This window comes from Numenius arquata, chromosome 4, assembly GCF_964106895.1.
Source record: "Numenius arquata chromosome 4, bNumArq3.hap1.1, whole genome shotgun sequence".
In the NCBI taxonomy this organism is placed as follows: Eukaryota; Metazoa; Chordata; class Aves; order Charadriiformes; family Scolopacidae; genus Numenius; species Numenius arquata.
Window position 1 is genome coordinate 52912527 of NC_133579.1, and position 144179 is coordinate 53056705.

At 35.2% G+C, this 144179-nt stretch overlaps 1 protein-coding gene across 1 annotated transcript; it reads right to left on the reverse strand.

The window, feature by feature from the left end:
• Nucleotides 1–39737: 39737 nt before the first annotated feature.
• On the reverse strand, nucleotides 39738–104154 carry LOC141463855 (cadherin-10). The gene is made up of 11 exons (XM_074146506.1): nucleotides 103924–104154; nucleotides 79158–79452; nucleotides 70089–70208; nucleotides 69326–69493; nucleotides 64010–64197; nucleotides 60913–61166; nucleotides 57548–57684; nucleotides 55139–55260; nucleotides 43303–43411; nucleotides 41088–41339; nucleotides 39738–40231 (listed from the first exon to the last, which is right to left on the reverse strand). Exons 1-11 carry the CDS (start codon nucleotides 104152–104154, stop codon nucleotides 39738–39740), a joined length of 2370 nt encoding a protein of 789 aa, XP_074002607.1.
• Between the last annotated feature and the right edge of the window lie 40025 nt (nucleotides 104155–144179).

The window sequence follows — 144179 nt, forward strand, 5'->3', positions numbered from 1 at the left end:
CTTGTTCAATGTTCTATAAGGTTTGATACAGTCTTTTGAAATAAAGCATGTAACACTAACAAATCATGTGAACATATGTCTTGATAAGGTCACATAGAAGAATTACTTTTACAAACAGTAGCTAAAGGCTTGTTTTAAAATGACCTTGCTCAAAAGAAAGCTCAAAATTTTTTTAATTAAATTAAAAAACGTACAGTGCTTTGGGAGAATATCTACAAATGTGTTCTTGCCATTTCTCTAGTGACATTATCAGCCATGGAAAAAGGAAAACTTAGAAAAGCAAATGGTTGGAAAGTGGATTACATGAATTGGGAAGATGAATACAACATACCAAAGCAAAATTGAAATTACTATACTACTTCTATTACTACTGCAAAATTTTACCTTCCTAAACAGTTTAGCACAAACTCAGATATGAGGTGTGAGAGAAATAAAATTTTATTTGTAGTTTAAATAAATAACCCACAAACTGAACATTAAGCAAACAAAAACATCTAATGAAAACAAATGATGTGCCTTGAAAGTATGAAAATTATTGGTTAAAAACAATCACCAATTTTGTTAATGAAAAAGGCAAGACTACCACAAATCACTGTGATATTCATGCCTTCAGAAATACATATGTAGAATATGCTCCCTAATAAATATCTGCAAATATCTCCAAATATCTGCAACTTTTTTTTTTTCTCAGGAACACCATGAGTTATTTGTGCATATTAATCTGAAACTTGAATTACCTCTGAAATCTCCGATACACAATTAGGCTCATAATAAGACTTGGAGCACTACAAAAAGGTACCATTTACATTGTATGTACTAAATAAATACTATTGTGATCAATTTAGGAATATCAAGGTTCTGTTGAGATTGACTTTTTAATATGGTGGTTTTAAGCATGCTGCACTGTATATAATTGTTTTGTCTTGAAAGTTCTAACATTGGCTAATTTCTTGTGATTAGATTAAAATGTAATTAATATACCTAATATGTGCTACATGTTAAAAATGCATTCATTAACTATGCAGAAAATAGAATAATGCTGAGCCACTAGAAATCTTCCAACCTTCTGCTAATGTGAAACTGTGACAATCGCCAAACTGTGATTCCACAGTCATTGCAATGTAGATACAATGTAGGTAAAATCAAATTTAAAAGTGCTATTGTGTGCTATATTAAAAAACTTTAAGCTTGTGGAACAAGCTTAAGAAATTATATCAAAGTTTAAAACAAAAAAAATTCTAAAAAAAAAGTCAAATTTTTATAAATCAGGTTTGGATTAATTATCAAATTATTCATTAATTTAGCGCTTCCTGGATGAAAAATATGCTGACCCATGAGGTGATATTAGTCAAAAAAGATTAGTTTAGGATATCTTGTTAGAATTATATTTCAAATTCTATTCCAGAGAGTCAATAACTTCATGTTCTTTGGGGAAAATATTGTATTGGGTCTTGCTGAGGTGGAGTTAGTTTTCCCCATAACAGCCCTCATGCATACTGAATCCCTGCTTCCCAGGAAGTGGCTGGACATCACCTGCTGATGAAAATCAGAGAATAATTTTTTTTAGTTTCCTTTGCTTCCGTGCGTGGCCTTCGCTTTTGCTTTATTAAACTGCTTTTATCTTGACCCACAAGGATTTTTTCCACCTTATTTTCTCCCCTCCCTGTCCTGCTGAGGAGGGGAGGGATAGAGTTGCTTGGTGGGCACCTGGCATCCAGACAAGGCCAGCTCACCACAAGCTTTTTTGGCACCCAGTGTGGGGCTCTAGACAATGGCAATTTTGCATTAAGCATGCTATAGCTATAGTAGTTATTAAGCGGCAAGCTCCCGAGTGGGTCATGGAGATCGTTGGCTGCACTGCTTGTCTCTTTATTTTGCTGAGCTTGGGAATATGTTAATACAAATAATGGCTATGTGCTTTACCCTCACATTGGTGGCCTTGCTGTGCTGCAGGAGTTACCTTGTGGAGAGAATGAGGGAATGCATCTCCCTCTTTCTAACCAGGACTGATGTGGGTGCTTTTATTAAGCAGGATGCCCAGGTCCTTGTTCACCCTTATGTGAGCTGTTTAATGCTGCTAATAAATGCTGTTGGCATATTATGTTTTATTTAGAGCTGTTTTATGTGAGTAGTACATTACTGAAAGCAAAACCAAAACCAACCTGCCCAACGATATGGCGATCTAAGCAAGCAAATAAGTAAAATGACCAAGGAACATAAGTTGAAAGCATGTTCAGTATGACTGTAAATGAATAGTTGTTGCCTCACTGTTTTCTAGTGTTTGCAGTGGGGTGGTTTTTTTTTGCTTGTTAGTAGGAACAACCAACGGAATTAAAAGGAGCTTTAAGAACGGATATGCAGAGGAAGATTTCTGTGGCTCTGCCATGTTATTTGGAGCATATGTTTTATAAGCTATGAAGAAAAAGAACAGGAAGAGTACAAAAGTGAATTTTGATAATGCTATCTTTAAGTGAAAATAAATGCCATTAATTGCTGAAGTTCAGTATGGAAACCTCAGCTCTGACATCAGAAAAAAATTCACAGGGTTAGTTGAAGAACCCTGCAACAGGAATATGAATAATTTACAGTCTTTGTCAGGAATAAAGAGTTATAGGAGAATATAATGGAATGGCAATACCCTAAAAGCAATGAATTAGGAAAATGAAATTCACACAGCAGCATTGTATCCTATTCATATCAGTTCAAAATAACATTAAGCCTAGAAAAGATAATATTTCATTGTTTGAACCTGAAATATGATAAACACTGTAGGAAGAGAAGTTGCAGAACTATGGACTGATGGCAGAAGTTTTTTCCCAGGGGTAGTGTACATAAGGATTTTAGAGCATGGTTTCATAATGTTTGATCTGATAAAACTGGAAGCTTCTAAAGTCTTGAGGAAAATTACTGATTAATACTCTCTTTTTAATAGCAGTTTTAAGTACATTTCAGCATGTAGTCTGAACCCTACCATTGTCTGTTCCCATCTTTGGTGCTTAATGCAAACTTACTTAAAAAGTCAAGAGTGTATCTCAGAGATCATTTTGCAAAAGAAAACAAAAAAAATCTAAAAACTTGGAGATAGCATGTAGCTGGAATTTGCAGAAAAATCTTTAACATGATAAATTCATCGTGTACTTCGAGATAGTGATAGGTAAACATTCTTTTTTGATTGTGTTGAAAGACTGATATTTGACCGTGCAATTTGGTAGAAGGATCAACATCTTTGTGGGGTTTAGCCATATTCTGTATCTGCAATGTTTATCTAATTTCTATGCACTGTCACTACTAATGTTATCTTTTCTGAAAGATTATTTACTCCTGCCACCCTACTCCTGCTTTGGATTGAAATGTAAATGATCCATGTACTTGTCTTTTATTTCAAGTTCACCAGTTAACTTGAGCTATACGCATTGCAAATAAAAGTAAATAAATCTCCTTGCACTGTTCAATATAGCGATCACAAGACTTATAATGAGATTTGTATGCAGATCTGCAGCTTGGCATACCCACCTCAGTCATTTCATTCTTTGGTCTATTGGATAGGTCGTTGATAATTAAGGCATGGCAGATTTAAAACTGCATATAAAACGCAATCTAGGAAATTATGCTTTTTGACCTAATAGTGTTACACGCTACTCTATCATTTTAAATGTTTGTGTTGTCTAGCAAATGGAGGTAAATGAGCAATTTAACAATACATTAAAATATTTTGTGCATTATAGTTTGCTTCATCTGTAAATTGAAATGTCAGAAGTGCTTCTATTCCATGTGTTCAGAAGTCACTAGGGATTTATTTTAGCTCTTATTTAAAAAGCTGAAAATCAACAATATATTTTTGAGTTAGGGAGGATATCAGGATGAAATTAAATGCTTTTTAAAGCTATTTCAGTGGTTTCATGGATTCAGCAGATCTTTACAGTCTTCTATGTCTTTCCTGCTGTATTTTATATCTTTATTGATATCAGCTGAATATTTTGTGGAAAACTGCAGAATTCTGCTTATGAATTCTGATTAAGATTGTTAATGTTTTGTATGGATCTATACCAGGTTGGTATTTGCAGTTCATCCATGGAGCCTTTTGCTTTTTTGCTGCATTTTTCCACTACCTTCAGAAGCAACTCAGAAAGGGGATAGTTCTGAGCCAGCAGAAGCGGACTATTGCTTTGAGGGCTCCGTTGCTGACCTTTAATTTTTCTAACCAATAAGCTGGCTCCATTTAAGGAAAAGGTGGTTTGTCAAAGGGAGACTGTTGACAAATGGATTAGTTCCAGTAACGATTCCAATCAGGTTTCCCATCAAGCAGAGCAAGAGGAAAGGAAAAAAGGAATGGAAGTGGAGCTATTTGATTTTCAGTCATGTTCAACAGTTAAGGCTGAGGAAAACTGGCTACATCCAGAACCAGAGATGGGGGAGGGATCTCTGGAATAGTCACAACATCAGTGCATACACTATTGAGCATGTGGGCCTTTGTCATGAAAGGGTCTTGCACTTTTGCCATTAGGCAAAAGAGAATAAACATGTTGCTTTCCTTACTAGCAGCCCGTCAGATCGCTACTGTGAGATACTCAACTATATTACCCCGTTAATCCTATACCTTTATTCATTAGGTTTCCAGGTAATATTAGGCAGATGTTTGGTTTGGGTGACAGTGGTGCTATGTATGTTGAAGGTCTGTTATAATTATCTTGGGTTTAGGCTGTCTTAAACTGCTGTCTTCTTTGTTTCAGTTGTTACAGATGACTTATTTTTTCCCACACACATTTCCTATTCCATCTTCCAGCTCCTTTCACTGTCGGTTTTCCTCTTTATCTATCTTCATGTTAGACTTTCTGTTAGTCTAGGATTTGTAGCCCAATATGCACCAAACATGACATCAACTAAGTGAGTGCAACAGTCATCTCGATCCTGGAATAATATTCTGACAGATCATAAATAGTAGTATAGGCAGAAAAAGTGTAATTTGTATTGATTCATCATACAGTGAGTAGTCAAATTAAGTATACAATAAGTGAGCAAGAGATATTTTAGCAGGAAATACAGCTGACAGGAGGAGGTAAAATCATCTTTGGAAGGAACTGACAATCTATTACTCACTTATCTCCATTTTTCCATCATCTGCAATTGTAGGATCCAATTTATAGCTGAGTTTACTGCTTTCCACCCCACTTCTACTATAAAAATAAGTGATTCCCATTTATTTTAGGTGCCAGATTTCATCAATATTGAATGCAAATATTTTGTGGACCCTTGGAAATGTGAAACATACACAACTTTTTCTATGTGGTTTCCAAAGCCCTTTTTTTCATTATACTGCACAGATGTACCTTATTGCTTTTATATACATGAATTATTTAATTCATTTTAAAGAGTCATTTCATACTGTCTAAATAGTAATTTCATACAGTCTCAGGGATAAATTGTTAGTTATAATAAAAATGGACACTTGCCATTTGTGACTGTGGATTTGATAGACAAATCCCACAATATTTACAGTTGAAGATACAGTAAATAAAATACAGATGAAAAATTAATTTCTAATTTTTCCTTATACTAATCTGAGTTTTTAGTGAATCAACTCTGACCAGTGACCAAACACCCACCCTGCCCTTTGTTTACTCCCCTTTCCTGTGGGACGGGGAGAAAGTCAAAGGAAGGTGATAGGACTCATGGACTGAGATAATGACAGTTTAATAAAGAAAGCAAAAGCTACTTTCCATTAAAAGGCAAATGTCTGGTCACTTGCTGGGAAGCAGGTCCTCAGCACCTGTAGATGTTGCTTGGGAAAACAGCATAACTGTGAATGTCCTACCTTCCTCTCTCTTTCTCTGAGATTTTGCTGCTGAGCTCAACATCACACGGTTTGGAACATCCCTTTGGCCAATTTGGGTCAGCTGTTCTGGCTGTATCCTCTCCCAACCTCTTGTGCCACTGTGTCCTTGCTGTGGGGTAAAAGTGGGAAGACAGAAAGCCTTGATGCTGTGCAAGCACTGTTGAGCCAAAACAGTGGTGTGTTAGAAACACTTTTAGCCACGATTGCAAAGCACAGCATCATATGGGCTGCTATGAAGAAACTCAATTTCATCCCAGCTACACCCAGTACAGAGTAGCTTGTGTTGCTGAAATGCTGTACCTGTATACTTATTCTTAGATCAGTGTTCATGAAAACGGAAACAGGAGGACTGTATTAAAAAGACAGTGGAGAAAACTGCAAATTGTTTACTCCTTCCAAGTAAACTATTCTGTAATTTTATGTAAATTTATTTTAATAGAATCATAGATTCATAGAATAGTTAGAGTTGTAAGGGACCTCAAAGATGATCTAGTTCCAACCCCCCCTTGCATGGGCACAGACATGTCACACTAGACCAGGTTGCTCAAAGCCCCCTCCAACCTGCCCTTGAATGCTTCCAGGGATGGGGCATCCACAAATTCCCTGGGCAACCTGTTCCAGTGTCTCACCACCCTCACGGTAAAGAATTTCTTCCTAATATCTAGTCTTAGTCTCCCCTCTTTCAGTTTAAAATGGTTACCCTTCATCCTATCACTACACTCCCCAATAAAGAGTCCCTCTGCATTTTTCCTGTAGGCTCTCTTCTCTGGGCTGAACAACCCCAACTCTCTCAATCTGTCCTCATAAGAAAGGTGTTCCAGCCCTCTTTGAATGTATTGAATGTTAAAGTATGATTAGTGTATTAATCATATCCTTCCTGTGTGTTTTGCAGTGCAGGATTAGATTCTGTAAATAATAGAATCATTTACTACATGTTTTATACTGCATTTTCCAATGCATATTATGTTCTTGTTTGACCTTGCTAGGCATGTTATTATTTGCCAGCCAGCTAACATACAAATTAGTCAGGAATCTGTTCGCATTCTGAGATTAACGCATGTGTCTTATGTTCTCAATTTCTGGTTATTACTTATTACTTGTTCTTGACTTCTGATGTGTGACAAGCAACATTTTGACTTCTTTTCTTAAAGAGCATTGATAGTCAGCTGTACTGTACGAGAGGAAGCAAAAAGATTATTCTCCTTAATAATTTGACAGCTCTATTTTGCATTAACATTCCCTTATCTCAAACTGTGTCTATTTTACAATCATCTTCTAAGAGTAGTCTATTAGACATTGGTTTTATTTCACATAAATGTTTCCTTTACTTCTCTGTTGTCTTCATAAACTTGTGAGTGCAAACTTTTTTCTCCAATATAGATTAAAATTAAGTAGTGAATATTGATGCCATGTTCTGTAGAAGCAGAGGTGTTTCTTAAATTTGTAGTTCCACTGCAAGTTACAAAATCATACTAAGAAAACAAAACTTCTGTGAATCAGGGTGGTATATTAGAGAGATGTTAAACAACTTACCAGCTCTTTATAAGCAGAACTTCATATACTGTTTATAACTGGAACTTTATAGTGCTTTCATAAATGCTTAAATTCAGATGTTTCTTTCTTGAATACTCTTATTATTTTTATCACATGACATTTTAGTTTGCTTTATACATAAAAACCCCCCGACTATATATCAGAGCGCCATATATCTGTTACATGGCAGTACACAATATTAATCAACTTAGAGAAACTTGAAGCAATAACTAGAACTGCAATAAAGACATAATAGGCCATATTGCAAAAAGATGAAGATGACTAGTGGTTTTTTCACCATCACTTATTTTTCACCATTCTCTTTATGACTGCCAAGTATGAGCTATGATAGCAACACGGTTTTTGTGAGCTGGATTCTTTTTCTTTCTGTGTATATGTACATATATATTTATAAGTAAATATATATATATATGTAGAAGGCACAATGAGAGTTTCAAAATTTTTTACCAATAGTTCTATATTTATATTATAAAGAACAGTTAATATTGGGAAAAGAATAAAATTGTTCTTCTGAAGAGAGGAACATGGACTACCATGAAAATGATTGTTATTGATATTTTTTAAAAAGTATTTTAGAGTTAGGCAGTTGTTAGAGATACTAATTAGCTACTTGCTATGTATTTATTAATTTAAGGCAGGATTTGGTTAAAAGCTCAAAAGCCCATTTACACTTGAAAATATGGTTTAGACCCCTGGAAATACCATAGTCACTACTGACCACTTTGGTTCAACCATCTTTAGATATTCTACAGTTTTCCAAGTAGTAGAAAGGCTGAAAATTACTCAGTAATAACCCAGCAAGTAATTTTATGTTGGTTATGTTACACTTCGGGAGAGATTTTATGTTATAGGAAGGAGGACCAAAGTTAAAAAATCAGAGCAGGATGATCTCTTGTAGCTATTGAAACTTACTGTTTCACAGGGGATGTATATTCAGATAGGGCAGATGGGAACATTTCTAGAAACATCTGTTGTCCATCATTCTTCTGCCAGGCAACCCAGATGCTGTTGACAACTTGTATGTAAATCATGCTGACAATTTGTTCAATGTCTTTCCTGCTGTGACTGAGGTTGTTCTAGTCATACCATCTATCCCATACGGAAGATATTATGGTCCTGCAAGAGTGCCTCCAACTGTTTTGTTGGCCAATGAGCAATGGCAGTCATTAAATCAGTGAAAAAGTTTCTCCACCTAGAATTTATCTCTATCTTACAGAGGAATTGTTACCTCTTTCCCTGACTCTGTATAAAAATGAACATTAGGTATTAAATGTTATGCAGACTACAAAAAATGCTAAATTGCTTTCTGTGATCGTTCTTAGCCTTTTTCCTTTATTTTTTTAGTGACATTGGCAGATATTTCTCTGACCTTGTTTTTTAAAATTACATTTGTCTCAAGGATGTGACATACTAGGGGGAAATTATTATGCATGTATTATTGTATAAATGTCACACTTTTTATTTTGCAAATACTACTATAAAATCTTTACATTCATAGGAATTGATTTATACCCCATATCAAGCTTCAATCTACATCTTCCTGATTCTGTACCATAAAGGAATCAAAAAGATTTTGATATTGTGTTAAAGGGGAGAGGGGGGGAAAGAAAGTATAATGCTTCTTTAACTCATAAGGTTCTCCAAACAATGGATTTTTCACACAATTCTCATAGATTAATATAGAACTGTTATATACTGTTTAAAAGTCTCCTCTATTGTGAAGAAAAAAATATTTATGTAGAATGATATCCTACTTAAAGGCACCAGAATGGTATGGATATATTATGAAGTGGGAAATGCATAGTTCTTATGTGGCAATTAAGAAAGTTTTACAGCTTAGTTATGATTGTTTTCAGTATACTAGGCATTAATGGACTGATGGTGGGACTCCCGTGATCAAATGTTAATGAGTACAAGTTTCATAGGCTTGTAAAAAGAATCATAGAAAGACATTATATCATGATCTCTGAGTGCTTCCTGAGAAGTATTGAATATACTCCTAAATGTATTTAACCCTTAATGTATAAATATTCTGAATAACTTGCAACATGTAGAATTAGAAGATCATAAAATATTATTTAACTGCAGACAATCTAGTGTCTATGCATTGTTAATGTATCTAATAATTTCAGTTTTGCTCATGTGAATGCATTTTTTATTATTCTGTGATGCTACATAGGTGAGTGCAGTGAATAAAATCTAGTCTTTACAATTCAGTTCAGTCTATGTAAATTAGACTATCCTTTGGCTAATGTAAAATTACAATGCCTCCCATGTAATGATATAAACAATTTAAAAAATATATATTTTATATCAGTCAGAAAGAAAGATGTTCAGAAGGCCAGACAAAATGATCACAATGGTAACATAGTCCCTAAAACTTCAACCCAGGATCTTTACAGAATGCCCATGAACTGGACTATAATATGTTTTAGAAATATCTAAATAAACCCTGATAGCCACTAATCCAACTTCTTGAAATGACAGTGCTAAAGTATTTTTACAGTCCTTTTAAGAAGCAAACAAGCACCCCACGTGTAAAAATTTTCAGCTATTGCAGGTTCTGTCAATTATATTTGGATATACGTGAAGATGTTGAAAGAGTAATGCATGAAACAGAGCTCTATCAAGAGTGTTTCTTTCACTTCTGTATTGTGGTGAAAGGGTGCTCACCCAATACTATCAACTGTGTGCTCAACAGCTACAGACCCAGTTATAAATGTGGACTAAGGAAAACATTGTGATAGTTATTTTCCTTCAAAATTTTGTTAACATTTTAATATAAAATGTTACTGTTCCTAATGTTTTTTGGTATAACTCATTTAATCACACAAACTCAGATATGTAATAATGTCAAAAATAAGGGTTTGATAGTGAATAATGCATGTTAGAGATTATGGATATTTAAAAAATAGGCTATTTTTGTAAAATGTATATTAGTTATATTCTTTTTTTCTGTGGTGCTACTTAAGATATAATTATGGATATTGCGTGTTCTGCATTTCTCTTGTTTTAATATATTTCTTTTTAGTTATTTGAAATTTATCTCTAATTTCCCAGATTTACAATGCCAGGTGGGTATCAATGCTAGTATTTTATATCAAGTTTCTGCTGTTTATACTATATTGATTGAGTCTGAACATTTCCAATTTTTAAGAACAAACAACTGTCCCACACACAATTAAGAAAGTTCAAGGAAATCTTACCTTATGCTAATTTCAATTGCGTGAAATACTAACTTTAAATGGCTCCATTAGTAATGCAAATGTTTTACACTACTCCTAACAGAACATCTTGACACATTAAATTCAGTTCAAAGTAACTTTATTTTGTCAGATGCAGTATGTATCTTGAAATTTGCCTAGCTTTTAAACACGTTCACATGCACTTATCCTCATATTACTGTTCTTTTCTTCAACATTTCTGTCATATGCACACAGATAAACTCCTAAGATATAACTTGAATGCTTATTCATGCTCCTTTTTTATGAGTCATCTGTAAGGGAAGACTGGTAATCAAATTCTTCAGAGGACAAACTCTCAAAGAGGAACTTGGTGTCAATTCAAACTCTCTAGTTTAATACATTGATGTACTTCTACTTCCTGTAGAAGTTTGTCCCTTTTGTTGGAAATATCTGAAATTAGTCTGGGTCTGTCATTTTAATGTGTACAGCTCCTTGGTACTTGCACAGAAGATTGGAAGCGCTTGTCATTTTTATTTGGGAATTATTGGATAAAATGCAGAAAAATACTGGGATCAGAGACTACAATCTACCCTAAAGGCAAGCATCTTCAGCAGTGAGTTACAAACTAAAATTCCTTTTTATAAACCATGTAATCTTATGTTTCTGTCTGCAATATGATCAAGTTTCACCAGGTAGGAAGGAGAAGGATCTCATCCCTGACTGTTCCAAAACCCGGTCAAGTCTGGTCTTATTTCCTAGACAAGCGCTGCAATCACAAAAAGGTTGTCTGTTCCTCCTCTTCAATTTTAGAAGCTGATGTGATGTTCCAGATCCCATGTGAATGCAGGGATTACTTGTGAAAGCTTGACTTACGTTTCTGTTCAATTTTATCTGTTTGCCTGATAGTCCTTATAGGTAACAGTGCACCACAGCATGAGGGAGAAGTACTAAATTTGCCTTAGAGAGCACAAAAGTTTTTATATAGCCAATGAGGAATCGTAAACATATTCCAATTAGACACTGAATCACTCCTTAGAGACATACCTGTCATTGCCTATAACGGGAAGTAGGGGCTCCCATTTAACAGAACTGAACTGACATGATGAAAGCATGTGTGAAGCCTATGGTTTAAGTACCACAATCCCTAGGCTGGGCAGCTAACTGTGTCTCTTGAGATGGCTAGTTTGCACATACCAGCATGGCCCACTATTTTGAAGTGAGTTTTCCATTCTGCATTAAAGAAGTATATTTTTGTACTTATGCATTTATGAAGACTTTAATTTTAAATATATTTTGAGAAAATTCACTTAGAGTTGAGTACTTGCTATAGTTCTAAGATATACTGTTGCGATTTCTTTACAGCAAGGAAGGTGAGTTAATTAAATCCCTGCTTTAAGCTCAAAAGCCATCTAAATTTTGCCTTGGAGTCTGAAAATGCACATATGTCTGCATTAACATAAGTCTGAAATGTGCATAGTGAGGTTAAAACTGATTTTGTAGTCATCTCTCTGCAATAGAGAGAATTCTGGCTTATTTACTCACTGTTTTATTTAAGGTAACCAAGCAATATTTTGAATAAATAGGCACTTACATTTGATATAACTCATTTATTGTCTCAGCCACTTCATGTCATTCCTTGTTCAGCAGCAAAAGCTGTTAAGTCAGCTTTTAAATTAATATATTGTATTGTTTAACATTTGGATATTGAAATCTTGTGAAAAAATCTAGAATTTATCAAAAAAGTTTCTCAACAGTGTAATTGCATAGTTTAATTATAATAATTTAATTTAGTAGCTATTATGTACCTTCATAGTAGCCAGCGGAGCATCCAATTTCTGGCACCTAAGTAAGAACTTCTATCTGTTGTGCATAGAAATCATAGGTTCTTAAAGCAGATATTTAACTTAGTCTCTATACGTTCCCAAGTGTTCAAGAAATCCCTGAGAGAACATAAGGAGTTGATTTTAGGTATTCTACTTCAAATAAAGAATACATTATTAAGAAAAAGATTCATTGAAGATGCAATGTGCAGCTGAGGAAAACATTTTATGTTGCAAAGAAAATCTGTAGGTAGATAAAGATTTTTTAGCCCTACAAACTTCATCTTTTAAGGATGTAAAAAAGAATAAGCATGTGCTTTGTTTCACTGTCGTTTTTATAAATGTGTTAAGAATTTAAAAAAAAAAAAACAACCTGAAGAAATCAATACCTTCAAGGTTATTGTACTGTAAAATAAGAAATGCATCACAATTAATATAAATACTTATTAGACACTTTGAATGCATTTTGAAACACATTTAAAAATGGATGTTAAAAGGCTCTGGTAAGTCTGAACTCCTTGAAATAAAAGGTAATTATTTCCATGGGTTTGATAATGTAAAATTTAAAAGGTCCTAACAAAATTTTAGTTCATTACCTTGAAGAAGGTATGCAGCTATTAATGCTGAGATAATGCTGCAATTTTATTTATTTTCTTGTTTGCTTTGAGACAACTTTTGATAGGCTCTCTTACACAGAGCATTTGATATTCCTGTTACACTCAGTTCTCAGAAAAAAGGCAGCTGGCAAACAGTATATTGATACTGAACTTCTTGGATATAGTTTAAAAATTGAGTCACGTTACTGAGCTATGAACTGCTTTAGTCACCTCTTTAGAATTTTACAGAGTCTCACCACCCAAACCCCAGTTTTGTTAGGAATCAAATTGACATTAAAATTTCCTTTTGTGTGACATTTTAAATTCTGAAATTCTGATAATAGAATTGTCAACCACTCAAATAAATATAACCATGAAGTTCAGTTGCAAGTTTTTTGGGGGAGTTGGCCTTAAAAATTATAATGAATCATTAATTAGACTGTGTCAATACACACACATAAGAATGATAATATCCTTATACAATTATATTATGTAATATTGTATTTTTTCAATATGAACTATATTTGAAGTATCAAAGTATTATTGGCTTTTGATGTTATAATGGTAATCAAATATTAAAACCTTGAAATTGCTTAATACAATTATACATTCAAGATATATTTTGCTATCCCGAAACCTAAAAAATTTAAAAAACCTGCACTATTCCACAGTTACAAACACTGTGTTCAGATTCAGAGAGTGAAGGATAGATAGAATGATACACACAAGGAACAACCAGCAGTTCTCTCATTCTTGTTTTGAAAGTAAAATTTTGTTATGCAAAATTAATTTGTTGGTTTAATGTATCACTTATTTCTATGGAGAGACTTTTCATTCCTTTTTGAGCTTTTAGGCTCATGAGCTTTTGCCTAACTCTTAAAATTTTATTTTAAAAATTATTTAAAATAGCATTCATAGAGAAGTCAGGGTAATTTTATAATCGTATGTGGTAATTTGGTGTACTTTGAGGATACTAATGTTGGTTTGTCATATTCACGACTCATTTCTTCAATGTAGCCTCTGTCAAAGATCTTCGTAGGAGTGTGAAACATTGCTTGCTTTTTTCATTTTTATTTCTTTTGCCCCTTCCCTTTATAGCTCTCACTATAATCTGTGAATGCCCTTTAGTTACTTGATTCTATGTCTGGCATAGCGACACTAGGCTGCAAGGGGAAAAAAAAAAAACAACATAGGGAAAAACGTGTACTTCTGGAAGGCTGATGAAATATGGTTACTTTTTTTTTTTTAATTTATATTTCACAGCTGATCTAAACTAAAGCTTTGGAGTATATTCTAGACTTGATTCTGGTATGTTAATTCATTTTACTCAATTTTCTCTCTATCGTCCTTTACATATTAAAATATAATCACTATAATACCATTTAATATTTAAAGAATTACTCTTGCAGCTAAATTGGAAGCCAGAGTACTTCTTATTCTGCAAAGCATTTTTTCCTGAACTTGAATATGGTAGGTCTGAATCTGTTTTCTACTTCAATCCAGCTCCATTACATTCAGATTACTTCATATTTCTGCTGTGACATTAAATTCTTCTCTGTTATGGTGCTCATTACTTGGAACTATTTATATGAATATCTTTTTCAGTAACACTGTTTTTAATTTCAATAATGTATTTGTCCCTAGATCTGAATGCCAAAGTCTTTATAGCATCTTGTTTTATTGTCCCTGGAAAGGAAATGAAAGCATTTGGGAAATCATTACAAGTAGCCAGACATTTGTCATAAATGGGTGAACAACAGTGGGACGGACCCCATGCTGGAGCAGGGAAGAGTGTGAGAAGGAGGAGGAAGAAGCGGCAGAGAGAGCATTCCCTGACCCTGTGCACCGCTCAGAGAGAGGAGGCAGAGAAATTGGGAGTGAAGTTGAGCCAGAAAGGAGAGAGGGGAGGGGGAAAGGTGTTTAAAGCTTTGGTTTTATTTCTCATTACCCTGCTCTGATTTTAATTGGTAATAAATTTCCTGCAGTCAAGTCTGTTTTGCTCGTGATGATAATTGCTGAGTGATCTCTCCCTGTCCTTATCTTGATCCATGAGCCTTTTGTTATATTTTCTCTCCCCTGTCCAGTTGAGGAGGGGGAGTGATAGAATGGCTTTGTTGGGCACCTGGCATCCAGTCAGGGTCAACCCACCACAAATGGGATAGAAGTGTGCTGTTTATGAAATATACTCAAATCATGATTTATGATAATGATCTATTAAGATAGACATAATTTATGGTTGGACTACATGATCTAAAAGGTCCCTTCCAACTTAGGCAATTCTATAATTCTATGATTGTATGATTATAGGATATGAGTTAGCTGGATGGGTCTTTTATATCTGAAAGATAACCAGAGCAGCTTGAATTCAGAAATTGGAAATTTTTAACAGATAGACAATTAGTTCAAAATTTGGTTTAGAATGGTTTCAAATTAACTTTTGGTGGGAGAGCTCTATCATCAGAAATTGTTGATGGTTTTCTAAAGCAATGAGAATTGAGATCAGTGTCTGCCTTCTACCTTTCTGTTCCCATTGATAGCTTTTGAACCCATTGAGTAGTTACAACCAAATTTCTAAAAGATGTAAAAGTCTTAGAATTAACTTCGTGTGAATCAGAAAGTTGAAAGACAAATAGAAGAGAGATACCCATATGTGACCTTAAGAATTATGCCTGGCCCATTACTTGGTGTCTCTTTATCAGGAAAGAAAATATGGATTCTGTGATAAGTGAATGGAAAAGGAGGTGTAATAAATATGGGAAACTTGAGCAGGTGGGACAAGGTCTCTGCAAAATGAGGAAGAGAACTATGGGCACATTTGCAATCTCTAGGAAATTAAGTTTAATTACGTGATTTGTCCTTGGAACAGCTTATTTATTGTTAGGAAAAAACCATACTGGAGCTGCTCTGAAATGTGAAATCTGTTACAACGGAGCTATAATAAGATAGGTAACTTCTATTTCATGTGAATTATTTTATGATCCTGGGGCTCCAACCACAATTTTCAGCAGTAATTAGTGACGTTATGATTTTGATTATGTTAATACTAGATACTGTAAAAGTACTTATTTTTCAGAAAGTACTAACCACAACCTTTGAAATGAAAGTTTCTTCTTTTTTTGGGGGGGTGGGGTGGGGGGTGTGAAACAGGGTGGAATTAGGTCAAAGGAAACAGAACAGAGAAAATCATGAGATTACAAGTAGCATATGTCTTTCTTTCAGTTATTGTCATGAGACAATTTATGGGATTGATAACTGTCAAATTAACCGTGTTCTGTTGTTATGTTCATTCTACAACTGTCTTGTTTAGAATTTAGGATTCTTTAATTAGCTACTTATTCCCAGGAAAGATTGTTGTACATTATAACAGCTACATTTAACAGCTATCTTTAAAATGTTTTCTTTCTGAATATTTTAATAAAAAGAATAAATAATTAAGTAGTTCTCAGATTGTGTCAATTTAAGTGCTTAATAGCGTGAGCTAAAAAGATATACTCTGGAAGTCCTGTTTGCAATATAAATGGGAAGAGAAAATAAATTGAGATTTCAATAAGTAAAAAAAAAGAGCAAAGGGCAGAAAACATCACTGGAGTCATCATACCTAGCTACTTTATTATCAATCAGTCCAGAAAGCTGTGTAATACCTTTCAAAAATCTCATCAAGAAAGAAACCAAAACCATATAAAAAGTACTACATTAGTAACTGAAGTGCATTACAAACAGTAGTTTTTCCTTACAAGTGTTGAAGTAACCTACTGTTTTCCAGTGCAGTGCTTTTGTGGCTATGACAATAAATAATCTGGTAGGTTGCTAAAATATACTACCGTGGTCCATTCTCAACTACTTAGCTGCTTTGAGTGTGATGAAAAGGTCTCACAGAACTTCAATATTTCTGTAGCCTGTGTTTTCTGTATAATTCAATATTGTATTTCTGTGTGTACTTAATCAAAGGTTAATACATAGAGAAGTAAAATACTGTATGAATAGGTATGAAGGGAAATTGACAACAACAACAAAAAAAAAGAGTAAGAAGCTTAGACTGATTTTGCTTCCATTGGCTATATAGTCTTTGGTCATAATTATGATGATGTCAAACTATTCCATATATGTCTTGGTGAAGAAGGAATGCTCATGAATGAGATAGTTAAGGAAGCTTATCTCAATTCTATTCCCACATTGACAGCTGTGGTTGAGTTTTCAAGTAATTTCATTTCTGTCTGTCATGGTTGTACATTTGCTGAATGTATGTAATGGGAATAAATGTATTTCCATCAGCAAGCTGGTTTTCTAAACAATTACTTTATAAAAGGGTTCCTTTGGAGGATAGCTTTGAATGGAAGATTATGCCCTGAATATTCATCAGGTAAGTGTTTTGGCCAACTCAGGTGCAGGATATCTGCTATTCTTAGAGCAATTATTGCCTCTTTTCTTTCTTTTAGAAAAGGAACCTTAGAAAGAAAAGCATGTAGGATGTGCTGTGTGGAAAACTGTTCAACAAGAAGATTTATAATTGTGTACTCACTAGTCAGTTACCCACTTTGCCTCAAGAAACAGGTTCCTACCCATCCACTCCACTCAGGAACCATAAAGTCAGCAGGAAGACTCTCACACTGTTACTGTTACATTACCATCTTTTACAAAGTAATGTTGCCAAAGGAATTCCTTCTGGGAAGGGCAGAATTGCTGCGTCCATACTCTGGTTTTTCAGCCTCTCGTAGCATCAACCAGCAAAGCCTGGACTGAATATTCCTGGAGTCTGAATATTCCTGACCTTAAGAGAATAATAGACTTCATATAACTGGGAAACATTTCTCAACTTTTTCATTTTATACTGCTCTCACTGAATAACTAGAATTTGTGGGATTGCACTCTTTGTTGCTTTTATTTTCTTCTTATTCCTTGTTCTCCATGAGTCTTTTTTAAATGCCTGTTTTGTTTTTTTTTTTTCTCAAAACATATTCTATCATATTACTTCTTCATGGAAAATAAGTTAGTGCTGTATTTGAGACTGGACAAATGTTGCAGTATTTTCTTTTTATTATGAATAAAATATGGACACTTTTAAAGGCAATTGTTTTAAAATTAATAACCTAAGCTATCTTGTAATACAAATATTCAGCACCTATAGGAGGCTATATAGCTCTCCTTTACTACACATAATCACTGACATGTCTCTATTGTGCCTTATGGAGTACATTGTAACAGCTTATTCTATAGTCAGGAAAGTAAATAATACTCTTTCATCTTATAAATGTCTTCTATATATCTTATTAAAATGCAGTAACCATTGCAGAAATGTTGTATATATCTTATTAATATTACAATAGCCATTAGGAAGATGATCTATATATCTTATTTATATAGCAATAATCATTAAACTATTTTAATATTAATAAAAGTGTATAAAGATGTCATTTTAATATACAGCTGTAGTATCTTATATACACAGTACAATTATTGCAATGTTAAAATAAAAAGAAAATATTGGTCATACATTTTTATGTAATGTGAAGAATAGTTTGAAAGAATTCTTACTATCCAACAGAACTTAAAAGCTGTATAAAGATGCATGCTATGCTTAAGTAGATATACTTCACATCTAGATTGATTAATCAGTGAGAACATTTGTGTACCTATTTAATGGGTTGTAGTTGTTATTGCAAGGCTGTATAATTCTTTCTATTAATTCCTTTTAACTGGAACATATATTAACACTCAGAATCTTTGAGCAGCTACAAACATTTTTTTAAAAATAAGGGGAGTGGGAAGAAAATCTTGTAGGAAAAGGTCATACCTTCCTGCCAAATTTTGATTTTTATGACCTTGTATGTCTATGACAATATTTTGCTATTGAAATTTTTACAATTTTATTTATGTTTTCTACCTAGTCCATAAATCCTTTTTGCTTTTTGACTTGAAAATTATAACGGGAAATTTCTGCAAACAGGAGAACTACTGAGAGCTTTTTTCTGCTGGATTTAAGTGTTCAAGCTATAGAGCTCTCTGGATTCACCAATGACTTTTCTGCAGATTGGTGAATAAATATATATCTATTTTTCTTTTCTACCTGGATATTAGTTTCATGAAGGCTGTAGAAACAATACCTTTTGAAACAATTTACATTCTGCAGATGAAGTAGAAATCAAGTAGCTGATTTACAAGTCACTAGTAGGAGGTTTACATACAACAGCCTTGCTTCTGTGTCTATATATGTGCGTATATACATATACAAATATCCTGTTTTCTTACAAAATTAGGCTATGACCAGTAATAACAAACAAAATTATGATTAATGCATTCTTAGGATTTTGCAAACTATGTTAGTTCTATTTTTCCCACTTTCCTGTAGAGTCATGCACGTAGACCTACAAGATAAGAAAATCCTTTTTGTTTCAAGATGTATTAAAAAAAAAAAAGTAATATCAATTAACTGATGTATGAAATCCTGAAAATATGTACGCATGTTTATGTTTATTGTCACTAAGTGGACAATAGCTGAGAACTATATCTCAGATACTTCAAGCATACAATTTCTGTGTGCATACACCCTAGCTACAGCAACATAAATAATCTACTTTTTCCAAGTGACTCTTAATTCCTTTATAGCTAAGTACTTTCCTAAGTTTCTGAAACTTGAGAGGTTGCAGCCTGCAACAAACATTTCATTGGAATTATTTGCTTGCTAATTTTCAGTACAGGGTGTACCTTGTTAATTAGCAGACTGGAATAGTTTGTAAATATTAAGCTACAAATTTTATGGTAACATTAAAAATTAAAGTTTGTTTGCATGTGTCAAAAATATTATGGTTTAGAACCTACATTTTAAGGTATTAAGAGAAAATTCTTAGTTCATAAGATGTCTTAAATACTTGCAAAAAAGTTCCAGAAAGGATCTTAGATTTTAAAAAGATCCAGCAAGAGCAATGTTCTTTATTTTTCCTGCCTCATTTCTTAATTATCCTTAACTGGAGTTTTAGGAATACTTGAAATGAAAATTCAAATCTTAAGTAATTCCATGCATAGGAATGTTAGCCTGCTGATCATATTCTCTTCCTTTTTCTTTTTTTTTTTTTTTTTTAATCCTACATTTCTTTCAACAGCTTTGTCTATTCTTCTTCTTCAAAAAAAACCCAAAAAACCAAACCCCTCAAAACAAATTTCTTTTAGTATTTCTTAAGAGATATCAGTACTATGGCTTATTTAATTTAGTGATCTATCTTCAATACTGGGATAACAAATTGTTTGCTCAATGAGAATGAAAAAAACAGTAATAGTAATAATTTATATTGTATTTTTCACATATGGATCTTGTGTTTATTTACATAGTATCCTTACTTTTATGGGATCCATCTGACCAGGAATAAATAATCCACTTTGAATTCACTTTTTGTAGAGCACAGTGCAGAATCTTCTTTACTATAAATTGTTTTGTTTGAGTAATACATGTCGTATTTCTTTCTAGACAATGAGCACTATACATTACTATGAAGAACTTAAATACTGATCTTTGGCAAAGATACTGCAGCATTTGTTTCATTTCATTACTGTTCTTCAAAAATATAGTTTTAATTTATAGATAAATTACAGAAGAAATTATATGTCTTTAATAAAAAAGCAGATAATTTGCAATGATTAGTGAAAGCTAGTCATTTTATTAAAGATCTCAACAGTGTTGTATGTAATTTAATAGCTCTCCATGTTACAGACATAACATAGCTAGAAAATAGGTGGCATTTTCAATAGAATGAAGCTATTACTGAAGTAACTGCTGCATGATTATAAATAAGTCACTACCAATTCACTTCAATAAGTACACAAACTCCTTGCATCTGTGATTAGATATGCTTACTTTTATGGTCCCTCAGAATTTCATTTTTACATTAACTTTTCATAGCACATTGTTGTACACCTAAAACAATAAAGTAATATTCATTGGGAATACCAAATACATGCAAGTCTACGCAGAGAACTATTACAAGTAATATCTCAAAATAAGAAAATTGTATAGCATTTACCCTTCTTTAAAGTATTTTAAGATACTTCATTAAATAACATTGCATTTTAAAAATTTTAACTTCTAACTTACATGCAATGAATAGACTAGACTAGACTAGAATAGAATAGACAATTTGAGTTGGAAAGGACCTACAATGATCACCTAGTCTAACTGCCTGAGCAGTTCAGGGCTGACCAAATTAAAGCATGGTATTAAGGGCATTGTCCAAATGCCTCTTGAACACTGACAGGCTTGGGGCATCAACCACCTTTTTAGAAAGCCTGTTCCAGTGTTTGACCACCCTCTCAGTAAATAAATGCTTCCTAATGTCCAGTCTTAACCTCCCCTGGCACAGCTTTGAACCATTCCCACACATCCTATCACTGGACACCAGGGAGAAGAGATCAGAACCTCCCTCTCCACTTTCCCTCCCGAGGAAGCTGTAAAGAGCAATGAGGTAACCCCTCACCCTTCTTTTTTCCAAACTAGACAAACCCAAAGTCTCCTGTAGAGAGGGGCACTCTCACTGGCCACAAATATTGTTTATTGGCAGCAATTTTTATGGATAATGTGCCATAGTTAAACAGTTGGATAGCCCCCAAGTGCCGGTTAGACAAGAGTCAAGATAACAGCCTTTTTGAAGCAGTAGCTTTGGCCTTGGACAGCTTTTTCTCTAGAAAATGGCTGCTGAGAAGACTTTGGCACATGTTCAGTTATCACATAACTAGTATAACTATGGTAGCTACGATACATCCAAGACCTCCTATACGGGCAATGCCAGGTGATTTTGCACATGGACAGTCAATTCAAAGAATCTTTTCCATGTAAAGTTTTGGAACATACCTGGAAGAGATGAGAAATGGAGAAGTATATCCTACACAGAGGAAAAAGAAGCAATATTTTGTCCTGACTTTACATTTCATACTTCTACATGCTGACAGAATATAAAGATGTACTGAAAAGTAATTGAGAGTTACCTGATAGAATTTGGGAGATTGAGTCAGTGAATGTTTGATTCTTGATCTAAAATATTAATTATTAAATAATAATAATAAGGAAACTAATCTTCCCACTCATATAAACTAACATTCTGACATTTGCAAACCATATTTTGGGCAGACAAGATATAGTAGGGACTCTGTGAATGGATAGTTGCAGAAACTGCCCTAAAAGACAAAAAATGAATATAATTTTAAAGAGATGCTGAGATGATCCTAAGTACAGTACAAGCTTAGCCTACTTTTTCTCTCACATTTTACTTACAACGCTTTGTGCTAGCTAATCAACTGATATTAATCATTCAGGTACCATGAAATACGTACAAGCCCTAGGGGCAGTACTGTTACATTTATCTTACTGTGACAGAACTGGTGCAGAACTGCCTTAAGATATCTGTATTACAGCAGTGTGTATAATGTCACCTGGAGTTACCCCATGAACATGTGGCAGACTAATCAATTCTGTGAGCTTCTTCCTTCTCTACTAGCTGATGTAGGGAGTGTAGAATGGAGGTGTGGGAAAGAGAAGAAATTATGACCTTAACTCAAATGCAAATGTCTCTGGAAGGGTGAAAAAACACAGAGAACTCTTCCATTTGTGTTGGGATTGTCATATTTATACCCTGTCTCATAAATGAAAAGCTAATGACTTTTCCTTTCTTTTTAATGTGAAAAAAAAACAATCATCAAGCTACTTCTGTAATTAATTGCTATCTTTTAGTTTCCTCACTTGATGTCTTTTTGAGAAGAACAGGCATTTGAGAGGGGTTGTATTTTCTCAGTAAGGTTGATAGCAAAAGGTTTTCACTACCTGGATAATCCATTTAGTACTTTAGTGCATTTAATTTTGACAGTCTTTTCCTCCCTACATATTAAATAATAAAATAGAATAATATAGTAAAAGATAAAATAATAAATGTGTATGGACTTCACTCCCCAGTATGTCAAAATGGACAACCTAACTTGAAATAACGTACATGAAAACTCAATTTTTAGTGGTGTTTTCGTATTTGGCTTGCTTGTCTATTTACTTCACTTTATCATTATTCACAATTACAACATGCAATTATGTGGTATTTCCTAGGCTTTTGCCAGACTGAAAACTGTGATCTTGTGATCAATTTTATTCTCTTTAGATTCTGTCAAAATATTATGCGGTGTGACCTTCATGGAGTTGAACAGTGTTCTGACCCTTGTGATGATTGTAGGCATATATTATATTCTACTAGTATACTTTGTTGTGCCTAAATATGGGGTTTTTTTCATATACAGGTATGTACTTGAATAAATTTGCCATCTTTTCCAATTTTCAATACCATTGGAAAACTGAAGATGGATCAATCTGGACCTTGGTTTTAACATTCTTTGTCCTTCTAAATGGGACTGGAAAACCAGACGTGAAGTACTTACTTTAAGTAATTTACTTCGTTCTGTAATACTCCTCCTCTTATTTATTTATCTGTCCTGTTGGTCAGAATACTGTGCACATATTGCAGTAAATTATGAATCAACAGAGATCTTCAGACTGCCAAAGACTGCTAAATCAAACCTATGCATCTCTTATTTTTTCTGAAGTTCTAGAAATTGCTTTTTACAGTGACAGAAAAATCTTGGTGAAGAAGAAAATTCAGGACCTTTTGGCTGTTCTAATTAGATATATTGTTCATACTAAGATTAATGCTTTAAGGAAATACTTAGATGTTGTTAATTTTAAACTACTGGATTTAAGTGAAAAACTGAAGGTTCTCTGCCATGTAGTAATCTTACGGGTGTTCTTGGATCTGCACTGCATAGAAAGGAGTCCTGTGGTTTAGTGAAGACCTGCAGTCAGTGGAGCAGAAAATGACCTGAAAAAACAACCTCTAAAGAATTGTATGATCAATATAGAAGGCATAAATATTATATATAGAATGTTTTAATTTCTCTTATACATGTTTATATAAAAACATATATAAAAAGATATATATATTATGCATACATAATAAAAAATAGAGTTTAAAAATAAAGTATAGCTGTTCATTATGCAATAATTAAAATGAATTTTGTCCCGAGCTAACACGTACTACTTTTCTACATATCAAAATTAGAGTTGTCCCTACCAGACTTAGAAGGGGTAATGACTGTTTTCTAGTGCTTAATGCAGACATATTAATCTTCCAAAAACTTGCCTAGCTTCCTCTTGTGGACCTTGAACTCAAAGCATCCTAATCATGTCTGTTGCCTTCTATGTTGTCATTCTAATTCAGAATTGGTTTCTCCACGCTTAAACATTTTCTGCAAACTTTTGCCCTATCTATACTTGGAGAGAAAAATTAAATACTCAGAATGATCAAAAACATACATCAAGCTCATGACTCAATTTAGGATTCTTCTTCAGAAGCCAGCTTCTCCTGTGAGTCACATTCTGACTATTATACGTCTCAAACATTAACAAGATATTTGTGCATTACGTTATATCTTGTGCTGAACTACTAGGTCAGATCCTGAATTCATCTGAGCAACCTTAATATAACTGTTCTCAGATACAAGCTTACTGCTACCAAAGATTCCCTCCAACAGAAGCAAAGCATGTGCTTCTGTTGCTTCCTTTGCAATTGCTCTATTGATTCTCTGATCTCTTTCTGATCCAATTAAAAAAAACCCAAACAACAAAACCAAACCAAACAGTTTTCTGCTGGGTTGCTGAGATAAATTTACTCGCCTTTTGGTCTGTTCCTCAACAGTCAATTTAAGAAGTGTCAGAGTTGGAACGTAGGAGGTGGCAAAATGTTGCAGAAATTCAGGAGATGCACAGGAGAACCTTGTGAAGAATAAAACCTCTGGTTTTGGTGGCAGCAAGATACTAAATTGACTGCTCTGTTTTGTTTAGCCATGTCCCTGTTTGCTAGGCAGTGATTTCAATACCCTTAGATAAATAAACAATTGTGGTGTGGTGCAAGTTTCTTAATTGTTCTACCTGCGAGTTTAAAAAGCTCTTGTAAATACACCTCTGACTTAATTAGCCAAAAGAAATCCATGCACCAACTAATTCAGTACTTCGTCTTTCTGTCTTCATAGTGTATGAAAATATTTAAATTGACATCTTGCCTAAGATCATTGTCACTGTCATTCTCCTGAAAGGTTAATGTCTCCACAAATTCATTTGAAATCATTTAGCACAAAAGAAAGCATTTTCACCTCCAGCTATGCAATGATAGTGCACCATAATGTACTTCAAATTATGGGTTCTATGTTGAAAAAACGCCCAAAAAACCAAAACTCATTTTCATTGTTTCCAGAGTTCTGATTTCCTCTTGTGCCTGACCACCTCATCCAGAGCAAGACTAAAAGCAGAAGTGTTGAGGGAAGAGACTGCACTGAAGGAGAAAGAGGAGCAGAAGCCAGTCCTATTCCAAATCCAAACGAGCATACTCGTAAGGTTCCAGATCTTTGATAGTAATAGTGTTTTAACAAAAGCTGTGGGAAAAGTGTTTAAGGGAATAATTTGATTGCATGTGGGATATGGAGCTGTGTGCTCTAACCCACCAACTTAAGGAGCAAAGACACTCTTGGTCCAGCTGTTCATTTGCAGCTCCAGCTCTCTGTATTCAAACAGATATGACAAAGAGCATATCAAAACAATTGTGTTCATCACCAATCATGTACAACTGCCTTATACAGTCATTTAGTGCAAAAATCAGTAATATTTGCTAGCTTCTATTTATTTAATTGTGCTGTTAGCAGACAGACAACTAAATCCAAATTGAGATTTTTTAGACAGAGATGACTATATGGAGAGAAAGTGGAAAAGGTAGCTAATAAAAGCTTAGGCAGTCTCAGCAGTCAGTCAAGTATTAATGATCATCATCCACATGGCTTTGTTCTGGCACATCATTGCCTAGTTTAAAAAAACTATTAATGCTTTATTACATACTTCCCAGAGACATTTTTAAGGTTCTTAAGTTGACATTTCGTCAATTTTGAAGAGGCTGCTTGCACACCTGCTCAAATTAAGAGGTAGGCATTATCCAAAGTTAAGAAGGAAAGCTGAGAAAGTTAATAACAGAAGCAATGTATAATGAGCTGAGACAATTCATAGGGCATGACTGGTCAGGATTGTTTCCAGGAGCCTTGGGTAAGATGTTGTTGTCAGCTGAAAATGAGCTAAGACAATTCTGAGATCTGATCACTGAAGAGATACTGAAGAAGATTGCAAGTTATCACCATACTTTTTTCAATCTATGCAAAATGCGTGCATGAACTGCCACATGTACACTAACTTGCTACATCTAAGAGGAACACTATCACCATGTGACAATTATCTGTTACTTCTAGCCTTGAACATGTAAGTACAGTTTTATCCCTCTCTGCTAAAGGTTGCTCACACTTGGAAAAGCAGGATAGTGTGAAAACAGGGTTGGAGAGATAAGATTCTGAGCAGTTTGAAGACAACCAAGTTGAACTTAGTTTAATTAACTACTGAGTTACCTATGTTTCATACTTTTATAAGATGTGTTTTTATCAAGAATGATCAATAACTCTTCATTCAATAAAAAAAAAAAAAAGAGTGGTCAAGAAAGATGGAGCATTTTCAGTTGTAAATAAAACTGAAGTTTTGTTTAACTACAGTGCACAGGCTTCCAAACATCTATTCCAAACATTGGCAACTGGCCATGTTGCAACATATATTTGGTTTGGTTTAGTTTACGTTTAAAAGCAAACTGTCTACAGTTTAGTGTCTTAGAATGTATATTTTATGTATAAATAATAATAAGCAAATTTTCACTTTCCTGGGTGGAAATGCTGTTCTATCCCCCCACTGCCCCCCATCATCCTGTCCCACCTGCCCTCGGAAAACAACAACAAAACTCCTTAAACCCCACCCCAATGACAGATGTGCATGTCTGGTCACCAACGTTTCTTGTCCATCTGTTTGGGTGGCATTGTGCTTAATCACAAGTTAAACAAAACCTTGTATTGTGGTTTGGCAAAAATAAGTTTTGAAGAAACATTTCGTATTAGCATTTTGCATTTGCCTCTATGCTAGCATCGTATGTTAGTAGATTCCTCCTGCATTTGAACACATCTGTTCAGTTCTTAGCCAAAATCTATTAAATGACCAAGAGAAAAGCAAAACAGTTTATAGACAGTCAAGCCTTGCACAACAGCTTGCATAGCAGCGGGTGTCTGAGGAAGTCAGAATTCAGATTTTGACCTTAGTAGCGAAAAACTCCTCCCTCACAAGATGATGCCATTCACTTCATAGTGCAAACCCTCACACCTTGCCAGGAAAAAAAGAACTGTGAAAAATATGTGAGATAACTAATTAGCATGAAAGTAAGGAGCAGTTCATATCTTATCTACAGAAATAAGGTGTGAAACACCTTTTGCAAAGGGTTAAAGGAAATAAGGATTTGTTCTTTTCAAAGAAGACTCCTGGCTATTTTTCCTCTATTACTTAGAATTTTACCAACAAAGGATATTTGAGGAAAAAAATCTCAAGCGTTTATCTGAAAAAAGCATGCCAAGATTTCATACTTTTCTGTTAAAATCCGAAATAACTTCACTGAAATGTACTTGCTCTCCTTCAAAATTTGCATGGATGAAAATGAGATCGGTTTGACTGCTATCAAAGTTATGATGGTAGAAGCTGAATTGGCTAAATCAGGTGTTCTATGGTCATGTTTTAGGAAGTCTTTTATGAAAGATGAGATGCTATAAAAAATTACATTTTGTCTTGGCCTGGAAAAAATACGCCTTCTGCAACAGCTGATCTAGATTCCTTGGAGAAATGAAGGCCTTCCTTTATGACTGTGAATGCCATAATAAAGAATGGCTCACATTTAATGAGAAAAGGGATAAAGCTTCAGGAAAGTTTTGAACACTATTGTATTTTCATATCTTGGTATTTGAAAAAACAATACAGGTCCTTTATACAGTAAGTGAACCTTCCCAGTGTTGGAAAGAGTGAATAGTCATAGCCTCAGGCATCAGATATAGGATTTGACTGACCAAGAATGTCTCTCAGAGTCTTCAGCAGGATGCCATTATCAGCTGAAAAAGAGCTAAAACCATCCGGAGACTTCAATCCAGAAGAGATGCTAAAGAAAGTCACAATTTCTTTGCTATACTTACAGTCTATATAAAATGTATTGAGAGATTCTTAAAAGAATTTCACAGTATGGAGGTGGAACATGAGACCTTTTGTTATGATGATAATGTTATTTTAATATGAAATAAAAAATGTTAAAAAAAAAGAGCATTCTTACAGTTACTTCATTAGTATGTGAAATCACTTAACAAACACCTGAAGTTTTCCCTTTTTCTAATTCTTCCTAGTATCTTATTAATTGCATTGATAATGCTACTACAGGACATCTAGTACTTGAGTACTAGATGTAGTAGATACTAGATACTTTAAATAAAAGACTTAAAATACTACAGTTAAAACAACAATTATTCCAGCAATCTAATCTTTCATGTGGAATCCATTAATGCCATCATTATGTGATTGCACAAAAACATTAAGGCGAAAGCAGTTTAGCAGCATTGTTGCATAATATGCCTCTGCTTAAAATATGAGTCCAGTTTTAAAAAAAAAATATTTGGGGGGGAAGGGGGAGGAAAGACCCACAAATCAAAATAGGAAGATTTGAAGCCCATTACAAAAGAATCCCTTTATTTCCAGATATAGCATTAGATTATATTGTGATTTTTCTTCTTTTCTTTGCTTGTTTTAATGAATTAGCATATCCATTATATTGAAAAATCTAGAAGTGTTTCACCATGTCCTGTTTTGTTATGCTAAAGCAAAAACTGACTAAGCTGAATGAAAGTATAATAAAGGTGCTTGGATAAGCTAATAAGCAATATTTTATTGTTATATTATTTTAATACTTTTTCCTGTAGTAACAGTGCACAAAAATCAATGAAACTCACTGATCAGCTTGCACTATTTTATAAATAAGAATGAATTTATATTTAAACTCCAGCTGCAGCACAAATTGATGTTCATTCCTTTCACAGCATTTGAGTGCTAGGCAAAAACTAGAGTGCTCTCCTCTCCTGTCTGACATTTTACTTTTAAACATGAACTGCTTTTCCCTTAATACCTTATGTAAGATAATTGTTTGTGCATTAAATGGCTTAGAAAATTTTAAATAGCTTACAGTGACCAGGAGGAGTTATTTTCAGTGGGCTAACAAAGACTATCTGCCCATATAAATGTTGATTACTATTGCTTTTACTTATATTAATTAAATTAGTGGATGTAATCATAGAAATATTTTGTTTCCATGGAAATGAACAGAGATAACAAATAGTTACAAAGTTGAAACTTGACTATTCAGACTATGTATTTCCTTGTTAGCTCCATGGGTTATTTTGTTTTTCCTTACAAAAAAACTTCAAGGAAGATTTCCCCTGATCTTGTTACAGTGTTTCAAAATTACTCTCAAATCTGGTTTTAGGCATCTTCAATAAAGCTTACTGCCATTCATGTTAGTGGTATTGATGCATACTTGAGAAACTGACGGGCTTTTTTGTAACACATACTGTACTTGATGCTGAAAGAACTAGCATCCTTCTGTAATGATGAATAATTATTCAGATTTATAGCTCTGGAATACATAGATTCGAACTTTGAAAGCTGATACTTTGAGGATTGTTTGCTTGCTGTCTTACATGAAATACAACATTTCGATTTGAAAGCAAGTTTTATATCTTCAAGAATGTTATGTCCTGAACCAAATGTAGGAAGCTACAGCACTTTATGTGAATAATCACACATTAGATATTTGATGTTGTTCTCACGGTTCTTAAGAGTAGAGGGAAGGCCTATGGTACTAGGACATGCTTGTGAATAAAATGATAACAGCATGTCGTAGTCTTATTTGGGTATTTCTTATTGTGCTATCAGAAAGGAATAAATACAGCAAAATTGTTAAATTTACTTTTAAGAATACTTACAATTTGTTATACAATTGTATTTTTGCCCTATGCACTAGAACTTCAGGGAAACATGTATAATTTGCTTTTATTTCTTTACTGATATCAAAGTGTCCCTTTTTTAATGTTTTATTATTTGAAGGTTTGGGGTACTTTTTTGTAATCTCACTATATGGCCAAAAAGCATTCTGAAGTTTTATTGGGAAGTTTAGTAGAAGATTCTTGTTTTTAGAAAACAAAAATCTGGTAGAGCCTCATTAGCAGGAAACAAAGAAACAAATGAGTTTTCCTTACCTTTGAAATTAACTCCATTTTTTAAGAATGTTAAACCTACAAAGGAATCTTAGACCAGACACGTTTGAAAATTGTACCTATGAAATGGTTTATTACACACTGCAAGATTACATGGTTTATTACACACTCCATGTGCTAAAGCACAGTTTCCACTGCAGCCCATGCTGAGGACCATAGTGAGGCTGGTTGTCCCTTTGTAGGCCACGGATTTATCAGTTGAGCAAATATCTACCTGCAGCCCATGGAGGACCCCACATTGGAGCAGGTGGATGTGCAAAGGAGGCCATGACCTCCTGGGAAGCCCATGCTGGAGCAAGCTCCTAGCAGGACTATTGAACCATAGAGAGAGGAGCCCACAATGGGGCTGGTTTTCTGGCAGGACTTGTGACCCTACAGGGGACCCGCAGAGGCACAATCTGTTCTTGAAGAACTGTACCCCATAGAAAAACCCATATTGGAGCAGTTCATGAAGAACTGCAGCCTGTGGGAAGGACTCATGTTGGAGAAGTTCATGGAGGACTGTCACCAGTGGGAGGGACCCCACGCTGGAGCAGGAGAAGAGTGTGAGGAGTCCTCCCCCTGAGGAGGGAGGAGCAGTAGAGACATGTGATGGACTGACCACAACCCCTATTTCCTATCCCCATGCACCACTTGGGGGGAGGAGGCAGAGAAACCAGGAGTGAAATTGAGCCCAGGAAGAAAAAAGGGGTGGATGTAAGCTTTTTTTAAGATTTGGTTTTATTTCTCATTACCCGACTCTGATTTTGACTGGTAATAACTTAAATTAATTTTCCCCAAGTTGATTCTGTTTTGTCCATGACAGTAATTGAAAATGATCTCTTCCTGTCCTTGTATTGATCCCTGAGCCTTTTGTTATATTTTCTCTTCCTTGTCCAGCTGAAGAGGGGGAGTGATAGAGCAGCTTTAATGGGCACCTGGTGTCCAGCCAAGGTCAACCTACTACAGGTTGTTTGTGTTTATTTCTTTATTTTATATGTGTTATAAATTAGTTTTAATCATGTGGTGTTCTTTTCAGGTTTCTCCTTTACTGAATGAAAGCTGGCATGCTTTTTGTAAGTAACTATTGTCCTTGTCCAATGGGTGGCCATGCATTTCATTTGCTCTGTTCTTCCCAGAGGGGACTATCGAGTATTATGGTTTTTTTCTGGCATTCTAATGGTGCTCAACGCTATAGAAGTTCAGTGTTTCACAAACAATTAATTTAATCAGAAAAATCCTCATCGCCTAAAATGTATATTTATGTGTATTTTATGAATAAGAAGCTGAGAAATAACTATTAAAGTAAGAAAATACCTTCCAGCTGAGATATGTAGCTCTGAGTTCTTGGTCTTAAGGACTGATGGTTTTGCCTACTGGCAATATTTTTCCACCAGTTTGGAGCTCACAAATTCAAAACTATATAGGTTATGATTGTTGATACTTATTTTATTTTAAGACTCTGTAGCAGAAGTAGAAATAAAAAATTGCTTGCCCAGGAAAAGTGCGGGTTTTGTTGGAATATTTGTACTGCAAAAAGCCAATCTCTGTATCAAATGAGGCAAACCTTTACACAGAATAGCCATTACACAACAGCATCAAACTATTCCCAAAACAAGTCTACCCAGTGCGTAACTGAGGAAAGTAGAGCATTATGAACTGCCATAGTAGAGAACGTAGGAGTTACCATTGTACTTGGAGTATATGGAAATTTGCATTAACGAGAAAGGTTTCTTCCTTTTTCTCTCAACAGTGCAGTAGTATGTAAGAAGGCCAGACAGAGCCCTTAGCTACAAAGGACTGTTTTTTTGCAACAACTGTTTTCCACATGATATAATTAAAGGTCAGAAGAGAACCTTCATACATTTTTTTTTTTTTTTTTTTTTTACTGTCTTCCAGCCTCATTTATACCAAGGCTACTCAGGTCACTGTTTTGAGATGACGATGCAGGAAGGTTTATGTATCTTTGGCATAATTGTGCATAGCAGTTCTCTAAAGTTTCTCTGCTGGGGGTGTCATCTAGAAAGGTTAGTGTGATATTTCAAAAATTGTCTCTTGTTGAAATGAACGAAACGTTCTTTTCTCATGTCATGCATATATATTGTGTACATGTTTATGTGTATTTATCTAGAACATACATAGATACATGTAAATATATAGGGAATATTGACATTAAAAGTAGCATTTTATGCTGTATTTTTGCACTAAAGCAAGCAAAACAATACTTCTCAAACAGGAATAATTTGGAGGAGAGAGAGAAGATGGACAGTTTCTTTCCAGTTTTCATCAGCCTCTGAGTTATGAACAAGTTTCACCAACTTTTGTTGCTAAATAAAGTGTTGCTTATGGCAGCTAAATTAACTATAATATCTTTTAGTCTGTCTGATGGATGTTCATACAGAGTGAAATATTTTAAATGGCAATTTAAATGTAGTTACGTTAAACTTAATGATTGTTAGTTGTTATGCCAGCAACGTCTTGAAAATGTAGCCACTAAATTTCCTTCAAATAAATTCATATTTGGGGCCCACTCATGTTAAAGTGTAACTGCAGTGAAGGCAATGTTAGTTTAGCTGACTATGGGGACAATAATTTATTTCTATCTATATCAATACCACCTACCATTTTTCTGGTTTATATCTCTTCTGGATACTGTTAAAATATTTCCTGGAAAATTATCCCCTGAGGATTCAGCAGCAGTAGTAAGTATTAAAAAAAAAAAAAGCTGATCCATTTGCATTCAGAATTCTAGGGTGGGATTTGTTTTGGGAGACAGAGTGAATGTCATAAAAATGAGAAAATATGAATCATTGTACCAGAAATCCAAAGGTCTATAGAGCCTGTCTTTGATGGTGGCAGCTGTGGATGGTTGGGAAGAGCAAAAGTATAAAGTTAGCATGTAGTGATACTTCCACATAGAAGTTACTTCTATGATCTCTCGTAATGTAAAATTCCAGGGCTTCTTGAATGACCGTAACTTGTACTGAGGAGCTTTTCCTTCAATGGTTCTGTAACCCATGTAAGCTATCACCACCTACAAAACCTTGCAGCAAGGAACTCCACAACTTTGGATGTGCTTTTTTGTCTGAAAAATAAGCTCTTTTTCTTATTTTTGAACCTGATATTTGGTGATTTTATCAGATGATTCTCGTTTCGTTTATTGGAAAGCCCAGTGAATAGTAGACCCTCTATAAAATTCATGTTTTCATAGACAGCTGTCATACATACTATCAGCTGAGGAATCCTAACTTACCTCATTATTCCTCACAGAGAAACCATTTTCTGCCTTTGATCATCCCTGAACCTTTTATTTATCTTATCTAGTTTTAGATTATCTTGCCTGGGGGAGAATGTGATAAGAACCGCAATAAAACATTCAATACAAGGACATGAAAGACAGTAGCATAACATTTTTTTTTCTTTTCCTAATAATTCTTAATATTTTACTTCCTTTATTTACTTAATACTGAGCTAAGGTTTTCCCATAATTAGATATTATAAATACAGGATCTCATTTGCAAAAAACCATGTCCCATCACTGCATCACTTCACATTAATCTATAGTGATTTTGTCTGCTAATTTGTTGTCCAGTCATTTACAATCATAATATGACCCTTCATTTCTTAAGAATGGTCATTTTATTTAATGCTTTTAAATTTAATAACAGTCACAAATAAGCTCTCTTACCCCATTATCCTCTTCCAGATCAAAAGATCAGATCCTGAAGGATTCCACTTTTGGCCTTCCTAAGATTATTGAATATTTACTCATATCACTGATTTTTTGACTTCTGCTCAGGTGAGGACTTTTCATTTTATACTATGGCAGCTTAATTTCTTTAGGAGTTTTGATGATAGACCTTGTAAAACACCTTTTGGATATCTAAGCAGAATATGAAAACTGGAGTTCCCTTCTCTACATGTAAAAATTTTCACTGTCTTGATTCATAGCAGGTAAGTGAAGTTCCTGAAGGTGATCAGATCTTCTCACTTTCTGTGAACAAGGAGATTACCAACGGTCCGGAAAACAGCCCAAATCACAAATGTTCATTACTTCTGTAATTCTTCGTAATGATGAAATTCATGAGGAGAGATGCATACTAGAGATGTGCATTATGATAGACATATTCTTCATGCACCATTGTTAAATATACCAAAGTTCCTCCGTAAATTAAATTTTGTCAACATTATCATGACTTCCAAAACTTTTCAGGGGTTATCGATCAATTCATTTTGTGGATTTGCTGTACTTTCTGTGCACATACAGCTGCAAGTCACACTACTTTTCCGTGTCTTTGGACATAAAAGATTCTTTCTAGATTCAACTGTTTGATTTCCTCTGGGATTTTAATGAATATTATATAATTAGACTTTGTTCTGTTTCCCTCAAAAAGGCAGATATAAGAGAAGATTTCTGACAGTTTCCACACATAGTACCTAAACATGGTTGCAAGTATATTTAGAAAATGTTTTCCATCTAATGCTCCAATAATAAAAATATTGTTTTGTGAACATTAATGGGAATGTTCACTAGTATTTTTCCAAGTATTTGTTCAAAATATATGATCTCTGGTTGTAGCCAAAAATCAAAGAAAGAGTATTTGTCATATTTCTTTTCAAGGTTTTTTTTTTTTTATTTTTCATTGTTTATTGAGGTTGACATCAATTTAAAGACAATGAAGTTTTCTGAAAAATTAAATGTTTGGTTTGAAATTTATTATTTTAAAAAGAGAAACATTCAGAAAAAAACCATTAGTTTAAAACCTGTCATTTTGATTTCATAGTTGACTATATTCATTTAAAATGAAAACAAAAATAGCTTTAAAGAAGAGGAAACAAAAGAACACTTTTTAAAAAATTATTCTATCTGGCTTATTTTATTTATTAATTCCCATGTTGTTATTACTATATTTTACATCTTCAGTTATGTGGAAAGTGACTTTTCAGCCAGTTCAACCATATTAGAATAGAATTTGAATAAGCCTCTGAAAAACTGGAGAGACAATAGAAAAGCCCATGACATTTTGTTGGAAAAAAAAAGTGTATTGATGTCTCCTTGTATTTGTTATTATCTCCTTATGTTTACTATTTAAATAATGGTTTTGGACATAATAGATAACACTGTTATTCATAAGTGAAATTGTTTTAGCTTGAACATCTATTTGCTCATCTTGCTGTGAACAGATTACTGTTGGGTGATTTCTGTGCTGTTCAAGTGAGTCTGATAATGATAATACAGTGTTTGAAGGCTTCTGGTAACTTTTATAGACAGATCGCTAGTTCACTCATTTGACAAAAAGTAAGGAAGCCTAAACTCTTTTGTTGATATACTTATATCAGGCATATGTTACTAACTAGCTTCCTAAAAAGTTTATTGATTTTTTTTTTTTTGAGTAGTTAGTGATGGGCCAAAAAGAAAGTATTTACTTTTTCCCAACTGTTGGATAAACCTGGAGGAACACTGTCAAATAATTTGACTTCTGTTAGAACAAAAGTAAACCAGTCTGAAACAACCTGGAGCAATGACTGGATTTAATTGTGTCCACCATTTGCGATTAGCATAGTGAGTAGCATTGTAGCCCATAGCAAGAATTTTTTTAGTTACTTAGTTTCTTTAGTAACTTTAGTTACTTTAGTTTAGTTTAGGAGCAAATTCTAAGAAGAGGTTTGAAGGAGAATAATGTACCAAATTTGTTTTTTTTCTTCCAACTTTGTGTGATAAGTAGCATAAGAAAAATTAAAAGCAACATTATGGGAAATCTGATTCAAGGGCAATAGTCACACTGGACAATGAGTGAGAGGAATGAAGGATAGACTCTTGCCAGACAGTAATGTAATTGATAAATACTTTGGCCTGTGAATAGTATTACATGTGGTTGAAGGACAAAGGGTGGAAATGTGACACCTTGTAACAATGAATGAGTAAAAAACAGCTGCTTATACAGAGCTGGCAGCTGGTGGATATTGATCTGATGATGTGCATGTGAAGATTTTGTTGATTTAGGTTCTTGGTTTATTCCCTGGTTTTTTTTAGTCTGCTTAGACAGTTCTTGCCATCAACCTTTTCCCTAAAGGCCCTGTGAAAAATTACTAATTTTGTTGTAGTTGTTAACATAAGATCTTCTACGCACCTTCTTTCACAAAATTCCTTTTCTTTTTTTGATGCAACAGACTCTAAGAAGTCACTGTTTCCTGGGTTCCGGTGACTGCAGTAGGTCTAAATGTTTCTGAATTTTTAAACATTTATAAGGTCTGCCTTGTAAATAATTTGTAATTTCCATCTGAAATGCAATGCTAATGTATTTTCTTTTTGTTTAGTGGGGTTCTGTGGCATTTTTGTCATAAAAACGTATGGAAAATTCATTTGGACTAAATAATACAAGTGTCTTGTTTATTCCATGTTATTTTGTTAAGTTTCATACAATTTCGTATGGTTAGGCTTAGCAAATACTTATTGGGAAGCAGGTATCTTATTTTACATTTTCTCCACTTTGAATTGTCTGGGGGTTTCACTTTACAATTCCTCATTATTGTAAGGGTATAATAAAGACAGTGGGATAGTGCCCTTGATGCCTTTCTTCTCTCTTTCCATGATGACTTATACTCATAGCTTTTATCTTTTACTATATGGTCTTACATTTGACTAAGCTGTTATGACTCATCTATGGCATGTAAAAGCATGGAGAACATTGTTTGTGAAATATTCTATGACTGTGTGTAATATTAAGGACTGGACTCCATTGCTTAATGATCCAGTTCCTAAAATAAATTAGATATGACTCCCTGAATGCTTTTTTTTTTTGTGATTTATCTGCACAGGTGACTGCATGTTCCTATGCTCACTTTCACTAAGATGAGATATTTGTACAATAGAATGGTACATGTTTGTATGGTGAAATGCTGTAATATCTAGAGTGCTGAAATGGTTTTCCCTTGCTTTTTCTAAAATGTACTGGGAAGAAAACTCCAAGGATATGGCAAGGGGTAAAAGAAATTTTCATTTATACTATTTATATAATAATTTTAGTAGTATGTTTATATATTGTTACTTCCACAATGTATACTATTATTTAATTTTGTAATGCATACAGGATTAAATTTTAAACATTAGGTTCAGATTATGCTGAACAGTTATAAAATAATTTCCTTAAACATAGTGGTAAACAAATATTTCCACAAAATTTTTATTCAGAAATAAGTACTGTAATGCAAATCAAAATAATAGAGTCTTAATTGACATTTGCTGATATGTTTAAGGAGGGAGGGAGGGACCTGTGTGTGTTTGTTTTTTCTTTCTGGAAACAAACAGAGATTCTTACTGAGTTATATGTAAAAGTGTTGGCTAGATGTGTTTAACCAAAATCTGTTTTTAACAGTGGTAAAACCCAGATGTATTACAGCCCATTTTTATCTTCTATCCTAATAAATACTCAGTTAAATATGTAGGGTGTCACTGATCTCAGTGTTGCTGCAGACAGAAAACAATATTGGAAGAGTGCCTTTTGGCTATTTATGTATTTAATTGATTAATTTTGTTTGTTTGTTTCTTCCTATTACATGCTGTTGAAGGACAAATGGAGATTAGGAAGGAAGGAAAAATTAGATCCATTTCACTAGATAATCATAAGGAAGATCAACAGTTTCTATGGCCTGTAAGAGTTCTACAAAGCTTTGTAATGCTGATTATCTAAGATGTTTCTTAATATTCTCAGAATTATTTTCTATTAAGGAATATGAAAATTCCTTATTTAATGAAAGTATTATTGAGTGAAATGAAGAAAAATCCATAATCTTCACATTTTCTTAATAGATCAAATCATTTAATTTGATATCAAGTTAATAAAAATTTGGTCTCCATTGCACTGAAATAGCTTGCATAATGGCACTATATTCAGCTTTCAACTTCATTGGGTTTAATCACTCCATTAAGGAGAAGAAATGTCTGATCAAATAAGAATTCAGCATTGCACTTTTCAAGGGACTAATATATTTTCAATATCTGTTGATTTTATGCCAGTAAGAAGCTAAGCGAGACAAAGGAGGGATTACCCTTCTGATGCATTTCTTCCACAATGTAAATAAATACAGACCCTACGACATCCTGCTTTTGCTCTGAAATTATTTCATCTCAGCAATTTAAAAGCAATTGCAGTGCAATTTGAAATTGCAGTGTTTGTTTACTAGATTCATGTAATCTAAAGATTGAAAGAAAAAAGAGACATCTTAAAATATCTTTGGATACCTACTTTGTTTTATGATAGTTAAAGTATGATTTCTGTTACAGGTGGCTAGTTGCTCAAGTTTCTTTTTACTAGACTTTTCCAAGTTATCAGAAAACTCATTAAATTAGGTGGTGGGTGTGCCAGTTTTACTGACGATTTTTTTTACTGACAGTGTCAATAAGATTAGGTTACCTTCAGATGGTTGAAATACAACACACAGTGGTTTTTCATCAAACAGCTTGTCTTTGGAAATGGATGTTGCTTAAAAATGATAGTTTGAACATTTTTTTACACTTTATCTGTTGCAGTTACAGATCACCTCTGATGATGCAGCTATGATAAAAAATGAAGAACTATAGAACAAATAAACTCAGTTTTTAAAACTGATTCTTTGTGTTTGGATGGATTAGTTGTACTAGGATGTTTTCAGAATAAGGTAATTCAAGTTGAGACAATATAGTAGTTCAACTTTCTAGAACAGAATATAATTAGTTCAGCTCAAAAATAAAACAAAATTTCTCTTAAACATGACAACTGTAGGAAGTAGCACTTTTGAGCAAGCAAACAGGTTTATAACTTGATCGTCTCCCCTGTGAGCACAAGCACTTCAGATTGTGTTAAATGTATGAAGAATACTGCAGTATAGAAATACTAGCAGTTGACTGTGCTGTCATCTGAGAAATTTCATGTTCTCTTCAAGCCTGGAACTGATGGCCATAACAGGCAGGCAAGCATCAACATAGTTGTAAAACCTGGTTTATTTCTTAAAAATAAATACAAAAATATAAATATAAAACATTGGCAGATAGAATTTGATGAAATGAAGTTGCACAAACTTTTTTTTAAACCAGCTGCATATTACACTTATTAACACCACGTGTACATTTTGTTTTAATTTTAATGTACAGAACAGGACATATTGGTTTTTTTCCTCTTTGCCATCTTAAAAGCTGCACTTGCAAGGATATGACATGTACCTAACAGAAGCGGCTTGTACATGAGGTTGCTTAAGGGATTATCACCCTGTTCAAATTTCTGAAGGTAAGGTATTTTTTATTTACTTACTAAAATGGACAACACTGAATTTCCATAGCTTTGGCTCTGGGAAGGTGATTAAATAAAATGCTGTATATATTCCAAGTGGCACCCTACTAGAAAGAATGAATGACATTAATGAACAAATTAAAAACAAATTTTAAAAGGAAACCATTGTGCTGAGTGGCAGGAAAATTTTCCTGAATGTTAAATACTGTTGAGTGCAGAAGGTGTCTGTAAAATTACTTCCGCTCAAAGGAAACAAAAATGTAGCCTACTGTAGGTCAAGAAGTGTCTTTGTCACTTTCTCCTCCACCATACATTTCAGCTAGCTTATTAAACCGAGGACCCCATTCTCGGAGGTAATCATAGTTTTGGTCTCCTTCGGTAGTACCCGACTCTAAGGAGCTCAAGGATTCAGCTATTGAATCATTTCCTTCATAGGCATAGGTGGCAAGTGAGTCATACGGCGGTGCAGAAGGATCAGTATCATGCTCTTTAAGCCTTTGGTTAATGAAATCTCGGACATCTGTGTTATCTGGTGCTGAAGGAGTCCTCCGTGGTACAAATAAGGTTTCAGGGATAATGTCTCGTCGAAGCTTCTTATCTTCGATAGCTGCAGGATTCCTCAGTGTGCCAATATCAAAGGCTTGGGTGTCTTCCTCTCCACCGCCTTCATCGTTATAACTCACAATGTTGTCTCTGATATCCTCTTTAGAGAGGATCAAAGGCTCCTTCTTTCGTTGCCTCTTCAGAGCAGCAAACAGCACCACTATAACTTAAAGAGAGAAACAAAGAATGGGTAAAGAACTCTAACAATTTCTTAGTAGTAAATTCACCAGGTAAAAGAGTTTTATTTCAGCTACATTGTAGCAATTCATTTCTCTCTGATAAATGGATAAATATCTCTATTTGTATTATTCTAGCACAGTAAGATCTGTTTCAAAATTTGCTATTTTGCACACATTGTGTGCTTTGCTTTATAGAACCATGAGCTTGTCTACATGCCCCTTCTGTAACTTGAATGAGCTTTAGAATAGCCAGGTCTATTCTGAAGATCCTTTCCCTTTTTAAGCTCAAGGTATACTGTTAAAAACTGCTTTTGAGATGAATTACAGGTCATTAGTGATATTCTGAAAACTGTAAAATGGAGATTTTACAAAATTCACTTATTTTTTATTACAGCACAGAAACCTCTGGATAGACGGGGCCTTAATAAAGTAAAATACCATTTACTGGCCTATTCTGTGTGAAGTAGATACTGTATGTTGACTTTAGATAGTTATTTAAATAACAAATAGACATTCCCTCAAAAAAAGTTTAAAATTAAACACATGAAAGTGAGTTTTGATTTTGCTATTCCTCCTCTCTGATCTACTTCTTCAGACTTAACAAGAGAACAAAAATGAGCTTCTGGTTGCACACTGATATTTTTAACAGTCTGGGACTTGAATTCTTATTTACTGTGTCCAGTTCCCAGGCAAATGGGTATTGCCTTTTTTTTTCTTTTGTTTCAAGTTGCAGCTGAATTCTTCCTGCAAAATCATTAATTTTACCAACCTGCATAGTTTTGTAAAATGAATCAGGTGTGAAGCGTTTGTTCATAGGGGGAAAGTTGCATTTCTTTTTCTTACCTAGCAGGATAATGATGCAGAGGAGAATGGCAACCAGTGCCCCTGTGCTGAGGCCAGCAGGGAGGAGCAAGGCCTCAGCGTTGCAGGACTGCATGTTCCCTCGGCTGTCGCAGGCACACACTCGAATGGTCAGTGTGCCAGTGCTGCTCTGGATCGGGTAATCATTGTCCGATATCACCACTGGTAGAAGGTAAGTACTTATTTCATGTCGACTAAAGCCATTCCTTCTTGTCAAAATTCTGGCAGTGTTATCTAGATTGATTAAAATATATTGTTGTAGAGTATAAAAATATATAATGTATCATTTATAGTACACGCAAACCATCATATTTTGTATCACTGGTTGCATTTTGAAACTGTTCTGATATTATAGTGATGTCTCTTTTTTTCTAATGACATTCCCATTTGATTAGAAAGCTATTTATAATTTTTAATGTGTATCTGGCCCGTTTTTCTGTGCCTCTGCCCTGTATTTGAGTGTGGTTTGAGAAGAGGATTTCTCAAAGCTTAAAATGTTTTATAGATTAATGCATGTAGTGCATGACAGTTCCAGTTCAGGGCTGAACCCCTGAGATGAAGTGGCCAACTGAGAAAAAAATAACCTTCCGCTTCACGCTGTTCAACAAGCACTCTGTTCTGAAAGATTCTTTCTATGGCTCTTCCATGACAACACCCACAGGAATGCTATCTGTAAACTCAGTTATGAGATTTTCTACACCAAAACACTTTCAACATACTGTAAAAGAATGAATTATGTACCTTAGCACATGGCATAAATTTTGTAGGTAAAAATTGTCCTAGGAATTCAGAAAATGTGAAAGATGGTAGGTATTCCTGCACAGTTTTGAGAAGTGAATTTACTAAACTGCATTTGTAGCAGGCACATGTTGGTTGTACGCAGTATACTTCAGCATCAAAAGCTGTTCACTGAGTGGCCAGAGGGAAGGAAAGGAATGAAGACCAGGGAGAGACTATTTCTTCTGTTTTTAGGGCCACAATATTAGAGTGTGAGCCAACACTGAAGTTGTTAACCTTTTAGGCCAAAAACAGAGAAAATATATATTTAGCCTCCATTAGAAGGAAAATCTACTTTCCATCATACTTGTGGATCTCTTGAGGTAAGTGGTTAGCTATCTTGCCAGCCCACTTCAGGCTGAATGAAAACAACCCAAGTGCAAAAAGAGAGAAAATAATTATGGATAGAAAAGAAATAACAAGGTCTATACCTCTACACACTCAGGATCTAGTCACTATGATATAATCTTGTTTAAAATATTAAATTATATATTTTTTTCATAGCCTTCATGATGTGAAACACAAAATTTTCCTTTACTGCATCCCTTCATTGGTTTGGGGAATTTGTATGCTATTTGTTTTCACTCAACATCAAAAACTATGTGTCTGATGGATCTTTCAATGCCTCTGCTGCTGCGGATTTTAAAAGGTACCCAAACAATCTAAGTTCATTTCTTCATTTTTGCTACTGTTAGAATTTTTTTCTCTAGCTAACCTAAAGTTTTTTATGTTGTTTGCAGATTATTGCTTCCTGCAATCTTCATCAGGAAAAGATGATTATTCCCATTTCCTATATGCCTTCAATACATTTGAATGCTGGTATCATGTTTCCCCTCATTTATTTCTTCTGTAATTTATAGGTCTCTCGGTTAGTCATATAGATAATGAAGGCCAAAATGGGTGCACAGTCCCCCTTCCCCAGCAGAATCTTCTGAAAATTTTCTCTGATAAAGAAAGATTGACAAAGGTTCAAAAGCAAAGCCAAAGTGGCTATGCGCTCAGAACTATTATTTTCATTAATGGTCAGAAAGAAGAAAAAACAGAAGACCAATGGAATAAGAACTATGTGACAGAAGGCTAAAGTGGAAAATCTGAACTTGTCAGGTGGAGCCATTTTTGAAACCTTTTTTCCTCCTTCAGTCAATCACTTCATCTGGCTACTCACCCCAAACCAACACTTTTACTGTGTGTCTACAATTTGTTTAATCAAATTTTTGCCATGCTATTTTTTTCCTCCCTTACACAGATAAAAATGTGGAAGTCCTAAACCATAAACATTCAGGTAAAGTTATTATTCTTTCTAGCAGCAGCCTCGATGGCATCTCTACTTATTGATAGACATCAAAAGCAAATATATTTCAGGAATATAGGCCAGACAGCAGAGATAAAACTCCTTCCCTGGAACAGACATGAATTTTACCTTCGTTATCCTGAACAGTGAAGTTAGGGTTAACAGCAGCTAAACTGAAGAAAAATTTTTGTCCACCAAGAGGGTCATCTTTGTCTACTGCACTTATGGTCTGAATAAGCTGCAGGAAAAAAAGCAAGCAAACAAACAACAAAAAAACCAATACACCTAGGTTTCCGATACAGCCATCTGATTATTTTAAGAAGACTAGAAATGTTAAGACAACTCCATATTCAAACTATACACATATTGACTTAATCTGTAGAACATATTAACTGAACAAATGTTGAACAAGCATATCATATGAGTTTCTCCAACAAGAGCATCCATACATGTTTCATGTGGTGGTACATGTAAACATATAAAATGGCCAGCTTCTGTCTTAGTCTTCCTCTATTTCTTTTTTTCAATATATATTTTTATATTTCTGTAACTATGTAGAGGAAAAAACTTGCCAAAAATAGTTTTATCTGTAGCCTAGGTTGGTTTTATTCTTTGTCCATCATTTTAAATTCAAATCAACACCTAGGTTGGGAATTCGGAGGATGTTTTGTATTTTTGTGATAAAAATGGTATTTTATCAAATAGATGTTTCTGATAGGATAGAATCATAGAATCGTTTTGGTTGGAAGAGACCTTTAAGATCACCAAATCCAACTGATAACCTAGAACTGCCAAGTTACCACTACATCGTGTTGCTCAACACTACATCTACACATCTTTTAAATACCATCATGGATGGGGACTCAACCACTTCCCTGGGCAGTCTGTTCCAATGCTTAATGACCCTTCCAGTGAAGAATTTTTTCCTAATATCCAATCTAAACCTCCCCTGGCACAACTTGAGGCCATTTCCTCTTGTCCTATTGCTCGTGACTTGGGAGAAGAGACTGACTCCCACCTCTCTAAAACCTCCTTTCAGGTAGCTGTAGACAGCAAATAGGTCTCCTCTCAGCCTCTTTTCTCCAGGCTAAACAAACACAGTTCCCTCAGCTGCTCTTCAGCTTGTGCTCTAGACCCCCTACCAGCTTTGTTGCCCTTCTCTGGACATGTCCCAGAACCAAAACTGTATTTGAGATGTTGCTTGACCAGTGCCAAGCACAGGTGGACAATCACTTCCCTATGCTGGGCCACACTATTTCTGATACAAGCAGGATGCTATTGGCTTTCTTGGCCAACTGGGAACACTGCCAGCCTATATTTAGTCGGCTGTCGACTAATACTGCCAGGTCCTTTTTCATCAGGCAGCTTTCCAGCCACTCTTCCCCGAGCCTGTAGCGTTGCATGGGGTTGTTGTGACTCAAGTGCAGGACCCAGCACTTGGCCCTGTTGAACCTTATACCATTGGCCTAAGCCCACCGAGCCAGCCTGTCCAGATCCCTCTGCAGAGCCTTTCTACCTTCAAGCAGATCAACACTCTTGCCCAACTTGGTGTCGTCTGTAAACTTACTGAGGGTGAACTCAATTCCCTCATCCAGATCATTAATAAAGATATTAAAGAGAATAGGCCCCAGTACTGAGCCCTGGGGAACACCACTTGTGTCTGGCCACCAACTGGATTTAACTCCATTCACCACAGCTCTTTGGTCCCAGACATCCAGGCAGGTTTTTACCCAGGGAAAGAAAGTTAAAGTTTCAAATTAAATTTAAAAATAAAAACATAAGTTTCTAAAACATTATTTTTCTATTTATTAGCACAGTGAAATGCAACAATAAGATTCCTGAGATAAAAAAATGCCAGTTAATTGTATATATATACTACAACTCTTGCAAGACATTGTAGCATATTCTACAGATGCACTACCTCAGAGTAGAGATGAGAATTGGTGTAACAATTCTCAGAGTAGGCTGCATCAGGTCAGTTATATACTTGGACTGAGTGCTTTCTGCCTACAAAAAAGTTTGGATGTACTTTTGGGAAGCAATGACAAGCCCTTCATCAAGATTTGTTTATCTGTAAGATAAATGAATATGTGGCTTTTTTCAATGAAGTGTCTATACCTAAGTGTGGCAAAATGTCATTTCCCAAACAAAATACAATTTTGACATATTTATTGCTTTGTTTCAGAGTGCTTTTTTTTATACCATAGCAATAAAAACTGTACCTATGGCCGAATTTTTGTGGATGCATGTGTGACTGTTCAGTTATTTTCTTAAGTTTAACTTCCAAAAATAGGTTAATCTTTAGCCTGTGTCATTTTTATTCTTCATTTCTGATCCATCATTTTCAATTGCAGTGTCTTCTCAAGCATGGAATTACATCTAATTTTTGACACTACTCCTTCCCTGTGGCATACTTGTTGAAACCTGTTTGGTTTTCCTTTTCCAGTTCTTCTAAATATAGCCATTTCTCTTCATATCACAGCGTTTGTCAGGACTGATCATCTTTAATACCAACATTTGCAACAAGAGCTTGCTTGCTTTCAACTGGAGTTTTGTCTTTCTCTAAGTTTGTTTTCTCACATAAACCCCCAATAACTTACTAGATGAACAAAAACAGATAATACAAACATAGAATATTTTTTTTAAAGAATGAAACTTTTAATTATTTAGTGGGTAATTAGCAAATAAATCTTTAGATATTTTTGCAAAATTAAGTCAAGAAAACGCTAGCCCATCTTATTTCACAATTGGAGACCATGAATGCAGTCAGATGTTGGTGTTAAGCTGATGAAAATCAACTCCTCCACTTCTGAGTGTCCATACGCAGTTTGAAAGGAGAATGAAGAATTTTTTTTATAGCCTAAGATCTTTTATGGTTTACAGGGATAGTTCACCTACTACGGCTACGTGTCCCTTAGCAGAACAACAGACAAGAAGAAAAGATCTCTTATTAATTCCCCTATTCACCATTTATTGTAGCAATTGAAGTTTTCTGGGGTCGGGGGGGGAACAGATTGGGTATTTCATCGGGATCAACTTCTCATGGGTTGAAAGGGTCCCCGGGTTGTTCTTCCAGGTCTGGATGCAACAAAGTAACCACGGGAGCAGGCGACTCCGTTTTTGGACCGCAGTGCTCACCTCCCTCTGTGCGTCTAGCATCTTCCCGCTTTTCCTGTTTCTTAAGCATTTCTAGGATCTTCCTCCAAGGAGTTAAAAGCTCCCCCGCCAACTTGTCCGAACGTGTGGCTCTATCCCAAAGCTTCACACCAGCTTCATCCCATACCTTTGTTGTGAAAATGGAAGCAGTGTCTACCCCTGGGCACATCACAGACACCCATTTCAAGAGTTGTTTTAACAGATGCGGGTTGACTGTAACATCATGTTTCAGTAAAAGTCCCTCCATCAAATTAAGCACTGATTTTTCTTCACTAGAAGCATTATTCCCCATAGTCCCCCACGGCTCACCTCTCTCTCCCAGAAGAGATGATTTAAGCCAGCTCCTGCTTCCTTTCAGCAGCACTTCAGTTCCGTGGGGCTTGCCACCGGCCGGTCTCTTTTGACTCGGTTATCGCTCCTCACACGGGGCACCATTTGTGGCAATTGAGAACACGGACTCCGCCGGAGGGTGAAGCGAAGACGTTTATTATAAGATTCAGGTGCTTTTATAGCCTGTTGCCACAAGTCAGTAATTGCTCACTGTTCATGCATCTTGCATAAGTTTGCTAACTGTTAAGCTACAAGTTTGCTACAAAGCACAAAGAGACAGTTCTCTAACAGACAGGTCTCTATTCACAGTTCTCTCAGAGATGTTTCCTTCTCAAGAGATTATACGCTATCTGCTGACTTTACTCTTCCCACGGTTTCTTGCCGACCAGCATGAGAATGTCCTCTGAGCTGTTGTCAGGGTCCACAGTCTCGTCCGAGGGATCTGTTTCTTGCTCCACATTCTGGGAACTCTTCTGTTCAAATATTGACAATGTTTAACCTTATAATACATTTTGCAAGCAAATTTAGCTAATTTGCTTACATTACGAATAAAAAAAACCCCAAAGTTGCTTGTGTTTTTCTGTTGCAAGTGTTGTTTAGATATTAAAATTTAGGGACAATTCAAAAATGCCAGAAAACTTTTTGTTGAATAAATTATGCATTTTCAAGTTAATTGCTGATAATTTTCTTTAAAAGACAAAGTTTTAAGGATCATCTTAGTGAAACAATGTGTTTAGATACATTGTCATATTTGCAACTTCTCTAAATTAAATTGTAAAATACTCCACAAACAAAAACATTATTTGCTTTGCTATTCTCAATTAGAACCTACGTTTCTAAAATACTTGTAATTTTTTTTTTTTTTTTGCAAATGAGGATATTATTGGAAATTCACACTAGAATTGTCTTACTACCTCCTTTTCAAATGAGGCCACATACACATTCTAATAGTGCAAGTACTCTTCATCTCCTGTCCGAGCCTGGAAAGTTCTCCTTGCAGTATCGCTGCTGCACTCCGTTTCCTCCTGTACATCATCACAAGGAACCTGCTATTCACCAGCCTGGGAGCTCAGCGTGGATGAAGTTCATTTAGAGTTAGCCTTTAGACTTTGGCCTTTGGGGGGAGCATCTTCCTGCTAACTTTTTGAAATACTGCATGGTCTCTTGTGCTCTTTCAAGGCCAGTATGTGAAGCAAGCTTCAGACAGCACATCAACACAACATAAAAACGAGCAACGGGGAAAGCAGATTCCTCCTGCATTCCTAGGAAGTGATAAAAGTACAAATGTAGTCCATAGTTAATGGTATAGGTTGCTTTGGTGATTTCTTTGCTTGCTTACTCCATCTCTCTTGCAGACAATTATAGCAACATCGAAGGTTTGGTTGTCCCAAATAGGACTAAATAGGACATATTTGATTTCCTGATAGTTGACTTGAGCAAAAGGAGTTGTCACTACTTCTGTTTGAGAGTAGGTTGTGGTCTGAAATCCTGGATTACGTCTCAGCTGACACCTTTTTTTTTTTTTTTTTTGTCAAAATATCTCTGTTGCACTTGGTCCCTCCACTCTCCTCTATTTCATCAGCTGTGATCACAATGAAGGTGAGCAGACGCTAAGGATCCCAGTGTGGAACAGGGAATTTTGCTTTCAGAATTTTTTCAGACTAGCCATTTGTACTCTAATGGTTCTGCCTCTTCTCCAAGACTTGTCTAATTAAGCCTTGGGTTAGAGTCAGATCTTTCCATCCCATAGTATTTGTATCGGACAGTTTTTTGTGTTTGACTCTTCCTTTTGTTCCCTTGCGCAAGAAATTGCAGCATGTGACAGAAAGCGTTTCCTAAGAGTGATACACTATATTATCTTCTGGACCTTCAGTGTATTGTGCTTGTTGCTCCATGTCTTGTTCCTCCAGCATTCCAGTCTCAGCCATCTTGGGGCACCTTATGGATCTCATGCAAGTCGGTCTTCGCTCAAATTTTTAATTATTGTCACAAATCGAACCATTTTAAGCAGACTGCACCACTGTCTGGTGGTACAGGTAAATTCAATGACTCTACAAGTTTTTATCCAGTTATAATCCATTCGTGTGTGGGCACAGAACTGACAGGACTAATTAAGATTGTAACTAACTGTGGGAGCTGTGTTGCATGAGCTTTCCCTTTTGTGAAGTTGCTAGGCAGCCACTTGCAATACTATCTGTGTTTTACCAAACCTGGACCCATTCTTGAAAGTTCAAGGACCAATAAAGCCTTCAATATACTAGCTTTTAGCCATTGCTTGCTTGACTCTGAACCTCTGGGCAGTAATTCATAGCAGGGTAACTACTTAGAGTGTCTTAAATAGATGCAAATGCAACTGAAGAAAAAAGATTTCTTACTCGGTATGCCTCTTTATTTGTAATCAACATGTACATTAGCAGCCAATTCCCTTTCTCAGTGGCTTTTAAATATAAACCTACAATTGAGAGGAACTGAAATGGTAGAAAGTAAACTCTGCCTTACAGGTCATCTACCACCCGGTGTTACAATATAAATATAGACAATGGGTATTGCAGAGTATCTTCTACTCTTAATGTACATATTTGTTATTTCTTACTAAAACTGAATAATACTAATCATTAAAGGTTTTAGTCCTCAGTTTCTTAAATTTGTTGTTAACGTTTTGTACTGTTTTTTAAAAATGTAATTAAACAAGCAGCAGTAACTATCCAGGACAGAAGTACTTAAGTCCTATTAGAAAATCCTGTTTACTTATAACGGACCCTTTGAAGGAGAAAGTAAATACGAGTAATTTCTACTGTCCCCCGACTTTTCTATGAGAATCTGATTTAACAAACTAGACTTTTAGAAAGTGATAGACTACCAGGAAAGCTAGTTGTCTGAAGAAGTTTGGAAGTTATCAACACTATTCCAAAATAGGAATCTGGGAAGACTTTTGTTTCCCTGGAACTGTCATAAAACTATTCTCCATAGCTTTTATAGCTACAGCAGCTATATTGGTAATTGTACCAATAGAAAACAGTGGTTATAATCTAAGGGGGTTCTTACATGATGTAACATATACCAATATGTATATGATACTTGTACAAACATTTAATATTGGAGTTTTGACAAGAGGTAACCCTAGTTAGTACTACATTGCTCCAGACAATGTATTCAAATGCATAAATTAGTGTTAGCCCTTCTTTGTTTTGACTTCCATGGGACAGGTCAGGGTCTGCTTTTGGTTTAATTAAAAAAACCTAAATAAACAAACTTGAAAGCATTATATTGCATACTATTTGCTGATGACATGGGTAACGATATTAATGTGATATATCCTGTTTTACACATGGTTTCATGCACTGTTGTTTCCCTCTTAGAACAGTCAACCATGGGATACCCCTATTACACCCACAGTAACTCGCTTCTCCTTGCTAGCAATGCCACAAAGCAGTAACAACCGCAGGGAAGCAAAGGATGTTACTCTGGCTGAAAACAAACAGGAAGTATGAGCCCAAAAGTAGTCAAAGAGGGCTGTTAGCCACTAAAAACTGATAAAACAATAAAAACAAATTTGCTGTGCAGGCTACTTATTACCACACAATTCACTTTTGTGCTTGGTAGGTCCTCTTTAATCATCAGTTCAATCCACTGCTTAAGTAAGTGGTTATTTTTCCTATAACACATTATATATATGATTTTAAATTCTGTACAAAGAATATAAAATATAATGAGCTATTATGAAAAAAAACCCCAACAAAACCACAACTCTTTAGAAACCCTATATTGATTTACATTACAAAAACTGTTTCTTACCAGAGTAAAACAAAGTAAAACTTTGAGAGTTTTTGAAAAAAGTAAAGCAAGAAAAAAACTCCGATACGACTGAAAACACTGGAAGATATAAGACCTGTGGAAATATACTGAAGGAACTAAAGAACTAAAACAAGAGTAAATCAGAGGAGATTGAAAAGGAAGAGAAAAAAAATATTTAAGTAAATTTACCACAAATTGTAGTATGACAAAAGAAATGAGAGATGAAAAAAAAAAAAAAAAAAATTACACTTCAGAAACAAAGGATGTAAGAGAGTTCTAGATAAAACATCTAAAAAAAAGGAGGGAAAATCAAATGCTAGAAAATGAAACCACAAGGAATTTAGTTTTTCAATAGATACATATTTCAGTTATTTTTTCAATAAAAGGAATAATTATTAGAAAGACACCTGGTGAATATAATAAGGAAATTACAGGAAATATAAAGATACAAAAAGCCACGTGAAAGCAAGGTTATGGTGTGAAAAATATCCCTGATAAAATTTTTTATTTGGGTCAAATGAGTTGATAAGACGAGGAGCAATAAAAATATAATTGATTCAGGAAACCTAGTGTGTTTATATAATCTGTGTTGAATTAAGATATAGGAAAAAGGAAAAAAAGGAATAAATCATTCATATTTTAAAATGTTATTGAAAGAGAATCCATAATGAGCTAGACTGTTATATATCATTGGAACATGTGAAAAGGGAATAGGCATGTATAGGTTTGGTAAATGAAGGCTACGAACAGTTAGATCACAACAAGCGTGCTTGGAGACCCAAACTGATGAGATGAAAATCCAACTTTCCTCATTACTTTTAAGGTTTTGAAAACTACAGGAAACCATGCAGTTTACCTAATTCCTACCTCTGGCTCGGGCAGGTAATCATTCAGAGAAAGGACACACTCTTTGAAGGGACCAGAATGCCACTGGGCACCCATGACAGTACAGGTCTGTTAACGCAAGGCCTATGTGATTTGGTATATGTTTGTTACTCAATATTTTTAGATTTTATGTATATAACCCTCCAGACACGCATATATATGTGTATTATAATGACCAGAGTAGGAGAATATGGTGAACACCCAAAGGGAAATAAAAAAATCCTAAGCAGTTTCCCATTTAAACATCACAACATACTTGTGCCAGGTGTGGGTGCCCCGGTGCCGGCGCTGGTCGCTGCCGGGCGGCCCCTGTGGCGAGGGGCCGGGGCTGCCCCGTGCCGGACACAGCCGGTTCCCGCCGGCTCCAACGGCCCCACCGCAGGGCACAGCTGAGCCCCTCAGCCACGGGCGGGCGCCGCGGGGAAAAACTCTGTCAGAAAGGGCAAAACGCTGCCCGGCAGCCGGGGCTGAGGGAAACCGGGTGAGAAACGGCCCTGCCAGCCCCGAGGGGAGAGCGGGAGGAGGGGAGGAGGGGCTCCGGGCGCCCCCGCAGAGATGCCCCTGCGGCCCCGGGAGAGAGAGACCCCGCTGGGGCAGGGGTTTGCCGGCAGCCCCTGGGAAGGGCCAGGCTGCAAGAGATTTATCCTGAAGGACTGCAGCCCATGGGAAATACCCACATTGGAGCAGGGAAGGAGGAAGGAGCAGCAGAAAGGAGGAGGTAGAGGAGTCGGGAATGAAGGGGTGTAAGTGAATGTGGGAAGAAGGGGGATGGAAGGAAGGAGCTTCAGATCTTTTGTCTTTGTTTCTCACTATCCTACCCTATTTTTAACTGGCAGTAAATTAAATTAATTTTCCCTAAGCTGAGTCTGTTTTGCCAGTGATTATAATTGGTAAATCATCTCCCTGTCTTTATCTCAACCCATTTTCCTTTTCTCTTATTTTCTCCCCCTATCCTCTTGAGGCGGGAGGGAGTGGCTGGGTGAGAACCTGGCTGCTGCCCAAGGTCAACTCATACTTTCTTTTCTTTTGGCAGGTCATTTACAAAGGGAGAGGAAGGGGTCATCTTCAGACCATTGCTATACAGAAAGTGAATATGTAGAAAACATATACTCAGCCTCCATGTAAAATCTCTCTAAAGTAGGACTGACTTTGTTTTCTACACTGATTCCTGTCTTTTACAACAGAGGATCTCGGAAGGCTGGCTGCTGAGCTGCCAGATATGTGGCAGCTGGGATCTGACAAAACCAGTGGGAATCCATCCGCCCAGATGTCCAGCTCCTGGCTCTTCTCACCTGGGTGTGGAGGACAGCTGAACTTCATTGTGTACAGGGCTGCAGCAGCCCCAGAATTTTTCACCTTTCTTCCACTCAATTCCTACTGAGTCAGCCTTGTATAGCTCACATGGATGCCTCTGTCCCCTTCATGCCATCACAACAAGATTGTCCTCATTTTTGGAGGGTCAAAATAACAACCATCAGAAAGGCATTTTGCTACAGATGCTGCTTATTTGTAGCTTGAACTTCTTGGAACAGGGTATTCCCATTGTCTTGAAGGTCATGGTATGATCAGACATCAGCAGTAACAGCAAGCAAGCAGGAAAACATTCACAGGCCCTTTGAGTCACTCAGACTCCAAAATTCCCATTTCATAAAAAATGCTCTCCCTCCCTCTCTTCCTATATATATGCATCTTTTTATGTATGTATATATGTACGTACATATATACACACCATTTACATAATATATATAATGTATGTCTATATATATGTGTGTATATAATATATATTTCTATATGAATTAAGTAAATGGAAATTTTAAGGGAAAATAAACTGGAAAACTCTAATATTCATTAACATGTTTGTCAGTAGGATATAGGAACTACTTCAGTGAATACCACAAAATTTGTGACTGATGAAGTATCCTAATAGTTTCAGTGATATAACAGAATATTTAAATTTGATCATGGATCAAAAGTAATTATGAAAACATGAAAGAAAGGAAAAATAGCATAAATGTGGGAGGAATCAAACTTAGAAAACCATGCTCAGTATGGTTTGATTATATTCAGTCTCTCAGGGTGGACTGAATCCCAAAATAACAAGTCTTATTTATGATCTACCAGTAAGAAAGAAGAATATAGTTACATTCAAATAGATTATTCATGTTATCCTGCATTGAATTGTTTTCTCTTCCTGTGAATTCTTTTCTTTAAACAATCATTTACAGCTCAGATTTTTTAAAAAAAATTTTTATATTTATAGTCCTTTTAGTAAATGGCACTTTTTTTCTGGTAAAGAGATACTACTGCACTCTATAACAATTTAAATAAACATTTATTGATACGCATGCTTATTTAGTTTGTCATTTATTAGTTATAAATAATTAGTATGTTTTTTTTCAACTTTTTATCTGACAGCCTTTTCTGAATGTGAACAGAAAACCAGCGTAATGCAGAAATAACTTTTATAGTTACTTTTAAATTATACTGACATCAATGTTCTAGATAGCTCAGAAAAATAGAGTTCCTCAAAATATGTCTACATAAAAATATAACTGTTCTATTAAGCATTTTCTGTACCATCTATAGATAGTGACCTGGACAGAACAGATTTTAAAACCTTAAACAGAGTAAGATTTGTGGATCAAAGTGTTTCGATATCTTTTTTACCCAGGACTTTTTTTTTGTGAAACTGGAAGAGGAAAATTCAGTGCTCTACTTTTCTAATTCTTAGTCTATACCTCATATCGAAAATGATTAAAATATTATTTTAGCATTTATAGAAGACACTGCAACTATCAGAATTTCTGTTTAGCCAGTGATTTCTATTTATCTAACAGCTTGAATTATCTTATAACTCTCGTAGTAGACAAATGCCCTTGCTCAGTACCATTAGATATTTTATGCATTATAAATTTGGGCCTTAAATCCTCTGTACTAATTTCCAACTAATGTTACTTCAGATAGAAGAATATAAAACTGAATGTGAAATTTGTAAGACAACCTGAATGCCATACCTATAGGACCCAAACAGTTAAGAAAACCTGGCACTTCTCCCATGTTCTGTTCATAGGTGCTAAAATGATTGCACTGAGGTAGTACTGCTACCATTTTAAAGGATCCATTATTGGCTGACTGTGCTTTGGAATATGCTGTACTGTAATAGAAAAATATTTTTCAAACAGTTCTAATAAGCAGCTTGCCTATTAGCCAGCCGTTTTACTTAAATTGAAGTACACATTCTGTAGCCTCCAAGAGGCAAAACAAAATGTTATGTTACCAGTTCAAAAAATGTATGTTTTGTATTTTCTTTTCAAAATTTTTTGGTGTGATAATAAAAGATAAGTCTAACAATCACAAAAAAAAAAAAAAAAAAAGTATTACAGGGCAGATGGAGATGTCTGTAATCACCACCATCCACATGGATTGAAATCTATCTGAATTTGTTATTTGAGAGTTATTGAAAATATAGATAAAACTTTTTAGTAGTTATATATAACATTTTACTTTGTGGAGATAATGGCAAAATTAATGACGACCATGTCTCTTGGACATATCTAGTCAGAATTTAACAGTAGTACAGGGTTAGGTAAAGAAAAGTGGTAATTCACACACTGATGCTGTTGTAACATATTTCACTGATATTTCACTCTAAGCATCACCTACAGAGCTACTTTGCTTTCTTTTTTAACATTTCAAAAGCTATTTTGGACACGATTTCTCCCAAGCAACAGGCAAGAATGATCTACAGTTGAGTGCCATAGCAAAACTGGATAGTGGAAAGTGTTTGTCAAAGGCATACCTGTCCAGCTCTTGCATTTTCACAGACAAAAGTATCGTAGAATACAGCAAACTGTGGGGCATTGTCATTAACATCCAAAATTCTTACATAGACAGGAACACGAGTAGTATCTTTGGGGTTGTCTGACAGGAGAAGAGAGAAGAATGAGTTTATTTTCCTACTAAAATTTTTCTGGCTTATTCCAAATTTCATGAGCAATAGAAATGCAAAATTAAGTATGAAACTGGTCAAAATTTAGTGTATGAACTGATACCAAGTAAGAATTAAGCATCCTGAAAAATAAGGAGATATTTTGCTTAGAGTAAAAATAAAGTATTAGTATCTAGTAAGCAATTAAAATTTTACACAAAATTAGGGGCTGCAACTGTTAATAATCTGTATAAATATAGTATACCAAAAGTATGCCCAGTACTATAATGACAAATTTCATTATCAGGTGGGCTCAAAAGTATTATTCTGCTGTAAAGTTTTGATTTTTAATTTTAAAATTATTTGTGATCTGTTTTGTTTTACACAGAAAATACAATATTGACTTTGTGCATATATTTATTGAAAATTTTTGAAGCCTGAGTTTCCTCTCTTGTGCCTTAATAAGTAGGGAGAAATTTCAACAAAGCCAATGAAAGTATCCCCCAAAAGATCTGGTAAATAATTGATTAGAATCAGAGTTTCTATGTTTAAATCGCCTTTAAGAATATGTATGTCGATTTTCAGACCTTAGGTTAAGAAACAAGAATAGTAACCTCCCCCTTGCCCAATGCCAAAACCCTAGTATTATTTAGAGTGCCTTCTCATTAGTATAGGTTAATTCGGGAATACAAGAGTCCCTATTCTCACATGCTGCTCTAGTTGCCATACGAAGAATCAGAAATAATGACTGGGAGTAAAAAATTTAAGTCAATTCCAAATTTGTTGGAATTATGCTAGATGGTAGCTAAATACTATATGATTTTGCAACTTTAATAGAATGGGACAAGTGACAATAGAGATTATTCAAAACTACTGGTTGTTTTTTTTTTTTTTTTTCTTTTAAACTTCTTCAAATGAACCAGTAAACATTTAGGAGTAGCTGGCATTAAGTTCACTTGTTATTAATAACACCTTTGCTGAAGAGTGGGGTGTGGATCTTTTTGACATCCTGAATTGTTTATAATGGCAGGTTTAGGGCACTGTTTTTCATGACCTTTTGCATTTTTATACTCACTTTCCAAATATGTTCTCTTAACACTGCTTTCTCATTGAGTCGTGCTTCACAGGTAATATTTTTGAAGTTTTAAAGACCTAATCTCCCTTTTCACTTCTTTCTCCAAAACTAAGGTACCTCTTTGGAGAGTGCTAGCTACTCCAGATAGGTTCAGAATGTAAGTTTGCTCAAAGTGTCCTGACAAGGAAATAAATTTAGCAATATGATATATGCATACAAGCATACTAAGTAATTTTAATTATATAAATACTTCTGAAAAGTATTCTTACAACATTGGACAGCACTATGTGAGATTTTAAGCTCAGGACCATGCATCTCAAGGAAAAAAAAAAGATTAAAAACAAAATAAAAAATGTACAGCTACCCAGGTATACTCAATACAACCAGCCTATTACCCCAGACTACAGAAATAAGGACAGGCAGGCTAAGCGTGGTTAATTGGTTGGACACAATGTTCCATTTAGTTTTCTGCAGTGTAGTTTTTGCTAACCATGTTCCACTGCTGACCAGCCATGTTTTCTTTTTTTCCTTTTTTTTTTTTTTTTGAGTGATACAGAATTAACCCTAAAAAACCAGTGTCTTTGAAATCAAGTGATCCTCACTAGCTGATTTCAAAGATCAGACCTTTGTCCCTTAGAAAATTTTCTGTTGGGCTAATAGAGTTAATCTCAATATTGTAGAAAGTTTAGGACTTTTAGTTTTTTAGACTCTTTGTACTTTTAACAGGAAAATATTTACAGAGCGCTGATTTAAATAGTCTAAGAAATGCTACAGCTTAGGGATCAATTTGAACCTAACCTGTAACGTATTGATTCTAAGAGCTGTAGGTACCATGGGAAGAGATAATGAAATTATTTCTAAGGAAATGAAAATGATAGAGACAAAAACCATAGATTACCATCCTGAACTCTGCTACTTTAACAGAAAAATCATGCAATTGTCCTCAAAGAAATGGAAGAAAACAGAATTACTCCAGTGTTATTCTTTAATTGGGTAACACAGCAGAAGTAACTTGGACCTTAAATGTCAGTGGTGTAAGTCGGGGAGGAAACATACAATTAGGAAAGAGTTGCTCTTAGCTCCTTCCCAAGAATATCTAATAGAAAAGAGCAGAGGGGAAGGAAGAGAGTCTTTTTCTCATGAAGTCGCAGTTGTAACTTTGCAGGCTATGGAAAGCTGAAAGGAAAGAGACTAAATTGACTTACTGATCTCAGCTGCTATAACACTAAGATTGTGCCATTGTGATATCTCACGGTCAAGTGGTTTAGAAGTATAGATGGAACCGTTTCCAGAATGAATATTAAATATCCTGTCAAGGTCAGTGTGGCGATCCAGGGAAAACCTAAATATGATAAAGAAAGAAAAAGTGTTGTCAAAATGATAGAAAATGGAAGAAAGCATATGTTTCAAAAGTCAATAAAGCTTTTAGGTTCTATGTGTTTCATTACAAAGGTTATTTTTCCAAAGAGTTACATTTAGTTTCTATAAAAACTTATGAAAATTCTCAAGATTAGTTCCATAAAATACGGAATCAAAATTGCAAAAATTTCATAATTTTTCATACAATAGTGTAATATTTGATCATCTAAGCTTTTATACACATATATAAGAATCATAAAAAATAAGTCAGAATTTCAATATAATGATTAAAGAATTGTTTTAATCCTGAAAGGAAAATTGTCTTTGATGTACTAGTCCTTCAGACTGAGACTGACAGCTAATTTATGAGCTTTTCAAAAGTATGTTTATAAGCTCAGCTTCTACACTTTAGGATGTATTAATTCTAGAGATGAAGTTTAAAAAAATCTTTATAAAAATAAGTTCACATGCAGAGGTTTCACTTTCATGAATATACTGATGTTAGAGGACCTTCTATGTTACTATAGTTGCTGTACTTCTGCAGGCAAAACTTCTACTAATACAATATGGCAGAATGTCGAACTAGAATCAGAAAGCTATTCTTTCCTCCATTTTTTCTAATATTTAACACTGCCTTCAAAGTTAGGATTGAACCTTTGATGTGAAATTAAATGTAGGATTTTGTGAAGTATAGAACATTTGTCTGACAACCTGGCAGAATTGGGCCAAATTGAAAGAAAAAAGTCTGCTAGTACACTTGTACAGTGCTACAGAAACAATTGTTCATGTTTCTGTCAACTATTATGAGTGATCTAAACAGTTCACCAAGTGTATCTGGTTTTACTTACAGTACTTCACTGAATTGAGCCAAATGAAAAAATGCTGTAATATGAAAATAAAGTCTATAACATTTTGGTGTGTTTTGTTTGCTCACTCCAATACACATAATAACATAAATATGTAAAACAAACAAACAAACAAACCCCAACAAACAAGCCAACACCAAAATGAATAAAAAAAAAAAAAAGACTTGTTGAAATTATACTTTTTTACTAGTAGCTGACTATAATAACTGTTAGTTAGAATTAAACAAAAATCTATTATTTTTCAGAGAAATTATATTTAAGACTACTTGGCTTATATGATAAGCAGTTGATTTTACTTCGTCCAATAAGTTATTTTTAATGAGAAAAAGAACTTATTTTGACAGTAGTCTAGCTAACAGTTTTCAATAGGCAATAATCACTTCACTAGCTAGTGAGATATATTCTTCATTGTTTCAGTAAAAATTCCATAACATTTGATAAAAGCCATGAGATAATCACATGCTTCTACCCCATCATACTACTTTTAATGGCCTGAAAATGCCACGAAAATTATTACTTTCAGAAGATATTAGTTGAACAGAAAGAGAAATTGCTGCAACAGGAAGCTATTTGCACTCAATTTATAGGAAGTCTAACTTACATAGAATTTTAATAAACAGAAACTAATATTTTAAAATAAACACCTAAACAGAAAAAAAAAAACCTACCCTGAATCAATTCTACAACATGAAGCTGTATTTTATTTTTTTTTAATAGCAGTATTAAGATATTATACAAACTGTCCTCATTTCAAAATATGACGGTTTTCAAAATCCTTTAGTTTAAATGTTAGCTTTTCACTTCTGGGGTAAAGACATAGTACTTTGCATTTAATATTGATACTGTAAGAAGTAAAAGCTTGTAAAAACTTATCATAGGTAATTATTGTTTGAATGAATAAATAAGATTGCTTTGGAAGTTGAGGAACAGAGCAAATACTAAAGAGAATTCAATCTATGTTATGTAAATTGCTGTAAAATTATTGTCTTCAACTACATAGCATTAAATCAAAGCTAAAAGAAATGACTACTATAAATGTGTGTGTGTATGACTGTGTATAAATGTACTAGCATTTTCACATATATCTTTGATGTTTTTCTCGAAGCAAACTAAATCTAGGTTGAATAGTAACTTTCAATTTTTTTAGAAATTTATTTGTCTTTATTACTATTGGTTTGCTCCACCTGCCTCTTCTATTTTCTATGGGAGAATGAAAGAAACATCAACAGGACATAGAAAAATTATATATAATAATCTTTAGGTTACTACTCTCTGTAAACAATAGCGATGAAGGAAATACCTGCCACAGTTCTTCAATTCATCAAGTTGTGTCAGAAACAAAATGAGCCCAAACTCATTTGTTTGTTCTTTTTTCCAGTCACAATTAAGAAAATATAAGTACTAAAATTGTCATTTGTCTCATGCCATTAGAGTGGATAAAAGATGCAATGCTAAGTTATTTATATATTCTTACATTTTAGAGACTTGGTGTTATCTCTTATCTTTTCCATACACACGAATCACCATAGGAGAAAATTAGATTCTGTTTCATTTCCTAATCCAGTTTTACCACCTGGGCCTCATTAAGAAGTATGTGGCAATTGACTTCAAAGTCAGTAAATAAGTTTCTTTTGCCAGAATGTAATTTTTTTACTTTATTCAGTATTTCAGACAACAGACATCCAACTTGGACAGCGTTGTCTTACCTGTTTCTTAAAGCTTATTATAGAAAAGCAAACAAAAAAAAATCCCACACCAAAGTATAGTTTACTACATTCAGCTATGTGCATTGTAGTATGAAGCATCTAGTTGTTTACATAAAAAAGATTTTTAAAGATATTATTTTGAAATATCTAATTCCTTGAGGTATTTGACCACGCACTGTATGGCAATCGCTCTGACAAACCTACAAAGCCGGAGGCCGCAGCCAGAACAGGTCAGATCAGCACTGCATACTTCCCAGGACTGCCCAGAGCAAAAAGCATTAGAAAGCTCTATGCCCTTACTGGGCCATAGATGGGTGTGGCACTTTTTCAGTGTGAAGCAAGAAGTAGTCCTTAAGAAACTACTTGAAATCAATGTGTAATTTCATAAATTTTCTGAGATTTGAAGTACTAGAAAACATTTCCTATGTCTCTTGTGTGCAAGTGACTAGCTGTTCCCCGAGTTGTTCAGAGGCTTATGGATAGCATCATTCTCAATTCTGTCTGTCTCTGAGATGCAATAAATAACAGAAAAAAAAATAACATCTTTTTCCTGTGCACACTGTATGTGAAAATTCATGTTGTATTACTATTTCTCTTAATTTGTTCAGCAAATGATGAATTTACAGAGTGGAGTATTACCTTATCGGACTTGAGGCTGAATCAGGATCCCGTGCCATTACTGTTCCTATTATTGTCCCCAACTCAATATCTTCATGCACCTCAAAAAGGTAAGAAGATCTGCTGAAGACAGGAGGTTCATCTACATCTTCTACAGAGATTTTCACAATAGTTGTATCTTTGAAAGGCCCAAGATAATAGAAGCGTGGATCCACATGGGTATTCTCAGCTTCTACTTTCAAGGTATACAGTCGTCTTGTCTCATAGTCCAGAGGCTAAAAATGAAGATGATGGTAAAGTTTATTAAATTACATTACATATTGACAGATGTTGACTTATATACATAATGGAAAGTGAAGAGGACTCAAGCGTTGTCAGACCTTGCCCTGAGTTGGACGAACCACAATACAGTTCAAATTTTCCAGAGCATAGGGATCACTTTCTCTAGTAAGAAATTTATATTGTTTTTAGAGGAAGTTTCTCTTCCTAAATATTATTTGAATTATCATAATACCAATGACAAAAAGGTTTTCAGTGCAAATTTACCAATTATTCAGTGATTTTTGCAGTTGTTTCACAAGAATAGAGGTTTGAAATAATCATATGGGCATTTAAAATACTTGAAATACAGACTTGAAATACTGACATTTCAGAACAAGGTATTTAATACTAATATTTCTCAGGAAATACTATAAACTTTTGGGTACTCAAAATAACCTGAGTATCTTTATTGTCAAACAAATGTACCTGGCCTTAAATATAAGCAATGTTTTAGGTTTCTTTTAAGGAGGGGTATGTGTCGAAGTTCTCTAGATCTGGTGAAACAGTAAGAGCTTAATCTTGTTCCTTTTCATTTAATTTAATGAATTCAACATCAGAGATTTATTTTTTTTTCCAAATAGATTTGACATTTTTGTCAGCAGTTCCTTTTTAAAATGGAAGGAGGAAAGGTTCAGGGATATAATTAGAAACCATTTTGGATAGAAAAGAACCTCTATTCCTTCAAATTCTTCTAACTGTCATAGAAGAAAAGTATTAGCTAATTAATGATATTGAGGAAATGAACAAGTTGAGAATTTACCTTTCTGACACAAAGAAGGCTTCATTAACTCCCCCAAAATCTCAGGGGGATATCAAACTGATGGCTTTCATTCACCACAATGGGTGATAAAAGACTTGTTTTTTCTGCCTAACTGCTTTTAAATACAAATTAATGTTCATGAAAGATGCCAGGAATTTAAGTATTCTATTTAAGAGCAGAAAAATGCAGTCCAGTAAAAGAATGAGTTTTCCTACTGCCCCAAATTTGTTTTCAAAAAGTATTTAGAGCAGAAGGGAGAATATCTATGAATATAATTGAGAAACGCAACACAGTGCTGCTATTTAAGCTAGATCTGAGACTGTCGGTGTGTCTATTAAGTGCAGCATGTTGCTGTTAAGGGATGCTGGCTTCAAGCCTAGAAGCAAAGAAGCCATGATAGTCCTGCTTTGTTCTAATTAGCTGGCTTAATTTGCCAGAAGGTGCACCACGCAGATGTAGTTAACTTCCTTCTAGTACATTCATGTCCAGTTTGGACATCTCTTCAGGCTACACTGCAAAACACGGATATAAAATGTGTGGATTATACAGGTATTCCAGCAGATAGCAGTAATGAACAAAGCTGTTGCTCAAATATATGAAATTGTGGCAAAACAATTATTTTGTCTGTGAGAACTTGTATAGAAGTAGTTCTTTTGCAGCAAGTATTATATTCAGACTTAGTAACTTAAGGGCTCAGTAAAGAAACACCAGCTATTTGTAGCTATTCACCACTGGAAAGAGAAACGTCAATCAATGTGACTAAATAATAAAAAAATAAAGAGTATTTTCACAAATTAAGAAACGAGTATATCTTCTTCCTTGCTAGTTAAAGTGATATCCATATAAGCTACTTATTTATCAATATGAAAAAGCATCCCGAAAATAGCAAAATGTGTCAGATTGCTAATGACAAAATGAAAAGATCTTGCTCATTAGCATTTATAGGTGACATTTCTGGAGCTGCTGTGTTATATAGCTTAAGAATTTTTTTATGCTTGATCCAGTTATTAGACTGTTTTTTCAAGACTGTATTGATTTAGTATAATAGCAGTCTGTGTGAAAAATCTGAAGCAAGCAATAAAGGAGCATCTCAAGAGAAGCCTTTGCAAACTTCTAGGGAAAGGAAAAATATTGGGCCCCAAACTTTGTACTTTCACTCCTTCCCAGATAAACTACAATGCCAACTATGTACATAGAACACAGACATTAAAAAGGAACACACTCTGATCTTTGCAGATCTTTTCCTTGGTTGCCATTATCAAGAGATGTGGAGATATGTTTTATAGTAGTGTTTAATTTGTTATTCTATGCTTAAGGAGATTTGGTTTAAAAGCTAATATATACAGTGCTTTATGTTAGAAATGCTGCTTGAACTCTTTAGAAACACATCTCAACACGCCAAAGAAAAAGGAAATTGTTGAGGAGCAGAATGGCATTTCTAAAAGTGAGATCTTAGACTTCTGAAAGTGCTCTGACATGCAAGACAGAGGGCAGAACTGAAGCTAGCTCTGAAACAGGGACAACATCATTATTTTCTGCTCATATGTTAACCAGCTGATGTGTTGGAAACAGGAAAAAAATAATACAGCTTGCGACTCTGCTTCCATGAGTGTGTTTGTGTTCTTGCATACACTGGTCACCTAAGTTGATGAGAATCTCCTAGATAATGGAAACCTATGTCTCTCAGTAGTGAGTGAACTGCGTATTTCTTGCTGAAGAAAATATATTACATCAATACTAAAGAAGTCTGTATTTGAAATCACATGGACAATTAGTACTAACACTTTGGGGATGGTCCTTTTTTTAACATACTTTGCTGGCAATGATGCTTTAAACCTATGCTGCACCTCAGATGTTGTTGCCACCTGCTATTTCCAGTTAATTTTAAAAGGAAATACTGTTCAGTCACTGCTGGGGGATTCTTGCAAGTGCTAAGTAGTCAGAATGTTATCACATGACCTAAGCACGTTTTTCCAATGAACATTTGTGGCATAACATTGACACCAAAACCATTTAGTGGATGTTGTTAATAGACACCTTTCGCACAGTTATGATGCCTTCCTGTGTGTCCTTCTGTGTCACAATATCAAACATATCTGTCCCATCGCCATCTATAATTCTGTACTCTACTTCTGCATTTTTCCCAGTGTCTGCATCTGTGGCTTTGACACTGCCAATGGCTGTCCCAACTGGGGAGGACTCAGGAATACGGAGGTGGATGGTACCTGTCAAAGAGACAAAGAGCCACTCAGGAGCCCCATAAATCATTACACATGCATTAAGTAACATTGTGTCACACAATAGCTGATTATATATTTTTGTGTATCTTTTATTCTAGACAACTTGCCATTTAATACTGGAAAGATGGCCAAAATGTGAGGCAGAGAACTATGTAGGGGAAAACTTTAGGCAGAAGGTTGGAAACAAAATCACAGAAAACCAAAATCATCGAAAAACAAAATCATAGAAAAATAGGTCTGAAAAGGACCTTTATTCTCCTATCTCAAAGAAGAATCAACCATGTCTGTACTTTTGTTGTCTATGTCATTCCTGAAATATCATCTAGAAAGACTGTTTGGTGCTCTTTTCAGGCTTCACTCTACTTTTTTCCTCTTAATATCTACGGTGAATCCCCTGGGACACATTTTACATATATTTTATCACAGAAGCACTACAAAGAACAGAATTCCCTGACTTTCCTGGCCAATTCTAGGCAATTCCAGCTTTCAAAATTAGATAGTGAGATACAATGTTAAATAAAATTGAATGACATCTTATTGCAAGGATAGGTTTTTGAAAATCCACAAATGGAAGGTGTGCCTATACTTGTTAAAGCTGTTAATTTAGACTTAAATAAGGCTTATGAACATTGCAATTTTGGTTTTGTGCTACTTTCTCTAGCTCAGTTGTATCGCTTTATTGTGGTGTCATACAGCTGACAAAAAACATAGGAATAAAACTGTCATCATTCAGACGTGCTGCAATAAATTGAAATAAATACCTTACCATACATTTTAGTATTCTATACCCTAGCCTTACTGTGAAAACTGTAAATAAGAGTTGAGATCTCTGGTCCCTTCTGTCAGAACATACAGTAGAAAAACACATGGGACACATAATCCACTATGAAGAATTCTCAGAAGATTTTAAAATGAATGCAGATACAGCTGTCATTCCAAAGACGAAAGTTAAGTCGTCAAAGCTCTACTGAAAAGCATTTTCTTCTCTGGCTTTAGTTAAGTGATCCAAGATATGCCATTTTACTTAGAGACTTCCTAAAGCAATAAGGTGAGTTAGAGAGTTCAGTTAACAGCCCCACAAAAATGGAAGTGGTAAATGCTAGCAAACAACAGGAAAAAATTAAACAGGCTACCCCAAAGGCAGCACATGTATTACATTACATTACATTACCTCACTACAAATAAGAAGTACAGAAAAGTCCATAAAGGGGGTTATTAATTTTGTGCAATGAGGAAGAATTGTGGGGACAGAGCAGTAGGAAGGCAGTACGAGAAGGCCACTAGGACCTTGATCTTATCACATCATCAGGAAAGCACAGGTGAGTCATGTGAGGATTATCAGCGTCTCTTAATAGAGTATATTACAAGCTAGTTACAGAGTGACAAAGGAACTGGTTTTGGTCTTGGGAACACTCGCTGAAAAAAACCCCAGTTATTCATTGGGATGTTTGAGACTTTCTCTCATTCTACAGAACTAGTTTTTTTTCTGTTCCGTTAAGTTATAGTTTGCCAAACCTAAAAAAAAGAAAAGCAAAAATTCAAAAAAATAAACACATTCACATACAGATTTCAATTAAAAGTTGAATGAAAAATATTGAAATTTAATTTCTTAATTTCTTCATATAATTTTACTTAGGCAGTTTTTGATATGAAACTGATACAGCAGCAGAATTAATACTTTATGGCCATATACACTCCACATTCTGTTTATATGAATTTATTTTTGCTCTGTTACATTTTAGTGTTTCAATCAAGCGATTTATCTTGCTTTTGCTCTGACATTTTCATTACCTTTCTCTAATACCTAAATCTGTGTACTTTGCTACGTTAGTATATAATCTCTCTGTAATCACCTAATGGTTAAAAAAAAAAAAAAAAACCAGAAGAAAAGATAACTTCTGCTCCCATTTAGTATTTATTCAGTACTATGTGAGACTATGCTGAAAGACCACTTCTTTCCCAATTAATATTTATATGGTATAATATAGTTTTATGCTTTGTCAACTATTCCCCACATTTTTTTCTGGAGTGTTTAAAACTATATCCCCAAGTTATGCCTTGTGGACACTACTGTGACTCACTGCAATACCCAACTCATTTAGTCTACAAAGTGGTAAGAGCTCATATAATAAATTGCTAATAAGGCATTGGAAACAGACAGTGATAATAATCAGAAACCTATCATCTGAAAGATAATTTTATGTCTAACCTATCCATTTATAGAAATCTCAACCATAGTATGAGACACTTCATTTTATTTTTTTTGTCACCGAAGACATTTAATGTATTGACTACGTATGGGATTCAGTGCAGCTTTAGACACTGTAACTACAAAACACTAGAATTATTCTTGCAAGACTCTGCTGTCTATCCTTTTTCTCTCACTTCTCTTCTTCCTCAAGGAAAGTAATATACTGTTTGCATTTACTCCAGTGAGTGATGTTCTTTCATTTATCTATTAGGAATAAAAATGGGAGGATCAAGGAAAGGAAAAGCTTTTCCATATACTAAGGAGAGTGGAAATCAGCTGGAGGATTAAAATCTACACACCTGTGTCTGGAAATACTCCAGTCAGTCATAAAAATGAAAAAACAGTCTTATTCATGTTTACCTTTCTGCCCGTTTACTGTTGAATAGGCACATAATGTAGAGGTCAATATTTTTATAGAGCAATACAGGCTATAGTCTCACAGGAGACATGGGCTGCCATAAATCAGATGCACTAAGTTTCAGTCAGACTCAGGCTCCTAAGTCCATAAAACACTTTTTTCCATTTATCGTTGGTCAACGCCATCTCCTCACTTCTGAGAACACTTGGAAATATTACAATTGAAACAGAGATCCAATATCTGATGTGTTTGATGGCCTTTCTGTGCAGAAACTTGATAACATTTTAAATTTTATCATATTTCCTCAGAAGAAGAGCCACTGCCACCTATATGGTTTTCAGGAGATCTTTAAAAGGAGAAAAATATTCTGAAGAGTCCTTGCTTTGTAATCTAAACTACAGAAGAATTAATGGCTCTTGTGGTTTTTTTTAATGGCTCTTTGTTTGGGTTCTTTTTTTTTGGATAAAATAAAATATGTAGAATTTTCCACAATTCTGAGTTTCTTGTAGGAGGAGTTTGATCTGTTATGAAACATTTTATTGAAACATGTAGCTGTAATATCCTGAGTCCTGTGAAAATATAATGAACTTTTAAATATTTTTCCTGGTAATTTATAAATCTGATATGAGTATGATTGTTTCATGAACCTAATACACATATGTTTTTTATTAATGAAACAGAATAAGAATAATTTAACTTAATCAGTAACAATGCCAGTAGTCTTATTGAACTCTATTAAAATTGGGAATCATTATAATGTCTATTTGCATTTTGAGATTAAATATAAAGATTTTTTTAAAAAGTCAATAGCTATTTTTACTTTTATATATGTAGTAAAATGAGCCAGCTTTATAAATGTTTTAGTTTTCATTTTCAGTGAAACTTACATTTATATCTAACAAAGCTATTGACAGAGAGAAAGTAGAGAGAAAAACAAACCAAAAAAAACCACCATGAGAAACTAAAATTTTCTTTAAAGTAAGGTCATATCTGATTTACAGTGACAGAAAAATTCAGAGATATTTCTGGGATGCTACATCAGATCCTCATCTGACTCAAATATGATGTTGGACTGCCAGATAAATCATTTTAAAATGTTCTAGAAAGTTGATTCCATCATTCTAAGTATTAATTTAACACACATTAAGAAACAAGACAAAAAAAAAAGAGCATAAATATGTATGTTTGATGATTATATGCTGTCTTAAATTTAACTGTTGAAATTAGCTTTCCTGTAAAGCTTTGAACATGACACCTCTTCAGCTTGTCTTCCTCAACAGATCCAGAGAGGAGCAATATAGCATTCCTCATCTATACAGCACTGGAATTACCATAATCCTCTATATACAAATGGAAACAAGAAACAGAATAAATCAAAAAGTTGTGGAAATACAAAGAACATAAAATGAAAAATTAACAATAAACTCTGTCCAGAATAGGGCCTGTGTGGAAATGCACAAACTTTAAGCACTCGATTGTTCATGCTTTTTCTGTTTTAAATATGTATAGAAATCACATGCTGATAAATATCTTAGGTAACCACATATATGTTAACTACAAGATTAAATTGAACAGTTATGTACTCCATTTGTACTATAAAGAGCGTGTTAAAATCAGAATCATTTGAAGCTGATTGTGTTATTTTGAGTTTGATGGCTGATCATCAGTAACTACTGGATTCAGCAGAGTTACACAGAAGAAAAAATGGTTGGTGAGGTTACTCTAAATCTTTTAGCTATTAAGTATGTCCAAACCATCTTGCATATACTACAACTTCAGTATATGCAAAAGGCTTCAGGTATTTAAAGTGCTTAACCTTTAACAAGTTTGATGTTACATAATTTAACATTTTCATATTACGTAGAGACCAAGAATGTTTTTATGTTTTAGTTTGAGGACACAAAATCTTGATAGCAGTACTATCAGAAGTTAAAAAGCATTATACAAAGCTTTGGTAAACTTAAGCTGTAAGTAAAAACAAAAAGGTAAATGCCATTTACTTTCCTTTGGGAAATTTTCTATTAGGTTTTGTAGCACTGTAACCGGAAAAGTACAAATCTGCTTGTTTACCTTCAAGTAATTTCTTTTCCACGTTCTTCATGATTAAATATTTAAGTAGATACTACAACTCAAACATTTCTGTATATCTAGAATTGCTACATGTTTTGTTTTCCAGTGGGGGTCTATGTAGGATTTAAGCAATAGGTAAGGGAAGAGAAAAACATTGCTGTAATGCTCTTATGAGTCCACCTACCACCCCCTCCCATAGTACTGGAAAGTATTCCAGGTTTGCTGCAGTTATACTTGACCATGTAAGTGTTTTCCTGACAAACAAATGCTGTAACATTTAATATACTGCTTTAATAATAGTGAATAAATCAGTACATAAGCCTTTTGCTCATGTGTGTCCCATAATCTAGATTTATTCTAAATTAAACCAGATGGTGCTTAACTCTTTAGTTTGAAGCTTTTACAGTGCAAGGCAACTATTAAATGCAGCTTACTCTGAGGGAATCGAGGTGGATTGTCGTTGACATCAGTCAAAGTGATGTTCACGGTGGTGGTCCCTGATAATCCACCCATCTGGCCTCCCATGTCCTTTGCCTGAATAACTACTTGGTACTGCTCCCTGTTCTCTCTGTTCATGTTTGGCAAAGCAGTCCTGATGATGCCTTAAATAAATAAAGAAAAAAACAAAAATTGTTAATTACCTCCGTATTTTTGATGTGCAGCAATCTGCTGCATCTTTTTTTGTATTAACCTGTGAAATACATTTCTAAAGCATTGATTTCATGTTTTAAAGTACAAATTTCTGTTCATAAGCTTTATAAATAATCTTCAGTACGGGCTTTCTGTTTGTTGAACTAACCTTAGTTCTACATCACAGCTCCCTTTCCAGTTACATTTCATGTTAAAAATGATTCAAGATATTTATACACAAGGTTTACAAGTAGAAATAAAACACTTTATTAGTCCAAGTAGAACCATTAAGAAAAATAACATTTTCTAGGACACAAACCTTTATTCTTGCCTTTATCAGAAATGTTGTTACTTAGATCTTTAAGCTATCAATAGTACCACTGTAAAGTTACTTATGCTTCATAGTTTCAGCTGTAAGAACTCCAAGTTATGAGAAAAAAAATCTAGAAATATTATTTCGTTTCAGTTAGTTTTTAAAAGTATTTTTTTCAGGTGATCTAAGATTTATAGAATGAAAGAAAAAGGCTACATTTTATGGTAAATGCAAATAATGGCAATTTTTCTGACCTGTTTCTGGTTCCACAGAGAAATATGGCTGTCCCTGAAGTATGCTGTAAATTATTCTGGCACTGTTTCCATATGAAGGGTCATCGGCATCAGTAGCTGTAACTTGTACCACAGAAGTACCTGAAATGTCCAAAGTCAGCTTAGTTTCTCATGGTACTAGGTGGAGGTCCCAGAACATCAATTTTCATTTGAGCAGACTCCAAAGAAAATTTCATCTAGTGTCGACTGGACTTTTCAAATATATATGATCTTATAGTCAACTTCAGGTACATTCTTTCTTATTTCAGGATCTCATTCTACATAAATTGAATCTAAACTTCCCTAATCCCACAAGTGTGATTAAGATCTAATTAGCAAAGGTAACCAATAGCTATAGTTGAGATGAATTCTTATCCTTGTTCAGATAACAATCATTTCACACTTATGTATTCACTTCCTCTTTTCAGAAGAGTTATTTGTTTTTATTACAATAAATATCTGTTTTCCACTACTTGGAACACTTTTTTTTTTTTTTTCTGTCCAATGATGTCAACATGATATGAATCCGTACATGCAAGAATATTACAGAAAAAGATGATTAAATACGTCATTGGAACTTCAGAAAAAATAGTCCTCAGTTCTCCCTACCTTCTAACTGTTAATATAGATAGATATCACCAGAAGAAATATTGCCATATGGACTTTGAAATCTGCTGGTTATTTAGACTCCAGAAAATTTTCTAATCTTAAAGACCATCTCTAGATTTTAGTGGAATATACCAGTTCTTCAAAACACGAAATCCCTAGAATTGCTTCTGCCATTTCTTGTTGAATCAAAATAGTTTCTACATCCTTTTTGATTCTTTCACCAGAGAAATAAAGTATCAACAAGGGTCTCCCCTACTGTACCTCCATAAAGTGCATATATGATTTTAAGTATATAGGAAAGAATCAAGAAAAAAATAAAAAGGGAAAAGAAATAAGCATATGTACATGGCTACTTAGACACGGGCTATTCTTTCAAGTTGAGAACTTTCAAACCTATTTCTCCTTTCTTTCCACCAAGTACTGCCAAATATTGTGAAATAAAGCACCTGTAAATCCAAGACACTTGGCACAACTATTTATTCCTCCTCATAGTATGACTACATTACATATTTATTCTAACATACATGGAAAGTTAAGCAGAAGTAAATGCTAAGCTTCCTCAGTTTGTTTGGGATTTCACAAGATGATGACAAATCTGCATTTGACAAGTCAATTATTCAGTTATGAATTATGTGCCAATATCAATTGAATGAGGAAGTGCATAACTGTTGAATCAGAGTTATCAGAAACGTTCAGTTTTCAACTGTTTTAGAACAGAAACACTCATTTCAGTGAGTTTCTAAGAGAAATTGCATTTCATAAAGAAGGCATAATAGGCCAATTCCTAGTTATATTATTACTGATATTAAAATGGATGAATAAATGATTTAATAGAGCAAAGCCTCAAACAAAAAAAAATTAAAAAGATAAAAAATTGCTACATAAGTATAATGAAAAATAAGATTAAAATTATGAATTTAAAAATTCATATAAATTATATGTGAAAAAAATTCATATAAAATTATGAATACTTTCCACTGTACTAAAGATCACCTAGACTACAGCTGAAACTGAAAATCTGAACATCTTTAAAATATAAGAATGTATGGGTGCTAGAGCTTAAAAAACTTCATCTGTTTCCAATTCACCAATGTCTTATACCTCCAGCCACAATGAACTCCATTTGTAGATACATGTCTATGTATCTATTCTGTTAAAAGGCTTTTTTTGTTTAATATATTTCAGTTCTGAAGAGTATTGCCTTGATTCTGAAATGCACTTTTTAGACCATCCAAGTATGTAGCAAACTGTAATGCTAGAAGGTATACTTGCTCCTAAAGAAGACTTGCTCTGAAGTAACAAAGAGGTGTTGTGTATAAGAACAAATTATGTTCGGTAACATAAGTGCTGCAAGTAAAAAAAAAAAAAAAAAAGAAAAAAGCAGTAGAAAAAATCAAACCACCAAGGACACAAATCAACACAGCAGTAAACTTTACAAATCCTCCATTTTATATCTGTAAAAACAGTGAACAGTTGCCATCAAGGCATCTATCACAACAGCACAATGTATTAACCAGAAAAATCTACATTGCAAATCCATGAAATGTGGTATTTTGTCTCTATTACAAGTAACTGAATAATTTCTTGTTTCTAATTTTCACATTTCCTTCATATGTTCAAACTAGCAGTATTTATTAATAGGTCAATTGTATGAGATTTTTATTTAATTTTAGTTTAAGAAAAACATGAGGAATCAACTGAGGGACAATTTGGAAGAAAACTGAAGAACGTATTGAATTAAATGAAAATAGCTTTAAAGAAAAAAATAAAAAAATTCCTTTTGCAATGTAATAATTTGTGTCTAATAGTTACCACTACTTCAGTTAAGAGTGTCATAATGCACACATAATATTAATGTTATTTTAATGAAGTCCCTGAAGACCACTGTTTGTCAATACTACAAATATATTGTTTGCTCTTGTCTGAAACCTGGACCAGAAATCCCAAAGCACTGAAAATGATCAGTCGTGACAGGGTTTAAAAACAGTGTGAGTGTGACTTAGCACTACTTGGTCTGGGCCTTGTTCTGTCTTTTACAGAGGCACAGATTGCTTCTGATGAAGTTAGTAAGAGCCTTTGGTCTTCAGGATCTAAAGCTTAATCTGAACTCTATAGGAAGTCATAAAACGAGACAGTGGAGATACTGGAGAATATCGCACCAGCTATGTTATTAATAAGATATATGAATTCTGTGATTTTCTCCTTGTGTACTTGCAAATGTTATACAATAAACTAGAATAATATAGTGATGAGCTAGGCCCAGAAATAAACAGTCATTAGTCAGATTATTGTAGTTCTCCGAAGGCATATTTTAACATAATTTTAATTATAATGTTTGAATCTCCCTAGGATCTTGTACTATAATAGTAATTAATATATTTGGCCCTTTTTAATGTGCTCCTTGCAAGCATCTTCAAATACCATGTAAGTATTAATGACTTTGACCTCACAATGCATTTATGATGTAAATGTATTAGATAAGAATCACTGAAGATAATTAGCTAGGAAAAAGAACGCACAGAATATCCATTGTAAAGCTGAATTTGAAACTTACATTTCCTTTTTCTTTCTCCCAACTGAGTTATGTGATATTTAACTACATCAAGTACCATCCCTAGTAAATTATCCATACAAATAAAAAGTCAAATTAGAAATTTTTTTCTATTTCTAGTGAAATAAAGAGGAAATAATGACACATGTTCTCAGCTGAAATAAACTACTTAATGCAGCAGAATAACAGAGAAGTGGAAAGGGCTGTATATTTAGTGAAGTCAATGTCAGAAAGGTCTTTGGTTACATGGTACTCCTGTAATTTATAAAACAATAAGCAGGAAACAAGCACGTCAGTGCATATTTCCCCTTTTTTAAAAAAACAAATGTTCCTTTTAAAGAAAAATAATGTTTAACCTTGGAGTTTTTTGGGGTTGGTTTTGGTGGGGTTTTTTTCCTTTTTTCCCCCCTCTCCGTATGGCAGAATTTGTGTGCAGAGAGTGACTGAAGTTTGTAAAAAACCTAAAAATGTAATATAATAATTTAGGTTTTCAAAATCTTTCATTTTTTATATTATAAAGTTATAAGTCAGAAGATGCAAAAGGGTTTCATGAAAGAACTATAAAAAAAAAAGATTTAAAAAAAATCTTTGTTAATAGGAAACAAGAAGGAAGTGTTATAAGATAAATGCTACGGCAGAGAGGACTAAGCATTGGGAATTGGTGGAACAGCACTATGAGGGAGTGTACAAAAAGCCTAGGGAGAAAGTCAAGCAATAGTAGCTCTAAATGCTGTCTGAAGAGAAAGACAAAAAGATAACCGCAGGTAGACATGACAGGCTAACTGTGAGACACCCAACCTGTAGTTCACGTATGAGCCCAGAGGGAGGTTACATCTTATGAAGCATATATTGATATCCCTAATTCAGAAGCACAAAAAACAGCTAGGGAGCATGACAGATAGTAGAAACATCACTGAAGATACAGGATGGAATAAGGATCAGGAATGATTAGGGAATACATAAGCTACACAGATGAATAGAGAAGCATCAGTAAATAAAAGAAAGGATGTGATGATAAAAAGAAAAAGGTCTAAATAGCAGAAAGTTCTGAAAGCTTGTCTAAAAGATATCAATAGTCAAAATCCACAGGAAAAGCTGTATAGAGGAAAACAGACTCATCTGCAGTTCTGAAAAGAAACCTTCAAATGAGCAGAAAGAGATAGATAGGTGAAGAATATGACGGACAGAGCAGAATATTGTTGTCTAAACTGTAAGAATATTCTACATCATAAACTTTGAAAGTAAGGAAATGAAAAAAGTGAAAGAAGAGAAAATATCCAGTAATCATTACAAAGATTTCAGGAGAACAAAATGTCTTCTAGGATGTTGACTCAACTGCAAGATCCTGAAGTTGGCCAGTTTATCTCTGCCTTTACTATTATTAACGAGCAGCAGAAAAAAGATGAACAAGACAGCAAAGGATTTATGGACCTTTGTCAAGACGCTGCATTTGATAATAGAAATACCCACATTCTCAGTTATCCATCTGGCTAATACCACAGCCTGAGGAAGAAATCAAACTTGCTGTTTCTGGTTTGAAAGAGGCTGGTGTATGGCTACATCATGATTTGATACCTTAAGGATGGCGCAGATGGAGTACATAAAGGCTAAATAGTATTTTTCTTAACTACTGGCCCCCTTTGTAGTGCCTTATTTATCCTATAAATATGCAGATACATTTTTAATGAATAATTCTATTGGAATCATAGAATCATAGAATATCTCAAGTTGGAAGGGACCCATCAGGATCATCAAGTCCAACCTCCTCCTGCTCGCAGGACTACCTAAAACTAAACTATATGACTCAGAATCATCCAGATGCTCCTTGAAGTCTGACAGGTTTGGTGCCATGACCACTTCCCAGGGGAGCTTTTCTTGTGACCGACCACCCTCTCAATGAAGAGTCTTTTCCTAATGTCCAGTCTGAACTTCCCCTGACGCAGCTTCATTCCATTTATTCGTGTCCTATCACAGGTCACCAAAGAGAGATCAGCACCTTCCCCCTCCACTGCCCCTCTTGAGGAAATCGTAGACTGCAATAAGGTCACCCCTCAGCCTTCTCTTCTCCAAGCTGAACAAGCCAAGTGACCTCAGCTGCTCCTCATAAATGTTGCTTTCAAGGCCTTTCACCATCTTGATTTCCCTCCTCTGGACACACTCTCTCGGTTCGATGTCCTTCTTATATTGAGGTGCCCAAAACTGCACACAGTACTCAAGGTGTGAACACACCAGCACAGTGTAGAGTGGGACAACCACCTCCCTTGACTAGCTAATTTTGCTGTGTTTGATGCACACCAGGACATGGTTGGCCCTTTAGGCTGCCAGGGCACACTGTTGACTCATATTCATAGAATCATAGAATTGTCTAGGTTGGAAGGGACCCTTAAGATCATTGAGTCCAATCACCAACCTAACACTGACAAAACCACCACTAAACCATGTCCCTAAACACCATGTCTACCCATCTTTTAAATACCTCCAGGGATGGCGATTGCACTACTTCCCTGGACAGCTTTTTCCAATGTTTGATAAACCTTTCGGTGAAGAGATTTTTCCTAATATCCAATATTAACCTCCCCTTGCGCCAACCCAAACCCCCAGATCTCTTTCCACGGGGCCACTAACTGAGCCCTGGGGAATCCCACTGGTGACTGGCCACCAGCCTGACGTAATCCTCATTTACTATAACACTTTGAGCCTGACTCATCAGCCAATTGGTCATCCAACATACTATAGACTTGCCTAGTTCTGTGCTGGACATTTTTTCCAGAAGGATACTGTGAGAGACAGTATCAAAATCTTTGCTAAAATCAAAACCCACTACATCTACTGGCTTCCCTTGGTCAGCTAGATGGGTGACTTTGTCACAAAAAGAAGTAAGTTGGTTAGGCAGGCCTTCCCTTTCATGAACCTGTGCTGGCTATGACCAACGGCTCCGTTGTCCCTCAAGTGTTTTTCAATAACTGCCGGAATAACCATCTCCATAATTTTATCAGGCACTGAAGTGAGATTGACAGATCTGTAATTTCCATGGTCTTCCTTCTTACCCTTCTTGAAAATTGGGACAACATTTGCCATCTTCCAGATAACTGAGACCTCTCTGGACTCCCAAGACCATTGAAAAATAATGGAGAGGTCCCACGACGACCAGCTCTTTTAGTACCCTGGGATAAATCCCACTGGGCCCCATAGATTTATGCACATCCAACTGGAGCAACAAGTCTTGAAAAAGTTCAGAGTCATCTGGGAGTTTATCATCCTCTCCAGCGACAGTCTTTCAACATGAGGCTCTAGGGGTCCCAGGGCCCATCATTGGTGTTGAAGATAGAGGCAAAGAAGGCATTAAATGTCTCTGCTTTGCCTACATCCCTATTCCTGAAGTGAGCAACTTCATCAAGTAACTGACCAATGTTATCTCTGATTCTCCACTTGATGTCAACAGATTTTAAAAAGTCCTTTTTTTGTCCTTCACAGTGCTGGCCAGCTTGAACTCTAATCAAGCTTTGGTGAAACAGACTTTTCCCCCTATATTGGTGAATAGCATCTCTGTAGTTCTCTTGTGTTGCCTGTCCTTGTTTCCAATGTCCATACACTTTTCTTTCCCACCTAAGTTCTAGAAGATCCCAGCTCATCAAAGCTGGCCCTCTGCCTCACTTGCTTGGCTTCCAGCACTTTGGAAGTGCCTGCTCCTGTCTTCTTAAGGGATGGCTCTTACAAAGTGACCAGCGTTCATAGACCCCTATACCTTCAAAAGCAGATTCCCAGGGGACCTTACTGACTAGTTTTGCTGGCAGCTTTTCTTCTATCGCCAATGATCGTATCTCCAATGATCTGAAATTCAGCTACTTCATGGTCACTGTGACCAAGACAGCAACCAATCACCACATTGTCCATGAGTCCCTCTCTATTTACGACCAACAAATCTAGGAGGCCACCTTTCTCAGTTGGCTCCCTTAGTTCCTGCACCAAGAAGTTGTCTTTAACATGCTTCAGAAATTTCCTGGACTTGTTTGTGCTCACTGTATGATATTGCCAGTTGATGTCCACAAAGTTAAAATCACCCATAAGGAAAAGGGCAGTTGATCTACGATATCCCTTAATTCCTTGTAGAATAATTCATTGGTGTCATTGTCCTAGCTAGGTGGTCAATAGTAGACTAGAGTGAAAATTTTACAGCCCTGGTATCATAGCACTTTTTACAGATCAATATAACTCTTATCTACTTGTGCAGGTAGGAGCCACAGTAATTTGGTTTTGTAATTTCACTTTCTGGTACCTATTTTTATGGAATTGAGACTGAAAAAATTTGGAATCGACAGATTATAACTAAATGTTATATAATAGAGTAACATTTAATGAAAACACTGAATCATTTTAATAAAATCTTTCCGAGAATATTTTAAGCAATGCCTTCTGGAATTTATAGAAAGAACATGAGAAATAAACTAGAAGCTCTAAGACGTCTTATTTCAACCTTCCTGTGATCTTGTCGTGTGCTTCTCTAAAATATGTAATAATGCTCTTTCAAGATGCTCTGCCTAAGGCTATATAGATTTACTGAAATGTATGATTCTAGAGAACTGATCAGTAAATTAATAAATCAGTATTACATTTTGTTCTATTTTGGAACAGTAAAGAAAGAAGACTTTTCAGTTCTCCTCTTTATGTGGACTAGTTTGATGGGATTCCAGTACAGCCCGATGCAATCATTTGACAGATTTCTTCCTCTTTCTTTTTTTATTTTCCTTTATACTAAAAACTGCTTGCTGAATGTTGTGACTTGTAAAAGTGATTCAATCACAAACTAAAAGCAGACTGAAATATCTTATTTAGAATAGAAAATTATTAGTATCATGCTTCCACACATTGCTGCACTGCTTTGCTGGGCCATTCTCTTGCAAAAATTATGTATTTTCTTGCTCTTTAAACATTTTCCTAAGCCCAGGAAAGTAAGTACTAAAACTTCAATACCTGTGTATATAAAACATCGCAAAATACTGTTTGATCTAGTTCAGGCAGTGGTAGTAATTAAAATGATAATAATAGCCAGAAGAGATATTGAAATTACTGTGTGTTTTCTGAATATTTAGAAGTTAGTGTTATGTCTACAGTTACACAATGAATAAGTGAATATTAATTTTTAAAAAGAGACTCTATATATTTTTAAGCTTTTCAAAGTTCCTCCTAAAGAATTGTTTGCACTAAGTAATAATAGCTCATATTTCAAAATGTTATTGTTTACTAATCTGACCAGCTGGCATCATCCAGGCCACTACTTTGTAAGTAAGATAGGAACTGAAAATATGTTGCAAACAGAAGAAAGACGAACTCAAACAGATGTTTAAGGTTCTTGAAGCTGCCATTCATGAGTGAATGGAGGAACTGAAAGCACAAGAGGATTTGTCCATATATTGAAAAACTGAAAGCAAAGAGAATAAAGAGTATGTCTACCTTCAGGCAGTGCATCAATGGCTTATGAGCAAACATTTAACTCAGCCACTGGGGACCTCCAGTGAAAACGAGAGAAAACAATTCATTGAGCTTTCAACAGTCTAATTTAGCTATCTTATTCTAACAGTTGTTAAAGAGGAGAGTGATTCACCATTAACTACTTTCTATTTATATTTATATATCCAAATCACTGTAAATTAATAATTTGAATATTCTAAGCAGAAATAGATCTCAAATCACAAAAATCTGTTTCTGGATGTAATTCTGATATTTGAACAAACAAACCAAAATGAAAGATACTTAACTCAGCAGGAAATACTTAACCCATCAGGTAGAATTCTGAACGTGACTGACTTTTCAGAGGATGGGGAAATTATCAAGTAACATCAATCATCAAGTAACACAGAACAGGCATTTGTGCCTCAGTATAAAGCACTCACCCACTACTGACATTTCAGGAACACTAGCAGTGTAAATTTCTTCTGGAAACGTTGGTTCATTGTCATTGATGTCATGGATTTTGATGACAAACTCAGATTCAGGTTCCACTGGTCTCAGAGTTCTTCTATTAATAGCTTGGGCACGCAGCGTGTAAAAAGCTTTCTCTTCCCTGTCAATCCTCCGAGTAGCATGAATGTCACCTGTTTTCTCATCAATTATAAAAAGAGTACCAGCCCCATCTCCTGACAAAATGTATTTGAGGGATCCATCTCCCTTGTCCTGATCAGAATGAAGCTGAAAAGGAAGAAAAATAAGAGAACTTTATTTAGAAGTAAGGAAAAGGGTTTGGGTTTGGCTTTTTTATGTTGTTGTTGGTTTTTGGTTTTCTTTTTAAATAATTACTATATATTAAATCATTCTGTGTGCAAAAAACATGTTTAATACCAGCAAAAAAAAAGCAATTTTCAGTCAACATTGACTGGCAGTCATGGTGTCATACTGAGGCATTTTCTTCCTAACTTAGCTCCAAGAATGTTTTAACTTGACTCTTGTGGCAGATTTTAGTTTTGCAGTAACACCTGTTCTCTGCTAAGAAACCTTTGCACCACAATTCTTAAAGAAGATTTTTATGTTAATACTGACCTTTTCCTTCCTTGAAGAGATCCTATTAAAAATTCACAACCTGCTGTGCTAGTTGTAAATTCACTAAGCAGATAAAAAACATGGCAGAATACATTACAATTAAGGAAAGTAGAACAACTGGTTTCATGTCAGACTAATTTTTTTTTTTAATTTATTTTTCATATTCTTTATATTTCTCCTTAATTGGAGAATAGTTCATTTTAAGTCTTTATCATTTTCACTCCATCAACTAATGTAAATAGCCTAAAGGAAAGAAACAAATTTCTTAAGTATTCAGTACTGATTTAATACCCACTATGTAAGTAATATAAAGCTTAACTTCATCTATTAATGACCTGTCATAATGATTAACTTTACTGCATCCATAGCAAAAAAAAAAAAAAAAAAAAAATCAATTTTGTTGCTTTGTTTGGTACAGTAATGTCATTGGTTCATTTGATCTTTTGGATACACCTAGCATAATTTTTCTCATCACCTTCTTGGAAATTACCTTCCAGTCTCATTGATTTCATAATTAACTGAAAGAATCTGGCATTCAGATTTATTTTCACTAATAAATGTATAGATTGTTTTTTGTATTTTTTGGTGGTTCAGGAGAAGGATCAAATCAAGCAGAGGCTCTGATTACAAAAATGAAGTTCAAATATAAAGACTTTTCACACTCAAAATACCAGAATGTTCCAAGAAGTTTAAGACAGAGCCAGTGCATTTTTTTCTTTTCCAAAAATAGTTATTTCAACACACATTAACAGCATCAATTAGAACTGCAGTAATATCATATTTAGTCATGTGAAGGATTTATGTTTATTTAAGGTGACATTTCAGATTATGAAAAACATTATATAGGTAGTTTAGTATTAATATCCCCTTGGAATGCAGTCATTTTCTCTTTTTTTGCCTATTGTGCCCTTGTATTGTCTTCCATAGCATCCATTTTAAGTCATTATCAGGGGTAGAATATCCAACTATTATGGTTTTGAATGTGGTTTTTCTTGCCTTTTGTGCTGAAACCAAACATACACAATGGACTGATGGGATAAGCTGAAATCAAACAGTAAACTTCTCTGCCATGAAACATCTTCAAGCACTGAATGTTTCCCACACACTTGGAACAAGTGGAACAGAAGGAGCTCACGTGGAATCTTGGATCTAAGTCTTTATGGTAGAAATTTAGAAAACTATTATTGCTCTGAACTTTGATTTTCTATAAAAAGGTTTTCCTATTTTCTCTAAGTTCAGAAATAAACCTTGAGAAGCACTATAAATGTTTATCAAAGAATGACAAATTAAAATTAATTTACATTACATACATGTATGTTTACTTTAAAAAACACACATTTTCTCACTAATATCTTTATTTCATTCTATAATAAATAGAGAAGTAGAAAGCTCCACCAAATGTGAAGAGTAGGAAATAGACATTAAGAGAAATATAATAATATTTATCCTTTTCCTTTAATTTCTCTTGCTGACTTAAAGCAGAAAGCTTCAAGCCATTCTCACTCCTCTTTTGGGGAATGAGTTTTTACTGTGAACTTTAACTTCTCATGTTCCTTTCTTATTAGCCCATTAAAGTTGTGACCTTTCACACTTCTAAGTAACACTCTTTTGTGGTGATTGGACAGTATCTTGCAGGTTGTGGCCCATTTTATAATGTCATTTAGTGTAACTACTCCTCATAAACCTGTTTTCTTCTCCAGGTCTTCCTAGGAAGCCACCTTATTTTCAAAAACATATTGGTCCTAAGAGATCACTGGTGGATCATGACAACTAAACACAAAATTTTCACAACAGAGTGATGAAGAGTAGTTATAGAAGGCTGCTCTTCCTTGGACATTTGCACCAGAAATACAAAATAAAGGCCCACATGAGTAAGAAAGATGGGGAAGAGGAAATATTTAAATGGACACATTGCAGTTTTCCAATATGCTTTACAAAGTCAGATCTGGTATTCTAAATTCTTACAAAAGTTGATGATAGTACATTGTGGCTGTGGTGACTGTTCTTTAACTCGGAAATCAGTTAGCAGATTCTGGCAAAATCCATTCTAATAAATTCTCTATCTACAGAATAGCATAACATCATGTAAATAGTTCCCAGGAATAGTATCCAGACAAATTTAACTCACAAATCATGTGTGGAAATTGTTTTGGAGAGTGATATTTAGTAAAAGCAAGCCAGGAACTTGTAAAATAATTTAGCAATCCCGTTAACTGCATTCTGGTGCCTGAGAACATTGCCTGGCACTAGAAGCACAAACCCGGTGTAGTGAACAGAACTAAATCAGTAAATGAAGAAAACCCCTACACTACAAACTACGAAGATTTTGAACAACTACATTTAGATCCAACTCAGGATGTAAAGATTTTTTAACATACTTATTTGTCTAATATGCAAGGAACTATCAATGTTGATGGTTTTGCATTGCTTGTCCTGTAGCTATGTGTGTGTCAAAAATTCTTGCTAAGCTGATTTGGAAGTGAAAAATATTCTTTTTACACTACTCACAAAATCACTAAACTCTTACGTCTGCCAAATTCAAACTTTATAATTTTTTTTTCCCCACTTATATTAGCCAAAAGACTGGAGAGGGAGCTGAATATAAGATTTTGAGACATCCATATAAAGGCTTTTAGGGAGCTGATAGTTGCACTCCAGAGTAACAGATTTATAAGGAATACCAACCAGCATAGTTTAGAAGAACTCTTTAAGATATAATACTTCGCATTTTCTAAAAAATATTAATAATTTCACATTGGATTGGCAATCCAATTAAAAATTTATTTGTACACACAACAGTCCACAATTATTGTAGAAAGACTTAAAATTCAGAATGACACTTCAGAAGGTCTTCTTGGGTCATCAGGAAATATAAAGCTGTAGATTGCTTTATGAACAAGGCTTGCAGATATAAATAAAGGAGATATATGCAGATATAAATAAAGGAGTGAAAATGTGTATTATATATAAGTAAGGAAAGAGAAGGCCTCATATCATTTTCTTAGCTCTTAATTCAATACAGATGTTATTAGGGGAGTCAAGATGGCTAAAGATCGCCCTAGGAGCGATCGCCCTTGCACACCATCTTTACCCAGCCCTGAAATGCATGAGCAGTGTGTCAATTAGTACTGCAAAGTTTTGTCCTTTTATTCTAGTATTGAAAAAAGTTCTCCAAAATATTTCTGTGCTACTTTTAGTAAAAAGTGTTTCCTACAGTTATTCTGGCTAATGGGCATCCATGATTCATGTCAGCCAAGCTGAGAAATGGAGAGACATCTGTTTCATTTAGCAATTTTATTGCACAAAATGATCAGCTGTGAAGATGTGGTTTTGTTTTTATATCTGTCACTGATATTTTACAAACTCTTGTTTCTGTGAATTTCTTGCTGTTTTTCCACAGAAATACTTCCCTTTTCAGCTGTCAGTGGTATGCATACACTATATGTGATTTTTCTCACTGTACAGAAAATCAGAATGTCTGCTGGTTTTATTTTATATAGCTCTGTTTCATCATACAATAATTGCAGTTACTTTGAAAGAAAATGTTGCATATTTGGTCATCTATCTAAACTGGTTGAACAAAATTCTAAATTGAGAAGGATTTCATATAAATGAAAGAGGAAGGTATTGTTAAACAGAAGATAATTAATATTTAGAGAGAGTAACAAAATGGAGTGTTACATGAATACTTAAAAAGAAACTGACTTAGCAATCCAAGATGGAGAGAAAAACAGGTTTTCAAAGACAGATTTCTTTTTTCTTCTATTACAATAAAAACAGAGTTAATTAATATTGATAGAGTGTGAAGAGCTGTCTCCGAAGAATTGCCATAAGCAGGTGGAAAGCTTATGGGTAAGAATTAGAGTCGGAGGCAACAAAGGGAACCTTCTGGTTGGTAGGCTGCCTGATCAAGGGGAGCCTCTTGATGAAGCCTTCTTACTCCACCTAAGGAGGCATCACACTCACAGGCTCTTGTCCTGCTGGGGGACTTCAACAACCCCGGCATCTGCTGGAAAAGTAGCATGTAGTGAGCTGTAGGCAATCCAGGAGACTCCTGGAATGCACTGAGGATAACTTCTTAAACTAGGTAATAGACAGCCCTACCATAAGTGATACCGGACCTGATGGAAACCAGTGCAAGTGAGAGAATTTGTGCCATCAAGATTGGAGGCAGCCTGGGCTGCAGTGATCATGCACTGGTGGAGCTTGTGGTCCTGAGGGATATGGGTCAGGTGAAGAGTAAAGTCAGAACCCTGAATTTCAGGAAAGCAGACTTCTAGCTCTTCAAGGAGTTAGTCAATAGGACCCCTGGGAAACCGACCTCAGGTATGAGGGAGCAGAACAGACCTGGCAGATCTTTAAGGTCACAAGAGCTCTCAATCCCAAGATGTAAGAAATCAGGAAAGGAAGGAAGGAGACTGGCATTGCTGAGTCGAGACCTACTGTTCAAACTAAAGGGCAAGAAGGAAATGTATAGACAGTGGAAACAGGGACAGGTATCCTGGGAAAAGTATAGGGATGCTGCCCAGTCCCAGTGTTGGGATGGGGTCAGAAAGGTGAAGGCGCAGCTGGAGCTGAACCTGGCAAGTGAAGCAAAGAATAATAAGAAGGGCTTCTACAGGCATGTCAGCCAGAAAAGGAACATCAAAGAAAGCATACCCCCGATGAGCAAGACTGGCATACTGATAAAAGCAGACTAGGAGAAGGCTGAGGTACTCAACAATATTTTTGCCTCAGTATTCACTGGCAATCTCTCTTCCCACACCTCTCAAGTAGATGGACCACTAGGCAGGGGCTGGAAGAGCAATGTCCCTCCAACTGTAAGAGAAGATAAGGTTTGTGACCACCTGAGGAACCTGAACATAAAGAAGTCTATGGGACCTGATGAGATGCATCCCAGAGTCCTGAGGGAACTGGCTGATGTAGTTACCAAGCCACTATCCATGATATTTGAAAAGTCACGACAGTCGGGTGAAATCCCTGTTGACTGGAAAAAGGGAAACATTGCACCCCTTTTTAAAAAGGGTATAAAGGAGGACCCTGGGAACTACCAACCTGCCATCCTCACCTCTGTGCCTGGGAAGATCATGGAACAGATTCTCCTAGAAAGCTATGCTAAGGCACATGGAGGACAGGGAGGGGATTTGAGGATAGCTTCACCAAGGGCAAGTCCTGCCTGACCAACCTAGTGGTCTCCTATGATGGAGCGAATACATCAGTGGACAAGGGAAGAGCTATGGATGTTGTCTACCTGGAATTCAGTAAGGCCTTTGATACAGTACCCCACAACATCCTTCTCATTGCAGAGATATGGATTTGATGGCATAACTGTTTGTTGGATGAGGAATTGGTTGAATGGTCGCATCCAGAAGGTAGTGGCCAACGGCTCAATGTCCGGATGGAGACTGGTGACAAGTGGTGTCCTTCAGGGGTCCGTGTTGAGACCCGTACTGTTCAGTATCTTCATCAATGACATGGACAGTGGGATCAAGTGCAACCTCAGGAATTTTGCATATCACACCAAGATGAGTGATGCTGTTGATACACCTGATGGACAGGGTCCCATCCAGGGGGACCTGGACAAGCTTGAGAAGTGAACATCATGAGGTTCAACAAGGCCAAGTGAAGGGTCCTGCACCTGAATTGGTGCAACCCCTAGTATCAATACAGGCTGATGGATAAGGGGGTTGAGAGCAGCCCTGCTGAGAAAGAATTGGAGGTACTGGTGGATGAAAAGCTCAACATGAATTGGCATTGTACGCTCACAGCCCAGAAAGCCAACTACATCCTAGGCTGCATCAAAAGAAGTGTGGCCAGCAGGTCAAGGGAGGTGATTATGCCCCTCTACACTACTCTTGTGAGACCCTACCTGGAGTACTGCATCCAGCTCTGGTGTCCTCAACACAGGAGAGACACAGACTTGTTGTAGTGGGTCCAGATGAGGGCCACAAAATTATCAGAGGGCTGGAACACCTATCCTATGAGGACAGGGGTTGGGGTTGTTCAGCAGGCTGACGGTTGGGGCTATTGAGCCTGAAGAGAAGGCTCTCAGGAGACCTTATTGTGACCTTTTAGTACTTAAAGGGGGCTTATAAGAAAGATGAGGACAAACCTTTTAGCAGGGCCTGTAATGATAGGACAAGGGGTAATGGTTTTAAACTGAAAGAAGGTAGATTTAGACTAGACATAAGGAAGACATTTTTTACAATGAGGTTGGTGAAACACTGGAACAGGTTGCCCAGAGAGGTGGCAGATGCCCCATCCCTGGAAACATTCAAGGTCAGGTTGGATGGGGCTCTGAGCAACCTGATCTACTTGAAGATGTCCCTGCTCATTGCAGAGGGGCTGAACTCAATGACCTTTAAAGGTCCTTTCCAGCCTAAACTATTCTATGGTTATTACCTTGTTCTTCAAGGTAAATGCAGCCATGAATAAAATTAGTTAATGAAAAGATGCCACAATCAAATTCAGCTCAATATCTTTTTGGATCTGTAACACATCTTTGTAAAACATCTTTCAGAAGACTTTAGATGAATAACATAACAATTCTGCTTTAAAAATTACTTGAAAATTACAATGTGTGAATTCTATGTTAATTGACTTCCAGTGATTCAAATCAAATGGGCCAATTACAACAGTGTGGGATTTCTTCCCCCATCCCTCTGAATTCTACCCAAGTCTGCAATCTCCTAATTGAATATAAAGGTTGTGGAGTTTCTTCTAATAGCATATAAAGTGTTAATCCTTTTTTCCCCAGAAAGCCAGAAGATGCTACTGTGAAAACCAGTGAACAGATTAGGTTAGTCAATCCCATTTTATCAAACAAACTACTTCTGCAATTTGAAATTATTTATGGTACTGCCAGAGAAAGACTTCTTTAAGATTTGTCACACCTATTTCTATTTGAATTTCAGATTCAGAAATCCCTCTATGAATTTTCAATGATTGGTATTGAGATAACTAGAGACCAGAATATGACTGTATTAATGAGCAAGCCTTTAGTTTCAGTTCTTACTGTAGGCATTAATACAGCTCAAGCTGGTTTTTTATCTTAATTTAATATACTATAGTGTATAGGAGACTTTCCAATACAGTTCAGAGTCTTTTGTAGTCTTTACCAAATGACAGACTATTCCAATATTACCTCACTAAAGACTTCTTTACTCTCCCACTTTATAAGTCATTTTTATTTTTACAATCTAGAAAACTTTTTTTCTACTTTCTTTTGCGATATATTTGTCAACATTTCAATTTAATCCAAGTATCACAGTAACAATGAGATCTCAGTACACTCCTGAATTACTCTATCTTTTAGATTACATTCAATCAAGTCCTGAATTTCGCCTAATTCTGAGGAAAAAATTCTGAGGTACAGCAAACTGTAAGCTATTAGATCTTTTCTAAGTAATCGTATTAGCCATGTGATGCCAAAATACACTTGTGGAAGCATTCACAGTTTTACTCTAAGTTTTCTAGAGCACATATAATACTAGCAACTTCAGTGGATACTTTGTAGAACAATAACGGTAGTGTCTCTAAACATAATCATAACAGTGGACAGATTTGACCTAAAATCAGCAGAGAATAATTGATACAGAATTCCCAGAATGGATATGTTTATTTTAAGCATTGTGAACTGAACTATCAAATGATGCAGTTGTTTAACATTAGCTGCACTTATTCTAAAAGATTTTCAGACTAGCTCATGTCCTGTGCAGTGTTCTATTAGTTGCCAGATTTAAGTGTCATGGCTTTCAGCCAGATTTCACTCACCAAAGGGATTCACTTATTTCAAATTTTCCTTAAGGTAACATTTAAAGCAACTCTCTTTGGCGATGCAAGAATTTGCACTAAGTTTTAATGAGACATGTCACACATTTAATTTTCTCACTCAGTTATATTGTCAGTTTGCCAGTTCTGTGCTATTGTGTGTGATTTAAAAGAGTAGACAGGTGAAAGGAAAAAGGCACATTTCAAACAGAAAATTTTGTGAGATAAGGAAAGATAAAGGAAGAGCAAACTAAAATGGAAGCAAAACAAGATGTGGAATGCTCTTAAATTCTTTTGCTTGTTGAGAGGAAGCAAAACAGAAATTATAAACTCCAGTCTGCAGTGCATTTTCAGATTATATTAGTTTCCTTTAACTTGATTCATTATCCAAAGAAAAGATAAAAATAAATCATTGTTATAATTTCTATTGAGAAAGATTATAGTAGTTCCTTGTTGTTCCCACCAATGTTTTAAAAGGGTAAGAGAGAAATTAAAATTAATACTACTTTTTGGATTTCTTTACATATCCCTGGTAAAGCAATGTCTATCAGAGGATTAGAAATATTATTTTCCCAGGTTCCTACAATCTTCACTACCAAGTGATATCATCTGCAAGATCCTAAATTTCCACAAACTAACCATGCAGCAAAGGCATTTTTTCATCACTAGACTTCCATCTTCTCCTTGCTATTGTAGCTTATTCTAAAGGGAGGATTCACAATCTGAAGAAGGTTGATGGTCCTGTCACTGACAAAATCTTCTACAATTTCAGCTGAGAAAGGCAGTTTCTTTTTTTAAAACACAGCATATGAGCAGCAGAGAGTCTTATATAGATGCAATGAGTCAATGTGCCAATAACCAAACTCCTTCCTCAAGCCAAGGTCTTTTGATGTTCAGAGAGCTAGAACACATCAGTTTTGGCTTTGTTAGACTGTTGCAACTTCCACTCCAGAAGACACACAAGCATTGAACCAACATGAACGAGAGACTAATTGAATTTCATACACCAAAGAGCTCTTGCATGAGCCAATATGCATGTTCTCTTCCAATCTTAAAGTAATAAATACAGTCCATACATCAGGTGACAATAGAAAGCAGGGAACTGTCAGTGAAACTGAAGTGCCCTTACTTTCAGGCAGTTTGGCTTAATACCTACTGTAGATACTGGGTATTAATAAGTTGAAAGGAATTCTTGTGTTAAATTGGAAAAAAAATATCCTGATTTATGTCTGCTGTTCAGCTTCCCATTCATTAAAAAAGTGGACTAAATGAAGAAACATTCTTTGCTCCTTCTTCTACTCGGCTTGATGTGGCACATATTCCTACTTCTATGAGTAGTCTCTGTACACTAACCTATGGTCTCAGGATGGAAATACATCTGATAAGATTTTCCTCAGACTTGTTTTTTTGTGTTTTTGTGGGTTTTTTTCTAACATACATTTTTTTATGCTTTTTGGTTTTTGGCTGACTCCGGACTAAAATAAAATTCTGTACTAAATATTGTAAAAAGGATTAGGTAGTTTCAAGAACAATCTTTCTATTCCACCAGTGAATAGCCTAGGAAGTCTAATATACCAAAACAACGCATATCTTTGACTTGACTTAAAGAATTCAGAACAGCTTTTACCCATTTGAAAGCTTTGGGCTTTTTCTGTTTAGTTTTTGGGTTTTTTTAAAGGAATAGTCACCACTAATCTTCATGCTTTTTGCAGTAATGACAACAAAGAGCTAATTAAGAAGGAATTTTAGGTATTTTTTTTTTGTTAATGAGATTTTTTTATTATAGATTACATATGTTTTCCTAAAGTAGCCTAGTACTAACAAAATAACCATTAAAACAGGATTAGTTTTTGTATATCCTAATGTACAATTTATACTACACATAAAAAGCATGTATTTTTTTAAGCAAATGCAGAACAACATTAAGAATACTCATGCTTAGTTCATCTACTGATGGAGGCTATTTAAAAACACATTAAACAACACTATCTTTGTTTCCATCTGAAATCACTATAACACGTAAATTGGAAAGAGATGTGAGTATTGAATATCTCTGAGTATGGAGACTCCACAACCTCTCCGTGCAACCTATGCTAGTGGCCAGTCACCCTCACAGGACAAAATTTTTTCCTGATTTTCAGAAGAACATCCTGCATTTCAGTTTGTTCCTTTTGCCTCTTGTCCTGTCACTGGGCACCACTGAAAAGAGCATGTCTCTGTTCTCTTGTCCACTTGGAGGAGGAAGTTATCATCAATGCACTCCAGGAACCTCCTGGATTGCTTATGCCCTGCTGTGTAGTTTCTCCAACAGAAAGCAGTGTTTGAAATCCCTCATGAGGACCAGAGCCTGTGAATGTGAGACTGTTCCTGTCTGTCTTTAGAGGGTATTATTCACTTGACCTTCCTGGTCGGGTCGACTATCACAGATGCTGTCTGCGTCATCATCTTTGCCTGTCCTCTCTTTTATACTAATCCATAAACTCTCCTCTTCTATTCCTCATGCACTCTAGCTGCTCTCTCACATAAATGGACTCATCTTTATGTCCTTCCTAAAGAGCCTGTATCCCTCCATTGCAACACTCCAATCATGGGAGTCATCCCACCACATCTCCATAACCCCTCCAAGAACACAACCCTGCAACTGCATGCACATCTCTAACTCATATTTATTCCCCATACCACATGCATTAGTATACAGTTACTTAAGAGGGGAATCTCAGCATGTTGAGTTCCTGGAGAGGGTTTGGGGGATTTATCCACAATGGTGCCTTGTAGACACCTTGTGAGTACCTCAGTTACATAGGGAATTACAATTACATAATGAAATTTAACTTAATTTAATTGTGCTTGTATTAAGATTGGGTAGGTAGCTATAATTAAAATTTCAATTAAAACTTCTCCTACCAAAGCAGCATATTTTATTCCTCTACCAGACTGTAAAATACCAAAATTAACAGATTTGGATATAAATCTTGGCACAAATCATTACACGTAATGTGTGTACACATACAAGACAGCATCATCAACGTAATGAACTGTATTCCTCAACTACTTTTACTGGAGACAGAAAGCCCATCCTGATCTTTGCTGCTACAAAATAAGAACTGTACTCCATAGTTATTACTTTGCCTTGCAATGTTAATTGCTGATTTCAAAAATGTGTGCTGTGTACTACATCACTGATGAAAAATGATTTCTAACTTATGTGAACTCTGGTAAACAGCAGATAGACCCAGTTAATGTTTCCATAAAGCTTCTATGACATTTTCTGGCATTTGTAAGACATCAGAAGCACTCTATCTAATATCCCTTTTCCTGATTTCCAGTAAAAAATATATTATATTGGTTATGATGTTGGTGTTTGGGTTTTCTTTGGGTTTTGTGTTTTTGTTTTTTTGTTTTTTTTTTTTTAATCTCCTTGCTGTAGCATAAATTACTGCTTTATCTTTTATACCAAAACCCTCTGTTCTTTTTGTAGTGTCTATAGAACCACAGAGAGCTTTTGCATTATCTTTTTTTCCCGAATTAAGCTAGTTTAATGAAGCTTTAGTTCTTGCCTTATGCACTCTTAGCTCCTACTTTCTTCTTTTGGTAGTAAAAAGAATTCTACATTCTTCCTAGAAAATTCCTAGTTCTCTTTAATGGCACACACTCTTACATGTACTTGAAATAATGTCCCTTGCTCCTTCAATGACTTTGTTTTCCACAGCACGTCATTATCCCTTCCTAGCAAATACATCAGTATTACTGAAATCTCTACCATTACACTTAAACGATAAGCCTTGATTAATCCCATACAGCTCTTTCCAGTGTCACACCACTCAGTAGTCCTCTAGCTATTACATTTATTTTACTTGGCTTTTACTAGACAACATGCGGCTCCTGACACATAGAGAATGGCCTGTCATATAAGCTGATCTAACTAAAGAGATAATTAAGCAGTTTCCTTATCTTTCAACTGTATTATTTATATAGCAGAATATTATCCTTTTTGAATGACCCAAGAGATCCTGATGATTGCTAAAGGTATTTCTAAGTCCTCTGAGGAATCCTCTGTGGAGCTGGCATCCTCAGTAGCATCACTGTGTAAAAACGTGGCCATATTCCTGCACACTGGTTCTTAATAAACGACAGTTATTTTTATAGCACAAAAAGAGTAGAGAGTTCTGTGAAATTTTGCAAGTAAAAAAAATAACAGCAATTTACAAAAGTCCTGTGTCTTTTCTGGCTCTGTCTCTTCGTAGATGTATTTGTCTGCTATTTGGCCATACCCATTTGGCTTCTCCTGAAGCTCATATATTCTATTTGTCACATTAATTTAGTATTTCACAAGTAACCAAGTAACCTTCATTATCACCAATCTCCATCTGGACACTGAGCCATTGGCAACTACCTTCTAGATGTGACCATCCAACCAATTCCTCATCCAACAAACAGTCATGCCATCAAATCCATATCTCTCCAGTGAAGAGAGAAGGATGTTGTGGGGTACTGTGTCAAAGGCCTTACTGAATTCCAGGTAGACTACATCTGTAGCTCTTCCCTTGTCCACTGATGCATATGCTCCATCATAGGAGGCCACTAGGTTGGTCAGGCAGGACTTGCCCTTGATGAAGCTATGCTCAAATCCCCTCCCTGTCCTCCATGTGCCTTAGCATAGCTTCTAGGAGAATCAGTTCCATGAAGTTTTCCATGTAAATGCTTGCATACAATCCATTTGAATATGTCTTTTCGCATGCCAAGCCTCCTAATTATTCATTAATGCCTTTCTAAGTTGTTAGGTTTGTTGAGACATGCAAGGTACCTTGCACCTGCATTTCAGGCAACTGGATGCTCTGTGAATTGGATCTTTAAAAAAAAAAAAAACAATACAGCTTCTGTTCTCAGACTTGAAAAGTGTATGGACTCATCTATGGCTGCACATTTAAAATTGCTACAGACCACAATATTATCAAATTAGAGGGTAGTTTTTTCCCTTAGTGGTGCAGTCATCCTTTAACACTTTCAAGGGAATAGCTGTTAAAAGACTCAGGAAACAGAAATAATTTAGTTTGAGGAAATAACACTGATGAGTTGGACAATGATTGAATGCTTACTCCTGCAAACAAATCTTACTCTGTCTGCCAGGGACTTCAGATACATTGACTATATAGCCAACTACTGCCTCAAAAGGACATTGGAAGGTTTGAAAGAATTTGCCATTGTAGCCTTTTTGCTTCAGCTTAGTTTTAATTATCTTCAAAGACAAAACCACTCATAAGAAAAATCAACAGAAAGACATTCTAAAAGGGTAAACATCAACTTTTAACTTCTTAGAACTCTCTCCCTTATGAGCATTTTGTTGCAAGTCACCAATTTTCCCTCAGTATTACCCCCGGCTCTTCCTTGCTGTCTGTTTATATAGGATATTTAAAAGGTCATCTGCATTTGATTTAAAAAAAATAAAATTGAGAGGAACAAAAAAAGCCCCTAAAGCATCAGCCTTTGAATTGGTGTTAAAGCTATTGGGTATTTATATATTTATCATTTCAAACCAGGTGTAGGTCAAATATTTCTAAAGCTTCCTTTTCTGTTACATTGTTTAATTCCTTAAGCGAATGAATGCATTGTGATGAAGTGGACTCTACTTTTCCTGAGCTATGGCTTTGAATATAAATAATTTCAGTTTTATCAGTTCTTACCTTTTTGGAATACCTTTCTGTGACAAGCAGATGCAATTTGAAATGTGAAAGAAAAAATGAACTGAAAGGAACTGGAGACTTCAGACTAAACGACTTCCCTGTTTCCTACACTATTTTGAAGCTTGATGCCATTTTAAGTACAATGCATAATCAGGTACAAACTCTGAGTTTGGAAACCAACCAAGAGAGGTATAACTCTTCTCAGTGAAGGCAGAAAAAAGCATCTTACTAGTGATTTTACACCTACTGGAAGGATGCCCATAACTTAGACTGTCTTCCCCCTAAATCTTTCAAACAACTGAGCAACACTATTGCACTTTGTGCTTGCACTGTCTGGTTTAGAAATTAGTTTCAAAATGGCATATCACTGCTATTGGGATTATTAAGGAAAAAAAAAAAAAAGAAGTCAAGCATCTCAAAACAGTATTCTCAGAGACTGAGAAAGGCAGTGGCAGAAAACTTAATCCAGTGACTAGTAGAACCATACTGACTGCACAGTCTCATTATCACTTAACTTCTCATCAAATTGATAAATGGCTCTCACTCAAGTATCAATGTGTAAACAGCAAAATGGAGAAGTCAAATAATCTTCTTCCCTCTTGTATGAAAACTATCAGGTTTTCATTAAACCATTCATACATTCCCAGTGGCTTGCATTTACCTTGTAGGACTGAACACCATTAGGTCTAGCTTCTAGTTACTGACAGAAAAAGAGGAAACAATATCCAGCTACTAGTCTGTCTTCATATTTACATTAGTTTCAGAGTAGACTTGAAAAGTATTTATATAAGCGGTAAGCACATGAAAGCAATTAAGTGGATGTAGAAAATCATTAAGTGAAACCCCCACATTGTTTTAAAAGTGTTACTTTTGAAGTACTCGCAGCAGATTAAAATTAACTATGAGCATAGCGTATGATTCTAAACCACAGAGATCTATTCACACATGGAAAAGGAAATAACAAAATAATGTTTTAAAATACATTAGCTAAGTATGTTATCATGTAGGGTGCAGGTGCCCTCGTTCCAGAAGCAGTGGTGGATGCTGCCAGGTGGTCCCTGTGGTGAGGGGCCGGGGCTGCCCCGTGCCGGACACAGCCGGTTCCCGCCGGCTCCAACGGCCCCACCGCAGGGCACAGCTGAGCCCCTCAGCCACGGGCGGGCGCCGCGGGGAAAAACTGCGTCAGAAAGGGCAAAACGCTGCCCATGATATATGATAGCAAACAGAAAATACATTTCTAGTGCTTTACCTCAGAAGTTAAGCACACCAGTAGTATTATGTAAAAGCTGTGCTTGAAACAGAAGGCTTTTAAATACCTGTGAAGGGTCATTTTGGTCAGGAAGAACTAGAAAGTTCATTTAATTTTCAATTGATTAGTAACTCAGTTCAGCAGAATTTAAGATCTATTTCAATGAGCATTTTCCTCTGCTTTGTACCTCCTACAAGAAACGGCATACAGTTTTAGCTTTTTTCCTTGAAGGAAAAAAATAATGATTCAAATCACCTCATGTTTTTCAGGATCTATTGCAGCTTCCATGTTTTGAATTTCAAGTTTAACAGTGTTAAACTTATTAAATATAATACTATTTATTTCTATGGTCTATAGAGGCCAAGGAGAAATAAGAACAGACTATCAAATTAGTATTTGCTTGAAAGCTGAGCCAATATAACTTTTAGAGATGATATCCCACTTCCTTCACTATAACTCAGTTATCATGACTTTAAAAATTATGCAATGTATAAAACTGTACCCATAGAAGTGAAAAAATCATGGAAAGTGTTTAACTTCAAGATATTGTCTACAAGTACCTTTCCATGTGCCTACCTAAGACATAAATATGTCTATCTAAGCAATGTATCATCTTACAGTTCTTTTTTATGTGGTTTGTCTTGCTTCTCTACTTGGAGTCTGTAGTATCAGAGAGCTGTTTCTATCTTCTTGGGACAATGGTTCACTTTGTTCACCAGGTCATCAGTTGCCATGTGATTCCAGGTCCGCAGGCAATTAGCTATGCAGGAACACATGATGTGAGCCTGGAAGTGTCAGAGACTTCATTGCCAGTGAAGATCTGATGCAAATACAAACCTGGAACCATGGTGCTTCCCCACCAATCATACCAGTTGGTAAAGAAGATATATGCATTTGACTACAACTAGGTTAGTACTTTTAGCCATTTTTTCCCTACCAGCACCCATACAGGCATTGGCACACTCTGAGCTCTTTTCCTTGTGTCCAACTCATACAGTAATAAAAAATATAGGACATGCTGCCTTTCAGTTCTGCCAAACCACATCTCCTCTGCTAATCTAGAATTTGAATGACATCACCGTTACTTAGCCTACTTTTTAATCTTTTTAGGGCTTTTAATGTCATTTTTCTATCCTTGTCTATATCTATCTATCTATCTATCCATCCATCCTTCCTTCCAATGTGTGCTGTGGCTCCTCTGATGCTTCACTTGGCAGTTTGAGCTACCAGTACCTGTTGAGGTCCTGCTGGTTTTATGAAACATGTCTCTTGCAGTACTAGGTGGTTCTGGTTGGATGAACAGTCCTATTGACTTTACCATTTTAGAGACTGTCTTGGTTTGGGCTGGAGCAGAACTAACTTCCTGTTCATTGAGAGAAACTCTTGCTTGTATTTGTTGCTGTGGCAACCAGGGTCAGCTGACTTGACTGTTTACCCTGAGGAGGGGTTGCACCTGTGGGGTGGACTGGACAGGCCAGGTGATCTAAACTGACCAATAGGCTATTCCATCCTGTCAGCCATGCTCAGTATAGAAGCTGAGGGATCAAAGGTACCAGGTTGCCTCCTTTTCCAGGGTCCTTCTTTGATGAGGAGGACATTGTCAGTTTGTCTAGCTTTGATCCCTATCAGAGTGTTCCAGAATTCAGTTCCCAGTCACTGAGACCACTCTGGAACTTTCCTGCAGCCTGCTGGTGGCATCTTCCTGGGAAATTGGTAAGGTTTTGTATATATTTATATATGTTGTATCTACTTTATTATTTCTTTTTTATTCTATTATATTTCATGAATGTAGCTTAGTTTTTCCTAAACTCATAGATCTCTTTATCTCTCTTCTTCCTCTCCTTGGAGTGAGAGACGAGGGAGAGCATCAGTTTTCTTGTCATTGGCTAACTTGGCCCAAACCAAGACAGACAAAAAGCACAGTCCCAAAGCAGCCTGCCTGTTTGGTCTTTAATGACAGACTTTAAGTAGAGAGACATTCAACACATCCAGCATTTCTCCTTAGCAGAGCAAATACTTACACTGAACTCCCTCAGAAGGGCAAAACTGCCTTGGAATGTCTACCCTCAGCTCTGTTGGATGCGGTCTGCAGCCTAAAAGGACAGTAATCCATTCCAGTACTACTTCACTGTGAAACACTGGAGTTTTACTGTAGGTCTTCTGTTCTTCCTTGCCCTTCCCAAGATTTGCGTATCTACAGCCTTTGAACAAATATATCCAGCATTGCATTCAGACACATGACAACTGTGGCTTCTTTGATCTTCACTAAAAGACTGGTGGATACTACAAAGCCTTTGTATTCTGTAACAACTGTCTGTTAATTCTGTCCTGCATCATCCAGCAAAACCTATTGTCTTGTAGGGATACATCCAGTACAGCAGCTAACAAATAATTCATTCTTCATGGCAATAAAAACTTAACTATTTGGCCAGGTCAGCTCCTTGCCAGCAGTACTTTCTGCTGCTGTTTAATGAAGGAAGAAGACAGAGACTCCAACATATGCTGAGGTTTCCAAAGGAATAGTCCTTTTACAAACAGAAAATATAAACTCTCTGCACACTGCAATTTAGAGTAAATGATGAATCTAACCAGTTACAGTCCTAAACTCCTTACTAAGCTCGATCCCTACAGAGTTTGAGAAAGAATTTAATCTCAGCACTAGCTGAGAATCAATCAGCCTTCAGGACAATTTTACAAGAAGCTTTTGATGCCTCTGATGTATGGAAAAACAGTGTTTGTAATACGTGTTTTGAGAAGCCATCATAGTTCTTGTGTTCTGGACTACAAGAGGTAGGAAAGAACCAAAGAAAGAAAAAGAAAAGAAATTGAAACATATTTCACTCTGACACTCTTGACCTGTGCTGAAATATCTAGGAGCCCAAACATGTACCCCCAAAAGCAAGCTTTCCTAATGTTGCCATAAGTTGCTGCCTTAAATAACTCTCTTCACAGTCTATATGTAAAGTCTTGCTGAGAAATAAATGTTTCTAAATGCTGTTGTTCCTCAAGTGTCAATTCCACCATACTGCAGTATCTTAAATGAAATAAGATTTTTGAAGACACACAGCTTTGAAAAACTTATTTTTTTGCATCCAGTAGAGTTACACCAAAAAAAGTGCCAAGTGGAAGCTGTTAAAGGACAAGCTCTCCGCTTTCACCTTGGCATCCGAGTCCTAGACACAGCGGATCACAAGTTATTTATCCAGTTTGTAGAATATCTTTCCTCCCTTTCCATTCTTCTTTATTGATCCCTGTCACAAGGATCTGCTCTAGCTGAAAATTCAAGCTCTGCAGAACTTCAGTGCCACAGAGCTGATTTCCTTCATCTGAAAGGGAAGGCATTTTATGGTCAATCAGATCTCCACACCAAATATTAAGCCTGCATATGAGCACTTTCAATTCAAAATTATGCTCTTTAATATCTCATGGCAAAGATCTTTACAAAAGAAAGAGCTATGGTAGAAACAGTCTTCAGGAATCAAAATACAGAAGTTTTAAAAAGGGTTTGGTACGTCTTCATCTTACCACTACAACAGCAACACTTACTGGGAACTTTTTTGTGTGTCCCACTTGATGGTGAATTCTTTGAAATCAAGACAACATGTTCTTTTGTATTACCATCTCCAAAAAGAGTATTTTTGGTAGCTGCTTTACCAGAAAGAAAATTCCACCCAAAATTTCTGCCCAGAATGGTTTCTGGATTTCATTTCTCTCAGGAAGTTATTTTGTTTAATCTTTCCTTAAAACTGATTGTGTCTTAAACAGTGACAATTCTATGCATGTCTGGTCTTAGCTAATCATTATCCTTTTATGTTGACAGAACATGGACTTTCAGGAAAGTGCATCTTTTTACCTCTGGTGTTGCCAAATTCTGTGTAAAATATATCTTATTGGATTATGGACTATATGAAGCAAGACTAAGCAATATTAACAATGTTAATTAATATGAAGGAATGTTAGCAGTACTGACTTAAAACAGTACATTTAACTCCAATACATATACATTTAACTAGAGTATAAGTAACATCTGAGACTTCCATAGTTCACATCTTTATGACTGGGCTGTCCTGGGCTCCGTTCACACTTTTGTTACACGTTATGCTCTTGTTGAAGTGTCTAAAAGCAATGCCACTTTTTGGGATAGATGTCTTTTAGCCTTTATCAACTTAACCGGTACCTGAAGGAAGGTCCTGCATACTTGTGTGGTATACCATCCACAATGTCAATAGACACAGTAACTAAAAGGAAAAGATAGGCTATGGACCAGTAATCACTGTTCTTGAAACTATGTAATTTATGTGTATGTTGCTAATACTCCAAGTCCTTTCCTCAGAATCCTGTCTGCGTTGGAGTTCTCAAACTGAGAGGAACTAAGTGTTCTGCTCGGTACACCGTCAAAGATAATGGGTGCACTTAGAAGCATGCAATTATGAATACTGCCAGGATAATCCTTTCTGGTAAAAGTTCTGGTATGGCACACACAAAATTTATATATAAACTTATGTGCAAATACATAATAATTATCTTTTGAGATACTAAAAACACTGCAGTGTAACTAAAAACTTCAGTCTCATAGTACTAAAAAATTCATGTCAGTTAATCCTTTTTGCAATAAAACTACTGTGATGAAAATTGCTGAAAAACGTCACTGTTTCAGAGCAAAGTGAGAAAATTATCTGCAAGAATGAAACAACTGGCAAGATCTGGCAAAATAATAAGGAAGGAAAATAAACTTTAATGTGGATGAAGAATTTATTAGTAAATTTATTTTTGAATGAGTGTGGATTACGACACTGTTGCTACACAGTTGTGCTTCCTTTAGGTGGCAACTATTAGAGTAAAACTTCTAGATTTAAAAGAAGAATGTTTTTTTTCTGGATATACTCAAAATAAATTACAGTTTTTCAGAACAAGCTTAAAAATGCATAATACTTTATAATTGCACCACTTTATTTGAAAAATAAGAAATGGTCCTTGAAACTATATACTAACAGAAAGAAATAAAAATTATTAATCAGCTTTCTGTATGTTAAGAAAGGACAACAGAGCATACATAGGCTTTCTGCACAGAAAAAATACATAAAGGAAGTATTATCCATAACTCTAACCCCAAATATGAAAAAAATGGCTTTTCTGATATGAGTTTTAAGCTTCTTTTTGAACATTGCTGCATTGTTTCTCTGGAAGTGGGAAAAGTACCTTTTATTTTTGCAAAGATAGCTCAAAGATAAATTGTGTAATACATATATAGGTCTGCTTTCCTACACTGCTCTTTTTTATGGCTTCAGCCTTTTCCAGAAAGTACAGCTATAATTACTATTTGAGGTTCTGCGTATATATAATTCACCCATATCATTTTGATTTCTATCCTCAAGATGCTTTATATTGCATGAAGGAAAAGATGACCATCCTTCTTTCTTATAATAAAAAATACTGACCTGAGGCAACCAATGACTGTCCATAATCAGTCATTATGTACTTTGCCACCATTTTATGAGCATGGTTGACTTAAATGAGGAATTCTTCAGGTGTTACTGCATTACATAGGCCATTCAATCATTAAACATCCTTTCCATCATATTATTATAGAATCATAATATTATAGAATGGTTTGGTTTGGAAGGGACCTTAAAGATCACCTAGTTCCAACCTCCCTGCCATAGGCAGGGACACCTCCCACTCGACCAGGTTACTCAAAGGCCCCTCCGACCTGGCCTTGACCACTTCCAGGGGTGGGGCATCCACAACTTCCCTGGGCAACACGTTCCAGTGTCTCACCACCCTCACAATAAAGAATTTCTTCCTAATATCTAACCTAAATCTCCCCACTTTCAACTTAAAATCATTACCCCTCATCCTATTGCTACACTCCCTGCTAAAGAGTCCCTCCCCATCTCTCCCGTAGGCCCCCTTTAGGTACTGGAAGGCTGCTATAAGGTCTCCCCAGAGCTCTCTCTTCTCCAGGGTAAACATCCCCAACTCTCTCAGCCTCTCTTCATAGGAGAGGTTCCCCAGCCCTCTGATCATCTTTGTGGCCCTCCTCTGGACTCGCTCCAACAGGTCCATGTCCTTCCTGTGTTGACAACTCCAGAGCTAGATGCAGTACTCCAGGTGGGGTTTCATGGTAGCAGACTAGAGGGGGAGAATCACCTCCCTCAACCTGCTGGCCACGCTTCTTTTGATGCAGCCCAGGATACGGTGGCTTTCTGGACTATAAGCACACATTGCCAGCTCATGTCAAGCTTCTCATCCACCAACACCCCCAAGCTGTTCTCCTCAGGGCTGCTCTCAAGCTATTCTCTGTTCAGCCTGCATTTGTGCTTGGGGTTGCTGTGACCCACATGTAGGACTTTGCACTTGGCCTGTTTGAACTTCATGAGATTGGCATGGGCCCACTTCTCAAGCCTGTCCAGGTCACTCTGGATGGCATCCCTCAGCTTGATGTCATCAGCAAACTTGCTGAGGGTGCACTCAATTCCACTGTCCATGTCGCCAACAAAGATACTAAACAGTTCCACTCCTAATACTGACCCTTGAGGAACTCTACTCATAGATTCTACTATTCTCGTAGAACATTCTCAAGATGACTTAAACAGTGAATAAATGAATGCATAAATTGTATTGTGAAATGTAGATACTAGTTTCAAGAGTAATGTGGTATTCAAATTTTCAGGCTTCCTTGACAGATATATAAATGCAAGATAAGAAACAAGAGAAAATATATCAATCATGAGCTCAGAAAGCAAGAAGATGTAAATCACAAATCCAGATGAAACTGATAGCGTCATTTTTGGAATTTTTGCTGATTTTTTTTCCCTGGCATGTTCGTCATCTAACTATTATTGTCAGTTTTAAAAATCACACTTAATACTTATTTTTGATTGAAACCTCTCCATGACAAACCTTCTCTCCTAGTCATTGATCATGAATCATTGAGTTCCAACTTGTGCTCTTACTATCTCACATAATTTCCAAACACCATCTCCAAAAACATAGCAGAGAAATTAACAGATAGGTAGTATTTTATGACACCCATCTATCCAAATCATTTTGTCTTTGCGTAAAATCAGATAAAAGGAAACATCCAGAAATGTTGTGACTACACAACCCAGACAGCCTCTGAAAAGGTGAGTGCAACACCAGGGAACAGAGGTAGTTACTATAAAGTTTATTTACTGTGGTTTTAATCGTTAATTACTTTTTTGTCTAATAATTTCAGAATTTGGACTATCAGAGTGTTAAAACATTAATCAGCATAACAATCAATTTTAGCATATTATTATAAATCTATATCGATCTATATTACATATATATTTGTTGTATAATTATAGTATATGTTATATTATTTTAATTATATTATTATATTATTATTTAGATTTATATCAATTTATATTATCTATTATATATAATTTAGCAATTAGCATAAAAATAAAATTTTAGCTTTCCTTTTGCTTCCTTTGTGTAAAGCTCTGTCCGTGCAAATACAATGCTATGATACTTTTCGTTTTGCATGTGGTTTTTACACTTTTCCCAAACTTGTCAGAAAATTTTTATAAGGCAGCTTTATATACTCAAGTTAATTTTAAATTTGCTTTCTCAGATTAACAACTTTTTTGGTCTAAGCAGAGCAAAAAAAGGTGAAAGTGCAGTCTTAACTGCTTCTCAAGTTTCTTCACAGTTCTATACTCTTTATTTGCCATTTTACTTATCTTTACTTATCACTTCCCATTTCAAACACTTGTCTTCTCTCAGCCAAAGTAGTTCAGTTTATCAGTGTCTCTCTAATGCAGAGGAGTTAGCCTATAAAAATGTTAACCCTTTTCCCTCTAAAGAGTCTCCCTTCACTCATCGTGACTGGAAAAATATTATTAAGTAACACCACTCACACTTTATGATTTGGGATCATAAATATTAAAAGATAATGCAATTTAAAAAGTAATAACTAGGTTTCTGAAGGACCCTAAATAATTTGAAATTCAGGGTGCCCTGCAAAGCTATTTATTTCCTGGGACTTCTGGAAGCAATACACTTCTAAATACAGTAACGTAGTGTTGTGTTACAGTGACACTTCTTATTTTGTGGGCAAGGTCAATTTTCATAAGCTATCAGCCTGGCCTGGATGAGGAACTGGCCTAGCTTCTTTGGAGTAGTTGGGAGGCATGACTTTACACTTTATAAGTGTATGAAATGAATATAAGAACTATTTACAAAGCTCTCAACATGCTTTGGAAATGGCTGTATCATTCAAATGCTAGTGCTAAAATTACAGGCTCAAAGCAACAAATAAAAATTCTAAACAAAAATGCAGTTTACTCATTCGTAAACTTGCACTATTAAATCTTTACATAGTATTTACATTTCATAAATTTTAGTAAGCATTTCCTTTCTCAAACACACCAGCATTCTTACTCCTTACAAGAATTGTTCTATAATCCCATGCACCAATACGTGCTGGGGACCAGTGGGCTGGAAAACAAATTTGCAGAGGGACCTTGGGGTCCTCACGGGCAGCAAGCTGACCATGAGCCAGAAGCATGCTCTTGCAGCAAAGAAGGTCAACAACACCCTGAGCTCCATCTGGAAAAGCATCACCGTGAGATCAAGAGAGATGATCCCTCCTCTCTGCTCTGCCCTTGTGAGACGCTTCTGGAGTGCTCTGTCCAGTTCTGAGCTCCCCAGTAGAAGAAAGATACAGAGCTACTGTAGAGAATCCAGCAAAAGGCCACTAAGTTGATTAAGGGACTGGAGCATTTTTCATATGAGGGGAGGCTGAGAGAGCTGAGATTATTGAAAATAAATATTGAACAAATCACATGGCAAATATAAACGTCAACTGAAAATAGTTTAAAGGACACTTCTGCTGTCTTTTAAGTATGCATCTAGAATGCTACACGGTCATATGTGCAGTTCTGCTCACTCTATTGTAGTTCACTTCCTAACCACCTCATTTCTATCACACAGTTGTTAATGAATTTTACTCGCTGCAGTTTATTGAAAGTCAGGAGGAGTTAGAGGAAGAGTATTTTTTCTTAAATATGTTACATTCTTCAAATGTAAGCATAGAAAAAGAATGCATTATCTTGTATGAAGCATGAAATATTCAAAGAGAAAGAGTTGAAAAGTAATTTTATAATGAATTATAAAATACTATGTTTTGATACAGAAGAGAGACTGAGTGGGCTGCTGGTAGGAATGATGTGCTAAAGCAAACAAATTTGTCAGAGATGTCTTCATTTGTTTCATTCAAATATTTTTTAATAACTTTAACTGGCAACACTAATTTAGTGATTCTAGCAGGACAAACTATATATATATTGCCTGGAAATGTGCTTCTTACACATTAGAATAAAACACGGAAACTAGGGCTCTGTAGAAAGGTAAGTAAACTTGACAATTATTCAGAAAACTTAATGAGAAACCTACCTTGCCCACATACTGATAATCAGATCCTGTGTATTCCTCTAAAAGAAAAAACTGGTTCCACATCCAGCCTCGCTTCTGGCGGTGAATTGCTTTTCCATCATTCCCAGACGCACGTCCTCCAAAGCTTTTGGGTCTGAGATCCGGAGTCCTTCTGAATAGCATTTCTGGATGGCAGGGATGTGGCAACCACATCCAGAGCAGCAGAAGTAATAGGACTTGCTGTATTGTCATAGTTCTCCACTGCTGATGCTCTTCAAGCTAGTCAGCAATGGAGTCTACAGTTTTTCTTGACTCGCTTTTTATATCTCTAGTTGCTTATGCAGGCAAGCAGTTTCCAGCAACTCATCTCTGAACTGTTCATAGTAACCAAAACCTGAAATTAAACAGAGAAGAGACAACGTTAGTTGAAATGCATTCACTGCCTAGTGTCCATCCCTGCTGCTGTACACCACAGATACAAAACACTGTGACATAGAAAGCAACCTGGTTAGGAATATAAAGACTATGCAGATAGAAAGAACACTGTGAGTATGTTAGGTAGCTGCTGTCAGAACACTTCCTAAGAAAGAGTGCCCTGAGATGATCAACTATTTCCCCTTAAAACCTTTCAATTTAGAAACCTCTAAGAGTGTTCTTTATATAGACTAGGGGAATAATATTGCTGAAACTTACACATTAAATGCTGCTGCCTTTGCTTCAAATGTTTTCCACCCGATTTGATTTACAAGAATTCCAGTGTTTTATTAATCTTACTATCAAGAGAACTGAAAAGCCAACACAAAGTAGTTTTAGAAATGAGGAAATGGTAAACCACCAGTTCTCCAGGGTATTTTAAATGGCAAAAGAGAACATCATATGCATCAGAAGAAATACAACATGACAAGAAGCAAACTTTTAAATAGAAAAAGTTCTTGAGATCATCTTGCAATATGGAGTGATACAAAAAGCCTTAAAATGTAGGAAGTATTTAAAAAATGACGACCTGTTTTGCAAGTATCCTGCATAACTAATTTTGGAAAGTACTGAAATTAATCTCATCGTAGGAAGTGATATTGCAGAGAGAAGGCAAGCCTCTCCGTTTTTTTTTTTTTTTGTCTGCACTTCATTTTTTGCTGTGCTTTGTTTTCTTTTAGTTTTTCCTTCTTCTACAGAACCATGAGATGTTATTTCAGCAAGACAAGTTTAGTCACATTCTATTCACTTCTGTCCCAGCATTTGAAGAATAACACTTTCTGCTAGTGAGATCATTTGGTAATGTTTTCCTTCAGTAAATCATGAAAACCTGTGATTTGTCATCTTAATAAGGCATAGTTTCCCAAATTTTAATCAGGGTATTTTTGGTTTTTTTCAGCATGCCCACAGAAAATAAAATGCATGGTGGTTGCAGTTTTGTATATTCTTCCACATGTGGCACAAACTTCAAGCAGTAAAAAGCTTGGGTTGTTTTTTCTCCTCTTTTCTCTTTTTCATAGGTAAGTAACATTGCACACAGAAAACCCATGTGTCCTCTGAATTCAATAACATTGTGCTATAGCTCTCTATCATCATAAATATTTTTTTTTCAAAGTAGAGCTATGTAAAAATTTCAGAAATTCTTTCTGTGTTTCAGTTTGATATTGATCTGCTACTTAAGATATTTCCAGGAAGCCTGTTTTATTAAAAGAGTATGCAATAAAATGTCAGGGGTTTAGAGCAGAAAGCCTATGAAGTGTAGTGATTTCTTACAGTTAAAAGGCTCTCTGTGTGTGCACGCGTGTGTGTGTGTGTGTTAATAACTGAACAGGTTCAGTTCGCAAACCAGCTTTTGTCCTGAGAGTTAAATTCTCTCAGGAGAACGTTTTTCCCTCTTCTCCAGCATTTGGAAAACTAAAGAACTTCTCAAAGCCACTGCTTTCAAGGACTTTAGCCCCAAGACTGTTCGCAGTAACTCACAGACATTTGTTTCCATTTGTCTAAACAAAAACCAGGTTATGTATCATTTCGTACACTTTCTTCTTTTCTTCTAAAATTTTGACATTTACTTGATTTTTAAACATTGAGTGCTACCCAGAACAATCTGTTCTAATATAAACCACTGATAGCATATGCTGAATTATATCAGAATGTATAAACTGGAGATGTGGTCCTCCACCTTGGATAATTATTTATCACAACTCATATTTATGTTCTTTTGAAAAAAAGAAGGTATACTGAGTGAGAGGTGAGGACTATGATTTATTCTTAGACAATTAGAAGTGTTTATTCTCAAAGACCATAGGATTTTCAAACTTGAAATTAGCTCTTCAGGATTTTATTAGTTTCCCTAAAAATTGGAAAGCTATTGGGGTTTTCTGAAAAGATGATATAATATATTGTGGTTTTTTTTTTTTTGGTCTTTTTTCACTTTCTTGTTGCCATCAGTATAAATATATTCCATTATTCACACATTATTATTTGATGTAGAAGTGTTGTTAAATTCCTCTTGGGAAATAATGCTTCAATATTAGGGGTTGTTATTGAATTTCCTTCTTGTTAAATTAGGTCAGCAGAATAAAAGCTCAGATGAAATTTGTTAAAGTTACAAAAGTAGCTAATGCACATGGACTTGGCAAGCATGCCTGCTTAATGGATGTAGGTAACAGCAAGGTCTTTTCCCTCCTTTGAGATGCCTGTTGGAGTTCAGTTTCCTGCTTAAAATGTAATGAGTTTGATAGTAATCTACACTAAAGCAATAACATTTACCTTTAAAAATAAGCTAGCAAACAAGAAAAAACAGACTGAACTAATAAAAATTAAATAAAAAGCGCTAGAATAAAGGAAATGTTTGACGAGAATTAGATGAAGGAAACCTTTTAATATGTAAGTACAGAAAATAGAAGTCCCAATTCTGTAATACATTGCATATTTGGGTTCTGTGCTTCCCTGCCGGAGCTGGAACAGTGTAAATATAAATTTATAAATTTATCGTCTCTTTTTTTTAATTCCTTAGAAAACAAATTGGAAAATGTCTAAACTTTGGTGAAAATTTTATTTTAGAAGAGGGTCTGAGAACTAAGTAGCATTGTAATAGTTTTGCTGGCTTTACGTAAGCATTGTGTTTTAAACAACTGAAATATTTTTAAATAACTTTAAATAGTTTTGTATCAAATATTTCACCAGTCTTTCTCTGAAAGCTCTTTCTACCTCTTCTTCCAGATGATAATTTCTCAACTTTTTCCCACAACAGAAAAGAAACAAAGACAAAAAATAATAATAAAAAAGCAAAAATTAAAGCTTTCTAATTTGTGCAAGTTTCCATATTTCTGGGTAATATCCTTCTAAATTACATTAAACTTTCAACAGAGGAACACTGTGTCCAACTCTGCCCTTGTTTATACAGGTTTTTGTTTTGGAATGATTTTGAATATGTCTTCTTGGAACAATCTCTGGTATGGAGGAGATGGATCAATCATTACTGAAGCTATTAATGACTGTTAGCTTTCAGCTAACAATTTTAAAACAATTAGGCAGTTCTCACTTTCCCCAGATTAATCACTTCTATATCACTCAGAACTTAGATGAAAATGTTTTAATGCAACTCCAACTGTATTCATGTGATTTCAAATGTAATTTTTGCAAAATTTGGAGAATACCTTTTTTTTTCTCAGTCATGCAACCTCCTAAAAGTACTAAAACATACTTCATACCATTTGAAATTCTTAAGATTTAATGGACATATAAGATGGGCCATAAATAGCTTTAACTGATGCCCTTCTCAGACTTCCATTTACTGGCTGTTCCAGGAGGTTGTTCTTTTACAGCTGAGATGTTCTTTCTTTAGTTAAAAATTTCCTCTTTTTGTCTGTCTTTTGGCATTAATATATAGCTGCTTTTGGAACTCAGCAAAAATAAGTTTAAAATAAGAAATATAATATAGATCAAAAGCTTGTCTTTTTGTTAATAAAGAAATTTTAGTAAAATATCTCTCGTGAAAAGCAAAACGGAACAGCAAAAAAATTTACTTGGGATAGTTGCCATTTATGATTTTTGTTCCATATTTAACCTGGGACAAACTTGAACTGGATTTTAATTGTGTAACATTTCAAAAAGCTTTTTTAAACAAAGATATTTATACAATGCCACGTTGTTTTCACCATTTCTGTTTCAATTGGGAGCCATTATCTATTCACATATCTAATCTTGTTTTTCAGTCCTTTTTTGCTACATTTGTACAAAAGAAAGATATTTTGTGGAGCTGAAGATGCTTCATGACAAATTAGGTTAAACTACATTGGAATTTTATGAGAACAATCTTTAATTTTATTACAATGGAAGACATTGGAGCATATTTTGTTCCTGTTTTGTTCTTGCTCTGCGGAGTTGACACCAATAGAGCTATTCTTACACAGCCACAATGAGAAACTTTATTTATTTTCTGCCTTATTCTCTTCGGTCCTCCTCCAGCCACCAGTACAGAGCTACCGCCACAGGCTGCAGACCTTTTTTCAATGTAGCTCCAGGCATTAGCCATGAGACACAATCACTACCATTTTGATTTCCTTCTTGAAGCAGGTAACTTGGTAAGGTGACTTTCTATTTCATTTGAACTCTGATTCCTGGCTTATGATGTCATAAATGAAATTAAAAACTCTGTCTAGGTTTTGAAATAGTAGGAACTATTTTACGGGATAGTAAAAATGGGAGTAAGAAGGCAATGAAGTGCGGAAAAAGCTGCATGTTCAATAAGGCTGAGAAGAGCCTCCAGATCAGCTAATTTAGTTGTTTTAACGTATTTTCCATCTCTTTATCAAAACCAGCAATAAATTTCTAATGCTTTAGAGCACGATATGATGAAGCAAGTACTTTAAACAGACACCTTTGCAAGAGACTCTTATTCAAAACATAACAATAAATTTTCCTCTGTAAGTATAACTTATCGGTGTAAGTTATCCCTTAAGGGAAAAAGAAGACAATACTTTTTATAAAGTTTTTAAGAGTACTTGAAGCAAACAAATGAGCTCTTTCAAATTATCAATTCTTAATGGATTCTAATCTCATCATTCCTTGTATTATAGATTTATATTTCTTGCTTTATCTATTATATCCCAATGAAGTTGTCTAAAGCCATTCATAATTTAAATGCCTAGTTCTGAAGTAAGGACATAATTGGCAAATTGTCAATAAGCTGCTTATTTCGTAGCCTCCAGTGGAACACTTACACACCGCAGTGACCACATTTCGAGTTATTAAATTATACCATGAATTTGCAAAGTAGTCAGCAATATCTTTGAACTTTAGAACTCAGTCCTCTTTATGAAGTCCTGCAACCCTTGATCCACTTAGGAATTTTAATTGAGCATCTATAGTTTGATGCTAAACCAAAAAAGGAACTAATATTTCAAGAATTATGTATTTTAATTAGTAATACTAATCATATTTCCTAATCATCAAAACTACTTCACTCAAATGAGAATTTTTTATATTTCATATTTCATGGGGAGAACACTGAAAACACTGAAACACTGCAGAGGAAACAAAGGAAAAGGAAATACTGGGCATTATAACTTCTGCTACAAAAGTTAGTTAAGTATTGTTTTAGACAACAAAGAAATTACATAGAGGCATACCTTATGCCTTATTTTTAAGTATATTTATGTCGTACAAATTCTAATTGTTATTAAAAAAAAACAAGTTAATGTGCACTATATTGATTTCAAAGTGGAACGTTAAAGATTCAGTCTGCTTTCCACTGGTAGTTCGATAAATGTGGTATCCAAAAAATGGATAAAATAACCCCAAGTGGATATTAAACTGAAGAGGAAGAAAGCCTTAACACTTCACTCCTCTCAGTTTCCTTGCTGCAGAGAGCATTGTCTTCCTCCCTGTAAAGATCTCCAGATGCCTCACTGCAACCCTTCCCTGCTCTTCTTAAGGAAGACTGAAACCCTCAGTCTTAAGACATAGTGAGAAATTGAAAGGGTAAACAGAACACCGGAGAGAAGGCAGAAGATGTTAATTATCTTGCATAACAATTTTGACTGTTTATTAATGAGGCTTTTCTGCATTAACTAGATTATTGGATACCTAACAATAATTCTTAGCTGTCTATATATGGTGAATTCACCATATGAAAGACATAGAAAGCAGCGCACTATTATGGTAATTCTCTACTTAGAAATTTAAATTTACCTTGATCCCTAAAATTTTGGGAGTGAAGTTATGCATGCAGCAGCCACAAAGTGGTAGGTAACTTGTGGACATGCAAAAATTATTTAAATCTTTATAATTTCTATACCTTGTGAGGTCCCCATAGCTTTTAATTCCTTGCTGCATCCTGTTCTACCTTCTAGATGACTCTTTTCTATCTGATTATATATACTGAGTTAACTTTCACAGCTTTTGATAGCAACCCCACATTTTCTGCATAATTGGGATGAACAATTAGAGAATTAATTTATTAAATTTATAGAACACTTTACCCCTATTCCCCTGAATTAAAACCCCCCAGAATTAAATTTCAAAGTACTCCCAAAAAATTAAAGCAAGCTGAAATGTGCAGGATATGATTTTATAAAAAGAAGTGGAAAGATCATAATAGGTTGCTTAGCATAAGAATAAACTACTTAGATGGTTCTGGGGAAAATAATTGAGGAGTAGGAGTATAATAGCTTTGAAGAGTCTCAATATGGTGGATTTTTTATCAATCATCTTTAAAAAAAAAGGATGGGGGGAAAAGATGTATGAACAGTAATATTCTTAAGAAGTATGAAATAATCATTATTCTCCACTCAGAGTCATTTCAGATGCTGTGTCCAGGTTTGAACATCATAGTACCAACACACAGGAAGGGCATGGACCTGTTGGAACGGGTCCGGTGGAGGGCCACAAAAATGATCAGAGGGATGGAGCACCTCCCCTATGAAGACAGGCTGAGAGAGCTGGGGTTGTTCAGCCTGGAGAAGAGAAGGGTCCAGGGAGACCTCATAGCAGCCTTCCAATATCTGAAGGGAGCCTCCAGAAGAGCCAGAGAGGGACTCTTTGTCAGGAAGCGTAGTGACAGGACAAGGGGTAATGGTTTTAAATTGGAAGAGGGGAGATTTAGATTAGATATTAGGAAGAAATTCTTTACTGTGAGGGTAGTGAACCACTGGAACAGGTTGCCTGGGGAAGTTGTGGATGCCCCATCCCTGGAAGTGTTTAAGGCCAGGCTGGATGGGGCTTTGAGCAACCTGCTCTAGTGGAGGTGTCCCTGCCCATGGCAGGGGGGTTGGAACTCGATGATCTTTAAGGCCCCTTCCAACTCTAACCATTCTGATTCTGTGTAAATAATCAGAAATCAGGCTAGCAACAAAACGTTTAGGAAAAAAAGTGTTATTTTTTGAGGAAAGAACCACTACGCCTGTTTGCCTAGTCTACAGGAAGAAAAAATGATGAAGAACATGGTAAGACTGTAGTTTTCAGAAACGCTGTTGAAAATCAGAAATTCTTCTCAATGCACACAACAGACAGTATAAGCAGTTGACGTCAATCACAACAACAGTGATTTAGGTTAAGCATTAAGAAAAACTTCCTGAATATTTGTGGGATAGTCAGCAGCCAAAATGAGATATGACTGAAGGTTTGGAAGAACGTTCTGAGTGAACTGCTTTCAGAAACGGGCTGCCTGCAGCTGGTGTGACCAGAGGATTTCTCAAGATCTTTTCAAGCTCCAATCCATAGAATTCTATCCCATATTTTTCCATGTCATTGCTTCTCATTATTTCTTCCTACATCTGGTGCCACTGTTACTAGTGGCCACTCTATTCCCTTATATATGAAGAATATGTATTATTCATTCCAGGTCAACCCCATCCTTTTCCACTTATCTGATTTCATCTGAAAAGCAGCTGTTGTGGGTTGAATCTGGGGTTGAAAACAACTTAAATTCTCTTGCTTGCCAGCCATCATAGCATGCTTTTCCACATCAAATCATACAGTCCTAGCTACACAGTTCTCTCCCATTTTGGTAAGGTCTGTGCCAGTCTTCTGAGTCTTCCTCCATAAGATTGTGGAGTTGCATTTATCCCATCAATTGTCTTCTATATTATCCCAGATAGAGAGTGAATTTAGCTCTTTCCTACTCAATTCTGGATTCATCACATACTCCTTCCTAAATGATTATCTTATCCCCTTTGTGTTTAGCCCCTGGCCATGCCGCCTTCTAACACATCCACATTCGATTATTAACAGACTTTTTTCTTTTATAAAGAAGGTAGTCCTCTACTTCTCTATTGAAAAAACAAAACCAAAACAAAACCAAAAAACCCTCAAAACAAACCACAAACCAATTACAACATTTGATTATATTTTCTTTTTCCTTTCTTTCTTTCTTTATTTATTTAATTAAAAAAACCAAACCCGCAAAACACACACAAAAACCAAAAACCACCTCTCACAATTCAAGAAAAAAAAAACCCAAGCTAACTGTTCTGATATTGAGTGTGCATGATAGGGGAAAGGGAGAAAAGAACAGGACAGTGACATGCTCTGATAGGAAGCAGCAAACAAGTTCCAGAATGTTGTTTTCTTCTCTGAATAAGTATGACGTAGGAGGCAAATAGTGATTTACCAAAGAAAGTAAATATATTAGTATCAGTATAACGTTGCAATTTAGACACAAGATCATATGCTAAAGATATTTTGTTAAAACTCCATATTCTTTTTCATTACATTCCACCTTTGACAGACCATGAGTTTTCTGGAAATTAAAAGATCAGAAAATTCTGTCTGGATGTTGCCAAGAGCCAAAAGTGAGAGATCATTGAATATCTAGACCTGGGGACTTCATATTCTTTCTCCCTGTACTGAAGGGTTTTCCTGAGCAGGATGAATTGTAATGAAGAATGCTGAATGGTTACAAAAAAAGACATTCTTGTCCTTCAGGGCAGGTGGAATTTTAAATCTCCTAGTCTGATGCTTGCTATCCGATGCTTTCACCTGGCAGCAAACTCTAAGCCTTATTAAAGAAAGGGAATAAGCACAGAAGCGTGCCAAATATCTAAAAACTCACTATAATCTCATCAGGAGTTTATATCTTCAGCTCAGGCTGAAACCTTACAGCTTCAGAGAGCAGAGGCAGTTCACTAAAGCATAAAGAATTGGGGCATTGAGAGACTGTGCTTGCTTAGAAAACTGTGTAATTTAATAAAGTGTTCATTGATGTCTACACAGTGGCTCCTCAGACTTGTGCTAGTGCCTGTGCCTGCAGCATGGATAGTCCCATTTCTGCTAATTAGATGACACTAGAAGGATTACATTCTTTCTTAGCAGACAGGACGAAATGGAAACAACCATTTCTCATGGAGCCTCACAGTTGAAGTGTAACAGGATCATAGTTTAAGAAAGCTTGTTAAAGCATATGATTATATCTCTCACGTTTATGAGAACTTTAAGTATTGGAAAATGCACTTTATTATTCACAAATCCCATAAATGTTATATTCGGCATTAAAAAATGAATGACAGAATCTTGAATGACAGAATGAAAGAAGGTATATTTGCAATGCATTTGAAATGTTTTAAAATAAATATTTCTTAAAGTGCTTGGAGTTTCACCTTGTGTTCAATTCCTTTAAAATTATTTTAGAATATTAAATAGTCTTGCTATGGCTTTTTGTATTGTTCTCAGTTTATACAGCAAAGTAAAAGTCCCTTTATGGGGTGACTGCAGTTTGTTGGGCCAGTATGACCTGAAATTATGAAAAAAAATTAATGTAGGGAGTGGTAATATCATTTATGATACTGGTTTCCTATGCTTGGATAAAAGGATAATTTCTTCACCATTAATGAATCAGAATTATAGACCCTCCTTTATAATTTGTCTGTAAATTGTTTTAAACCACGATGAGAAATCTCTTAAGAATATACCACATATACGTATAGTGCATAATAATCTGTAGCCTTTTGTACCCAACTTTATACAATCTACAGTGCATTGCAACAGGATGAAGTATTGTACATCAGGTATTCAGTTTAGGCAGGATAATATTTGATATTGCCTGTGCAATGTAGAATTACCAGTTGTACGATGTATGCATGATGATAAAAGCTAATTAGAAGATCACATCCTACTTTTTCCCAGATGGTCCTTCCTTTGAAACAGTACACAGCAGGCTGCAACTGACATCTTTTCAAAATTAGTTGTACACCAGGATTAACTATGAAGACCTGCATTCACATCATAAAAATTCTTTCTTGCATAGCTCAGTAATGAAAAGGATGTTTTTTGGCTAGTTTTGAAAAGAGATATCTGCTCTTAAGTAGCACGTCACCCTTAGAATAAGGCATCACATATGGGCATGGTAAACTGCTGATGGACAAGGGTCGATTAGAAACTTTGGAGGTAAGGAAATTTTCTCTTAAGAATGCTTCTGTGTACTGTAATATTCCACCAGCACTGTAATTATACTGACACTCAAAGAGCTCTTCACACTTGATAAACATCCTTTACACACATACTGGTACTGCTGTGTAAGAACAGAGAGGTAGACACTCATCAGATAAATGAAATCATGCATATTCTGGCCCTGGGCTCCACACTTATATCAAGACTGTTCTGAATGCCTCCTGTAATATCTGTATAATTCTATGCTTTATACATTCTCTGTTACTGTCTCAGTCTTCAATGTAAAAGAGATTAGGCCAACACAATAGATTCTATTGGACTAGCAAGCTTAGCTGGAAAAGTCAGATAAACTTGCAGATTTCAGAAATAGTATCTGAGCAAATCTGATGATTTAAGAACATGTCTGTATAGTACAATGTTGTTTGTCATGTTTTTTCATGGTTACTGGTTATGGAGGGATATATATGTTGATTTGCTCGTTTTCTGTATGGTGTAGTTTAATGGTTATGTTTTTTGATATTAACCAAAGCATCTGAGAAAATGGTAATAATACAGGACTACTACAGAGATAGTCTGAAGACAGTTACTGAATTTGCAGTGAAAGCCAATAAGGGATTTCCTACTTTTCCGACCCAGGTGTCACCTATTTGGAACACTGCTTGACAAAACAAATACTTAAAAATTATTTCAGGAAAAAAATATCTGTGTGCTGAAGACCACTTGTAATACCCAATAATGTGAAGAGGAACTCTTCCCAGTCCTCTGAAGAAACAGATCATTGAATTCTATGTGTGTTTTTTCCCATCATGTAACGCATTTCACACACTCTGCTGTACACTTTTCTGATAAATACATGGGTAGAAATCAGCAACCACTTTACACTGCAATCATCTTGCACAGGTAGTTGGTGAAGGGCTACATCCATCTGCCACAGGAGACAGTTTTTTCAAAACAATAATTTCATCTCTGATATTTCACTCCCAATTTTCAAGGGAAACTAACAAAACACCTTTCAAAGATAAACCTGGATCAGAACTTCAAAACTCAGCTAGAAGCCAAAAAAAATGAACTCAAATGAGTTTCTGATTTTATTGAACCTTATAATCTCTCTCCCTTCCTAACCTCTGTATGTTTGCAGGTTATAAACTACCTAACACTGTCTTTCCTTTGAGAGCTAAAATCTCTTTTTTTTCTCTTCAGCACCCTTCTCATACCGATCTATTTCATTGGTCGCAAATATATACATATATATATGTATATTTTTCTTTATGGAGGTTATGTAACTGGTAGCTATCTAATTAAATTAGAGAAATTGTCCTCAACTTTTGTTTAGTCTTTAAGTCCACTTTTTCTGTTTCAGATCTAAAAATGGGCCTCTGTGCTTGAAAGAATGTAATTTTTTTTTTTTTTTCAAATACAGCCAGACAGGCTAGTAAAATATTTTAACTTTATTTAAAAAGCTATACCTCATGTATAAGTCCTTGGATCAGTACAATTACAGCAACACTAGTAGTCCTTATGGCTTTCATTACTGCTTCGTCCAAAATGCAGAGAAGGAATATACTTTTTTTTATTACTCTATGGAATACAATAATAAAATATCATTCCGTTATTCTATTCTGTTATCTAGACAACATAAATACGAAACTCAGGCAAAGACAAAGTGATCATCTGAGATTACAGAGCAAGTATGTAACAGGCAAGGAGACAAATTGCATCTTTTGAAGTCTCAAGGTACAATACTGAGTGGTCTTTCATTTATCCTCTTCTGAGAGGCTTCTATTCTGTATCCTGTACTTATGTACCCTGTTTCAAGCCTGGTTGATGAGGTCATCAAGTTTATGAATAATTATGGACTTACTATAAGTCAAGTGAAATCATTCATTTGCTCAGAGGTGGGGTGTAGGGTGTTAGACAGGAAAAAAAATAGTAAACTCCAGCCTGTAGGATAAAGCTATGCTCTGTACATGTATAAATACACTGAAATTATTATATCTGTATAACTCAAATAATAGAGCATTGACATAATTGAGCATGGACTGATGAGCAACTAGAAAATGGAATGACAAGCAGGATCTTATTGGTTTGTAGGAAGACTAACAAGTTATCTCTGCTATTCTGAGAGAGAGGATGTGCAGACCAGGAAGTGTCCATATGTCACTTTCAAGTATGAATAAAATGACTTTAAAACTTGGTGCTGGCTGTCATTAAAGTTTGTGAGACCGTGTATGAAAAGATGAAGTGAGTAACCTCTTAAAACAGGAATGACAAGGACTGATAAATAATAGGAGAATGAATCATACAATGTATAAGGAATTGTTAAAGGTGTGTACAGGAGAGACATTGTTCTCCAGAAAAAAAGTTGCTGAAAACTGAAATCACTGGAATAGTAAATGCTTCCTATGTACAGGTGACCAAAACCTGTCTGCTTTGCCGCCCCAAATGAAGAAACCTGTGTGTCAGATTAAGTATTGAGTAAAACTGTGTGAGTAAGCATGAGCAGGCCTTGTCTTCAAAAGATGTGAGATATGAGGCAAATTCAGGAAGCCATTTGTAATTAGTGCATGAGCAGTTGTATCCTGAAGGTGTAAGTGTGGTTCATAGTATCTGGAGAATGAATCATGTAACAATGTATATATTGGCAAACAGGACAAATTGGAGAGGATGAGGAAAAAAAGACTGTAGAAATCAGCACCCTCCATTTCTTAATCTCCTCTCCCACCCTCAAATGTTGCTTAGCAGCAAGTAATGAAGTAGCAACAGTAGGCAACAGCATGAAGATATTCCAGAGTAATGACATTTGCAAGCATAGGGATCAGATAGCAAGCAAGAAAGTAGCTCTCACTCATGGTACAATTTAAGAGGAATGATTATTCCATATTGGTATATGTGCGAATTTTTTTGCTATAGCTTGGGAAGTAAAGATCTTCCAGTGTAAGTGAAAGTGAACTGACACAATGATTTGACTTAAGAAAGCCTAGAATAACACCATGTAATTATAGATAAACTTGTTCTTAAAAGAACTGTAAAAAGAAGAAAACAAGAGAATGTCTGGGAAATTTCCCAGACCTTAGCATTCATTTGAAATGTTTTCTGGTGGACTGCACAGCCTGCCTGAAGGAGGAAAGATGACAGACAGATCCTTAAGAAAAGTCTACTGGATTTGAGGTTTTGAATTTAACGGTGTGACCAAGAGTGCAAAGAGGAAAAAAAAAAAGCTTCACCTACAGTTGTGGTATTAAATTTTATTTTCTTTTCCCCAAGTTTATCTATATCACGGCATTAAGCCCATTAGGTGCTATCTGTAGGTTAAACATTGTGAAATACAAGCTTTAAAACATGTAATAACAAGAATGGAGGATTCGTTTAAAAGGTAGAGTTTTTTGGTTTGGTTTGGTTTTTTTTTCCTCTAGCATAGTTTCTATCCAAAGTGTGACTTCATTAACTCCAAAATCATTCATAAATTCAGTACAGATGGCAGCTAATCAGGCAGAGATGTTAACCGAGGCCATTCCTCTCCAGAAGTCTGTTCTGATCACCAGGTCTTAGGATCTCTCACAGCCCCTCTCACTGAAATCATTAAACACTATAGACTTTTTCATAGTTGATGAAACATAGAAAAAAAGGTAAGAGAGAATGACAGCTGCCCAGTAGTCATGCCATTCAAGAAGGCCTCAGAGGAAGAAAAATCAAAGCCAGGCAGAATATTATATTATAGTTGTTGCTAATCTGCATTCTGGCAATCTTTCACTGCTCTCAATGCAAGCCTTCTGCTTGCAACACCAATTAGTATCTCTAGGAAACACACAGAAAACCTGAATAGAACAGTGCTTTCGTCAATAATTTCCAAGGTGCTAACACATTTTGAGAAAATATTTTGAGATTTGCAAGACCTAGTTTTTCATGTAACAGTCATAAAACACTCCAATTACACATGAGTTTCAGGCTAACCTTGTTATACTTATGGAGTTAAAACCTGAAGTGCTCTAAACTTGTGGACATCTGAACACGTTGGTCATAATCCTTCTGACAGAAAAGATTGCCCTCCTTCTTTTCCCCCTCCCCAATGACTATTAATATTGCTCTGAAGCAATCATCCAGCAGACTGTATTAAGCTGTTTGACAGTACCTAACAGAACATAAACTGTATTGGCTACCATTGCTAATTTATTGTTTTTATATTTTGGTGACAAAATGGCATAGAGTACCATCTGCACAGTAAATTAACTTTATTTTGTAACATTCTGTAGTAAAAAGAATGAGGTTTCAATATCATTTGCAGATTTCATACACAATTCCTTTACTAGTGACAATTCAGACAATAAAAGGAATTTTCTACTTTTACTATGGTCTTTTGGTATTTATAAAACAATGACTGGAAGGTGAGAATTTAGGTAAGGATTACTTTAGTGACAGATGTTACCTTTACGTTCTTACAATAGTTTTTTGGCCAACCAGACTTCTAAGTTGGAACACTGGAATGCATTGAATTGGCAATTGGCAGGTAATGTACATCAGCTACAGTGCCTATCAGTGCATTATTTAAAACTAGTGTCTGCTGGAGAGTTTTCATCCTTTTCGCTCAAAAGGATGAGCGAAAAGGATTTTCTCCATTAAAAAAAAAAAAAAAAGATTGAGGGAAAAAAATAAAAAATTCATATAAGCAAAGCTATGGTCTGTAATTATTTTTTTAAATCATCAGGAACTAAGAATAACATAAAAATGTCAAAATCAAAAAACCAAACCAAACCAAAACAAAACAGGAGGAATACAGATACAATTAGATTTTTTGATAGAATTTAGTGTTACACTCGTTTCTTTCTCAGCCGAATTCTGTGAGATAATCTTAATTTCATGAAAGGCTTTGGAATCAGGCTTGCAAAACTGAAGCTCTTCAGACAGTAATGGCTTTATCACAAGTGCTATTTGAAAAGTGGTTGGATGGCTGACAAAGTTTTAAGTTATATAGTTCTGAGTGCAGTTACTTTTTTGTTATTGTTTCTATATTTATGTATGTGTGTATGTATAAACTTTGTAGACATAGGGATACTTATTCAGCAAAGTGTATAGTAGTGGGAATATTATATGAAGATAGAAAAATATGTGTTCTGAAGGGAAACTAAAAGAAAACAAAAAACATTCAGGAGTTTGGTTTGCTTTTTATTTTATATTTTATTATTAATTCTGTTCGATAGCCTGTTTCAAGCCACTTCTGTTTCTCTGTTAAGTCCCCTCTAATTAACTGTTTCATTTGTCCTTCTGGTTCTTTTTTAATATATTTTTTTTTTTGTCTTCTGTATCACTATAGTTGCAGATTCCTTTTACATGGCTGTTGGACATTCATAAATTAGCAACCGATATTAACTATTCAACCAACAATGACCAGCCCTCCATGGCCCTGGTGTCACATTCAATGAGATTATCTTTTGCCTAACAGCTCTCTTTACTCCAAACTGAAAATGCAAATTTGCAAGGGCCTCTACTAGGTATAGTCTTTGCCTGTCCACACCATATCCAAAGCGACAATGGATCTTGCTATTTTGCCTAAATGATTCTCCAGCTGCACCCACAACAGACAAAAAACAAAACGTGATCATTGTATATGTTGTGATATTTAGCTAGCAAGCAAACAGCTAAAACAGGCTGCAAGAAGACTTAAGGATACTGTATTACAATATCAACATAGCTGTCATGGTTAAATGAAAATGGTTTCATGTGTTATAGGTTTATCCAATTCCTTCTTCTGTTAAACAACAAATAATTTTAATTAAAATTATGTTTTTCCACAAATACAGTTAGCTAGAAAATTAATAATTTTCCTGACTGATTCAGATGTGGGATTACATTTATCCCAGTAAAACTTGTATCAATATAATGTGAATTCTGTGGTTTTACGTAAGAAATTATTTTATAATGCATGCAGTATTAATAAAATTTTTCAGTTAACTCTCTCCTTTTTTATTTATTTTGAATCTAAGATGAATAAATTCCTATTATAATTGGAAACCAAATGTTTATAGTTTAATTATAACTGGAAGTCAATTAGGAGTCAAACCACACTTCTGTGTGAAAAATGCTGTTTATATGTATTTAATGTTACTGAGTAATAATTGTATAAGATAAATACAAGACATTCAGTTTACTAGAATTTTTATGTCTATCAATTATTATCCAGTCTCTGAGTTTTGTTTCTTTTTAGAATTAGGGAGTGTTTCATCACAATATGCACAGCTAATAATTTAACAGTGTTTTTTGAAAAAACAGTCTCTTCCTTCAAACTGAAAACACATTATTAGTGATGAATAATGTATTGATCTTCAAAGCTTACAGACTACAAAGCAATTTTTTCTACAAAAAGTTTTGAAGTGTTTTTACAGGGCCTTATTCCTACCTTGAGCTATATTATATGCAACATTTTAGTATCATTTCTGAATGAGTGATGCTATCCTAGGCATTATGTACACATTTTTCTCTACAGAATACTCTTCTGTAAACTTACCAAAGGTCTAGAACAGCAAGCAAAGAGAAATCTCTCTTGTAAAGATCACAAATAAGTAACCATGAGGAGACTGCAGAAAAATAATTCTCTAATTCCGAGAGTCAACAACGTACTCAAAGTGTCTACTCAGTGATAAACAGACTTCCATACCATCCTATCCTCATAACTGAAAAAATAATGATGTAAATATCAACTAGTTCCCTGAGAAAACTGCCTTGAACAAAGGTGTTGTTCATAGGACAACAGGAATTTGCTAGCTTTCCCATATTTAAAAGCAAACCCTTTCAGATCCTCATCTGTGAAATATATATATGGATATACGTGGCATATAACTAAGATATTTTACATAGAATTTCTTGACACTATTAACTAATAGTTTGGGCAGACACAAAATACTTCTGTAAAACAATTAATACTTTAAAATATTCACTCAGTTGTGGCAAAAAGCAAATAAATCTCACCACTTAATCCCACTGGATGCATAACGATAACAAACTATAATGCCTCAATTCACTTCCCCATTGTTCTGATTTTGGCTGGGATAGAGTTCTTCACAGTAGCTCATATGGTGCTGTGTTTTGGATTTGTGACTAAAACAGCATTGACAACACAGAGATGTTTTACCTGTCACTGAGCAGTGGTTACACAATGTCAAGGCCTTTGCTGTTTCTCACGCTGGCCACCAGTGGGTTGGCTGGGGGTGCACAAGAAGCTGGGAGCTGACACAGCTGGGACAGTTGACCCCAACTGACCAGAGGGATATCCCACATCACATGATGTGCTCAGCAATAAAAACTGGGGGACAGAAGGAGGAATGGGGAACATTCAGAGTTATGGCATTTGTCTTCCTGACTAACCTTTAATGTGTGATGGAGCCCTGCTTTCCTGGAAATGGCTAAACATGGCCTGCCCATGTGAAGTAGTGAATGAATTCCTCATTTTGCTTTGTTTGTGAGTGCAGCTGTTGGTTTCCCTGTTAAGATGTGTTTATGAGTTTTCTCGCTTTGATCCCTTTCTCTCCTTCACTCCACTTGCAGGGGTAATGAGGGAGCAGCTGTGTGACAGTGCTCCGCTGTCTATCAGGGTTAACCCACAACATCCATCCATTCTTTTTCCTCACAGAAAGCTATCTTAAACAAAGGTAATCTTTCAGGATAACAAAAAGCACATGACCTATACATTTTTATCAACATATTCCTTCAAATCAGTTGCAGAAAGGGAAGAACGATAGAAGACCACAGAACTATTTGTAATAGACTGTCTTTACTATTCTTGGGTTGCAAAGTCATCAGGAAAATCTGCATCTTGTATCTTCTACTAACACTATTGTCTAACAGCTGTATAGGAAATAAATCCATAAAGGTACAGATATAAGAGAACACACACAGATACAATATACTCAGATACCTTCTGTAAAAAAATATTCTGGGAACTGTCAATATAGGAAACATTGACCATCTGTGACCAAAATCACTCCTGGGGAAGCAAATCAATTTCCATCCAAAGTATACCATGACTTAACTAGTAGCTAAAGAATTACTATTTTATGCAATCTACCTTGCTATTTTTACAGGACAGCATCCAGCTTCTTACTTCTGGAAGGCTTCTGTCAGGATTAATCTCTGTCATACTGCTACAAACATTATTTGTTGCAGCTGCCAAGAAAAATATATGGACCCAATGCTAGTCTTAGCATAAGAAGAAGGAATGCTGAACTTTTAAAGCTTCCTATTCTTGTTTACAGCTTTCTTTACAGTAAAGAGCTTTAGACAAACATAGGAGGAAGGTTACTTGAGGTCCTACATCCATTCATTAAGTTCCAAAAGAACAATAGTTCCAAACTGGAAGTAAAAATGATCATTTACAGGCTGTAAAGGTCACATAAATTAAATGGTAACACATCCCATAGACTGTTTTTTTCTTATGACTCCTTCTGTTCACTTTTGCTATTACCATACAATGTCATTCATGCGTTATTTACTCTAACCTATATTTTGAACATGGATTTTCATTGGTATGTTGACAGGTATCCCTTCTTTTCCTAACATTTTCATTTTATCCCCGGTGTTTCTTTTAGTCCTCTTCCAAACACTTGTTTGGCGGGCTAGCATAAGAATCTAACACCAATGAAAGTGTTATATTTATGTTACTACAAGAATGTCAAGGATCTGTTCTCATTTTCCGCAACAAAAAGCCAGCTACTTCATTGACTGAAGTGTACTTGCTGAAGATATTCACTGATGTCACTCAGAGCACAATGTGATATATATTTAAATTATAAATTACCATAATTAAAGAAACTATGGGGATTTTTTCCTAAGTGATGAGAAGAACAGAACTGCAATGCTATAACATATATATATATACACATTAGCAAAACTTAGAGAAAATGTCAAGCAACAATTTCCTCCCTCTCCTTTAAACACTATTATGAAGTAAAATACATATATAATATCTAATAACTTATATGAGCAAAGATCAAAGAACTCAAGTGTAAATTTTTCCTGTGCCTATGAACAAACCTTCCAATTTGCAGTGTCTTCATCACATCACTCAGTGCCACTCTTTAAGAAAGAGAATTGAAGAAAAAAAAGAAACAAGCGGCAAAACCACAATGAATACACCAGCTCTAGCAGACAGACAGATGTTTAAAAAAAGGCCATACACTGAATATGATATAAAGTCAGTTTCACACTGTTGAAAGTTTTACACCTTTCTGGCAACTTGTGAGGCAAGACGTCAAACACCACCTAACAGAAAATGAGGTCAGCAAGAAGTCATGTCACAGAGTAACTAAATCACATCAGCAGCACTGCTGCTGACATTTCCATCCTCAGTCCTGACAGGTGCTGCATGTTTGTCCTTCCTTCTTGTCTGCAGTTGGGCAGCAGCATCTTCAAAGCCTCTGTACCTCAGTGTTTTTCCAAATCCTGTTCCACAACCTTTTCCGATTAATTTGGAAACTCTCTCCCCCAAAAGTTCTGTTTATGCAAACTGCTGAGGTCTGTTACAAATGCTCATCCATGCCAAGGTATGCAAGTTTTGTCCACAGTATCAACATCTGTAACAACCTCTTACTCTTTAGCAAGCCCATTTTATTCATTATCTTTTAGAGAACCTTCTCACTAGGAAGGAAACATCAGTTCTCTAGAATAATCTTCTGGAAATAAATACAAGACTGATGGTATCACCTGGACTGCTTTGGCTTCCTCACTTAGGGGGTATTTTTCATTGAGTTATTAGATAAAGATGAATTCTTTCTTAGGGGTCCTGGAGGGAAATAAGGAAGAAAGATTCAGTTACTAACTTAGTAAAAAGGATTTTAAAGTAACGTGAAACATGGGTATGCTAACATAAACATGTAATTTACGTATAAATAGGAAATATCTGGGAACCAGTCTAAGGGCAAGGAGGATAAAAAGAACAGGTGACAGCAAGTCAGAAAGGATGAAGAAAGTACTGCATTAGTCATCTATCAAACATCTTTGACATCTGCACATTAATACAAAAAGCACAGTGAGCAAACTTAGAAATTCTTGTAGTCTTTTGTTTTAAAAGTTGAAAATCATATCATTAGCATGAAAAAGAGCTGGTGAAGTATCCCATAGGACTGGAAGATTATGATAATATTATGTGCAGGAAAGACAGGAAGACCAAAGGAGGAGGTAGTTTTTGAAAGAAACTATAAGGCACAAACAAAAGCTTTTCTAGTGCAAAAGTGGATAGGAAATACAGTAAAGAAAATACTTTGGTTAAGCCACTGTCATTTCATTCAAAATCTAGGGAAGCAAGCATGTCAAAAATACAAATATATTGTATTGCTAAATATGAGTATAAAGGAATATCAGGCAAAGAAAGAGGTAAAACGGACAAAGCCAAAGCACAAAATCAGAAGTCAGAGAAGTCTAGGATCAAATAATTCTGTAAGAGCATTAGCAACAGGAGCAAAATTAAAAGCTTTGGTTCAATAATCAATGGAGAAGTAGTGCTTTTACAGACAGAATGAAGGAAGTCAGAGAATGCAGTGTGTTTTCTCAGCAGCATTGTTCCAAAAAGTAAATTTAGGGCAGGTAGCTGATACAATTAACATTGGCAGCAAGATGTTATGATTCAACATTAAACAGGAAAAAGTCAGGATAAAGATGAGTTTAAGAACTTAGATGAGAATGGCTAGCCTTTGCAATCCTGTTAGCTGTGTAACAAGCTGGGTTTGCAACAGAGCCATGAGACACTGGAGAAATCCATAAACAATTCCCACATGGGAAATGAGGTGAACTCCTCCTGAAGAGGATGGAACAACACTGGACAAGGTGTGCAGCTATAAGCAAGGCAACTCAGTTATGTTGAGTTGTGGGACTCTTCTTCCAGTGATAAGACATTCAGAAAATTCAGCAAGCCAGTATCAGCACATTCATGTGTTGATAAAATAAAACCACCTCAGCATGGGAATCAAGCATGCTCAAGGACCACATACTGTTCACTGCAAATTACAGGTTTTTAAGCCACCAGGCCTAATGAATCTACTACTAGAACAGAACGTGAATTGGCTGAAGCAGTTTCAGAATAATTAGTCATTCTCTTATTTAAAAATACATTTTCCACTCCAATTCCACTCCAAATTCTTTCTATAATTGAATAATTATCATGCCTTGTGGACAGAGAAAAAACAGTACATGTCAACCATCTTAATGCTAGTGAGGCAAACAGATTACTGAGTCTGATTTAACAGCATCATCTGGATCCAAAAAAGAAACTGATGTATAAGGAGGACCACTATCTATAAGAAAAATAAAGTAAATCTTCTCTATCCAGGTAACAATGGGAGGGGCTCAGCTAAAACAATAAATCCATTTTTGAACACCACATCTTAAGAGAGGTATGGAGAAGTCAGGGTAAAAGAGGAACTGTCATGACTATCCTGGCACAAGTGAACAAACTGGTGCCACTAGGTTATAACAGAGAAGCATGTGAGAGGGGAGAACAAGTTACAGCATTCAAATATGTAAGACTTCTGTAAAAGACACAGGGGATAATCTGTTATCCATATTTACTGAACATGACAAGAAGTAATGGTTGGGATGATTTGTAGCTGGGAAAAACTGCACAAAACCCAGCCCAGTGAATGAATTTTTTGGTAACTTTAATGATCATTACATCTACAGACAGAACTAGCACACATTTACATAGTACAATTTGTCTCTTAAGAGTGTCTTGGAGATTAACTTCCCTTTCCACCTCTATCCATCCTTAATCTTGTAAGTGCTATACCCAGAAGACCAACCCTGAACTTCATTTTATTTACACTGAAAAAAGTAATAAAAGGTTATTATATAATATATACTTTCAAATATCTTTCACTTCGGCACAGTAACTGAACGAAGTAGGAGAACCAAATTTTTTGAGCCAATCTTGATCATACAGACCCTATTTTGTGAAATTAAAAATAATAAAAAGGTCTGTTAACCTAGATTCAACATAAAATAAGTAATATTTGCAGGCTGGCTTCCACAGCCCTCTAGGGATTAAACATAATTGGAAAACTAAATGCCTACTCATATTTTGTTTAGTAGTAGCTCACCCTACATTTGCTTTTTTAGAGTTGACACTTTACTGGATTTTCAGAAGTACCTTTTAACATCACTGGAAACAGGAAACATAGCCCAAGGGGCTGAACACACAATGGTTAGTGCTTATATACCTGCTGTGTCTTCAAGGAAAGGAAGATGGAATGATTCCAAATATGCAGAAGAAATGCTGTCTGAAAGAGGAAAAGTAGTATGAAAACTGTAATCACATTGCTTTTAAGGATGACCTGTCTCCAATATAATGTTTGATTCTTTTAGATATTTCAGCCATTTCAAATCGCACTTAGCTCTAATGTGATATGTCATTTATCATCAAACAAAGCGTTATGTTTCCAAAGAGACTGTGGTGGGAAGAAGCAGAAGAAACAAGTCAATGTTTTTTAATTTAGAGCAAAAATTCTAAAAAATAATAATAAGATAGTAATTTAACAAACCCAACATTTTGTTAAATTTGTAACAAATCAGCCTTGAAAGGTCCCAGGAAGTTATCTTCCTTTTCCCAGATTTATTTTATAGTATATTTTCATGGTTTTTTGTGTAAGCATACTAATATGACACATAGCCAGTGGACATGGATGAACCTAAGAGAAAGAGTTTCTATTCCTAAATCTTTAAGAAATGTGAAGTGTGAGTTAGGGCAAGTTATTTCAAACCTCTGTGAGGTATTCCCCCTTCTTCAGTCTTGTCTACTTAGTTTATAAGTGTCTTATATCTGTGACTGTCTCTAACAGGACACAGTATTTCCATACAAAGAGTTCCATACAAATACTTCCAAAAGAGCAAGAAAATACAAGCAGCTAGACTAGACAGATTTTACACAAGTCTAACTTAATGCTGCAAGTCCCAACACACTACAGTAAGATGGTTTTGTTTGCTTTTCACTCCTGTGTAGTGTTAAATGGGTAAAGCTGCACATCTTTAGAGAACCATATACATTATATGTACCCTGGGTTACATATTTCATCTCCCAGTAAGTAGCTCAGACTTCCTGGTTCTTCTCTCCCCCCCCCTTTTTTTTTCTCAGCCCTTCCACAATCAAGTATCATGGCACAGGACTTCAATGGAGATAGACTGTTTTTTAACAGGAAGTCCCATCAGGTTGTCTTTACAGAGAATGGGCCCCAGTAAAGTAGCCCAATTAGTATGAAAAATTCCCAAGACAGAACTGAGATAGATTGCTCTGTTCTCAACATCTGTACACTCATAACTGTATTATATATTATTTGATAATCCCAAATAATCAGAAAGACTTGATTTTAAGTTTTGCTTGGCACGCAATGGTAACAGTAATGCTCCCTCTCTAGATTAAATACTGATTTTTAGTTGAGTTTGCATTCAAAACAAAAAACATCAGTTATGGAATTATGAATTATTTTATATTTCACTAAATAATCTTTGTATGCTGCCCAACCATCTGTATAATTCAGAAAAATTCTAGGAGTTAATAGGAATACAAAATAAGTAGAGTGGACATAGTTTGTGGCGGGGGGGGGGTGATCATTAATAATAATCTATTATGTGGACAAAAAGAAGTCCTAAAGCTTTACAGTGACTCTGAAGCCCTTGCTGTTCTGCAACCAACCAGGCAGTGCACAAATAGATAAGACGACGGTGCCTAAGCACAAACAGTGTTGCAACTCAAAAAAACCCCAGTACTTCACATACCTATAAATAGCTAATAAGTGATGCATGATAAAAGTGACTTTTCTTTATCATTAATTAAATGTCAATAAATAATATCCATTATATACCAAAGATTATCCAGGAACTACTTCTGTACACCATGAACACTGTTGATACCATTGAATATTGTTGAAAGCTCCAAAGCATATAATAAAATCCATGTTTAAAAATGAGTAAAAGACCGAAGAAACACAGGAAAATAGCTGTTTGTGAGGATATGCAAAGTATCATAGAGTATACAAGAAGTATCTGGATGTGTGTACTGATACCTAGAGATAGTTTATTTTTCTGGACAGATATAAAAGGGTTTATCACATGAGTGTTTATGTCTGAACAATTTTTTAATGTTTCTCCTTGCTAGTGTGCCACATTGTCTCGTGTGGCATGTTTCTTCAGGGCGTTGCTACTCAAATTAGGTCTCTCAAAGTTTAACTATATTTTGTGGGTCCTGGTGATACAGCCTAGGAATAACATACCTGGAAGAGGTATGCAACAGTACTTAGCTACCCACTGGAACAGAAATTTGATATGCCAGACAGAGTTCTGTGTTTCAGGTACTTAATAAAATTTCTTACAGAGGACTTCAAGATCCTTTAGCTTGTCACAGTGAAACCCATTCTTGTTCACAAGAATGAGGATTTCAAAGTATTCAACTTTTATTGTGCTATATTACGTCACACAGATTAAAGTCCAACATCCGCAGTTGGCAGGAAATATGAAGTGAGAAGCAAAGAACATAAGAAGTATGTCCTAAACAAAGAACATGACACATAACAGGAACACCAAAATACCAGCACCTGCATAGCACAGAAAGAAAACAGACAATCAAGTTCTGAGTAACAACTGGGCAACATTAGGTTGTAAGAAACATTACAAAAATATTACTTATAACTTTGGAAAGTTTATGAACAGAAACACGAAGGATAACACAAAAAACATTAAAATTTTAGGAGTGAAATATGTGTATGAAAAAAGCACAGAAATGAAAGCTCGTAATCTGATTTCACTTATAATTTAATGTCAGTCTTATGTTGAAGATTTAATAATTCTAAAATATTTGGCAGTGTTTGATTTACAACACTGTAGCCTTTTTAGTGAGATATCATGTTGATATTTTATTAAATATATAATTCTACATATTGCTTTGGATGTGAAAATTTCTGCTTAATGCACCCTGAAGCAAAAGTGCAATTAAACGCTTCCTAAATAGTAAGAATGATTACCTCAGTGTAGGTTCTCATTTTGCACTTCTCTTCCAGGACAAGCTCTGATCACATGTATTCTATATATAATTCATTCATTCCAACTGTCCTCTGCATTTCATTATTAAAGCAAAATGCTCATCTTGGTCTTTAAATCAATTAAATCAACTACCTGACAAATACTTACTGGAGATCATTAAAAGGTTATGAAAAAAAAAAAAAAAAATCACTGCTGTCTAAGAATTACATGAGGGATAAAAATTGCCCTTTTATTAAAATCTAGGTGGAAACCAATAAAATGTCTGAAAAAATTAGAAGTCCTGAACACTGTACTGCTAAGAAAAAACTGAGACAAAGGCAGATAAGGTTGATGGTTAACAACCAGTTAATCTCAGAAATACAGAGCCATTTTATTCTTATTTTTTGCTAGGAAATTGGTCTCAGAACAAGGCACGGCTTAGATTAAGGACCAAGTTGGCCAAAGCATGTGAGTGTATACATATTTGCACAGTGTTAAAAACAATTTAAATGTGCTTAAATTTATCTATATGATCAAATCCTGTCAACCTTAATGGAAGTTAAATGCAAGCTTAAGTCATTTGCAAAATGCTAGGGTCTTCCATGCACAAGAAGCACACTAGTTTAACAATATACCATGGCCCTCAAACTTTTGCAGTTTAGTACACTCTCCAAGACTGCAATACATAGTAGGAGGTGACTTTTAATCCTCCCTGTAGGCAAAATCTTTCCCTCTAATTAGGAAGAGGGCATCAGAAATCTACTGACAATGAGGAGCTTCTGCAGTGTTGTGCAGCCCTGCATCTTCTGGTTCTTCAAATGCATGGCTCTTACGCATGAACAAGCACACAATATTTCAAGCATGGCCTAACTGACAAGAGCACCTGACTGCTGCTGTTAACCAAAATGCCTTTCAGAGAAAGTACCAAAACACAAAGAAAGAGGCAGTGTAAATTAACTCTTATTTACTCTCCTTCAAGATTTTTTTTTCTAATGAGGAGAAAGAAAGACTCTAATATGGTCTTTTCAAAGCACAAAAACTGTAGAGTTCTTGTGGATAGCAACGTGGACTAACAAAGAAAAAGCAGGAGAGCAGATCATTGTTATCATTCCTTTCTCATGTAAATCAGTTATCATAAACTCTGAGGAGCTAGAAAAGAGACGCAGTCTGGTGTAAGACTACCATAAAACCACTGAATATCTGGAGATTTTTTTTTTTTTGCTTTGGTTTAGAAGAACTTGATTGATTTTAGTTTCTTTGAAAATTTTTCTTTCCTATGCAAGTAGGCTATTACTAAATTATTTTTAAATCAGGGGGGAAAAAAAATGTTTTAAATTTTTTCAAGGCAGGACTTTTTGCTCCCCTTTTTAAGGAACTGCAACTTCTTTGTCTTTCATTTTCTGAATTCTCTTTACAATACTCAAAAGTGAAAGCTATTTCCATGTCAGTGTTTCACAATTTGCTCTGCATCAACAGACATGGATATAAATTCATTGCAGGAAAATACAGTTTTATTTCTGAAGCACATAGAGTTAATTACATCAGTCCAATAAAATATAATTTAAATTTTTGTCTAATTTGTTTATTCATACCTCAAAGACAGCCTAAATTACTTCTATATTGTAAAAGGTAGGGAAGAAAAAAAGTGCTTCATTTGCAGCTAATGTATACACAGGCTTCTCTGTTCACCTTCATGAGAAAACAATCAAGTTCACTCTGGCAAAGGAAAGATCTTTTACCCTAATGCCAAAAAGTACATAACCTGAAATACCAGTGTCACTACTATTTTAGCAGTTCTCTTTATAATTTAAACAGCACTTCTGGTTTGTCTTAAATACTGTAATCTCCAAAGGACAAAGTCATAGCAACAAACTAATTCAGACTGCAGGCATCTGAAAAGATGGTACACCTATGTCTTGTATGTAGGAACAGCATCCGTGTTTGTTGAGATCCTGTGCTTCTGTGACCTTTATATTTTGTTTAGAATTTCTCTAGGCATTCAGGCCCTAAAACATGTCAGTTATATATTATTGCAGCTGTACAGCAGGATGAATTTTCTTCTTTCACTGCCACAGCCTAGGTACATGTTGCTTAGACTAGCAGGTAGTCCAAGACATAAATAATTTTGACAGTCAGGAGAGGAACACACTAAATATACAAGTTCCACAGATCAGCAATCAATCTTATCTGATGGACTAACCCCAGAAACATTTTTTAAAAACATTTTTTTCCTTTTGATCATTTAGACAAGTTCTGTGACAGATACTTTTCAGTCTTCCCTTTAAATACAGGATCTAGCAGTTTCCAGCATAAATAATGTATTTACTTACCTACCTAAAATTCTAACCAAATTAAGCACACTGGGATTGAAAAAGAAAAATCTACTATTCAACAAGCATAATTTGCAGAGAGGCCATACAAGGGATTTGGCAATTTAGATGGAGAAATTATCACAATTCCACTCCTTTCAAAAACATATTCTGAAATGGCACTATACAGATTTCCAGCGTTCCTGACTATAATCATAAAAAACATTAACTATTTCTGTTTTCTTTTCACCTCCAGAAGCTCCACAAATAGGAATAATCACTTTTTTGACCATGTTTCCTCTTCCCTCTCTAAATTCAATGGAGACATTGATACTTTGGATTATTTCATCTTTATAAGACACTTTCCTATCTATCTACATTTCTTTTTCTCTCTTAATTTTATTTTACATCCCTCTTACCCACATAACACTGTCTGCAAATTCTCTTAATCTCATGTGAACATTATTTCTGCTAAAATCCTTGGCCATGCCATTATTTCTTCTACCGTTGAATATCATGCTGCTTTTGCATATGGTCTCTTCCTTCATTTTTTAAAGGCTGGTGCAGTGTATTCTTATGCGATTTGAGATGCAGTCCTTACAACACTTTCTCTCCAAATTTCAAAACTCTTCTGTTCAAATAAGCATTCCTTTAATTTTCTGAAGTGCTTCAGGAATGCATATAGATCAACCCAAGAAATTCTCTGTCGGTTCCTCCACAACATCCAATGACTTATCACTGTTACACTTTTGCTTTTGCACTGCATGAACACAACAGGTTCTCATTGGAGAATTTCTCTTTGGCAACTTATGACATGCTACATCATTTTTCTGTATCTGTGCTTGATTTGTTGCCTGTCTTGCTCCATGTTTTGGGTGAAGCACGCTGCCTGCCTTACCTGCAGCTTTTGAAAGTAAATACATTTTTAAAAACTCATAAACCAGATTAAAAAAAAAAAAAACCAAAACATTTTAATATATATAACAGAATTCCACTTTTCCTCTCTTGAAAATTCTTTAAAATATTCAGTATTCAGTTTGTGTTAAATGTAACCACATGAAAATTGCAGTGCCATGCATACACAAATATGTATCCATCCAGAATAAGATGTTAAGACGACGCAATTTTGGTAAATAACTTTCGAGACCACTTTTTAAGATTTCATTTTTACAGACCATTCACGTTACCTTGAAATGACAGAAAATACTGTTTAATGACAAAATACTGACTATGTGTTTCCATGTAATAAAATGTAAACTCTACCAAGCCTAGAAATTGTAGTTATAGAAAATTCTCTATTTGGCCTAGAAAGCTAATCGTAGAATAATATAGAAACCAATTTTATATGAATTGCAAAAGATAGAAATTATATTTTCGATTTCAGTGTAATTATTATTAGCATATATAATATGTTTATACAAATGTTTATACAAATATTTATTTAGAATTATGCCTTAAGCGTCACACCTTTCTATCAAAAAGACTATGACCACATATTTAGGTTTACCTTCCTTGTAAGGGAATTTACACCATGTGAATTCACTGCAATGAGCAATTGCAGTTCTTTCTTTAGTTACTTCACATATCGCTTCAATCTTGTAGGGAAAGTATACCATTGAAGGCACCAAAAGACACAAAAAGACAGAGAAGCATTCAAGTGGATTAATTGTCAAGAGAATTTTACTGGGATCAGGAGGAAAAATTCTGCTGAACACATCAACACATACATGCACAAAAATGTTGAAATTCTATATGTTATTATATTAATGTTGTGATTCATCTCTCCATTCCTGCTGATTGGCAATGGAGTTTTATCTCTAGCTCACCTGACTAACCCTAATCAGATAAATCACACAATCTCTAACCATCCAAAAGGAACCCTTCGGCTGTTGACCGATTTATCTCAGTCGCAAGCTGGTACAGCATATCACTGTACCTCAGCTAGTGATTGATTAAAAAAATCACATTCTAGTGACTAATATTTTAATATATGCCATATAATTTCTAGAAAAAATATCTTGTATTAACAGCCTTATCATACTTTTATTTTCTGTCTAAGTTTAGAAAGCATATAATACACAACAAGGCAGTATTGGCCATGTGTACAGAAAGTGATGGAAGTATCTGACATTGCAAGAATATTCAATTGGAATACCACATCTATTTCAAAGATGAGATCTTAAACTGTGTTCTCATTTAGTACTAATTTTGATTGACAATATTTCCTCCTTCAGCTGGGAGGATATACTATCAAAATGCTGTAATTTTTCTTTTTTTTTTTCTTTTTTTTTTTTTTTTTTCTTTTTTGGCTATGGTACTGGACTGAAATTCAAAATTTCAGTCTGTTTTCTTGCCCTGAGGTACAAGCACTTTTAATCTTTATATGCTTTCATACTTCTTGCCTGAAAAAATGGTATTATAATTACTCACAAAGTTATAATTTGCAATTGATCTTCAATGACTACAAGACATTTGGATGTTATTGGGACCAGACAATAATAAATGTCTTTCAAAAAAAAACAAGAAAGAATGAGAACCACTGGCTTAAGTAAAAGCAGGACTGACACCTTGATTTTCTTTCCAGCTATTGACAGGGAGTAATATTTTTGCATCTAGAAACTTTCAGCATGACTGGAAGTCAAAGATAAATAAGTAAGCAAATATGGACTATCACATTGAAAACTCCTTAGGAAATTGAGCGAGAATGTAATCTGTACTGATTGCAGACATCTACAAGCATTATCTTAAAAAAAAAAACAGGTATTAAACTAGCACAGAATCAAAACCACTCATCTTGCTGAATCCCAATGAAAATATCAGGAAAATAAACAGCATTCCCATGCTGTTATTGCTTTTTTGTATGCAGACCGGTATGAATTTTCCCAAGCCAAAACCAGAAAATAAAATAAAAAACAAGAATGTTAGCACAGACCTTGGCTTCCTGTTAAACATTACAGGATGCTGAAGTGAATATTGCCTTGAGCTAGCTAAGTATTAAAGTATTCTGCAGATATCAGACACACTAATACAATAAAAATCTATTGACAATTGCCTTGAACTAGTTAAGTATTTAGGTATTCCACAGAGATCTATTGCATTACAGATGAAAAAATCTATTTCTGTGTGGTAATTATAGTCAATTTTTGTGAGATTTCTCAAATAAATATTTATAGTAATGCACTTGAAAAGATCCAAAAAAAATGAAGCAACCAAAGAGAACTTTGTTCTGTGCAAGACTTGGTTTGCTATTTTACAGTCCCTATGAAAATTCATACATATGTATCTATCTATCACCAAAGCAAGATATTTTTCTGGTAGGCATAGAAACTGAGCTAGAAAAGAGAGTACCTCCTGGTTTCATATAATTATCCTCGTGCCACAAGATGGCACCAAAAGATTAAAAATATCTGCATTCCTAAGGTTTTCATCTGAAAAAATGAACAAACTTTTCAGGGAATTGCATGAGAAATGTCATCAACATTTGACTTTCGATTTGGTTAGCAAGTTACAAACATCATTCTACTTACTTTGACAAACTGCTGAAATGCAGAGACTTACCATAGAGTTAATGAATATGGAGAAAAAAAAAAAGTTTTACTAAAGCTTAAGTTTCTAGCGAATTTCAAAGAACAAGTAGTGAACATTTAAAATGATATATTGCCTTTCTAGGACAGCGAAGTAAGAACATATGCAAATATATGAATACAAACTAAACAGATACCAAAAAAAAACCCAACTCCAAACCCATCAACAATTTATAGTCTCCCCTAAAGGAAATTTTTTCAAAGTAAAGTTCAACAACTTATACATAAAGAATTTTTCTTTTACCTCACTCAATTTTCCCTCCCAATTGCAATTAGAAAAAAAAAAAAAAAGAAAAGAGTGATGTCAAATGTATTGAACTCTTAAAAAAGCTGTGTGGTATATAATTTGAGAAATACTGAAGAAAATATTTCTAGCTTACAGGATATCTCATTATCAAATGAATTACTTTCTATTCCCATTGCAAAACCTCATCCTTCACAAAAAAATAGTATGACATGATAAGAACAGATCAGAGTGCACTACCTTCATAAAACCAAACCAAAACAAAACCCCAAAGCCTTGTGGGGGAGGAGAAATTTCAAATCATAATTACTTCACTGACATTTATTTCATGTAGCACATTTCATTTGTCTATTAAAAAAATTCCAACAAAACAACTATTAAAAAAGTGTTCACAGCCTTCAGCCAGAAAGAAACAGAGCATCTCAGAACATAAATCTACTAATTCACCAGCAAAATTTTTTAAGTCACTATAATTGTTTCCTTTAAAGAAACAGACCCTGAACAATGTCAAGATTATAAAAGAATTATTTTTGCCTCTCTATTATCCTGGTTTTCATTGCCAGTATTTCTGATTTTGCAGAAATGTACTAAGCTACCTTCAAATAGTCTTTTCTGTACATCACTTCATTTTAGCTCATATAATTTAAAACACTAATGGATTACCCTTGAGACGTCAGTGCTTGATTACACATTAGAATCATTGAGATGAATTCTGTTTACTTGAATAGAATTGAATTTAGTCCTTTAAAATATTTTTTTCAGTCATCATGCCATTATGACACCGCATTTTTTCATGTTATTCTCCTAATAACCAATAGTCCAGTTTTAATCCACTATAATAGTAAAAAAATAGCTTCTAAAGTAGTCCAGAAATCCATTCTTTTAGTGCTAAGGTATCATGATTTTACTTGTGTGTACTTTTTTAGTGAAAAGAAAGATTTTAATATACTAGAGCTGGAAACGGACTTCAACCAGTATACCCAGAGTAAAGAGAAACCAGTTACATCACAAAAATGACTCTATAGACATGTACACCTGTAAGACAAGACTTTCTGGGTGCTTTTCCAGAAATTGAGCTAGTAGCACTTAACTGGCAACTGTGGGACTGATCCACCTAGGCTGCTTTTTTCCCATTAGATCTGACTTTCTCAGGCTGTCCACATGGCAAAACACCTCAGACCCTTTACTGGTTGGATCTTGATGGCTGCTGCCATGGAGGAAGGAAAAGGTGGGTATTTCCTCACCTTAATGTACCTAATGCAAAATTTAGCAAGAAGTTATTGATATTTTAACACAGTGGGGTTTGGTCCTGTAATTTAGACAGCTGAACTATTTTGAGCTTTACCATTCGTATTTAATGCCATCTGAGTGTTTCTAGAAGTAAAAACCTAAAAAAATCATTTGTAGGTGGCTATGTGTAAGTTCTGTTCTAAAACACTAACATAACAAGTATAATTTAAGCCTCTGAATTTAATGAATTGTAATTATACTGTTACATTTTAAAAATGTTTATATTTCTGAACTTAAATAATTGATTTTCCTTTCTTTGTCACAAATTTTTAGGTATGCAATTTAGAATAGCTCAAGCCAGTGACCTTTCTTATTCACATTATAGATTCCTAAATTCTCTTGAAGATTTACATTCATCAAAACTTGAATGGAATTATTACTATAATACACTATGCCTTAGTTCATCATTCTTTTCTAATTCTCTGACCTCAAATTGAAAGCTAGAGGAAACCAAGCCACAATTAGGATATATTCAGATATAGCATGCATTTTTCAGAGTGGGTTCAGATGCCTTGCTAACCAAGGATAGGAAGAAGAAATGTATGATTTTGTCTTAATTTTCTCTGTACATATATTCCCCACACATACTTAAATTTTAGAAAACAGATCAGTTTCTTCTGATCGTGAGAGAGATTAAAGACTGTCTAAATAATAAAAATAAATAAAAAAGTAATGCATTTCCACCTTAAGATAGATATTCTCAAATCAATTAGTCAAAGCAGGGTACTACTTCATTTGAAACCACTTAAGAAGAGAAATTTGAAGGAATTGCATAAGCAAGAAAAAAAAAAGATTTTATAAAAGAATAATGTTACTGATGAAAATCCATCTATCTGTATCTGTACATCTGCCATTCAGACGTAAGTAAAAGGAAAAAAAAAGTAAATCTAGTAATACATAACACATAAGCTTTTAAGTTCTTAATCACAAACTGTCAATAAAATGTCCTCAAGTATTAAGTCATGGGGAGAGCCAAACATACCTGTTATTCCTGTGTCTCAGTTCATTCATTTTAATCAAGATGTCAGCTTCAGTGATATCTTGACCGTGAGCACCATACTCGAACTCAAGGGAAAGAGCACATACCAGCACACTAATGACAGAACAAACTTTGTCCAACAGAGGAGAAAAAAAAAAAAACCACACTTCCACAAAATGGCACTCATGATAGTGTTCTATGTCCTACTCTTATGGACACTACAGTTTTCTGCCAAAAACCTGTGGAAACTATTCCAAAGGAAAACAGAAGTAGGAGACAAAAATACTATTTAGAACTTGGTAAGTGTGGGAAGCAGTAGCATATTTAGGGAGCATGGATGTAACATGCTTATGCAGTTCTTAAACTATCTTTCATGTCATAATGAAATATCTTACTTCTTTAATCTTAGAAATGAGCAAATTTTTTCATATAGTTGCAAAATGCCTGGATATACCCCAGTAACTCATTCATAAATTGAGGTCTACACCATTACTTATCAATTAAATACTGCTATTAAATGGCTGAAATTGTTGATCTCTGCTGAAACTCCCCTTGTTCTATGGCTATGATTTTATAGATTCTGATTTTTTGTTGTTTTAAACTATGCATTTAACTGTAATTCACTACTAGATGACCCAAAGGTTAGTTAGCTTGAATAACTAGTTTTGATTTTTTAGCAGAAAGTCATGAGGGCAGGCTAGTAGCTCTAGATAGCTTACTTTGCAGGACCAAGATTATAATGAAGAAAAAACAGCAAACATACAACAGTACTGATATGTAAAAATCCTCTCCCTACTACATTAAATTAAAACATAAAATTAGAAGACATCTATACTGGTAATGAAAATATGATCTATAGTATGATACAATTTTTTTGTGAAAGGTTATTTGCATAATTTGTTATTAAAATTTATTCTTACAGGTGGAAAGAAAATAAGAGCTGAAATGTTTCACTCTCCTGCTTCAATTCATTGTGGTTTGGGATTTTTTTTGTTTTAAACACATTTTGCGGTTTTTTTCTTTCTATTTTTTCTATTTTTCTTGAGGTTTGTTTTCCAATTCTTTTCAACAACTGACAGTCTGCTACTGAAAATTGAGGCCATCTTCTGAGTAGCCTCAACATTAAAAATATGAAGCAAACACCCCACATTATTTTAAGAATTAAATCTTGTTCATCTAATTAGCACAAGTACACTTCCAGTGAATGTATTACTTAGAATCTTCATGATGTAGAAAAATCAATGACATTTAAATCTACTTTTAACTGAATTGCTGATGACACAGATAAAATGGATGTATAGATCTTCTAGGAGTCTTATGTACCATAAAACAGAGAGGTACCCATATAGAAACTTTTAGATTTACACCTTACCTGATATGTTTAGGCTCAGATATTTCTCTAACAAAGAATGTAACATAAAAATACGATTATAAGTGCATGTATTTAAAAAAAAGAGACAAACCTGCAGATTGAAAGAAGCCATTTTTTAAAATTTCAAATTAAGAATAGTAATACTATCCAGTTTTCAGTCAAGACTACAAGAAAGTTAGGTACAAGTTTCTCCCCTTTTTCTCTCTGCCAAAAAAGTAGAACGTTATATAGAGAAAATATGACAGTCCTCCCCTCAAAAAATAGGAACTTGGAACACACTACAGTCCCAATTTGTAATTGAAGCCCATATGCCTGTCAAGGCCATATCTGATAGCATTTTAAGGTCTAGCGAGGGACAGTATAGTTAAAAGAACATTGTGAGAATGATAATCATATCAAGAAAAGTTTTATATTATGCCTATTAAGCCATGTGAACAGAGTCAGGAAAATCTCCGTGTCATGAGAGAGGAAGGGGTCTCTTTTCCCATTTTTCATCACCAATTTTCAAAAGGGTGTCCAGATCCCTTTTAGAAGACTTCACCTGTGGTAACAGTACCACTACAAAGACCTTTGCAGGGTTACAGGAGACTTGGCCCTGGAGATTCCACCACCCCAGGATGGGGGACAGAAACAAGGATGCTAACACTGGACGCACAGCAACAAATCTGTTATTGACTGAGTCTTGTATCTTAGCCATTACGTGCATTTATGGTCCCAGTTCCACTCACCATAGAAAAGGTATCAGGAAAATGTCAGGTGACTATTTGTAAGGGAAAGGAATTTGTACATTTACGGGATAATTTTTCTTAGAAATCTTAGAAGCAGTATAAACTTAAGCATCCTCCCTCAGTCCTGATTACCTCTAAATAATTACAAATGCATTGGGTTCTTATCTCTTTTCTCACCCTCATTAAAAAAGTCAAAGATTTTGTCCATGTGTTTTGTCTTATGTGAAGTTATGAAACATATTCAAGAAAATCTACATATAAAACTCTCTTGATTCCAGTGGAAGTAAAAATCAGCTGTACACTTGTGACACTTAGAGGAACCAATGACAGAATGCACAGCATCTAAGATTCCTAGACATAGACATATCTCTCTTTTATTTGTGCTTACTATTAGGATAGCATAATAATTAGCAAGATAATCTTTTCATTCATTAAACAGGTGTAAATATCATGTAAACTACTGAAGTGTCGTAGACAGGCATACAATAACAATTCAGTTACACACACTTTTATTTTATGTTAAGTTGGGGAAAATAAATTACCAGTCGTGTTGGACATTACATTTTGAGTCTTGTTCATAGTGCTGTAAATTACATAGGTGTCCATCCTTTCTGTCTTAAAAATCTGGATATTATAGCACTGCAGAGTTCGTGAGGATTGCATTCATTTTTAAGGATCATGATCTGATCAGGCTAAGTGATGGTATGTCATGTTCTTTATGTTGTAATGCAAAACACTGAAATAGGATAATACAATAAATCAAATTGTAATATGGCAGGTGATGGAATACTAACAGTAAAATCATAAAACAGATATACATACATATGTATATTACATAATACACAGTTCTTAATGAGAAAATATTTTGGAGAGGTTTTTTGTTTTTGTAAAATGCAGAGGAACACAGCTCTAGCTTTTGAGCAACAGAATTCTGGAATCATCTGTTTTCAACTCATTTTTTGAATCATTACCTTTATATAAACTTACATACACATGCTCTCTTCTTTACATGATTTCCTCCTGTTTGAAATATGATTCAAAGTTCACTTTGAGTTACAATGAAGAGATGACATAATAAAGTTACAAATAAAAAAAACAACCCACAACATTGTGTGAAGAATGTGGGAACATTGTGGGAACAATAATCAAAAGGACACCTGCCATATTGCTTTTCATTATATCCAGTTAACTTCTTAAGTTTTTCTATTCCCCTGCTGCAGCCTGTTGATACAGATATAGTACTACACACTTCCAACTAGCAGACTTGAGTTTATATCCCAGATCAGATGCCTTGTGACAGTACAAGCCGAGGGGTACCTCTGAGATACTGCTAGAGATCTATGCCTCCTGCTGGACATGCTCATTTATCAAAAAAAGTGATAAACATTATTTATTTCATCTAAGTTAGTAGAGGCAAGAAATGGTAATGGGAGCTTACAGAGAAAGTGAAGTAATAAAAAGCTGATACAAATTGAGAGAGAAATTTTACATTATTCTGCTTGCTAGAGTCCAATGTCTGTACAAGACAAAGGTTTTCAGTTTTGCTTCTACTGTATACCCACACTTGAGGTAACTGTCTGTGACAATTAATAATCAGGAAGACTGAATGTACAAAGAAATACGTATAAAGCCTCAACTGGCAGATTTTTGGCACATCCTCCACATGCTAAAAATTAGACTGATAAGCCAGTAAACAGAACGTATAAGCTCAATAGCTCTTTGGTTGTGTGGTATTCTGGCTTCCTATCAGACGAAAACAGAACAAAGGAAAAAAACAGTGCTCAGGTCTAGTTGATTTTTTCAGTGTGTAATAGTACTTCCTGATAACTGTAGCACACTCAGCTCCCCAGAGATGAGATTATTTTCTATTGCTCTATTGTAGAGCTGCTAACCCACAGAAACAAGCAAGTTAGGGAAGTCGCCATGTCAAGGACTCAAAGGTAGAGCTATAAATCCAGGGAGGAAAGGAGCAAGCAACATTCAGCATAGGAGTACCCCTTGGCCTGAAGAGATATTTGGGGAACATGGTATTCAGAATATCGTTTCTTCATTTTTTCTTGCTTTCAAGATTTTCCAGAAGTTGGACAGTAGAGGAAATATGTTTTTTTCAAAAAGTAAGTGTTCACAATTAGTAAGTTTGGGATGCAGTGTGTGTGTTGTAGAGTCAACCAAGGTTTCAGTGAACTGTACCTTTAGTTTGCATGAGCTTTCATTGATAGTTGCATACTATTCAGAACAGTTGAAAATGTGCTATAGTATGGCTTCCTGATGTGCAGTGAAGTCACCCTTCATAATGTTTTACTTTGACATACTTAAACTCTTCATAAAAAAAGAAGTTTTACTTCTGAATTTCAGTTTTCCTCCTGTATGATAAATATCAATTTGTAAGTTTAAAAAGCCCACAGAAAATACAACGGCAATGTAGAATATATATTTAGGTTGATCACTTAAGGCACTCACAAAGTATTTATTAAACCCTTATAATCTGCCTATTTACTTGCCCAAATAATCAGTGTTTTCCTTCCATTTCTGTCTGTCGTGTAACCTCAAAGAATTAACTGTACAGCAGATTTTTTCAAACCTATAGAAAAGGACATATTGTGAAGTCCAGTTAAGATGCCTTCATGTTTACAAACTTGGTTTCAATTAATAGTAATGAATGAATTAAAAATAATATTGTTATAACAGTCAGAAATTTCACCACATCGCTACCATTCAAGAGTATTTCAATCTTAATTTGACCCCCTGCACTAGTGCTGCAACCTAGTGGTGCGACAAAGTATAAAATTGTACTACTTCAACCTGCAACCTGGCTGTAATTATGGTTAACAGACATAGAAATTAAGTCACCTGCACAGAATTATCGAGATGAGACAGTCTCTGTTTCATTCACTTGTTTCCTTAGGAAATCACATTGAGACAAGGAAATTACTTTCTCAGAGTTAGAGGTAGATTATTATTATTTTCAAATTAACATTTTCTGCCTTTTACATTTAATTATTTAACAAGGGAAAGATAACTTATATTACTTAGCTGAAATTTGTATACTGGTGTGCATGTAGATGTGTATCTTATTAATATTTCTCTACATTTAATTAATGATAAGCCCATGTGCTTTGACATATAACGTTATTTTTATACATTTTTCAACTACAGCTAGGCACAGGAAGGAACAGTAACCACAGTGTCTACTGTGAGCACATTTCAGTTTCTTCACAGATCCTTTGTCTATTGAGAGCATGCAAGTACAAAGTTTTAGTATATCTACACTCATTTACTCTAATGCAAAGCCAACAAAACCATTTAAGAATATATAAAGTCCTACGTACAGTCCCTTTAAGATATATTTTGTGTTTTATTTTCCATGTACTGTTACAAAGCATTCTAAATATAAATTGTTGGCAAAACAAGCAACCAAGACATATTTTCCAAGGCTACCCAAAGTAACAAAAAATCAAATCATCAGCAGTTTCAAGTTTAAATATCCGTATTATAATCAACACTCCTCATACATCTCAAAGTTCCTATTTAAGTGTAAAAAATCATCTTGACACCACACAAAGAAAACATGGACATAAAGCTAAACTAAAATTAACAGAAACTGGTACAGAAATTACTTCATTCATACTTTTATTTCACAAAGTATATAAAAATATTAGAAGACTGCCTCAGGCACAAACTAGATTACCAGTTTATAATCCAAGAGGTCTCTTGATATAAGCCCATATTGACTCTAAAAAGCTGCTTTTCAACTCTTGAGAAAGATAGCTTGTCTTTTCTACTTGCCTTTCCCAGTTCCCTAAGTTCATTCTTTCATCTCCTCCTCTAAAAGAACACAGACTGTTATTACATTCAAAAAGTAACCAATTAATATAAAAGTTTGTGACTAGAAAATCTCAATGAATGCTTGTAGCAGACTCATAATAGTCTTAGTAAATGGCATATTTAAAAAGGATTTAGAGATTCAGAAGTATGTTCCAGTCTCCCACTCCCTGCTTTCCCCCTCCAGTAACATCACTGTGTAAATTTAAAGCCTACTAGCTTACAAAAAAAAAAAAAAAAAGACACAATTTTTTACAAACCTGCTTCCTCACACTGTGCACACACGCACATACTCACATTCATATGCACATGCATACACAACAAGTTGTATAATTCAAAAAATACCTTAAAAGCAACGAGTGTGCAGTGGGGTAATACAGAGGCTTTTACTGAAATGAAACATGAAGATTACAGGCAACAGCTCCATTTGTGTGGAATCAACAGAGACGATAGGTCAGTTTTAAAATGCTGGTTGCTATTTGTCACTGATTGCACGTGCAGATGCATTCTCTGAAGCTGACGGACTGCTAGATTTTTACAGCTGCAACTAGTATCATGTACAGTATAAGCCTATTGCAAATTTCTAATGCAGCTGACAA

Bases quoted from the DNA above. Each gene is read 5' to 3' on its own strand.
- LOC141463855 (XM_074146506.1), bottom strand. From the start codon at position 104,154: ATGACAATACAGCAAGTCCTATTACTTCTGCTGCTCTGGATGTGGTTG. The intron at 64,198-69,325 runs GTAAGCTGCATT...TCTCTTTGACAG, and splicing joins TCCACCTCGATTCCCTCAGA to GTACCATCCACCTCCGTATT. The intron at 55,261-57,547 runs GTAAGTCAATTT...TTCTCCTGTCAG, and splicing joins TGTTATAGCAGCTGAGATCA to ACAACCCCAAAGATACTACT.